The 121896-nt window shown below is 43.6% G+C and overlaps 2 protein-coding genes across 2 annotated transcripts; both read right to left on the bottom strand.

Moving 5' to 3' along the window:
• Positions 1-420: 420 nt before the first annotated feature.
• LOC120304815 (collagen alpha-1(XX) chain-like) lies at positions 421-67332 on the bottom strand. Its single transcript, XM_039335788.1, has 14 exons — positions 67327-67332; positions 65429-65506; positions 64891-64977; positions 52421-52474; positions 36278-36331; positions 33581-33634; positions 30613-30666; positions 28034-28105; positions 20520-20555; positions 14993-15059; positions 7681-7869; positions 4469-4546; positions 2689-2844; positions 421-1312 (listed from the first exon to the last, which is right to left on the bottom strand). The coding sequence occupies exons 1-14, from the start codon at positions 67330-67332 to the stop codon at positions 1293-1295; spliced, it is 1005 nt and encodes a 334-aa protein (XP_039191722.1). The 3' UTR covers positions 421-1292.
• Positions 67333-79677: 12345 nt separating this feature from the next.
• LOC120304817 (collagen alpha-1(XX) chain-like) lies at positions 79678-97487 on the bottom strand. The gene is made up of 4 exons (XM_039335789.1): positions 97299-97487; positions 86244-86386; positions 82030-82139; positions 79678-79879 (listed from the first exon to the last, which is right to left on the bottom strand). The coding sequence occupies exons 1-4, from the start codon at positions 97427-97429 to the stop codon at positions 79679-79681; spliced, it is 585 nt and encodes a 194-aa protein (XP_039191723.1). The 5' UTR covers positions 97430-97487; the 3' UTR covers position 79678.
• Between the last annotated feature and the right edge of the window lie 24409 nt (positions 97488-121896).

The following is a 121896-nucleotide window of genomic DNA, read 5'->3' as shown; positions in this document are numbered from 1 at the left end:
TCTTTTATTGTTACAAAATGTCGGCACAGGCATAACGGAGGGATGCTAAGATCTAAATTCTCTTCCTCTGAGCAGTTAAATTATCAGCATGTCCTCTCTCTAAATTATCCGTCATATCTCACATTATCCAATTAGTGTGAAGGTCAAATGTTTCCTTCTTCTTTCTTTCCTTACCCCCAATCCCCCTTCTGCTCTGTATTAACCCTATAAATACCAGACAGTTCTGCATATTGTCAAAAGCAAGAATATACAGTATTTGCAGCGTTGACACATTCATTTAGTGAATGTTTCAATGGCATTGAAAAAAGTGACTTATGACCGTTTTTCATATTTAAGACCATTGCAGCCATCCCCAGGGTCCTGTGATCAAAATTCAGACTCTTGGCAACTGACTCATATTTATGATGGTTGCACTGTCCTGGAGTCATGTGATCCCCTTTTGTGACCTTCTGACAAGCAAAGTCAATGGGGAAGCCATTGGTCTCTGTTTATATCTTAATGTCGTGCCCTGTCAGTGTTGGTGGACAGGTGTTCTTGGTGGTTCCTTGACTAGGCTGTTCTTTAATCTTTGATTGTTTGTCTGAAATTTAATCTTAGTGTTAATCTCGGTTTATCTGGGTGTTGATTGCTGGCAGAGAAGGTCTTTTGCTCTTTTGTTTGCTAAAGGGGAAAAAACCAGAACCTCACCAGCAATAATACCCAGATAAGCACAGATTAACACCAAGATCAATACTAGACCAACAATTGAGCAGTAAATGATCACCAACCTAATCAAGGAACCAGCAAGAACACTTCCATCAGCACTGACAGAGCAAGCCAATTGTATATAACAAGAGAGCAGACCCCACTCCCTTTTAGCACTGATGATGTTACCTAGTTGGGTAATGAAATGTCTGCACAAAAAAAACCACGTTCAGCACCAAGGATCCCACAGAACCGATATCCAAAATATGGTTTTAACTATCCAGTAAAATGTATCAGTGGAGGGATTCAAATATGGGAACCACCGGTTCTCTGTGTGGATGCCGCTTCCGGAAATCCATTCTGAGCCTGAGCAACAAAAAAATTAGCTACCAGTTCTGCCGAAGTGGTGCGAAGCGGCTGAATCCCACCATTGGAATGTATGATCAATGAATTAACTAATTGCCAATAAATCACAAGGCATAATGATGCGTATCCTAGTGGACAAAATAGAGCAATTTACAAAAAGAAAAAAAGCAATTGTGGGTCCTTGTAATTAAAAAAAGTATTGGAAAAAAAAACAGAATTGATCCACAGCATCGTCCCTCTGATCAGGGGAGCAGCCTTGCATCTGGGAACAAAATGAAGTGATAGTTAAATCAGAGGAAAAAAAAATGGGAAAAAGAGAAGAGATAAATCACCCCTTCCCCCAAGTTCTGCATGTAATGGAGTTTTAGCTTCCATAAAAACACTTCCAGAAGGGAATTGTGGTGTCAACATGTATGCTCATAGAAGTGATCCTTATGTGCTTGCTTCTGATTACTCTGATTACTCCATTGGGAGTGACAGAAAAGAATCAGAGTGCAAATCTGCTTTTGAAACAAGTTCAGAGTTTAGTTTTGCAATCCCAAAAATGGTGAGAGAACTACTCCGGAGAATCTGAGGCAGGCATAGGTGAGTCCTTGACTTACAACAGTTCATTTAGTCACCATTCATAGTTACAACAGCACTGAAAAAAATGTAACATGGCCATTTTTCACACTTCCACTGCAGCATCCCGAGGGTCATGTGATCAAGATTCAGATGCTTGGCAACTGGCACATATTTACAACGGTTCCAGTGTCCCGGGGTCATGTGAACGTCTTTTAAAACTCTTTGACAAGCAAAGTCAGTGTGAGAGGCAGAGTCACTTAATGACCAAGTTACTAACTTCACAATTGCAGTGACTCACTTAACAACAGTGGCAGGAAAGGTCATAAAATGGGACAAAACTCACTTTAACAAGTATCTCGCTTAGCACCAAAACTGTCAGGCTCAATTGCGGTCGTAAGTCAAGGACTACCTATATTATAATATTCTTTACCTCCAATTTATTCCCTTTTTAACACTCTGCTTTTAAGCTCTTGAGTGTCTAAGCAGCATTGGTGCAGTGGAGAAGCTACAACTTGGCCTGCTCTAGCTTGTGCAGAACAATTGCTAGGGTTAAATTGACTTGATTGCCTCTAGTTCTGTGAAACACCAATTTCTGCACTAGAGAAGTTTTGTCTGTCACAGCCTTGGTTAATCTTTAACCCTTTTCTTACATAGCTGATATGCTGGAGTTCTACTGATGTAATGGTATGTGTGAATGATCTTGGGATATTGGGGGGTGGGGGGGAGAGAAGAGCAGACAGAGCTGGGAGTGGCGGAGTTAAGTACATCATTAGTTTAGAATTCCTAAGTTGCCGCAAGTGCTCAAAGTCCAATCCCCTCTTGAATTCTGCTGACCCTTCTCTGGGGCTAATTTAGTCTTGAACTTTAATTGATCGGCTGCACCCTTATGAAGATCCTGATTCTTTGTGCCTGACACCTAGGGCTTTAGAGACATCCCTGGCCCAGATTGGCTGACATTGAAAGCCCAGAAGTTCTAGAAAAAAAAGAGAGCAGGAACAAAGAAAGGGTTGACCCACCATTCATGGTCTTCTGGAACCCGTCCCTTACTTTGACTCACATACACTCAAGATTTACCTCTTGTATTATCTCTGTGGCATCCTGTGGGAAGACATCTACCTGCAGGGCCAGGATCTCCAGGCTGACCACGAGCCCCAGGGAATCCAGAAGGACCAATATTACCTGGAGGTCCTTTGGAGCCTTGTGGGCCAATCACCATTTCTCCTGGAGGACCTAGGTGAGAGGAAAAGAAAAATAGAATTAATATTCTATCAGTCGAGGCTAATGATAAGCCTTGGCTTAAACCCTACAGAAATGGGAGAAATTGCTGTAAAGAAATGGCTGTGTCCTAATCTTATAAGACTCAGTTAAGGTGGCAACATCTAGTAGAGCTGGCCTTGTCCATTCTCCAAAATACAATGAGCAGATTGGACATCCTTAGTACTTGGATGTCACATCGCCAAGAAATCTGAGAGGGAACTAGGAAACTAAGCAGACAATACAAACGATGTATCTATGCAGCCTTCTTGGTAAGATACCTGTGGACTTCAATTCCCAGGATTCCCCAGCCAGCATAGGAATTTTGGGAGTTGAAGTCAGCAAGTTTTCAAGTTGTCAAGGTTAAATACCCCTGGTCTAGACATTAAGCATTAAACCACCCCTTCCCTGATGTGGAATGGGACAACTTGCCATGACCAGCTCACCATGGCCAACTCCCTGTGGCCAGCTCACCATGGACAACTCGCCACTGGACAATTCAACAATTTTATTAAATTATTTCAAATAATTTGAAAATTACTTTAATTTCTATCATTCACATTTCATTTTGTCCCTACTTTTGCATCTTTTCTTTAATGACTCTATTCCACAATTTCTTCAACGGTAGGTAAGTTTTGTACCCCTGCGAGTTAGCCACAGCAAGTTGGCTATGGTGAGCTGGCCATGGCAAGTTGGCTGCAGTAGGTTGGCTATGGCGAGTTGTCCTAGACCAGGGGTAGGCAACCTTAGCTCTTTTATGACTCGTGGACTTCAACTCCCAGAATTCCTGAGCCAGCCTGGCTCAGCATGGAAACCTCTCCCTTTCCCCTCAGCGTGGCTGGCTCAGGAATTCTGGGAGTTGAAGTCCATGAGTCATAAAAGAGCCAAGGTGGCCTACCCCTGGCCTAGACTCTCCCTGATGACCTCTAGCTTCAACATACACACATTCAGGGAAGAGGAACCCATCATCCCTCAAGACCAGTGGTTCTCAATCTGTGGGTCGGGACCCCATTTGGGGTTGAACGACCATTTCATGGGGGTCGCCAAACTACGCAGTCCGCCATTTCCCCCCCCCCCCTTTTCCTTAGCTGTGCTACTCCCTTTTATTCTATTGGCTTTTGAAAGCCAATAGAATAGACTCTCTTGAATAGAGTCTAATTCTATTGGCTTTCAAAAGCCAATAGGAATTGTCCAGGCTGTCTCTGCCCAGCTGAGCCCGCCAAAAGTCCCATTCTGCAAACGGTGCTGCACCAGTTGAGTAGTCCTCGACTTACGACCGGTTGAGTAGTCCTCGACTTACGACCGGTTGGGGTCGCGGCATTAAAAAGGTTGAGAACCACTGCTCAAGATAATGGGTTCTGCAGTTGCACTGAACCGAGGTTTAGGACAGTTTGCATAATTTTCAATGGGACCCTCTGTACTAGGAACATTGTTTTGTGTCCTGCAATCTGGAATAACAAAGAACGGTTCAACTTTGATGTGATATGATGTCTGCATGGCAGAGAGATGCAACGTCGTTCTTCAAAAATATATGTTTTTGAGAGTAGAGATCCTTACTCCTGATTTTTTTTTCTCTTCACGCCAGTGATGAATAACATACCTGCTTGACCTCTTGGTCCTTCAGAAGCTTCCATCCTTTGTCCAAAAGAGCCCTTTTCTCCCTTGGGACCAGAAACACCTGATAGAGAAGAACCATTTAGAACATTTAATAAAAGGGTTGGAAGAGATCCTGGAGATCCTCTAGTCCGGCAACCTTGGCTCTTTTATGACTCGTGGACTTCAACTCCCAGAATTCCTGAGCCAGCATGGCAACCTCTCCCTTTTCCCTCAGCATGGCTGGCTCAGGAATTCTGGGAGTTGGAGTCCACATATCTTAAAGTTGTTGAGGTGGAGAAACAATGGACTAGGCCAGGGGTAGGCAACCTTGGCTCTTTTATGACACGTGGACTTCAACTCCCAGAATTCCTGAGCCAGCATGGCTCAGCAGGGAAACCTCTCCCTTTTCCCTCAGCATGGCTGGCTCAGGAATTCTGGGAGTTGAAGTCCACGAGTCATAAAAGAGCCAAGGTTGCCTACGCCTGTCCTATGGCCTTGAACAGTTCTCCTACTTAACCAGAAGATGGTGGCTTGGAGGCTTCCGATTCATTTATGCTCTTCATCTGAAGCTAGCCAAGTGTGTGAAATTCTTAATTTAACTGGACTCATTCTGCTCCATTCAGCTCACCATAAAGTCTTTCTGGCTTTACCGCAAATTTACTTTTGAGCAGAATAATGTTGACTTCTACTTGTAAATGAAATTAAAAGGGAGACATCATACAAAATCTAAGAGCAACTATGCAGGTCAAAGTTCCATCTTGTTTTTTTTACATGTGTTGTGCTCCTCACTTTTTGGACATTTTTCTGTGGACCTTTTTGGATAGATCCAAAGGAACCCCAAACAGCCAATGAAAAACTTTCGCTTAATTCACTCTGAAGGCTCAGGAGAACATCTGTATCAGGGATTTCCAACTTTAACTTTAAGACTTGTGGACTTCAACTCCCAGAATTCCCAAGCCAGCATGGCCTGGTTGGCGGGGGAATTCTGGGAACTGAAGTCCACAAGTCTTAAAGTTGCCTAGATTGGAAATCTGGATCTATATCAGTGTTTCCCAAACTTGACAATTTTAAGGCATGAGGACTTCAACTCCCAGAATTCCACAGCCAGCAACGCTGGCTGTGGAATTCTGGGAGTTGAAGTCCACATGCCTTAAAATTGTCAAGTTTGGGAAACACTGATCTATATAATCAGCAGCTTCTGAAAGCAAGTAGGGTTGCTTCTAAGATGCAAGGGCAGATCATGAAAAAAGATAAGGCTGCGTGACAGATTTAGGTTGGTGTGTGATCTACTTTCCTAGCCAGCCAATTAAATCAGCAACTTGGACTCTGACCTACAAGCTAAAGTAAAAACATCACCAAGGGAACTTAAATGAATGTTCTTGCTGTTGGAGGCTTTTTCTTGCTGAAACCACCTTCTTGGGATCTAAGAATAACCCAATGGTACCCAAAATAAGAGAGGGGGGGGGGCATGGATTGATCCTCAAATGGAGGCTTAATCTTTGAATTAATGCAAAGAGGCTCCCACGATGACCTCCGATTTGCAATAAAATGGAGAGTTGTGTCTTCTCAAAATGGGTAATTTTTAGCTCTGAGTCAACATGGGACCAGCAGAAATAATTTGGCCACCAAATGAGAAGAGAGGACTCATTGGAAAAGACCATGGTATTGGGAAAGATGGAAGGCAAAAGGAGAAGGGGACAGCAGAGGAGGAGATGATTAGATGGTGTCATCGATGCAATGAGCTTGGATTTGGGAGATTCCAGGAGACAGTGGACGACAGGGGGGCCTGGCGTCTGTGGTCCATGGGGTCGTGAACAGTGAACACGACTTAGCATCTGAACAACAACAAGAAGATGGGAGAGAGAGAGACCAAAATAGGTGGTGCTGCTTAGCCTCCCCCCTTCTGAAGATGCAGGAATGAACTAATTCAAAAATAAAACCAATGGGTATGCACTTGCCTGCTCCCAACAATATCTGCAGACAGGAACTGTTATGTCCTGGGCCGGCAGGCACAGGCTGCAGCGATTGGCCCGGGCAGACCATGTGGATGCCCGGGACAAGAAAGGCTGCTCCCAGCCTTGCGTGCACACGCACGGCGGGAAAAGATCATTTGCAATGATTGGCCAGCAAGGTATTGTGCAGGGGGGCTATAAAAGGGGGCCACACCATTTTAAAATCTGTTCTGTTGGTGTTTGCAATAAAGGAGAACTGTTGGAACTTGTTGCTTCGTCTCAGTGCCTCTTTTCCTGAAACAGAACAGGAATGAAGATGGAAGATGAAAAATCACCTTGTAAAGGCTGTCTCTTCTACCATTAAAGTTTAATGAAAAGGTGACTAGGGGTGACATAGCAGTGTTCCAATATCTGAGGGATTGCCAAAAAGAAGAGGGGGTCAGGCTTTTCTCCAAAGCCCCTGAAGGCAGGACGAGAAGCAATGGATGGAAATTAATCAAAGAGAGAATCAATCTAGAACTAAAGAGAAATTTCCTGACACTTAGAACAATTAATCAGTGGAACAGCTTGCCTCCAGAAGGTGTGGGTGCTCCATCACTGGAGGTTTTTAAGAAGAGACTGGACAGCCATTTGTCTGAAATGGTACAGGGCTTTTGCTTGAGCAGGAGGTTGGACTAGAACAGGGGTAGGCAATCTTGGCTCTTTTATTTTTTTTTTCAAATTTTATTTATAATACAGTTAAAAACAAACAAACATTGGATTTAACGTGACATTCCAGTATATACATTCTTATCAGATTATTCCACTTTTTACAATCAATTCTTCATGTCTACATATACATCTAAGTTTTATATACAATACGTGTTCTAAAATAGCATATATTTCTATCTTAACGTTCATCTTTAATCCCGACTGTCCTCTTCAAATTCCTCCAGCGGTAAAATTTACCCCAGGTTTCATAATAAACTGATCCACATTTGTCCTTTAATATCATTGTGAGCCTGTCCATTTCCGCACATGCTAATGTTTTATGTATTAACTCTTCCTCTCTGGGAATTTCCTTGCTCTTTTTTCATTTTTGCGCTAAAGCAAGACTCTTGGCTCTTTTATGACTAGTGGACTTCAACTCCCAGAATGCCTGAGCCAGCATGGTTGCCTACCCCTGGACTAGAAGATCTTCAAGGTCCCTTTTGCTGTTCTGTTCTGTCCTGTCCTGTTCTGTTCCTCCTCTTATTTCCCCACCACCACAATTCTGTTGTTGTACCTCTTTCTCCTGGATATCCATCTCTCCCTGGAAGTCCAGGCATCCCAATTTCTCCTCTTTCGCCTTTCATTCCAGGGAAACCGGTAAGACCAGCTGGTCCAGGCGCTCCAGCCTTTGGTTCATCCTCCCGGACAGGGACAGGTTTCCGCGATTGTTCGTGAACGGAAGTGTCAAACTTTAACACATGAGCTGAAAGAGAAGAATGGAAAGTAAGGAAATTTTCGTTCTTGTCTCCCCACCCAAACTGTTCTGCGTCCTGCTTTTGCCGAAGTCCTTTAGCAAAATCTTTTTAAAATGAACAATAGGCTTTTTTTCTAGATCTATACCAGTGGTTCTCAACCTTTTTAATGCCGTGACCCCCAACCGGTCGTAAGTCGAGGACTACTCAACCGGTCGTAAGTCGAGGACTACTCAACTGGTGCAGCACCGTTTGCAGAATGGGACTTTTGGCGGGCTCAGCAGGGCAGAGACAGCCTGGACAATTCCTATTGGCTTTTGAAAGCCAATAGAATTAGACTCTATTCAAGAGAGTCTATTCTATTGGCTTTCAAAAGCCAATAGAATAAAAGGGAGTAGCACAGCTAAGGAAAAGGGGAAAAAAATGGCGGACTGCATTGTTTGGCGACCCCCGTGAAATGGTCATTCGACCCCAAATGGGGTCCCGACCCACAGGTTGAGAACCACTGATCTATACAATCATTTTCAAACAGAGCATGATTCTTTTTTTTTTTATTGAAAAGTTTTATACAAATTTTTAATACAATACAATATCCCCCCCTACCTCCCCCCCACCCTAACCCTCCCCCCCTTACTTCCCAGAGCTGATTGCAGGGTTAAAAAAATAAACAAACAAATTCTAGCTAAGCTTATCCAACTATACAAATAATAAAATCCCTAAAATACTTTAACTCAAATACAAAAGAGATATTTCAAAGAAAAACATAAATAACAATATAAATAATTCCCACTTTAAGCTTTAAGTTATTCAAAAACTAAATAATACTTTCTAATCCCATATTTATTCTGTACAAAATTTATCCATTTTCTCCACACCGAGATGTATCTTTCTTGTGAATGATCCTTCAAATAAGTAGAAGTTTTAGCCATTTCTGCTAAATTAGAAACTTTAAGCAACCATTCTTCTATGGTAGGCAAAGAATCTTTCTTCCAATATTGTCCAACCAATAACCTTGCTGCCGTAGTAAGATTCAACATTAAAATAGTTTCTTTAAAATCACAATCTACAATAATACCTAACAAAAATAATTGTGGTGAAAATTTTATCTTTTTATTAAAAATCTTCTGAATGTTCCACCAGATCTTAATCCAAAAGGCTTTTATGTTTTTACACATCCACCAAATATGGTAATAAGTTGCATCCAAGTATCCACATCTCCAACACTTAGGCTGTACAGCTTAAACGGAGCATGATTCTTGTCAATATCAGCTAGTCCTCCACTTACGACCACAATTGAGCCCAAAGTTTCTGTTTCTGTTGCCAAGCGAGATGGTTGCTAAGTGAAATTTGCCCCATTTTACCACCTTGAATACAAATAGTCCTTGACTTACAACCATTTGCTTAGTGACCGTTTGGAGTTGCTGAAAAATGTGACTTGTGACCATTTTTCACACTTATGACCATTGCAGCACCCATGTAGTCATGCCATCAAAATTCGGATGCTTGACAACTGGCATGAATTTATGACGGTCGCCGTGGCCCGGGGTCACGTGAACCCCTTTTGCGACCTTCTGACACGCAAAGTCAACAAGGAAACCAGATGGGCTTAACAACCCTGTTACTAATTGAACAACGGCAATGATTCACTTAACAATTGTGGCAAGAAAGGATGTAAAATGGGGTAAAACTCACTTAATAACTGTCTTGCTTAGCAGTGGAAATTTTGGGCTCTTAAATGTGTGGTCATAAATTGAGGACTCTCTGTAGTCAGAACTAGGGAAATTCAGATTCTAAATCAAGGGAGATGCATCTGTTGGGGAGATGGCAATAGAAGAAGCTGCAGGAAGGAAAAAAGTAAGGATCATCTTTTATTTAAAGAAAAAAATAACCAATTAAATAGAAGGCTGTCTAACTAATGCACACTTGGCAGTTCTACAGACTCTGAAAATCTGGAAAGGAACAAGGATCATCTATGATGAGTGAATAACAATTTTAATGGGTAATTCCAACATTTGACTGTATGAAATCACGCTGAGGGCATGGACAGGGCAGATATAAAATATAGAAACAAGTAAACGGATATGTGACTTCTTGGTTGGTCTACTGCAATTTGCCCTACATGGGGCTGCCTTTGAAGATCACCTCTAACCTTAAATTGATCTGTCAAATTGTCACCAGTGGATAGATCTTTCTTTCTTTCTTTCTTTTTCTTTCTTTCTTCCTTCCTTTCCTTCCTCCCTCATTTCTTCTTCCCATGTCTTCCTTCTTTCTTCCTTCCTTCCTTTCCTCCCTCATTTCTTCTTCCCATGTCTGTCTTTCTTTCTTTTTCTTTCTTCCTTCCTCCCTCATTTCTTCTTCCCACGTCTTTTCTTTCTTTCTTTCTTTTTCTTCCTTCCCTCCCTCATTTCTTCTTCCCATGTCTGTTTGTCTGTCTGTCTTTCTTCCTTCCTTCCTTTCATCCCTCCTTCATTTCTTCTTCCCACGTCTCCTTTCTTCCTTTCTCTTTCTTTCTTTCTTTCTTTCTTTCTTTCTTTCTTTCTTTCTTTCTTTCTTTCTTTCTTTCTCTCTCTCTCTCTCTCTCTCTCTCCCCCTCCCTCCCTCCCTTCCTTCTGCATAGAAAGTAGCAGTATCTAAATGATATCGAGACAGTCTGAAAACATACTTGTATTGTTTGAGGTTTTCCAGTCTATTTACTAGACAGTGAATCTATATATATGATTACATAAGGATTTTTCATCAGAGGAGGGAATAATTACAGCTTGTAATTCATCCAGTTGCCATCACTAGGGTGGGGTGAGGGGGGTGGAGGACTCTCGTGTGGTCTAATTCTCAGGCCTTGGGGAGAGAGAGCCATTTCCATCTGAGGATTATCTTGAAAAGCACAATCAATTTCAGTTCCTCCTCAACATAAACATAATGCTGGAAACATCCCAAGTTGGTTGGTCTTGAAGGTGCCATTAGAATCAGTACAGGTAGTCCTTGATTTACAATCTTTGTTTAGTGACCGTTCAAACTTACAATGGCACTGAAAAAAAGTGGCTTATGACCATTTTTCACACTTAACGACCACTGCAGCATCCCCAGGGTCACATGATAAAAATTCAGACACCTAACAACTGGCTCAAATTTATCACCGTTGCAGAGTCCTGGGATCATGTGATCCCCTTTTGCAACTTTCTAGCAAGCCAAGTCAATGGGAAAGCTTTACTCTTGACAACTGCAGTGATTCATTTAACAACTATGGCAAGAAAGGTTGTAAAACGGGGCAAAACTTTCTTAGCTGCTGTCTCGCTTAGCAACAGGAATTTTGGGCTCAACTGTGATCATAAATCGAGGACTACCCGTATTTATTTTATTGCACAGACTACAGAGCTCTGCTTCCTAACTCCCACAGTTAGCACCTTTTTTTTTTTTTTTCAAAACTTGGCAGGGGTATTTTTCTACTGTTGCCATCAACCCCTTGTCGTGGAAAAACCCAGTGAAAAAGACAAGAGACAGCAGCACCAAACAATAATTCTTACTTTAAGATTCATAGGTTTATTTTGCTAATAATTTGGAACATAGCAAGCATAATAACACCACATCACTTACATTAATAACCCATTGCAATGAGGACCATATGGCATAGCACAGTGGTGGCGAGCCTATGGCACGTGTGCCAGAGGCGGCATTTAGAGCCTTCTCTGTGGGCAAACACGCCATGCCCCAGAGATGGCAACTGTCCTTCTTCAACCAGCCGCCTGCTAACTCGCTGAGGTCCCACGTGGCCGGATGCATCCCGGCAGGGCTAGTTTCCCTCCCCCTCTCCATCCCATCCTTCCTGGCCTCGCATGTCCTCCTTTTCCTGGGCACGACCCACTGCATCGCCTTCTCAGTTGTTGGCCAGCCATCCAGCTCAGAGGCAGCTTTTTTGAACTGCTGGTGGCGGGCTGCGGAGTCCCGGAGTGTGGCCGGCAGGCTGTGGCTGCTGACGGACACCATTGGCCCCCATGCACTCGCTGGCCTCTGTGTGCGGGGGCCGATGGTGTCAGGTGCCCTGGCCCTTGCCTTGCCCCATGGCAATGGCACCCCTACCCTGCCTCACCTCACCCTGCAGGATGAGCCTCCTTCCTCACCTGCCGGAGACCCCCTGGATCTCCCCCAAACCTGCCCACCCCCCAACAGGCATCACTCCCCATGAGCAACATTGGGGTGACCACTCACACCTTGGCGACACCCACCCAATTTGCCATGACCACCACAGCCATGACCACCCGATGGGCCATGCCCACCCGGCAGTAAATAAGTGGGTTTTGGGTTGCAGTTTGGGCACTCGGTCTCTAAAAGGTTCACCATCACTGGCATAGCAGATTCCATAGGACAGCTATGGGCCAATGGCAAATCAGTCAGGTCCAGTCCCAGTCTTTATACCCTTTCTCATTTTAAGACTGTAGCCAAATGGTCTGCTGACTTTTGCTGACTTTCTACTGAACATAACTTTCCACATATACCCGGGTACATTGGAACCCGCATCCATCAGCTCCTTTCAGTTCCCTATTTCTTACTCTTCCAGTCCTGATGTTCTAAATATACACAGAACTACCTACTTTGCAATTTCACATCGCACAAAGCACAGCAGATTACAAATAATACGTCCGTATTGTGAAACAATATAGAGATTGAGTTAAAGCTTTGTTTTAAATCACTCCTGTAGGGCCCTAACCTCAGGTTAGCTCCAGCCTCATCTTGTTATATGAGGAAGGGGCTATGTTTTCATCTCCCACACCCTCTTCCCTAACTGAGCCATAAGTTCTTTGTGGGGAACTTTGAGTCCGAATCTGTTTCAAAGTCAAGTTCTTTTTCACTATACGGCACTGTGCAATCTCAACTGACTTGTGGAATGAAATCCGGTCTTTGCTGTGTTCTTTTCAATTAGCGGTGATGGGCACGCCATTGGAAGAAGACCAGAGTGGGCCTGAGAAGGACTATTTATATGGTTGCTAAGCATCAACACCAATCGAATGGCACATAACAAAAGCAATTTTGTTCTTGAGGGATCATCAGTCAGGCAAATTTGCATTCAGAACCAGGCTGCAACAGTTCTTAACCTCCATTGAGCATGGAGAAACACAGAAGAGAGACTTCTTTTGATTGCGTGTAATTCTCTTGTTCACAGGTTGAAATGTAATGATGTTTTCTGCAGCCTGTAGTTAATTCCCTCCCCTTTTTTCTCAGCAATAAAACAAGCAGGGAAATTCTGGAAGCAAATTAGGCATCAGTGCCATAGATAGCCAGGGCTGATTACTTTCAGACAGTGTTCTCTTGACACACTGAACTAATCACTCGGATGCGCTACACCACAGCTAATTGATGCAGCCCGTAAACTCCATGTTAGTTTTTCTCTCAAACTGATCTGGATTTGTTTGACGCTAAACTATTTTCCCGCCAATCGTCTAACTCCTGTGTGTTGTGAAATTATCCTTCTCAGATAAAATCTTGTAAAAAAAGAGATGTCTCTAGAACAGTGTTTCTCACTTAGCCACCTTAAGATGTGTGGACATCAACTCCATTCTGGGAGCTGATGTGATGATACTGGTCTAGGAATAAGGAAGGAAGGAAGGAAGGAAGGAAGGAAGGAAGGAAGGAAGGAAGGAAGGAAGGAAGGAAGGAAGGAAGGAAGGAAGGAAGGAAGGAAGGAAAAGGGGAGGAGGAGAAGGAGAAGGAGAAGGAGGAGAAGGGGAAGGGGAAGGAGAAGGAGAAGAAGAAGAAGAAAGGAAAAGGAGAAAGAGCAGAAGGAGATGTACTTGGAAAAACTCAAAGATCAGGTCAGGGGCTGGCGAGAATCTATCATGTGATCACTAAGAACAGTGCATAATTTAAACTGATGGTGCATAATTTAAAAAATCAATTTTCCCCCAGTTGCTCAAGATGCTATACTTAGCATCCCATCTTCTTATCTCTCCACATAGCAATATGTGGTTGGTTATTGCAAAGAAACATAGAGAGCTTCGGTGGTTTAAGATGGAATCTGCATCTCCCCAGTTGAGTTAAAGACCTTACTTGCTAAATCACATCAATGTTCAAAAGTAATTAGTTTCCTTGGGTACACATAGATGCATATATCAGCTACTTCCATTTTTTTTCCTCACAGCAACCCACCCGTGTGATGGATTAGGTCAGGGGTAGGCAACCTTGGCTCTTTTATGACTCGTGGACTTCAACTCCCAGAATTCCTGAGCCAGCATGGCTCAGCTTGGAAATCTCTCCCTTTTCCCTCAGCATGGCTGGCTCAGGAATTCTGGGAGTTGAAGTCCACGAGTCATAAAAGAGCCAAGGTTGCCTGCCCCTGGCTTAGGTGGAAGAAGAGGGACTGATCCAAGGGAGCTTCCATGATTGAGAGGGCACTAGGATCTGGATCTCTCCAGTTCTTGTCTTCACCCCTATACTACCCTGACTTTCATTCGCTCCTTTAAGTTTACTTCGTTTAGTTTACATTTTTGATCAGAAGTCTGAATCTTGCCTCATATTGCTTAAGAGAGTGACAGAAGAAGCCCTACCGAAAAGCAAATGAAATTAGCGGTTCATTTAGTAACTGTTCATTTAGTAACTGTTCAAAGTTACAATGGACTTAGGACCATTTTTCACATGACCGTTGCAGCATCCCCAGGGTCACTGGGATCAAAATTCAGATGCTTGGCAACTGTCTCATAGATATGACCGTTTCTGTGTCCCAGGGGTCACGTGATTCCCTTTTGCAACCTTCTGACAAGCAAAGTCAATGGGGAAGCTGGATTCATTCAACAACCGTGTTACTAGCTTAACTGCAGTGATTCACTTAACAACGGTGGCAAGAACGGTCATAAAATGGGGCAAAACTCACTTAACAAATTGTTTCACTTAGCAGTAGAAATTTGGGGCTCAGTTGTGGTTGTGATTTGAGGACTACTTGTAATTGATCTAGAGATGGATAATAATGATAAGCCGAGATGTAAATTGATCAGCTGGCATGGTGCAGGAGCTCTGCAAGGCTTCTGAACTCATTATCCAGCCCAGCTACAGTACACACCCCTTGCCGTTCATCTCACACCTCCTCTGCAGCAGATCCTACACACAACGCAGCTGCAGAGGTAAGATTTTACACTGGGATATACTTACACTGGATCAGACGCTCACAAGCTTGGTTTACCAGATGATAAATAGTAGACAAGGACTGCGCTTCACCCTAGGTGGAAAGAGAAGAGAGTCACTTTGGGCAACTGGTTGAGGCACCAAGCTAGTGTGGGAAATCAGCCCCCCCCCCCCCCCGAGAAGGAAATGTTAAAAGGGCAGAAAAATATATTTCCTCAAAGGATCTTAGAGGCAGAAAAGCATGCCCTGTTTTTTTCTTAATAGCCCCAAGTCTCCCTCCCCCAAACAGAAACCAGCTCTGTAGAAATGCAGATGTAAACCATTCAGAAAAGTTGAAGCTAGAAGATTAAGAAGACAAAGACACCTAAGAACTACATACCCCACCCAACCTCTAAGACAGGACATAATAGGATTATGCAACCGTCATAAATAAGAGACAGATGCCAAAGGGCACACCCAGACTCAGGTCAGAATACATGACACAGGAAATACAAAGCCTCAAACAGGAAACAACTCCAAACAAAAGCCCCAGAGGATATAAAAACCCACTCCCTGTATGTGCTCTCTCTTTCTTTTCTTCCAGAGCCATCTTCCTGTCTGGCTCTCCTCTCCAATAAACTGCAACCTTCTTTCTAAATCAGTCACCATGTTGTTTATTCCCGGCTTGGACTGAACAATGATGAAGACTTTTCCTTCAACACTAGAAAGCAAGAGATGTTGAGTTCTAGTCTTGCCTTAGGTATGAAAGTTGTCTGGGTGACTTTGGGCCAATCACCAGAGATTGGGGGTTCTAGTCCCACCTTAGACATGAAAGCCAGATGGGTAACTTTGGACCAATCACCAGGAGATGGTGGCTAAGACAGGACTGAAACTCACTGTCTCCTGGTGATTGGCCCAGAGTTACCCATCTGGCTTTCATGCCTACAGCGGAACTAAAATTCATAGTCTCCTGACTATGAGTGGCTCAGTTCATCCAGATAGCTTTTATGCCTAAGATGGCACTAGAACTCACCCTCTCCTGGTGATTGGGCTGAAGTCACCAAGCTACTTTCATGCCTAAGGTGGGACTAGAATTCACCCTCTCCTGGTGATTGACTTAAATCACCCAACTAGCTTTCATGCCTAATGCAGGCTAGAACTCACAGTCTTCTGGTGATTGTCCTAAAGTCACCAGTGGCTTTCATTTTAAAGTCAGACAGGAACTCACCATCTCCTGATGATTGGCCCAAGTAAGGTGACCAACTTTTTTACAATGAAAAGGAGGACACAAATAAATTGAAGAAAAAAAATATCGTACATAAAAGAAACGTTTTATTAGTTGCAACAATAATACAGAATACACTATAATATGATAAATGCAGAGTGGTCCCTGCGGCTCCCAAAGCACCAGCCGTGCTGGTTCCGGCCCCGGGGGGCAGCCCGCCATCAACACACCTCACCTGCAGCCGCCCTGCCAGCACCACCGCCCACCCTGCACAGTCCTGTGTAGAGCGGGCCCCGCGGCTCCCACAGCACGGGGCGGGGGCAGCCGGCCACCGCCGCCCCTCACACTCCCGCCCGCAGCAGCCCCGCTGCCCGTGCCTCTTGTGCCCACAGCCATTATTGCCCTAGCAGAGCTGAAGATCAAGAGAAACTTACCGTGGCGTCACCGCTCCAGTCTCCCCCAGGTATCTTTGGTACTAACTAGGAGATGGTGTAGTTGGGTAGCAGGGAGGGGTGCAAAGTTCCTGCCAATTCGCCTTCGCTGCAGACAACTTGCATGTGCAAAGTTTGCTGGTCACACTCAGGAGCAATTTGGCATGCTCAGCAGCAATTCCTATTGGCTTTCGAAAGCCAATAGGGGAAGTAGCACAGCTCATGCAAAAGTTGAAAAAAAAACATCAAAAAAAGGTGCTGGAACGCCGTTCTGAGCGTTCTGTGAGGGAAAAAAAAGCCCTGCAGATTAGTCTTCAAATATCAAAAAGGAGGACATGTAGGAGGACACTTTTCGAGGGAGGACAGAACTCACAAAAGGAGGACTGTCCTCCCTAAAGGAGGACGGTTGGTCACCTTACAAAAGCCACCCAGTTGGCTTTCATACCTAACACAGCCTAAAGCTCACAGATTTCTGGTTTCTAGGCCAGCACCTTAACCACTACACCAATGTTGATATATTTGTGATATTTACTTCTTATTTTCTCGCCCCAGTTGTATTTAATTTTGTGTAAAAACAGTATATCAATCCAAGAGGTATCATCCAAAATTAGATAGTTCAATACAAGCTCATCTTGAAGTGGAATCTCTTATTTTATTGCACACGCCAGTTCGGTTATATGTGTTCCTTACAGAAGATAAAAGAATAATCAAATCACTGAAAACAATTTGAATAAGCTGGGCCATAAGCCATAAAAGCTCACCATAAAATATTATGATTATCCATTTTCATGCCAATATGAGTTTTTATGGATTATAGCAACATTTATGATTTTTCAACAGCTTGATTATTCCCTTGAGAATGCAAATACACAAAAGGAAAGGTTGTAGTGCATTAAGAGATGCATTTTGAAGGACAGTCTATTTATTCAGTCCCCAGAGAACGGCCGCTGGAAGGTGACTTCGCAAAATATTCAGGAATTAATCCCTATCTGATGGCAAGGTTCTTTTCTAGTCATTTTAAACACCAGACCTCTTTGATTAAATGTCTCTTCAGGATCATGTGGCAGCAATTGCATTTAGATTGCCTGTTATTCTGAGAAACAAATAACAAACATAATATTCCCAGAGCAATTTGGGGAAAAGTCAAGAGAAGGAAAAGATGAGGTTTAAAATTAATATCTGCTGGATATCAGGGTTTACAAAGAAGTCTCAAAGACAAAGAAATAGGAAATTCAGGTAGTCCTCAACTTACAGCCATTCGTTTAGTGCCATTCGAAGTTGCAACAGCACTGAAAAAAGTGACTTATGACCGGTTTTCACACTTACGACTGTTACAGCTGATCAAAATTCAGAAGCTTGGCAACTGGCATGTATGTATGACAGTTTGCATGTCATGTGATCATCATTTGTAACCTTCTCAGCTGGCTTCCGACGAGCAATGTCAAGGGGGAAGCCAGATTCGCTTACTGACTGCATGGTTTATTTAACAACTGAGTGATTTGCTTAACAACTGTGGCAAGAGGTCATAAAATGAGGCAAAACTTACTTGGCAACTACCTTGCTTAATAAGAGAAATTTGGGGTTCAGTTGTGGTCATAAGTCAAGAACTACCTGTCTTTAGTCCATTTCTGTTTCTCACTATAGGAAGGTCTACAAGATGGAGGTTGTGCCAGTGGAATCAAAGCCCCACCCCTTTTGTACATGCAAATACAAAATAGGTGGGGCTTGCATTACAATGCCACGCCCACCATCTTCTCTGTTTTGACCCCTCCCTTATAGATGCTAGTGCTACCATGGATGATTTATTCTGGTTTTATAAGTGTTGGGAATTGCCCAGAATTGCTAGATATGGCTATGTGCCAAAATCTAATAAATTAACAATTGCACATCTTCATCCAATTAAAATAAATGATGAGGATCATTTTAAGAAGATTATTGAGAACTATCTCAACAGTTTCCTTTTCAGGTATCATACTTTTGTAACAACATCTTTGATTGTACAGACCATCAAATAACTTTGACAAGAATGTCAAACAAATTAATAGGGCATCTGCAGGGACCACGGTTAGGAATCAGAGCAGTGAGCCCAATTATGTGATCAAAGATTTGCCCTTTTTGACACCTCCTATGGACACCCCTGCTAATGGGTATTTCTCCTCTTTTTCACAGTATTATTTTGATAAAATTTACTATCTTCTTCTACATTTTTAAAATTTTATTCCTTTTATTATTTTATAAGTAACTTAAGACAGCAAACATACCTAATACTCCTTCTTCCTTCCATTTGCCCCACAACAACTCTGCAAGGTAGGTTGAGCTGAGAGAAAGTTACTGGCCCAAACTCATCCAGCCAGCTTTCAGGCCTATGACAAGACTAGAACTCCGTCTCCTGGTGATGGGCCCAAAGTCACCCGGCCGACTTTTCAGCCTATGGTGGGACTAGAACTCCCAGTCTCCAGATGATTGGTCCAAAGATACTCAGATGACTTTCCTGCCTAAGGCGGGACTAAAACTTTCAGTCTCCTGGTGATGGGTCCAAAGTACTGGTAGCTAAATTTAACTGAATTTGGAGAACTGGCTGGCTTCTGAAAGTCCAGTCTAGGCCTTGGAGGCCTCCCAGGCCTAGAACGGACCATCGGAAGTGCATGGATACCACTTCCGGAAGTCCATTGTAGGCATCGGAGGCCTCCCAGGCCTAGAACAGCCCACCGGAAGTGCATGGATACCACTTCCAGAAGTCCGTTCTAGGCATCGGAGGCCCAGCCTGCATCACATAATAGAACCGGTTGTTCAAATATTTGAATTCCACCACTGCCAAAGACACAGCTGACTTTCCTGCCTAAGGTGGGACTAAAACTACGGTAGATCTCACCATCTCTTGGTTTCTAGACCAACATCTTAACCACCACAGCAAATGAAAGAAATGTGCATATATTGAGACAGATAATTATTAAAGTGACCAACCGTCCTCCTTTAGGGAGGACAGTCCTCCTTTTATGAGTTCTGTCCTTCCACGAAAAGTGTCCTCCTACGTGTCCTCCTTTTCGATATTTGAAGACTAATCGGCAGGGCTTTTTTTCCCCTCATAGAACGCTCAGAACGACGTTCCGGCACCTTTTTTTGATGGTTTTTTTTTTCCAACTTTTGCATGAGCTGTGCTACTCCCCCTATTGGCTTTTGAAAGCCAATAGGAATTGCTGCTGAGCGTGCCAAATTGCTGCTGAGCGCGGCCGGCAAACTTTGCACATGCAAGTTGTCTGCAGCGAAGGCGAATTGGCAGGAACTTTGCACCCCTCTCTGCTACCCAACTACACCATCTCCTAGTTAGTCCCGAAGATACCAGGAGGAGACTGGAATGGCATTGCCACGGTAAGTTTCTCTTGATCTTTGGCCCTGCTAGGGCAATGGCTGCGGGCACAAGAGGCAGGGGCAGCGGGGCTGCTGCGGGCAGGAGTGTGAGGGGCGGCGATGGCCAGCTGCCCCCCCCCGTGCTGTAGGAGCGACAGGGCCTGCTCTACACGGGGCTGCACAGGGTGGACAGTGGTGCTGGTGGGGCAGCTGCAGGCGGGGTGTGTCGAGGGCGGGCTGCCCCACCCTGGGCCGGAGCCAGCACAGCCGGTGCTTTGGGAGCCGCGGGGCCCACTCTGCATTTATCATATTATAGTGTATTCTGTATTATTGTTGCAATGAATAAAATGTTTCTTTTATGTACAATATTTTTTTTCTTCAATTTATTTGTGTCCTCCTTTTCATTGTAAAAAAGTTGGTCACCTTACAATTATATATTTTGATTCCACTCTTCTTGTGTTTAAAAAATGGATATAAATCAATTGCACAGACCCCCACTTAAAATTTAATTAAAAATATTAAGGTCCTTAAGTGATTATCAAAGAACATCAAAGAAGCAACAGAGACTCACTTTCTCCCCTCTTTCTCCTTTTGGTCCAGGAAGCCCCTGGAGGAAAAACAAAAACATTATTATCTTCAAGCTATAAATTTAAAAAAAAACAAAACCCAATTATACGTATCTACATCTTGATAAAAGATCTCCTGTAGCTTTTTCAGGTTTGTTTCTTCTCTAGAGGAAAAATGTTTTCCTATAGATAACAGGCCACACTCCCAGGTATAAAAATGCTGGGTCAAAAATGTAATTCATTTCCTTATATAGTACTGTGCGTGCTCGGAGCTGCTTCGGAGAGAAAAATCATGAAAAAACATGAATTGCTAAAGGCATCTTCAGGGAGAACCCCCTGGGAATGCCACACTGAATTCTGCATGGGAGTAAAAGTAGGGTATCAATAATTGGCTGGATCTAGCCCCTCCTCTCCCCATCCACTTTGTTTCTGAAAGCCCTCTGCAATTCTGCATTTGTGCATACAATCTTCAAGCAACATTGAGTCAAACAAAACTTTATGATACCTGTTATGTCCCGAGCCTTGCAAACGGCTCGGGCGTTTGCAGGCAGTCCCGGGCAGGTGCAAAGCTGCCCGGGACCAGACAGGCTGTCGCCAGCGCCGTGCGCATGCGCGGGTGCTGGCGCGGGAAAAGTAACACATTTACCCGGGAGTTGTCTATATAAGAGGCTGCGAGCGTTGGGCGCAGCAGAAGCCATCTACTTGTAAGCTGAACGCAGAATAAAGAAAACTGAGAACTCCAACTGCTTCTCGTGTCTGCTTTCCGCCAAGGACTCAACACTGGCGATGAAGGTGGGATTGCCTTACACCGCCTGGAAAGGAAGAAGTGTAAGCTTACCCAAGTGAGTCCTGAGCGGCGGAACGGCGTCGACTCGGCAGCTACCCGCCAATCCAGTGCGCATTCGGGGGTAGGCTGGCTGATAGACCCGTCTCCTGAAGATGGCAAAAATTGGAAGGCTTTCGGAATTCGACGTCTCACATCCAGAGCGGTGGGAGTCATACGTAGCCAGGGTGGAGAACTACTTCAAGGCAAACCAAGTGAGGGAAGAGAGCTTGAAGGCTGCCACCCTGCTTTGTGTTTGCGGTCAAGACGCCTTCGAAATTGCAGAAAACCTTGCAGCACCTGTTCCAGTAGAGTCTGTCAGCTATGCAGATCTGAAGAAGCTACTGAAGGAGCACTTCCACCCCAAGATGTCCATCATCGCATGGCGCCACACCTTCGAGCAGAGGGATCAACGGTCTGGTGAGTCGGCCAAAGAATACATCGCCGCATTACGGAAGGCCGCCAAGCACTGCGAGTTCAAGGACCTCGAAGAACGACTGAGGGACCGATTCGTGTGCGGGTTAAGGCATCGAGATCTACAACAGAGACTTTTCGCTAAAGAAGAATTGTCTTTCCAAGATGCCTTAAGGGAAGTCACCGCAGAAGAAGCAGCAGGCGGCACTGTCAAGAACATGCGACCGATCAGAAACAGTCCAGGGGTTGCATCCGTGCACCAGGAAGACGTCCAAAGAAACTCCGAGGAGGATCCGGACGAGGAAGTCGACCGCCTCCACCCCATGAAGGAAGAAAATCAGAAGGGAAGCTCTTCAGCTCCGCTCAAGTGCATCGGCTGTGGAGGTCGCCACAGGAGAACCGACTGCAAGTTCCGCTCCGCTACCTGCCGGGCATGTGGCAAACAAGGACACATTGCAGCTGTGTGTCTGGGCCGATGAAAGGTACAACCTCAGGAAGAACTGCACCTGAAAGGTACCAGATTCCCCAGCCAGAATAGGGTAGGGTTTTGCGCTTCGCGAAGAAGCATCCTTAGGACAGGCACACACAAGCCCATTAAGAAAAAGCTGTCACTCAAGGTGAAGCTACAAGGGGTTCCATTATCTATGGAACTAGACACAGGGTCTGCCCTTATAATCATCTCCTTGCATACATTTAGGAAGATTTGTTCCGGTAGTGGGACTCAGGCCAAGTTAAGGCCTTCTGACATTGTGTTAACAGATTTTCAAAATTCAAGAGTGTGTGTTAAGGGGGAGGCCACCCTTAACGTGCAATACAAGAGTTTTGAAGGTCCACTAGACTTATTAGTAGTAGGGGGTGAACGAACGAGTCTCATAGGACTCGATTGGTTTGAGGCCCTGGGGATACACGTCACAGGACTCAACAGCTTACAAACACTCGACCTACAGGAAGTCTGCAAAGAATTTGCAGATGTTTTCAGCCCCCAGCTGGGCACATTCAAAGGACCCCCTGTGTCCTTAAAGCTAGACCCCACTGTCACTCCCATTAGAATTAAAGCAAGAAGGGTCCCTTTTGCTTTAAAGAGTAAAATTGACACTGAGTTAGACAAACTGATCCAACAGGGAATCCTAGAACCTGTTGATTCCAGTCCTTGGGAGACCCCCATTGTCACGCCTCTAAAGGCAAATGGGGACATTCGCATTTGTGCTGATTACAAATGCACACTCAATAAGGCATTGCAGCAACATGCCTATCCTGTTCCTGTGGTCAGTCACATCCTGGCCTCTCTCAAGGGGGGGCGTGTTTTTGCAAAGCTTGACCTAGCTCAAGCATATCAACAGCTGCCTGTTGATGATGATGCTGCTATAGCTCAGACTATTGTGACCCACAGAGGGGCCTTTAAAGTAAAAAGGCTACAGTTTGGAGTGAATGTCGCTCCTGGGATTTTCCAAAGCGTAATGGAAAACACACTACGAGGGATACCAGGGGTTTGCCCCTACTTTGATGATGTCTTGATTGCAGGAGACTCCACACACATTCTAGCTGAACGGCTAAGGGCTGTTCTGTTAAGATTCAGGAAATCAGGCCTCAAGCTCAAAAAAGACAAATGCAAGATTGGGGTGCCTTCTACTGAATTTCTGGGGTTCAAAATTGATGCTGCTGGGATTCACCCTGCTGAATCCAAATTAACTGCTATTTTAAAAGCACCTAGGCCAAAGTCCAAGGCCGAACTTCAGGCCTTCCTAGGTCTCCTGAATTTCTACACTTCTTTTCTTCCACATAAAGCTAGTGTAGCTGAGCCTCTTCACAGGCTACTAGACAAGCAAGCAGTGTGGCAGTGGTCACAGACGCATGAGGCTTGCTTTAACGAAGTCAAGGCCTTGCTCACTTCTAACAGTGTACTTGCACATTTCAACGAGTCCTTCCTGTGTGCATCGCTTGTGATGCGTCCCCTTACGGGGTTGGAGCTGTCCTGAGCCACCTCAGGTCTGATGGAACTCAGGTTCCTGTTGCATATTATTCAAGAACATTGTCTTCTGCCGAGCGCAACTACGCTCAGATAGACAGGGAGGCTCTGGCTGTTGTTGCTGGAATTAAAAAATTCCATGATTTTCTATATGGCAGGCATTTCACGGTCTTCACTGACCATAAGCCTCTGCTGGGACTGTTTACCACACGTAAGCAGACTCCCCAAATCATTTCCCCTAGAATGCTTAGGTGGTCTATTTTTTTGTCTGCATATGATTTTTCTTTACTCCACAAGCCTGGGAAAGAAATGGGCCATGCTGATGGCCTCAGTAGATTGCCTCTGTCAGTAGTAGAAGCTGACCCTGCGCCAGCTGTCAACATTCTATCAATCCAAGCCTTGCCCGAGCTCCCTCTTAGTGCCAGGGATGTTGCCGCTGAAACAGGTACAGATCACACACTTTCACGTGTCCGTTCCTGGGTTTTGTCTGGTTGGCCTGAGCACTGCCCTAGTCCTGAGTTTCAGAGTTTCTGGTCCAAAAGGAACGAGCTGTCCCTTTCTCAGGGTTGTCTGCTTTGGGGAAACAGAGTTGTCATTCCCACCTCAATGAGGACTAGGGTCTTGGAATCCCTCCACGAGGGTCATCCTGGCATTGTTCGTATGAAGGCTCTTGCACGCAGCCACTTGTGGTGGCCTGGTTTAGATAAAAATATTGAGGCTAAGGTGCATGCATGCCACCTGTGCCAACGATCTCGCCCAGAGATGCCCCAAGCTCCCGTGCACAGATGGGAGGAAACACAGTCCCCATGGTCTAGGGTGCACATTGACTACGCTGGGCCCTTTCAGGGCCAGTTCTTCTTGGTCCTTGTTGACAGCCATTCAAAATGGCTTGAGGTTGTGCCTGTCTCATCCACCACCACTGCAAAGACTATTCAGGTACTGAGGGGGATTTTTGCTGCACACGGGCTCCAGATGTCATTGTGTCCGACAACGGCCCTCAATTCACTTCCTCCGAATTCCAAGCTTTCTTACAGGCAAACATGATTCGTCATGCCACGTCTGCACCTTTCCACCCGTCCACCAACGGTATGGCTGAACGTATGGTGCGCATCACAAAGGACGCCTTGAAAAGACTCACCTACGGGGACTGGCATCACAGGTTGGCTGACTTTCTCCTTTCTTATCGCACCACACCGTCCACTTCTACAGGGAGAAGTCCAGCTGAACTTCGTTGGGGGCGTCAACTTACTACTAAACTTGACCGGTTGCATCCGGACAGATTGCCTTCATCTACCTCACACCATGGGGCACCTAGACAACTACTTGAGGGTGCCCTGGTCTGGACTCGTAATTACGGGCCTGGTCATACATGGGTCCCCGCTTCTGTTTCCAGGGTCACAGGTCCTCTATCCTACGAGGTAGCCTTGGAAACGGTCGTGTCCTGCGCAGGCACATCGACCAACTCCGCCCTAGGCGGCATTTTCCAGCTGAGACTCCTGGGTCTTTTCCAGGGGGGGAGGGGGACCCTTTGGAGCAAAGGGAAGGGCACGAGCTGCTGCCCATCTCCACTGATGGAGCCACAAACGGCCCATCCCAGGGTTCCGCGAGAGCTCCGAACAAGAATTCTATGAGCCTACCCAACTACCAGGCATCCACGCCTACTCCAGCCAGGGAGTCACCCCGGGGGCATACTCACTTTCCACACACATCACACAGCACTCCAGTCATGGAGGATACCCGGGAGCATCCCAACAAACCATTCCCTGCAAGAGAGCTGGCACACAGTCCCCAAAGTTGGCCTGACCTTACCCCAAATCCTACAGGGGGTCAAACATACAGGGAGGTGGTCGAGGAACCAAGTCCCGACTACAACACCTCTAGCCCAAATCAGGGAGTAACTGAGTTTTGGGAAGGTACAGAAACCCACACAAGCCCGGACACAGAACGGGGTTCAGGGAATGGACAGCCTCCTGACAGGTCTTGGACGGACCTAGGAGGTTCAACAGAGACGCCCAGCAGTGGCTATCACTTCAAGGGGCCCGAGGGTCTACAGCTAGGCATGTCAACCAGGTCACAAAGTGACAGAAGCCCTGGCCTGACGAGCCCGGTGGGCGAGCAAGCAGGCCAGGCATCGGGGCACAGTCCTTGGAAGGCACCAAGGCAAAATAAGGAGAACAGGCTCACATCTCCCTCCAGTCAGGGAACTCCTGCTAGTAACCCAGAGTTGAGAAGGTCACAGAGAGCAAAGAAATCTCCTAAGTACCTAGAGGATTATATAACATTGCTGGCAAGGCAAAAGCCAGCAAACAGTGGGAGCACTGGGGAGCGTAACGCTTTATAGCATAAATGATTATATGTTGGTAGTAGTTTTAGCCCGGGGGAAAGGGGTGTTATGTCCCGAGCCTTGCAAACGGCTCAGGCGTTTGCAGGCAGTCCCGGGCAGGTGCAAAGCTGCCCGGGACCAGACAGGCTGTCACCAGCGCCGTGCGCATGCGCGGGTGCTGGCGCGGGAAAAGTAACACATTTACCCGGGAGTTGTCTATATAAGAGGCTGCGAGCGTTGGGCGCAGCAGAAGCCATCTACTTGTAAGCTGAATGCAGAATAAAGGAAACTGAGAACTCCAACTGCTTCTCGTGTCTGCTTTTCGCCAAGGACTCAACAATACCAATAAAGGAGAATATTTGTAGCTGAGGGTTGAAATGAGAGGTCCTTGGTGCTCTCTGAGCTTGCTTGTTTTCTTGCAGACGTTTCATAAAAATAACCCGGTTTTGAACGTTAATAAAACATTGGAGAACACTGTTGATTTTAGAAAGAGCCGGCATTGTCATACTCCACTTTGTATCAAGGCTGCAGCTGTGGAAGTGGTCAGTAATATTAAGTCCCTGGGGGTGCAGATAACTAACAACCTGACTTGGTCTCTTCATGTATTATTTTTAATGAAGCATGCAAACCAACATTTGCATTTCTTGCGTCGGATGAGAGCACCTCTTTCTCCTTCTGTTCTGGCCACTTTTTACAGAGACACGATTGAGAGTGTTTTAACAAACTGCATCACTGTTTGGTTTGGTGGCAGCAGAGCCTCAGATGGAGTGTCCATACAGAGACTGGTAAGGATAGCTGAGTAGATTATAGGAAGCTGCTTATAAGTGCTATGTGCTTAGAGCTCGGAGCAGTATTCCAATATCTCAGGGGCTACCACAGAGAAGAGGGGCTCAACCTATTCTCCAAAGCATCTGGAGGCAGGACAAGAAACAATGGATAGAAACTGATCAAAGAGAAAAGCAACCTAGAACTAAGGAGAAATTTCCTGACAGTTAGAACAATCATTCAGCGGAACTGCTTGCCTCCAGAAGTTGTGAATACTCCAACAATGGAGGTTTTTAGTCCCACCCAGTCTGCGTTACCACCGCAGCCATGCCCACCCAATGGGCCACACCCACCCAATGGACCATGCCCACCCAGCACCCGACGATACATAAGTGGGTTTGGGGTTGCAGTTTGGGCACTCAAGTCTCTAAAAGGTTCGCCATCACTATCCTAGCCCATCTACCAAGATCTTTCCCACATGGCATTACAGGTGGCAGGGAAGACTGGGAGCTGTAGTCCCATCATAACATCACAAACAGGGTACCAGCTTGTGGCCACTTGAAATAACAGCAGGAGCAGTAGAGCTAATTTAATATTAGATGCTTTCTGGGTATGACATCTGATTCCTTTGTAGGATCAAAGCAGTTGTCCCTCTTGTCTCACTCAGCATTAGATTTCATGATTAGAGAGACTTTAACCTAGTTAATCTCAGCAGGTAACATCACCTGGTTGACCTTACATGTGTAGTATGATCAGGGCTGTAAGAACCTGTTTAATGAAAAGAAGGACTAGGAGTGACATGATAGCAGTGTTCCAATATCTCAGGGGCTGCCACAAAGAAGAGGGAGTCAAGCTATTCTCCAAAGCGCCTGAAGGCAGGACAAGAAGCAACGGGTGGAAACTAAGCAAGGAGAGAAGCAACCTAGAACTAAGGAGAAACTTCGTGATCGTTAGAACAATTAACCAGTGGAACAACCTGCCTCCAGAAGCAGTGAATGCTCCAACACTGGAGGTTTTTAAGAAGAGAGTGGACAGCCATTTGTCTGAAGTGGTATAGGGGTTCCCGCTTGAGCAAGCGGCTGGACTAGAAGACCTCCAAAGTCCCTTCCAAGTTTGTAACTCTATTATTCTATTACATGGTTCTGTTATAACTATCGATTGACTAGGAAATGAAATGTTGGATATCCTTAACTGCAGTGAGTGATAGTGAGGTGGCGTGGAGCCTTACCGTGGGTCCGACTTCTCCTGGGGGCCCTCTGTCTCCAGGGCTACCCCGGGCCCCTGCTAAGCCTTGGAATCCCTGCAGGAAGAAAGGAGAGGCGTAAATGACTAGAAATGCAACAGGATGGAAGTGATCAACTCCTTGAGGTTTAAAAGAATCCAGCGGAATTAGCTTGCAAAAAAGCAGGATGGGGAAAAATTACAGACACAGATTTATTTCCTTGAGCTGCATAGCTAGGGAAGAATATTTAAAAGAGTATATCGTACGTGACTTCATGTTTCCCTCATTTCCTGTTAATATCAGAGCTTAGGGGATAGAACAATAGACTGTAAAAACAGTGTTTCTTCAAATGATGCTGTGGGAAATCTACCATATTCCCTTTCTAATAGCTTCATTGTGTAGGGATGCTTAAGCTAGTTTTCTCTTCCATATGATCACTTTAAAAAAAAAGGTGTCTTAGTGTCAGTTTTGACGCCTAGTGGCTGCCTGGAAAGTCCCTGCCATTTTCATGGCAAGGTTTTTTGGAAGTGGCTTCCTATCGCCTCCTTCCTAGAACTAACAGAGTGACTGGTGCAAGATCACCCAGCTGCTTCCTTTCTAAGACAGGACAGCATCTCCTAGTGCAGTGGTGGCGAATCTTTTAGAGACCGAGTGCCCAAACTGCAACCCAAAACCCACTTATGTATCGCCAGGTGCCAGGTGGGCAAGGCTGTAGTGGTCATAGCAGGCTGGGTGGGTGTGGCCAAGGTAGGCATGGTCACCCTGATGTTGCTCATGGGGAGGAATGCCTGTGGGGGCCGGGCAACGTTGGGGGAGATCCAGGTGGATCTGTCAGGTGGGGCAGGAGGCTCGTCCTGTGGGGTGAGACGAGGCAAGGCGAGGGTGACATTGTTGCAGGGCAAGGTGAGGCAGGGGCCAGGCTGGCTGCTGCCTGACACCATCAGCCCCCCCCCCCCACAGAGGCCAGCCAGCCAACAGTGTCCATCAGCAGCCACAGCCTGCCAGTCCCTCGACCGGCACATTCTGGGGCTCTGCAGCCCGCCACCAGCAGTTCAGAGAAGCACCTCTGAGCTGGATAGCCGGCCAACAGCTGAGGAGGCAATGCAGTGGGTCGTGCCCAGGAAAAGAAGAGCATGCGAGGCCAGGAGGGATGGGACGAGGGGGAGGGAAACCAGCCATGCTGGGATGCATCCAGGCATGTGGGACCTCGGTGAGTTAGTGGGTAGCTGGTTGAAGAGGGACGGTTGCCATTTCAGGGGAATGGCGTGTGCCATAGGTTCGCCACCACTGTCCTAGTGATTGGCCCAAAGTCATTCAACCAGCTTTCATGCTAAGGCAGGACTCAAACTCAGAGTCTCCTGGTATTTGGCCCAAAGCCACCCGACCAGCTTTCACGCCTAAGGCAGGACTAGAACTTACACTGGTACCTTGGTACTCAATTGCTTTAAATCCCACTGAAAACTCAAAGCATTTTGATGCAAAAATTTTGTCCCGGTACTCGTCATTTGTTTGGTACTTAATGCACAAGCTAAAATTTGGAAGTGTTGGTTACCTTGTGACTCACTACATTATTCCTTATTGGAAAAATGTGTTTGGTACTCCACATTTTTGGTACTCATCGTGCTTCTTGAAACCAGTTAAAAATGAGTACCGAGGTACCACTGTGTAATCTCCTGATCTTTGGTCCAATAACACCTAGCCAGCTTTCATGCCTAGTATGGAATTAGAACTCACAGTTTCCCACTTTCTGGCTGGATGCCTTCACCTTATGCCAAAATGGCTCTCGTGCATGATAACTTATCATAGTAGTGATTCCTTTTCCTTTCTCTCCTTTGCTTTCTCTTCTACTCGTCTTTTTTATATATCTCTTTCCCTCTGTCTGAAGGGCAAAACAGGAAGATATCTGATTGCCTGTTTCACTGATGTAAGGAGGAAGAAAAACGCCTCAATAATCGAAGAGATGTTCCAGAAACTTTTAGATACCAACCCAGGCTTTTGAAAGATGCCTCAGAGCAGTGGTTCTCAACCTTTTTAATGCCGCGACCCCCAACCGGTCGTAAGTCGAGGACTACTCAACCGGTCGTAAGTCAAGGACTACTCAAATGGTGCAGCACCGTTTGCAGAATGGGACTTTTGGCAGGCTCAGCAGGGCAGAGACAGCCTGGACAATTCCTATTGGCTTTTGAAAGCCAATAGAATTAGACTCTATTCAAGAGGGTCTATTCTATTGGCTTTCAAAAGCCAATAGAATAAAAGGGAGTAGCACAGCTAAGGAAAAGGGGAAAAAGAAAATGGCGGACTCCGTTGTTTGGCGACCCCCGTGAAATGGTCGTTCGACCCCAAATGGGGTCCCGACCCACAGGTTGAGAACCACTGCCTCAGAGTTTGGAGCCAGTTGGTTATGTCCCCTCCTTGCCAAGAAGCCGCCAGAAGCGAATAACCCAGTTGCTAAATGGCAATGAAAGCACACAGAATTTAACGCTTGTTCTTCCTAACCCAAGGGGACGCTGCTGGTAGCAGCTTTTTGGAATGGGGTTGTTCGTTCTGGAATGGACACTGATTTCCACTTGACTGAAATTGCTCACCCGTGGTCCTGGCGGCCCTGGTGGTCCAGCTGCTCCTTCGAGTCCTCGAACTCCCTGCGAAAAACATATTTATTAACAGAAAAGAATATTTGTAGCCCAGGGCTGAATTGTGAGCTCCTTTGGCCTCCCTGGGCTTGGTTCTTTCTTTGCAGATGTTTCATTACCAAACTAGGTAACATGATCAGTGCTAGAAGGGATGGGGTTTGCTCTTTGTCAGTGGCTTGCCGTGTCAGTGTTGGTGGGAGCGTTCTTGGTGTCTCTTTGCTTAGGCTGTTTATTGTTTGATTGTTTGTCTGAGTTGGTAGTTCCTTGACTGGGGTATGGTTTACTGCTTGATTGCTGGTCTAGTATTAAACAAGTAAGTTCTTGTTGTTGTTAGTTGCAAAGTCGTGTCTGACCCATCGCGGCCCCATGGACAACGTTCCTCCAGGCCTTCCTGTCCTCTACCATCTTCTGGAGTCCATTGAAGCTCACGCCTACTGCTTCAGTGACTCCATCCAGCCACCTCATTCTCTGTCATCCCCTTCTTCTATTGCCTTCCATCTTTGCCAGCATTAGGCTCTTCTCCAGTGAGTCCTTCCTTCTCATTAGGTGGCCAAAGTACTTGAGTTTAAATTTCAGGATCTGGCCTTCTAAAGAGCAGTCAGGGTTGGTCTCCTCTAGGACTGACCGGTTTGATTGCCTTGCAGTCCAGGGGACTCGCAGGAGTCTTCTCCAGCACCATAGTTCAAAGGCCTCAATTCTTTAAACAAGTAAGTACTGGAGCACATATTTATTTATTTATTTATGAGACTTATATACCGCTTTAAGTGCAAGCACTCTCTAAGCGGTGTACACCAGTAAGCAATGTATGTGTATGTATATATATATATATATATATATATATATATATATATATATATATATATATATATATATATATATTTACATTGCCCCCAACAGTCTGGGTCCTCATTTTACCTACCCCGGAAGGATGGAAGGCTGAGTCAACCTTGAGCCAGTGAGATTTGAACCACTGACCTGCTGAACACAGTCAGCTAAAGTGGCCTGCAGTACTGCACTCTAACTGCTGTGCCACCTCGGCTCATAACATAACACCAGACCTGTCACTAGAAGGCAAAATCACGAAACTGCCTCTCACGTACTTTGGCCGTGTCATGAGAGGGAATTCACTGGAGAAAGCAATTATGTTTGGAAGAGTTAGTGGTAAAAGGAAACCAGGCCGTCAAAGAACATGGTGGCCAGACACTATCAAAGCTGATACCAGTCAGAGCACAGAACAACTCAGAGAATTAGTGCAAGATCAGAAGATGTGGAGAGACCTGGCCCATAGAATCGCCAAGACTTGGACACAATCGAATGGATAACATTATCAAGTCTTATCAGGTAGACCAGACATGAAACACAATCATATAAGCTAGTTTTACTTTATTTTAATGTTACATTAATAGAATCTTGCAAATCTGAAAGTACTGTTTTCTTGCTGTCTGACTTACAGCCTGAGAAACTAGGGTGGGTCCCTTCTGAACTTCTTTCTCCTCCCATTGTGCAGCTGAGGGCTATGCCATCTAACCATACTCTAGGCCAGACATGTCAAACTCGCGACGTCATGCAACGTATTGGGATGGTTTTGCCATTGCCGGCAATTGGGTGGGCGCGGCTTCTGCGTGATACGTCCAGCCCGCGAGCCGGCAGTTTGACACCCCTGCTTTAGGCAGTATCTCCTAGCCCTGTGGTGGCGAACCTATGGCACGCGTGCCACAGGTGGCACGCAGAGCCCTCTCTGTGGGCACGCGCGCCGTCGCCCCAGTCCTCGGCCTTCAGCTGGGTTTTATAAAACCTTTTCACTATAGGCCTCCACCGACGTGTGCAAAAAAACCAGAAGGGTTCAATCAATCAATCAATTTCAACTTCTCACAGGGAAAAAAAAATCTTGTAAAGTTGGAATTGATTGATTGAACTTTTTAGTCCCACCCAGTCTGCGTTACCACCGCAGCCACGCCCACCCAATGGGCCATGCCCACCCAATTGGCCACATCCAGCCAATGGGCCACACCCAGCACCAGATGATACATAAGTGGGTTTTGGGTTGCAGTTTGGGCACTCAGTCTCTAAAAGGTTCGCCGTCACTATCCTAGCCCATCTACCAAGTTCTTTCCCACATGGCATTATAGGTGGCAGGGAATACTGGGAGCTGTAGTCCCATCATAACATCACAAACAGGGTACCAGCTTGTGGCAACTTGAAATAACAGCAGGAGCAGTAGAGCTAATTTAATATTAGATGCTTTCTGGGTATGACATCTGAGTCCTTTGTAGGATCAAAGCAGTTGTCCCTCTTGTCTCACTCAGCATTAGATTTCATGATTAGAGAGACTTTAACCTAGTTAATCTCAGCAGGTAACATCACCTGGTTGACCTTACATGTGTAGTATGATCAGGGCTGTAAGAACCTGTTTAATGAAGAGAAGGACTAGGAGTGACATGATAGCTGTGTTCCAATATCTAAGGGGCTGCCACAAAGAAGAGGGAGTCAAGCTCTTCTCCAAAGCACCTAAAGGCAGGACAAGGATGGAAACTAATCAAGGAGAGAAGCAACCTAGAACTAAGGAGAAACTTCCTGACAGTTAGAACAATTAACCAGTGGAACAACCTGCCTCCAGAAGCAGTGAATGCTCCAACACTGGAAATTTTCAAGAAGAGACTGGACAACCATTTGTCTGAAATGGTATAGGGTTTCCTGCCTGATCGGGGGATGGACTAGAAGACCTCCAAGGTCCCTTCCAACTCTGTTATTCTGCTATTCTGTTGACATGGATGGGAGATCACCAGATTGTAGACCAGGGAGCTGAAAAACTATTCCAGAAAAAGGTATCAACAAATCATGTTTAGAATGATGTCACCAAAATGACATGGACATAACCTGAAGGTATGGAGGTTGAGCACCTTTTGAAGGAAATAAATGTTACCTTTGATCCTTGAGGGCCATCTTTACCTGCTGCTCCCTGGGGACCCATCATACCCTATAGACAAGCAGAGGTCTGATTTAGAAGGTACATTCCAAGCCAAAGCAGTGATTGACTTGACTACAGTCTTGACTACAGATAGTCCTCAACTTATGACCACACTTGAACCCAAACTTTCCATTGCTAAGAAAGGCAGTTGTTAAGTGAATCACTACAGTTGTTAAGTTAGTCACACAGCTAAGTGAATCTGGCTTCCCCATTGACTTTGCTTGTCAGAAGGTTATTGCAATGGCAGACACTGCAACCGTCATAATACGTGCCAGTTGCCAAGGGTTCGAATTTTGATAATGTGTCTATGGGTATGCTGCAATGGTCCTAAGTGTGAAAACCGGTCACAACTCACTTTTTTCAGTGCTGTTGTAACGCTGCCACTAAAAAAAATGGTTATAAGTCTAGGACTATCTGCATTTGACCCACATCTTATAAGTAAGCTTTTATTTATCAAAGTAAATAACTGATATTTGCTTTAATAAATTTTTATTTTCCTCTCTTCCCCAATTCAGGAGGAACAAACCCAGCACACCACACCACACACACAAACAGAGACATGGACACACAAAGGCACATAATATATTTTAGAGATTCTAGCTAGCTTATACCCAAGAAAGATGATTAGGGGACTGGAGGCTAAAACATATAAGGAATGGTTGCTGGAATTGGGTATGTCTAGTTTAATGAAGAGAAGGATGAGGGGGGACATAATAGCAGCCTTCCAATATTTCAGGGGCTGCCCCAAAGAAGAGGGAGTCAAGCTATTCTCCAAAGCACCAGAGGGCAGGACAAGAAGCAACAGATGGAAGCTAATCAAGGAGAGAAGCAACCTAGAACTAAGGAGAAACAATTAACCAGTGACTTGTCTCCAGAAGCGGTGAATGCTCCAACACTGGAAGTTTTTAAGAAGAGACTGGACAGCCATTTGTCTGAAATGGTATAGGGTTCAGGGGGTTGGACTAGATGACCTCCAAGGTCCCTTCCAGCTTTATTATTGTTATTGTTATTATCTATGCATCTAAACAAGTCTGGTTGCAGAATAGAAGGGAGACTTCTTGAAAATATCAGGTTGAATAAGAATAGTTTTTTTTTAACCTGCAGCCTAGTCTCTTTGAATCTGTGGGTGGCTATGAGATAGAATCACAGAATTAAATGCTGGAAGGGACACTTAGGTCACGAAGCCCAGCACCTATTCAGAGTAGATGTCCTAATTAAAGCATCACAGGCAGATGGCTTGAATATTAGCTTCTACTCTAAAGCATCCAGTGAAGGTCAGCCTATGCTATCCCCTCTCTGAGTCATTGGTTCCACTGCCAAATTGTGGACTTCAACTCCCAGAATTCCTGAGCCAGCATGGCTAAGCATAGAAACCTCTCCCTTTCCCCTCAGCATGGGTGGCTCAGGAATTCTGGAAATTGAAGTCCATGAGTTGAAGTCATAAAAGAGCCAAGGTTGCCTACCCCTGATTTAGATGCACAGGGGTAGGCAACCTTGGCTCTTTTATGACTCGTGGACTTCAACTCCCAGAATTCCTGAGCCAATCTGGCTCAGCTCGGAAACCTCTCTCTTTTCCCTCATCATGGCTGGCTCAGGAATTCTGGGAGTTGAAGTCAACGAGTCATAAAAGAGCCAAGGTTGCCTACCCCTGCACTAGATAGAATAGGGCTCTTCAAACTTGGCCCTTTTATGAGCCAGCATGGGGGAATTATGGCCCCCTCATGACTCGTGGACTTCAACTCCCAGAATTCCTGAGCCAGCATGGCTCAGCTTGGAAACTCTTCCTTTCCCCTCAGCATGGCTGGCTCAGGAATTCTGGGAGTTGAAGTCCATGAATTGAAGTCATGAAAGAGCCAAGGTTGCCTACCCCTGATCTAGGTCCACAGGGGTAGGCAACCTTGGCTCTTTTATGACTCGTGGACTTCAACTCCCAGAATTCCTGAGCCAGCACGGCTCAGCTTGGAAACCTCTCCTTGTCCCCTCAGCATGGCTGGCTCAGGAATTCTAGGAGTTGAAGTCCACTAGTCATAAAAGAGCCAAGGTTGCCTAGCCCTGCCTTGGGGTGAGATGGCCTCAGCCATCTGGCTTATCTCTCACTGCGGAAGGTAACATCAAGGGAGAGACAGTTCAAAGAGTAGTTTGTAGAAATAGAGGAAAGTATACATTGTAGCAAAGCAGAGAAACATACCATAGAGTCTTCCCCCCCCCTTCAGGAGAATGGCAGAACCAGCAGGAAGAAACAGTAAGAATTGAAATAGATTTCCCCCCCCCAAAGGAATGGGTTCTGACATCCCCCACCGTTCAGTTAGAACTGAAGAAGTTTGAACATCTTCAAAAAAAAAACAAAAAAACAAAGTCCAGTTGCCTTTTGAAAAAGCAGTTTTGGGACAACCATAACCTGGATGACTGAGAATCTCCAGAGACAATCAGACATTTCAGAACTGTTCGAAAGCAACTGAAGATGCGGATTTTGCAATGGGCAAAATTTGACTAGCTTCCTTGAAACCTGATGTTTTTTTGGACCTCCATTAAATGGGAATTTGGGGATCTGGCTGCAAGTTATGGATGCTTAAGTACCAAATGGTTGGAGAGCACCAAGTTAGGAAAAGTATATTAACTGAGACTCTAGAAGAAGAGGTGAGGCAGAATTACCTGTATTCCTGGACTTCCGCTGTCCCCTTTATCACCTTTAAGACCAGGTGGTCCCTTGAAAAAAAAAAAAACAGTAAATGTATGAGACATACGGTGTCTTACCAGTGCTTTTTCATTCGCCTAATCGTCCCATTTACCGTATATGCCGCCGTATTAGGCGACCCGGCATATAAGACGACCCCCGTCTTTATAGCCGGGCCGCATTCCTAGAACGTCGTCTTATACGCCGGAAACTACCAGTATTTCCGGCGTATAAGACAACTTGGCGTATAAGACGACTCCCGTCTTTGGCGCCGATTTCAGCGCTCGCGGAAGTCGTCTTATACGCCGGCATTTACGGTAATTTCCCCCCCCCCCCAGGAATATCAGATAATGTACATAGCAATCTCCCCTTTGGTTTTTGTCACCAACATCACCAGGAGAAGCTGGATGGGCCAAAGTCATCCGGTAGCTGAATGGGGATTTCAACCACGGTTTCCAAGTTCAACAAGAGAGCCAGTATTGTTCTATTTGAATCAGAGACATCGAAGCGAGGCAGGAGTAACAAAACACAACTTCTTTATTGAGATCACAAACAGAACAGAACAGCAAACAAAATGGGGCTGGCTCTTTAATACTCCCTTTGCAGGGACAGCATCAGCCTATCAATGCAAGGCTAGTCTCCCATCTTGCACATGCTCACAAGGCTGGAGTCAGCTCGTCTGGTCCTAGGCAACTACATGGTCTGCCCGGGCCTTCTGCAGCCTCCTGAGCCTGCTGAGTCATTCAGCAGGCCCAGGACATAACAAGTATGGTCTAGTCCAGGGGTAGGCCACCATGGCTCTTTTATGAGGCGTGGACTTCAACTCCCAGAATTCCTGAGCCAGCCATGCTGAGAGGAAAGGGAGAGGTTTCCAAGCTGAGCCATTCTCAGGAATTCTGGGAGTTGAAGTCCACGAGTCATAAAAGAGCCAAGGTTGCCTACCCCTGGTCTAGTGGTTAGAAACTTGGAAACCATGAGTTCTAATTCTGCCTTAGGCATGAAAGCCAACTTAGTGACTTTGACTCAATCACCAGGAAGCAAAGAGTTCTAGTCCTGCCTTAGGCATGAAAGTCAACTGGATGACTTTGGCCCAGTCCCTCTCTCTCAATTTAACCCCCATCACAGGGTTGTCATTATTGGGAAAATAGGAGGAGGAAAGTTTGTTGGACATGTTCTCTGCCTTGAGTTATTTGTAAAAATAATAAAAGCATAATATAAATAAATAAAATTTAATAAAAAAATAAACACCTTAAGCTGTAGCAATTTGTAGCAGAATTTCTGTGGCAGCCATGGCAAAAGAGGTCATAAAATAGGGCAAAAATCACTTAACAACTGCTTTGCTTAACAATGGAAATTTTGAGCTCAACGGTGGTTGTAAGTCGAGAACTACCTGTATTCTTTTTTCTTTACTACCAAACATTTTTAATCTTTCTCACTGACGGGAAAGTTGCAGCATCTTTTCAGTTTCATACTGTTGAGTCTCTATCCAGCTCCCAGCAGGAAAAGAGATTTTGACCCAGGCTTGGATTCAATGAGCAGACCTGCTTTTGCCCCCAAATAATTCCACTGAAAAGCAAGGACATCAGCCTGGGAACCAAATGTAGGCTAGTCTGCTCTATGGTGTTCCCTGTAGCTACCTCCAGTTGTGAAAGTTATGTTTTAAAAAGCAAGACAGGAAGAAAATCGACTTGTTTGAGCCATGGTGCTGGAGAAGGCTGCTGCGAATACCTTGGACTACAAAGCTGTCGACGCTGCTAACATCTGATGTTTTTGCTTTGACAACAGATGGGGATGCAACCATTTTCTTCTTATGTTTTACTCTTAGAGTCAGATGATGCTGGAGGGAGGAATGTGCATGAGAGTTTAGCTAGACCTAATAATACTGAACCTAGTGTGTGAACCAAGGTTATTGAAATAAGAGATGATAAGAATTGGCCGGCTGGAGAACTGGAGGGGAAGCCTGCATTTCAAACTAATTGGAGAAGGTGATTTATGACTGTTAATTGGAGAAGGGAATTGTACTGTGATACTATGTGTTCTGGGGAGGGGAACCCAGTTTTTGGCTTCAACTATGTTAGTGCCGATACTATGCTTCTCAAATAAAGATTCTTTAAGGTAAACAACGCCTCAAAGTTCTTTGAAGAGTTCCATCTGTCAGAACCATGACAAAAGGTGGCTAACAAGCAAATACTGGAGTGCATAACACTAGATATGTCACTAGAAGGCAAACTCAGGAAACTGTGTCTCACTTACTTTGGCCATATCATGTGGGGGAATTTGCTGTAGAAAGGAATTATGTTGGGAAGAGTTAGCAGTAAAAGGAAACCAGACTGTCAAAGGACACTGTGGCTGGACATCATCAAAGCTGACACCTGCCAGAGCAGGGGTCTTCAAACTTGGCTCTTTTATGACTTGTGGTCTTCAACTCCCAGAATTCCTCAGCCAGCATGCCTGGCTGAAGAATTCTGGGAGTTGAAGTCCACAAGTCATAAAAGGGCCAAGTTTGAAAACCCCTGAGCCAGAGCATTGAACAATTCAAATTAGCGCAAGATAGGAAAATACAGAGAGCCCTGGCCCACAGAATATCCAAGAGTCGGTTACGGTAGAATGGATAACATATCATCATATCTTATTCTTCATTATCATCATCATAATCATCATCATCACACTTAAACCAAGTTAGGAAAAGCCCAGTTACTGCACACGCACAACATGCTATAGTTTAGCTTTAGCCACCTTTATTTTTCTGGCGGTTTAATTATTTCTATATATATTTTGCATTTCTTAATTACCCCATCTTTCTTAGAGAGGGGGTCTGGGCAGTATACAGTAGAGTCAATAAAATCAACATTCAGACCAGAATGAATTTAAGACTAACAAAGTTTTAAACTTTTAAAATGACATACAGCGTCCAGCACAAAACCGCCCAATCTGGAGAGCCTGCTGTTCAATGTACTGAAACCCAGAAAATTCAGCAATCGCGTTAAGTATGTTTTGGAAATACAAGCAGAAAATAGGACCTAAAGTCAGCTCCACAGAAATTTAAAATCTGAATGCGGTGTACTTTGGCTGAAGCCAATCTATTTCCACACTAGAAATTTATAGCATCTTTGGAGTTCTCCAAATAGTGTTGTGCCAAAATAATAGTAATGCAGCCAGGCTTTATATTACTTCAGCAATGGCTGGGTGAAGCTAGGAAGGTGCTATAAGTCACCAGTGCAGAGCTGAACTGCTAAACGTGATTCCAGGATAAGGAATAATCTCATTTAATTCTTACTAAGATATTTAATTTAATAGCTGGAATAGTAAAGTACATAATGGGCCAGAACACACAGTTACAGTTGATTGATTGGAGAATGTGGGTTTCTGCATGAATAGAATAGAATAGAGATGGAAGGGACCTTCTGCTCAAGCAGCAGAACCTATGCCATCTCAGACAGGTGACTGTCTAGCCTCTTCTTAAAAATCTCCAGTGATGGAGCATCCATGATTTCTGGAGGCAAGCTGGTCCACTGGTTAATTGTCCTGAATGTCAGGATGTTTCTCCTTAATGCCAGGTTGCTTCTCTCTTTGATCAGTTTCCAACCATTGTTTTTTGTCCCTCTGACGCTTTGCTGAATAACGTGACCCCCTCTTCTTGTTGGCAGCCCCTCAAATACTGGAACACTGCTATCATGTCTCCCCTATTTCTTCTTTTCTTTAGACTAACCAAACCCAAGTCCCGCAGCCGTTCTTCGTATGTTTTAGTCTCCAGACCTTGGATCATCTTAGTTGCTCTTCTCTGAGTTTTTTTCCAAACTCTCAACATCTTTTTTGTGATATGGTGACCAAAATTGGCTGCAGTATTCCAGATGTGGTCTTACTAGGGCTTTGTAAAGCGGTACTAGTACTTCGCATGATCTTGATTCTATGCCTGTTTATACAACCCAGGAGTGTATTAGCTTTTTTGGCTGCTGCCACACACTGCTGGTTCATAATCAAGTGATTGTCCACTAGGACTCCAAGGTCCTTCTCACAATTACTTTTTTTAAGCCAAGTCTTGCCCAATCTGTATTTGTACCTTTGGTTTTTCCTGCTGAAGTGTAAGACTTTGCTTTTCTCCAGATTGAAACTCATTTTGTTGGATAGGGCCCATTGTCCGAGGTTGTCAAGATCTTTTTGGATCCTGAGTTTGTCTTCTCGGGAGTTGGGTACTCCTGACAGTTTGGTGTCATCTGTAAATTTGATGAGTTTCCCTTCAATTCCCTCATCTAAGTCATTTATGAAGATATTGAAGAGTACTGGGCCTAAGATGGAACCTTGTGGTACCCCACTGCTTACTTCTCCCCAGGTGGATGTAATGCCATTGAGGACTACTCGTTGAGTACGGTTTGTCACCCAGCTACAGATCCATCTGGTGATGATATTGTCTATTCTACCTTTTTCTAGTTTACCAATTAGTAGGTTGTGGTCTACTTTATCAAATGCCTTACTAAAATCCAAGTAGACTACGTCCATTGCATTTTGCTGGTCTACTAGTTTAGTCACTTTATCAAAGAATGAGATAAGATTGGTTTGGTATAATTTGTTTTTAACAAACCCATGCTGGCCACTAGTTATGACTTTGCTTGCTTCTAGTTGTTCGCAGATCTGTTTTTTTATTACCTTTTCTAGGATCTTCCCAGGTATTGATGTTAAACTGATTGGTCTGTAGTTTCTTTGGTCCATTTTTTTCCCTTTCTTGAAGATGGGGACCACATCAGCCCTTTTCCAATCCTCAGGTACTTCTCCAGTGCTCCAGGATTTATGAAAGATGTGGTGCAATGGTTCTGAGATAACATCTGCTAACTCCTTTAGAACTCTGGGATGTAATCTGTCAGGTCCCGATGATTTATATTCATCAAGGTCGGATAGGAGTTCTCTTACCATCTTCTTGCTAATTTTAATTTTTGTTTCTAGTATATCTTTTGTAGTGTTTTTTGGGTTTTTTTTTTGGTATGTTGGGCTACAGTTTCTTTTTGTGTGAAGACTGACACAAAGTATGAGTTAAGCAGCTCTGTTTTCTCCCTGTTGCCTGTTATTTCCTTGCCATCTTCTCTCTTTAGTGGGCCTACAGTTTCCTTGACTTTTTTTCTTTTTTTGTTAATATGTTGGAAGAAACTTTGTTTATTGTCCTTGATTTCTGTTGCGAATCTTTGTTCGTTCTGAGTCTTTGCTTTCCTGACTTCTTCTTTGCATGTTCTGGTTGTCTGCTGATAATCGGCCTTGGCTATGTGTCCCTCTTTCCATTTTTTGTATTTGTCCTTTTTGTCTTTCAGTTTGTTAGAGAGATCTTTGTGTAGCCATGCTGGTTTCTTTTTGGATTTCTTGTTTTTCTTTCTCAATGGTATTGTGCTGGTCTGGGCTTTTGTGATCACATTTTTCAGGATTTCCCACATTTCTTGGGTTGTTTTCCCCTTTAGGATTTTCATCCATGGGATCTTTCTTAGGTTCTCTCTGAGTTTGTTAAAGTCGACACTTTTGAAGTTTAAGACATTGATTGGATTGTTTTCTGTTGCTCACGTTTGCATTATGTTAAATTCCAGTATGATGTGGTCACTTTCACCCAAGGTTCTGGCAATTTCAATTCCCTCTATGACTTCTTCTCTATTAGTAAGGATTAAGTCCAGTATAGCTTTACATCTAGTTCTCTCCTCTACCTTTTGGGTGACAAAATTGTCGGCTAAGTTGGTTAGGAATCTGTTTGATCTCCCGCTCACTGCAGAAGCAATCTATGTTATGATTGGTTGTTGGGTGTAAAGGGGGAGTGTCCCTTTTTTCCCGCCTTTTTCTTCTGTGTGCCCTGTACGCTGTTCTGTGATTTTCCTGACGATTTACCTCATGATGTAATGATGGGCCTTACTATCTTATTGGCTGTAAATATAGATGTTAAATATATGTATTTATATACAACTGCAAGTTCGTGTCAACATCTCTGACTCCATTCGGACACCGGCTGTGCAATTCCCTGACATTCCTTGAGCCAGAAAGTTCAGTGGTTGATCTATAAAGTAAGCCAGCAAAATTCAGAACCCAACAGATTGCAAGAGAACAAAGAAGGAAGCTTAGCAGAGCATGTCCTCTTATATGAATTATGATTTTATTTATTATTTATATCCCACCTTTATTATTTTTTTATAAACAACTGAAGGCAATAAAAATATCCAACCCTTCTTCCTCCTCCTATTTTCCCAAAACAACAACCCTGTGAAGTGGGTTAGGCTGAGAGAACTGGATTGGCCCAAAGTCACCCAGTTGACTTTCGTGTTGAAGGTAGAATTTAGAACTCACAGTCTCCTAATGATGGGCCAAACTCACCCAGCTGGTTTTTCATGCTTAAAATAGAACTAGAACTCACATTCTCCTGGTGATTGGTCCAAAGACACCCAGCCCGCTTTCAAGCCTAAGATAGGACTAGAACTCATAGTCTCCTGGTTTCTAGCCTGGTGACTCAACCACTAGACCAGGGGTGGGGAACCTTGGCTCTTTTATGACTCGTGGACTTCAACTCCCAGAATTCCTCAGCCAGCACGGCTCAGCTTGGAAACCTCTCCCTTTCCCCTCAGCGTGGCTGGCTCAGGAATTCTGGGAGTTGAAGTGATCACAAATTCTTGAAGTCCACAAGTCATAAAAGAGCCAAGGTTGCCTACTCCTGTACTAGACCAAAACTGGCTTTAGAGGAGGCTGTTTCTCCATTACCAGACTTACTGAGATTAAAAATATCCTATTTTTTTAAAAAAGCTCCTGTTGGAACTACAGTGTTTTAACCCAACCTCAAAGGTAAAGAAAATAACTTACAATGGGGCCTTGCACTGTTAATCCTTCGGAACCAGGGGTCCCTTGCTGTCCTCCTGGCCCTTTTGGTCCAGCTTGGCCAGGAGGACCAGGCTCCCCCTAAGAGAAAACAAAGGAACACAGTAAAACATGATCTTCCAGGCATACCAACCTCTAATGCAGTCTTGATTTGCTCACACCAAATTCAGAGAAGCAAAAGACAGAGGTGAAGAAGGATGGAAGTCATTTTTCCACTCAGACCTTACAAATCCTATGCATGAATCATTTGGGGTCTTCTATTCTGTTTTTTGATGCTCTCTGAGCTTGGCTTTTTTCTTGCAAATGCTTCTTGACCAAATTATGTAACATCATCAGTGCTAATATCATCACTAGCACCATGGACCTCTAATAATTCATGCACAGGGTTCTTTCAATGGGGAGTCACATCTTCTCCTTCTCCTTGAGGCAGCAATGAAAAGGGGAGAAGGGGTGTTAGAACATGCACCCTTCTTCTTGATAAAGGAATAGTTTTGCAAAAATCCTGAGATCAGAAGCCAGTCAAAGGAGATAGTTTAAATATCTTCAGCAACTAGATTAACTTTCCCAACAGGGTGACCATTAGATTATAGATGTTTGCAGAGGGGATCAACAAGATCAGGATGGCTTTTGATCTCCCTTGGAGTTACTACTGATGTTTTGTGATTGCTTTGTAGCAATTGCTCTCCCAACACATCTGAAAGAGGCCACTGGTCATGACTGGTCATCAGAATGTACAAAAGGTGTTGAGACTCTAGAAATATAGAGAAGAGCAACAAAGATGAATAGGGGACTGGAGGCTAAAACATATAAAGAATGGTTGCAAGAATTGGCTATGTCTAGTTTAACAAAAAGAAGGACTAGGGGTGACATGATAGCAGTGTTCCAATATTTGAGGGGTTGCCACAAAGAAAAAGGAGTCAACCTATCCTCCAGAGCACCTTAAGGCAGGACAAGAAGCAATGGATGGAAACTAATCAAGGAGAGAAGCAACCTAGAACTGAGGAGAAATTTCCTGACAATGAGAACAATTAACCAGTGGAACCGCTTCCCTCCAGAAGCTGTCTGTCTTCCATCACTGGAGGTCTTTGAAAAGAGATTAGACAACCATTTGTCTGAAATGGTATAGGGTCTCCTACTTGAGCAGGGGGTTGGACTAGAAGACCCCCAAAGTCGCTTCCAATTCTGTTATGCTGTCATTCTGAACCATGATTTATGGAAGACAGATCTTGTTGAAATTGTGAAAGACTTTTTAATTTTTTTTTAAATATATAGAAGAGTTTTCTTTAAACTTCCAAACCTTTCAAAGTCCATTCTCTCTATCCCTTTCCCAACATCTGAAAGTGGATTCCAGAAATATCTATTTCATTTCCAATCCTTACAAAAAAATTGTACGTTAGTATAATCATGCCTATGTGGTTATGGAAAAATGGGAAGAATAGGACTTGACTGAGACAATCTAATGAAATCACAGCTGTGCTTTGAAATAAGGATTTGAAGTAAGGTTTAGTTTCTTGACAGATATATATTTTTAGTGATGGAGGACCAAGTTGATATTACAGTATAACCTCCATTTAATAGACCGCAATTTAATGGACTTGGTCAGAGACAACTAGTATATTTTTCATTTGAATCTCACTCCCGTTTAATGGACTAGTGTCCATTAAGTTGAACATTTCTGCATTACACTGATGCTTTATTGTGAATAACTCAATTGCATTACATACACACATGCAAATGGTCAGAAATTGATGGAAACGATGCAAATTGATGCAAATGAGATAAAGTTTAATAAGTGTGGGGATTTAATTGACACCTCCTCTCACAATTAAACTGAGGGTTTTTGATGTGCCACAATCAGTTTAGCATTGGGCAAATTAAATCTCTGCTAAATGACAATAACACTTTGCACAAATTCTGGTTGCTTTCTTTTTCCTTTTTCTATGAAATGATGATTGAATTGTGGGACCAGAAACCCAAATCTATATTTTGTCATTGCTTCCTCTGCTTCCTTCAGTCACTCTTTGGTACGTGCTGAAGTCATGGTGATGGAGTTCTGACTTTTTTAAAGCTTTCAACATTGCATATCAAGGTTGTTTGCTATTTCCAGCCACTGATTTATTACACAACTCTGGATCATTCTGAAGGTTTTCACACTGATTTGGGAGGCAGAAGATGGAAATACCCATCTTCTAGCAAAGCAAAAGTTAGTAATAAAGTCACAGAAAGGCCTTGGGCTGGATACTTGTCTTACTTTAAGACACTTCTTATATTTTGGGAACATAGAGCATAGAATAATAGGGTTTGAAGGGACCTTAGTGGTCTTCTAGTCTAACCCATCCCTCAAGCAGGAGACTGTACCATTCTGGACAAATGGCTGTGCAATCTCTACTTGAAAACCTCCACTGATGGAGCATCCACAACTTCTAAAGGTAAGCCATTCCACTGATTAATTGTTCTCACTGATAGGAAGTTTCTCCTTAGTTCTAGGTTGGACCTCTATTTAATGATTTGTTACTTTTCTTGTTTCCTGTCTTGTGTCCTGGCCCCATCAGATCCCAGTTCAGAGGAGAAGGAGTTGGAACTGGGGCCATCTGACAAGGATGACACATCTTCCTTGGCATGCCTGAAGAGTCCAAAGGATGAGGACGATGCTGAGGTGGTCAACTGGAAAGGGAGCTGCCTGCCCTCACAAACACAGGAGAGGATCAGCTACTGACAGGCAGTGGTGATGAGAGGCAGCAGATCCCCTCTGATGAGGAACAGCTGCCTGCCCCACTCAAACCAAGGGCATGGAGAGTGGAGTGGAGGGAAGCTCAAAGGAGGCCTGTGAGGTTGTTGGTGAGGAGGCAGCTCCACTCTCTCTCTCTCTCTCTCTCATAAGGAACACCTGGCTTGAGTTGATTTAAGCAAAAGCCAGGGGACAATTGGGAACAATTATTTTGCCTCAGCACATGTCTCCCCAGCCTTGGAAAATCTGCCCTGTGGATTCTGAATCTTGCTTGTGGACTTTGGACTTTGCCTTGTGGATTTGCACCTTGTTTATGACTGACAGACTTCCTCCTTGCCTTGTCAATCTGCTCTGGTGACTATTGGCCTTAGTTTGTGGGCTTGGGTTGCACTGACTGTGGGTGAGAGCTCCTCAAATGTTGAAAGGCTGCTATCATATCACCTCAGTCCTTCAATTTGTTACATTAGACCTACCCGGTTCCTGCAACCGTTCACTGTATATTTTAGCCAGTGGTCCACTAATCATTGTTGCTCTTCTCTGAACTTTTTCTACAGTCTCAGCATATATTTTTGTTGTATCATGCTGACCAAAATTGGATGTAGTATTCCAAGTGCGATCTTACCAAAGCACAGTGCTTCTTTTGTTAAAAAAAAAAAGGTGCCAGAACTCACACGTCATACAACCCGCCTTGCCTACCCTACAAGGTTCCATCCAAAAAAGGTGCCGGAAATCCGTTCTCGGTGTTCTATGACAAAAAAAGCCCTGCCAAAGCAGTATAAAGTGGTACTAACCCTTCATGTGATCTTGAAACTAGTCCTCTGTGGATGCAATCTAAGATTGCATTGGGGATTTTTTTGCAGCTGCAGCACACTGCTGACTCATATTTAAGCAGTAATCCACTAGGACTCCTAGATTCCTCTCACAATTACTACTGTTGAGACAGGTACCATCTATTCCAGTGGTTCTCAACCTGTGGGTCGGGACCCCATTTGGGGTCGAACGACCATTTCACGGGGGTCGCCAAACAACGCAGTCCGCCATTTTCCCCCTTTTCCTTAGCTGTGCTACTCCCTTTTATTCTATTGGCTTTTGAAAGCCAATAGAATAGACTCTCTTGAATAGAGTCTAATTCTATTGGCTTTCAAAAGCCAATAGGAATTGTCCAGGCTGTCTCTGCCCTGCTGAGCCCGCCAAAAGTCCCATTCTGCAAACGGTGCTGCACCAGTTGAGTAGTCCTCGACTTACGACCGGTTGAGTAGTCCTCGACTTACGACCGGTTGGGGGTCGCGGCATTAAAAAGGTTGAGAACCACTGATCTATTCTATACCTGTGCATTTGGTGTTTCTTGCCTAAGTGTGTTTATCAGCACTGAATTACATTTTGTTGGGTGGAAGGGGTGCTTGGGGTTCTACTCTCTAAGAGTGCAATGAGGCATCAACCAAAGTCCTTTTGAGTAGAACAGGAAGTGTCCAACCTTGGGACCTTTAAGACTTGTGGACTTCAACTCCCAGAATTCCACAGCCAATATGGGGAATTCTAACAATCTTTGCCCATTGTGCAACTGAGAGCTCCCCTCCCTGTTATCTGATTGTTCTCTAGGCCAGTGTTTCTCAACCTTGACAATTTTAAGGCATGTGGACTTCAACTCCCAGAATTCCACAGCCAGCATTGCTGGCTGTGGAATTCTGGGAGTTGAAGTCCACATGCCTTAAAATTGTCAAGGTTGAGAAACACTGCCTAGGCAGCTTCTCTTCCCTCCATCTCCCAAGGTCATTCTGACACAGCCTTACAAAAGGCAACCACTTGCTGACTCACACAGCAATAATAAAGAGAACGAAAACAGTGTTCCAGTATAATAGATTAATTGGGAATTGTTCCCTTAAGTACATCCCAGTCTCTTTCTACTGTCTTGTCAAATGGAGTAGAAAAAATTCCACTGCAGAAACTTTCTGAAGAGCTGCATATATTGCCTTGTTTAATGGATCTTTTAGGGGAAATCTGTTTTTTTTTTTTTCCTTTACTTATTTTGCTAAAAGGAGACAATGAAAATAAGGAACCGGGCCGTAGCATGTTTGGAGGCATCTGAACGACGAATTCAGGTCCAAGAAGCCTAAATAATAACTTCAGGATTTTAATCCCTCTTTGAGCTGCTCCCAGGCAAGACTTAAGAGGTTGAAAAAAAGGGGTAGGCAGAATTTCAGAGCAACCTTCTGTTAGAAGTAAGTCTTCATCCTGGTTCATCCAAGCCGGGAATAAATAAGCAAACATGGCGACTGCTTTGGGAAGAAGGTTACAGTTTATTGCAGAAAGATCGTTCTTCAGGAAAGTGCAGAGGAGAGAAGGGCTGAGCACATGGTGTAGTAGGCTTTTATACCCCCTCTAGCCTTTTGTTTGGAATAGTTTCCTGTTCCTGTGGCATGAACCTTGAGACTGTTTCTGAGTGTTTGTCTAGGCCTTGATATCTGTAGTTTAATTCTATTATCATATCCTGCTTCCCAGGTGATGGGGCTAATGACTCTTAGAGTTTGGGTGGGGTATGCAGATCTTCTCTTTTGTCTTCTTGATTGCTCTGGCTCCAACTTTCTGATGGTTTTACATCTGCATTTGTATGGGGCTAAAGTCTTGCTTGGGGCAGAGAGATAGATTTGGGGCCAGGTTTGGTTTTAAAAAGTCCTTTTGAGGAAAAATATATTTTTCTGCCTTTTTAATATTTCCTTCTCTGGGCTAACTTCCCTCACTTCCTAAGCTGAGGAATAGATTTTTTAGGAAACCCAGTGATTTTTATATCTCCATCAGCTTCAATTCATGAGTTTTGGATGATAAGGAAGAAAATAAGGGCTCCATCTAAATTTAGGAAAATCAATTGTTCCTTCCCAAAGAATATTATTGCAGCCGACTGGGGAAAGTTATTGTATATTTGAATTATTTCCACTGTACGCAGAAAAGAACTATGTGCTGGGAAGAATGGACTGGATCTTACTCTGAGACATGCTAGTATTGTGTAAGCAAGGAATTTACTTCCTAGATTAATGTCCATTTTTCCATCAGGAGCTTACATAAGGATCACAGGCTGGGCTGGGAGGCAACGGCTGGGGCAAATATGGATGGGGATTCTCAGTTATCCAGGTCATGGTTGTCCCAAAGGTGCTTTTTCAAAAGGCAACTGGACTTTTCTTTGTTTTGTTTTTGTCCTTGAAGACATTTTGCTTCTCATCCAAAGAGCTTCTTCAGTTCTCGACGGTCAAAACTGACAGTACTTCAGTCAGAACTGAAGAAGCTTCTTGGATGAGAAGCAAAATGTCTATAAGAAAAAAACAAAGCCCAATTGCCCCAAAGATGCTTTTTGGCAAGGCAACTGGACTTTCTTGTTTTTCTTTCAAGACATTTTGTTTCTCATCCAAGAAGCTTCCTCAGCTCTGACTAGAGGGTGGGGAATGGAAGGATTTATACTCCTTGCAGACAGCTGGTCACTTGCATTCTTTTAGAGCAGGGTTTTTCAATCTTTTCACCCATTGTACCACTTTTAGGATATGGCAACATCCAAGTACCTCCAGTCGCCTAGCAAGGTGTCAAAAACTTGATGACCCCCCCCCCCAAAAGGAAAAAAGTGATAAAGTACAGGTAGTCCTCGACTTACAACAGTTCACTTAGTGACTGTTCGAAGTTACAACGGCACTGAAAAAAGTGCCCCCCAAGCCACAGCCAAGCAAGACACCTGCCTGCCCACCCAGCGGTGCTCTTCCTCCTGTCCAAGGTTTTCATTGTTGTGAGCATTTCTGTTGAGGATTGGCAGTGGGGGTGGGGTGGGAGTGTTTGGTTTTTATTCCCCTCGTCTGCTAGATGGTTGCAGCAGGTTTTGCTTACTTCACATGACCCTGGGATACTGTGACCGTCATAAATATGAATCAGTTGCCAAGCATCTGAATGTAAATCACAAGACTCTGGAGATGCTGCAACATTCCAGCTGATCAGCGCTTCTTCTGGGCTCACCAGAAGCGCCAGGATCAGCACTGAGCTCCAGCTGGAGCCTGGCGCTGATCCTGGCACTCCACTGAGCCCTGACAGCCCCAAAGAAGCGCTGTTCCTGGTGCTTCCACTGAGTCCTGACAGCCCTGCAGCTCCAGCCATCTTTTGCTGAGGCTTGTGCGGTGCTGCCACCGGTTCACTCATTCCCCTCCCCTGCTACCACTTTTCTAGGATGGTCGCGTACCACCTGCCAGGTGCCAATGTACCCCAGGTGGTACCCGTACCACTGGTTGAAAAACCCTGTTTTAGAGAGTCACTGAGGCCATCTGGTTTGAAAGAGGGGTCAAAGACGGCATCTATCTCAAAACTGAACAACCTCTCTCAACAGAGGGGGAGGGATACGACATCATCTGTCTCCAGGCCACAATACAATCCTTTCAACAGTTCCAAGAAGGCCCCACACCCATTTGAACTACTCAGGTGACCCTGACAACACAGATAAGCCTCCATGTGGCCTCAACAAACTCTCTAAAAGAATGCAAATGACCAGCTGTCTGCAAGGAGTATAAATCCTTCCATTCCCCACCCTCCAGTCAGAGTGGAAGAAGCTTCTTAGATGGGAAGCGAAACGTCTTCAAAGAAAAACAAGAAAGTCCAGTTGCCTCTTGAAAAAAGCACCTTTGGGACAACTATGACCTGGATGATTGAGAATCTCCATAGACAAGGTCCAGTTGCCTTTTGAAAAAGCACCTTTGGGACCGGTGCAAAGTTTTTCAGTGAGCTTTCGTGATTGTGTGTGGATTTCACTGGGTGGCTCCAATATGTTTTGTTAGTCATGGATTGCTATCCCATTTAATGAGCCCTCTTCCATCATAGAACCTAAAAGTTTAATCAGTTGAGGCTACAAAGCAAACAAATAGGACCATAGCATGTTTTTTCTGGTACAGGTTATAAGGATTTCTCCTGATTGAAAACATATCATCTAAAAGCCAAAAATATCCAGATGTGGGAGAAGGAGGGCAGAACCTAGGGGTGAGGTGGAAAGAGGGATAACAGAGTTGGAAGGAACCTTAGAAGTCTTCTAGTCCAACACCTTGTTCAAGCAAGAGACCCTATATCATTTTGGACAGATGACTGTCCAATTTCTTCTTAAAATCTTCCATTGTTGGAGCACCCACAACTTCCGGAGGTAAGCCATTCCGCCGATCAATTGTTCTCACTGTCAGGAAATTTCTCCTTAATTCTAGTTGGATTTCGAGGTACTTTGGAGAAGAGGTCGACCCCCTCTTCTTTGTGACAGCTTCCCAAATATTGGAAGACTGCTATCATGTCACCCTAGTCCAGGGGTAGACAACCTTGGCTCTTTTATGACTCGTGGACTTCAACTCCCAGCATTCCTGAGCCAGCATGGCTCAGCTTGGAAACCTCTCCCTTTCCCCTCAGCATGGCTGGCTCAGGGATTCTGGGAGTTGAAGTCCATGAGTCATAAAAGAGCAAAGGTTGCCTACTCCTGCCCTAATCCTTCTCATCGTTAGACTAGACATACCTAGTTCTTGTGTTCATTGTATGGCACCTTTGTTGCTCTCCTCTGCACTCTTTCTAGAGTCTCAACATCTTTGTTGTATTGTAGGATGCTGTACTCTAAGCGTGGTCTTACCAAAGGAGTATAAAGCAGTACTAACAGCCTAGAATCCCTACATAGCCACAAGTGAACTAAATCCCACCCTCCTTGAGTACCATTGACCCTTATCTAACTCTAAGCAGATACTAATCATTAATTGAGAAGGTTCTTGAGCCTGGACTATAGCAATAAATCAGTTTAACTGAACTTTGATCTGATCCTTTGACCTGACACCAGACACTAGTAGAGGAATTAATAGAAATGGATGTTGGTTGACTCAAAGGTACTTTTTCAAAAGGCAACTGGGACTGGTTTTTTGAAGAAGAAGAAGAAGAAGAAGAAGAAGAAGAAGAAGAAGAAGAAGAAGAAGAAGAAGAAAAGAAGAAGAAGAAGAAGAAGAAGAAGAAGAAGAAGAAGAAGAAGAAGAAGAAGAAGAAAAGAAGAAGAAGAAGAAGAAGAAGAAGAAGACGAAGAAGAAGAAGAAGAAGAAGAAGAAGGAAGAAGAAGAAGAATAAGAAGAAGAAGAAGAAGAAGAAGAAGAAGAAGAAGAAGAAGAAGAAGAAGAAGAAGAAGAAGAAGAAGAAGAAGAAGAAGAAGAAGAAGAAGAAGACACCACTTCTCATCCAAGAAGCTTCATCAATTCTGGCAGGATGATGGAGGCAATGGAAGGATTAGTTTTGACCTTCATATCTTTGTATTCCATGTATCTTTGTATCCTTCATATCTTCCTATCCTTCCATTGCTTCTACCATCCTGTCAGACCTAATGAAGCTTCTTGAATGAGAAGTGAAACTTCTTCTTCTTCCTCAGGGAAAATACAGTCCAGTTGCCTTTGGAAAAAAACACTTTTGAGACAACTATGACCTGGGTGACTGAGTACCTCCACGGACAATTGGATGTTGGTTGGTTTCAAATTGCCCCACATAGTCTCCCCCTTGGTCAATTATTGGTCAGTTCTGATGTCACACAACTTACCTTGGGGCCAGGCTCCCCCTGTTCTCCCTGGAGGCCCCTCCTCCCAGGATTGCCCTGCAGAAGGAAGACAAATTCACAGAGTGAATTCCTAATTTAAAGAGAAGGACTGGGTTAAGATACATCTATTTATGGACAATTGCTTCTCAAAGGCGCCCCATATTCTCTTCCACTTTCTATTTCTCCAACTCATGAAAAGAGTGACAGCGATCCTCAACCATCTTGAGAACAGAGTAGAAAAACAGAAGCTTCTCCTGCAAGAAGACCTTGGAGAAATCAGAAGTTAAGATTTGGATAACAGCACGTAGTCTGTCTCTTGGGTAGTCTAGAACAGTGGTTCTTAACCTGGGCGATATTACCCCCCAGGGGCAATTTCATTTTTCAGGGGGGGTGATGGAACAAAAAGAGGTGACGCGGGGGCGAAGGAATGAAAAGGGGGCGATATGGGGGCGATGGAGTGAGAAGTTTTGGGGACACTTTTGAGACTTTTTTGTACAGTGAATGGCTGTATATCTGTCGTACAAAAACATCAGATCGCTCGCTATTAGTGGATTGAATTGTGTTTTCAAATGTTCCTCCAGCTAGCTTCAGTACAGAACGCCGTACATATGTGAAGACGCATCGCTTATCTTCATGCGCGTTGCGCAGCAGCCTCTACCCATACAGTGGCATGCCATTGGCCAGAATATGGGAGATATGGGGAAAAGACTGGAAATAAATTATTTGCATCGATATGTCCTGATGACAATTTTAAAGAAAACAAAACAAGTGTTTGCATAAATTGAAGAATTATTTCCTATGTTGCGATTGAGAGGTTATGTTGGGGGAGGGGGGCGATGACAACTTCCTCATTGGCTCAAGGGGGCGATTCGTTCAAAAAGGTTAAGAACCACTGGACTAGAACACTGGGAGAAATGGAAGGAAAGAGAAGAGAATGGCAGCCAACAGCAAAACAGATGGAGTTGATTAAAATAGCAATGGGTGTTGATAAAGGAGAATACTTGTAGCTCAGAGTTGAAATGAGAGGTCCTTGGTGTTCTCTGAGGAATAAGACCATTCCCGCTAACACTGACAGGGCAAGTCATTAGAATATAAACTGAGAACAAATCCCCCTCCAAACCAGCACTGATGATGATACCTACTTTGAGTAATGAAACATCTGCATAAGTACAACCAAGCTCAGAGAGCATCAAGGATCACTCAGCAATGAGTGTATTGGAAAATGTGAAGGACTAGCTGGGGGACAGATATGTTCCAGAGAAGGTTTATGTCAGCTAAGAGCTGACACTGACTTCATGGCACTTTGTCAATTCATCAAGTGTCCTGTTTTGTTTTGTTTCAACGTCTTGGTGGCACAGTGGTGAAACTCTGCCCACAGCCTGCAGTTCAATCCTGATGGGCTCAAATTTGACTCCGTCTTCTATTCTTCTGAGGTCAGTAAAATGAAGACCCAGATGGTTGGGGGCAATATGCAAAGAACGCTTCTACATTGTAAACAAGCCACAGGGTGCTCTAAAGTGCTATGGGGTGGTATATAAGGCTAAATGCTATTGCTGTTGCTATTGTTTTGTTTATATTTTATTTTATTTTTATGCCACCTGTCTAGCAACTCTGGGCAGCTTACAGAATAGTAGAAAGTAAAAAAGATAATACAAAACATGCAAAATTAGGAAAAAATAAATGAAAAACTGAAAACCAGGAGGACAGGTCACATGGGGTGGGGATCTTTTCCCTACCCTATCAGCCACCCCCAGCCTAGATGGCCTCTATTGAGGATCCAGGCCAAATGGCAAAGCCAAATTTTTAGACTCCCTCTGGAAAGCCAGGGGTGTGCGAGCTAACCTCACCTCTAGTGGGAGGATATTCCAGAGGGTGGGCTCCATAGCAGAAAAGAGTCTTCTCTGGGACCCCGACAACTGAAATTCCAAAGTAAGCCTCTTGCTGGAACAAGTGGGATGAGCCAATCCCATTGAGATGAGATGGTTCCTCAGATACCCTGGAACAGTGGTTCTCAACCTGTGGGTCGGGACCCCCTTTGGGGTTGAACAACCATTTCACGGGGGTCGCCAAACAACGCAGTCCGCCATTTTTTTCCCCTTTTCCTTAGCTGTGCTACTCCCTTTTATTCTATTGGTTTTTGAAAGCCAATAGAATAGACTCTCTTGAATAGAGTCTAATTCTATTGGCTTTCAAAAGCCAATAGGAATTGTCCAGGCTGTCTCTGTCCTGCTGAACCTGCCAAAAGTCCCATTCTGCAAACGGTGCTGCACCAGTTGAGTAGTCGACTTACGACAGGTTGGGGGGCGCGGCATTAAAAAGGTTGAGAACCACTGCCCTGGAACCATGCCATAGAGGGCTTTATAGATAATAAGTATCCTCTTGAATTGAACCCAGAAGCAAATCGACAACCAGTGCAGCTTACACAACACTGTAACATGTGACAGCCAAGGGGGCTCCAGAACCATCCACGCCATTGCATTCTGCACTAGTTGTAGCTTCCAAAAATTCTTTGAATTGGCCCCACATAGAGCATATTCCAATAATTCAACCGAAAAATGACCAGGGCAGGAGTGATTGCATGCAGGGCCTCACAATCCAGGAAAGAGTGCAACTGGCACACAACACAAAGGCTCTCCTAGCCACCAGTGCCATCTGTTCTTTGAGCAGGAGTCGTGAATCTAGGACAGGGGTAGGCAACCTTGGCTCTTTTATGACTCGTGGATTTCAACTCCCAGAATTCCCGAGCCAGCCATGCTGAGGGGAAAGGGAGAGGTTTCCATGCTGAGCCATGCTGGCTCAGGAATTCTGGGAGTTGAAGTCCACGAGTCATAAAAGAGCCAAGGTTGCCTACCTTGGTCTAGGAGAACCCCCAGATTGCACAAGGGATGTGCCTGGGGTAATGCAACCCCATTGAGAACTAAATCCTGATTATCTAAAGGGATAGAAAAATAGCATAAAGACCCTCCTGTTCTTGTCCAGTGCTGTTCCCTGGGTGAACCTGACCTGCTATTCTCCAAAGCCCCTGAAGCAGTGGTGGGATTCAGATATGTGAACAACCGGTTCTCTATGTGGATGCCACTTCCGGAAATCCATTCTGGCCCTGGGCAACAAAAAATTAGCTACCAGTTCTGCCGAAGCAGTGTGAACCAGATGAATCCTACCACTGCCTTGAAGGCAGGACAAGAAGCAACAGTTGGAATATTAACAAAGAGAGATCCAACCTAGAACTAAGTAGAAATTTCCTGACAGTAAGAACAATTTACCCATGGAACACTTTGCCTTCAGAAGTTGTGAGTCCTCCATCTTTGGAGGTTTTCAAAAAAGAAATTGGACAGCCATTTGCTATAGGGTCTCCTGCTTGAGCAGGGGGCTAGACTAGAAGACCTCCAAACTCCCTTCTGTTATTCTGTTAAAGGTTCTATCTTGGGCTCAGTGCTCTTCAACATCTTCAGAAACAACCTAGATGAGAGGATTGAAGGGGCATGCATCAAATGTGCAGATGACATCCAGCTGGAGAGGAATTGTTCACACTTTGGAAGGTAGACTCCTAATTCAGAAATATCTTCACAGAGCATTAGCAAAGCAAGGGGTTGGACTAGAAGACCTCTAAGGTCCCTTCCAACTCTGTTATTCCGTTATTGATCTGCTGTTGTCGGCATAGGACGGGGTGTCAAACTGCTGGCCCGCAGGCCGGATACGTCATGCTGAAACCACGCCCACCCTACTGCCAGCTGTTGGAATAAAAGTCTTCATCGTGGTTCATCCAAGCTGGGAATAAACATGGCAACTGCTTTGGGAAGAAGGTTGCCGTTTATTGAAGAGGAGAGCCAGACAGAAAGATGGTTCTGGCAGGAAGAAGGAGAGAAAAAGGGCTGAGCACATGTAGGGAGTGGGGTTTTATACCCTCTGGAGCCTTTTGTTTGGAGGTTATTTCCTGTTCCTGTGGCATGAACTTTGACCTGAGTCTGAATGTGCTTTTCTGGTATTCTGATGGTGATGGGTTAATCCTATTATGTCCCAAAGGTAATATCCTGCTTCCCTGGTGCTGGGGCTAATGACTCTTAAAGAGTTTGGGTGAGGTATGCAGATTTTAGGTCTTTGTCTCCTAACTCTCTGGATTTACATCTGGATCTCTATAGAGCTGGTTTCTGCTTGGGGAAGGGAGACCTGGGGCTATTAAGAAAAACTGGGCATGCTTTCCTGCTTCTTTTAATATTTCTTTCTCTGGGGGGCTGACTTCCCACACAGCAATGGAAAAAAAGTCCCGATACGTCGCAACACGTCACGTGATGTTGCGAGTTTGACACCCCTGGCATAGGAGAACAGCTGAAAACTTTATCTTGGCGACCACCCAATCTCCATTTCCCAACAATGGGAAATAGCACTCTTAACTCTGTGCTGCCTTTATTTTGTCATGCCAGACGCAGGGAACTTTGTTAAATGTGAACACAGACCTACAAAGGAGAGTGGCTTATTACAGTAATAGGTGGACGTGTGTCTCTCCCATTCTCATTTCACAAAGTGCTCCTGACTTCATCAGCCCTCATCTGTATTCCAGTCACTTGCAACCGAAATGGCTAGAATAAAAGAGAGCAGTCCTGGGCTTTCTATGTACCGGGGGTGGTGGGGGTGGTGGAGAAGAGACAGAAATCCTTCCAACTTCATTTACTGCAGAAGCCGCCCTGCCAGCACACAGCCTTTGAGGGTGTTCAGGAGACATTTGCAACCTGGCCCCCTTGCTTTTATTTTTTATTTTTTTTTAAAAAAAAAAATCCTTTGAATCATTGACTCAGCTTAGCCAGAGCTGAACAGAGGCTGCTTTGCATTCCCAGCACGGATGCACAACTAGAAAGTCAGTTGACAACACGCAAGCTTTGTTTACAAAGAGTTGACTCAGGGATAGGGGTCTCCTGTTCTCATTTCAGTTGTGTTCTCTCTCTCTCTCTCTCTCTCTCTCTCTCTCTCTCTCTCTCTCTCTCTCTCTCTCTCTCTCTCTCTCTCTCTCCTGGTGTCATTGTTTGAAGAAGATCCATTACCCTTTGAGAGATAAAGAAATGGCATTTGAAAAAAAAAAGGCTGATTTTCAAAACTCTGGTCTTGCTGAACACGAGGCAGGGAAATCGTTATCATTATCTCTAACATCCACTACCATACAATAGAATCATAAGGATGGAAGGGACCTTGGAGGTCATCTAGGCTAACCCCCTGCCCAAGGCAGGAGTCCTTATACCATCCTAGAAAAATGATGCTCCAATCTTTTCTTGATAACCTTCAGCAATGGAGCACCCATAACTCCAGGAGGCAAGCGATTCCATAGATTACTCCTTCTCACTGTCAGAAAATTCCTCCTTATTTCCAGGCTGGATCTTCCTCTGATGAACTTCCACCCATCATTTCTTGTCCTGCCCTCAGCTGCTTTGGAGAATAAATTGAAGTCCTCTTCCCTGTGAGAGCCCTTGAAGTACTGGAAGATGCTGTCCTATCACCCCTAGTCCTTCTCTTGGTTAGACTTGACATATCTAGTTCCCTCAGTCGTCAAATGTTTAGCTTCCAGATCCCTAATCATCTTAGTTGCTCCTCTCTGCACTTTTTCTAGAGCCTCAGCATATTTTTTGTACCATGGTGACCAAAATTAGACATACTATAGTATTCCAAATGTGACCTCAAATGTGGATCTTGAACTAGAGTTCCTACATGAAACCTCGCAAAAGAATTGAGGCCTTTGAACTATGGTGCTGGAGAAGACTCCTGCGAGTCCCCTGGAATGCAAGGCGATCAAACCGGTCGGTCCTAGAGGAGATCAACCCTGACTGCTCTTTAGAAGGCCAGATCCTGAAGTTGAAACTCAAGGATATTGGCCACCTAATGAGAAGGAAGGACTCAATGGAGAACAGCCCGATGCTGGGAAAGATTGAGGGCAATAGAAGAAGGGGATGACAAAGAAGGAGGTGGCTGGATGGAGTCACTGAAGCAGTAGGCGTGAGCTTCAATGGACTCCAGAAGATGGTAGAGGACAGGAAGGCCTGGAGGAACGTTGTCCATGGGGTCGCAATGGGTCAGACACAACTTCGCAACTAACAACAACAACAACATGAAACCTATTCTGCTTCCTTTGAACTATTTCGAATATACCACTGGGGAATCAATCCTGATGTTTCAATATTTGTTAAATTTGATACCCTGTTTCCCTGAAAATAAGACCGGGTCTTATATGAATTCTTGCTCCAAAAGACGCATTAGGGCCTATTTTCCGGTTAGGGCTTATTTTGGGGAAAATACGGTACTAACTCAAGGATCCCTTCATCTTTTCACATCTAAGACATCTTGCAAATCTGAATCAAAATGCCTGTGGCTTTCATGGAAATCCACTTGAATAACCGTCCAATTCTCATCAAAATTTGATTTGAGGTTTTAGGGGTCAACGGCACAGCATACAGAGGACAATCCTGTCTTTAAATATATCCTGTATTGGAAGGACTATCCAAATGTAATGCTTAAAGACCAAGAGACATGTTAAAATTATCCAGTGAAGGTAGTCCTTGATCTGAGCTCAAAATTTCTGTTGCTAAGCGAGTGAATTTTGCCCCATTTTACAACCTTTCTTGTCATAGTTGTTAAGTGAATCACTGTAATGGTTAAGTTAGCAACACAGTTGTTAAGAGAAAGACTACAGAGAAGAGCAACAAAGATGATCAGGGGACTGGAGGCTAAAACACATAAGGAACGGTTGCTGGAATTGGGTATGTCTATTTAATGAAGAGAAGGACGAGGGGGTACATGATAGCAGTCTTCCAGTATCTCAGGGGCTGCCCCAAAGAAGAGGGAGTCAAGCTATTTTCCAAAGCACCTGAAGGCAGGACAAGAAGCAACGGATGGAAACTAATCAAGGAGAGAAGCAATGTAGAACTAAGGAGAAACTTCCTGACAGTTAGAACAATTAACCCGTGGAACGACCTGCCTCCAGAAGCTGTGAATGCTCCAACACTGGAAGTTTTTAAGAAAAGACTGGACAGCCATTTGTCCAAAATGGTATAGGGTTTCCTGCCTGAGCAGGGGGTTGGATTCGATGACCTCCAAGGTCCCTTCCAACTTTATTATTATTATTATTATTGATCATCGCACAGTCAGCCAGATGTTCAGACTGGATTTGGCATTTTGTCTACCTATCGAGTCCTTACCCAGGACCTGGGATAGGCAGATGTGGATGTTTGATGGTATTACAGATATCGTCGCAGGATGGAAGCAGTTCCTAGTAAGGCCGCCTTTTGCAATTGACTAATAGCGAATTTGTCAATGCCAATGGTGTTCAGTGGTGCTCCAGTTGTTTTGGGATTGCACCCAAGGAGCCTATTACTATTGGTACTACCCTTGCTTGCTTTTGCCACAGTCTTTCTATTTCTATTTGTAGGTCTTGTATTTTGTTATCTTCTCCAGTTCTTTCTCTTCTATTCTGCTATCTCCAGGCACTGCCACGTCCACTATCCAGACTTTTTTGTCTTTCTTATCGACAATTGTTAAGTCTGGGGTGTTATGTTGCAGGTGCTTGTCTGTTTGAATTCTGAAGTCCCAGAGCAGTTTAATTTTATCATTTTCTATGACTTTCTCTATTTTATGATCCCACCAGTTTTTGCTTACAGGCAAATGATCCTCTTCTTGTTGGACTTGATCTGTAGTAACAGGTCATTATTTCTTTGTTTTCAATCACTGTGTATCTGCGACGGGTAAACATCTTTTCTTCCAGTAGTTCTGCAGCTGCTGGCCCTGGTTGCTCAGCCAACAGTCCTGAGTCCTGTAACCCATTTTTCACCAGATATCCGGGAACTCCAATATCTAGCGCGAACCTTGTTAACCCGGGCGACGTCCAAGCCGGTATGGCATTCTGCAATTTACATCTCACCATATTTTTTATGGGAGAGACACTCTTTGTCTGACTCCTCTGATGAGACCTGTCCAGTATGGTTGAACCTCTGGCATAGCTCTCATCTTCCTCAGAGTACACAAACCCCACAACCACGTCAAGGTAGTGCCTCACTGGGGGTTTATTATTATTATTATTATTATTATTATTATTATTATTATTATTATGTGAATCTGGCTTACTCATTGACTTTGCTTGTCAGAAGGTCGCAAAAGCTGATCACATGATCCTGGGACGTGGCAACCGTCATACATATGAGTCAGTTGCTAAGCATCTGAATTTTGATTATGTGGCCATGGGGATGCTGCAACGGTCGTATGAAAAAGAATTCACTTTTTTCAGTGTAGTTGAAATTTTGAACCAAATGAACTGTTGTAAGTTGAGTACTGCCTGTAACCTCAGAAGACTAAGGCCACTTCAAGACAGCTTGCTTTTCTGTTACTTAAAACTTCTGGCCTTGTAGCTTTAGATGAAGCAGATTTAAATAATCATTTTGACTATTTAATTTCATTAGAAAATGACATTTATCAGGACATTTATTTATTTCCATTTTTAGGGTAATACATCTTTACTTGTGTAGTTCTAGACAGCTTACAAGACCGCAAATTGCATCAATCAGTCTATTAAGTAAGCCACAACTAAATTCCCACCATATGCTAAGCCACAGAAGGTAGCTTCCAATTATAACGCAAAATCAAAACAACAAATGTTGTTTAATAGAAGGCCTGATGATATCGTAGTTGGCTTAAGAGAAGAAAAAAAAATATCTGAACAAGGGAAGCTGTTGATAACTCATTTCAATAATGTTCCTTTTTCCACCCGGCCTCCAGATGGTTTCACCATTTCATCGATAACTTAAATCAGATTTTTAAGCAAGAAAGATAAAAACTAACTGAAACTGATAATTAAGACCAGAGAAAGAGAAACAGTGCAGAGAGGAAAGAAAGAAAAAAAGGATGATAAAAACATGACTTCCAAATTTCTCTTAGGAATTTACTCTTAACAGAACTTTCATTGGGGGGTCTTTGGCGCTCTCTGTGCTTGGTGGTTTTTTTTTTTTGCAGACGTTTCATTACCTAACTAGGTAACATCATCATTGTTACAAGGAAGTGGGAAACTGTGACATCCTAGACCAAGTCATAAAATGGGGAAAAACTGACTTAACAAATATCTCATTTAGCAACAGAGATCTGGGGTTCAGTTGTGGTTGTAAGTCAAGGACTGCCTGTAGTCTATTGTTTGTTTCTGAGCAAGCTACTGCATGTATAATATACACAGAGGAAAACCCTACTCCCTTCCAGCACTGAAGATGGAGTGGATGGAGTGGGTGTGGCCTACTGGGTGGGCGTGGCCAGTTCTACATCATTCGCGTCAAGGGTGCCTGTGGGGGCCTGGGTAGGAGTGGGGCAGATCTGAGGGTCTCTGGCAGAAGGGGATGGGACCGGGGCAAGTGCCAAGATGGCCACCCACCACAAAATTGTACATTGGCTCAGGGCCGGCCTGGGCCAAGGCCAAGGCAGCGGGGGCCGTTCCCTTACTGTTTCCAGGATGGCTTCGCGGGCTACATGAAACCACTTTGCGGGCCACATCCGGTCCCCGGGCGTTCTGTTTAACATGTCTGGTCTACATGAAAACAACCACGCTCAGAGAGCAGCAAGAACTCCACAATTCAACCCTCAACTGTGGAGATTCTCTTCTATTTCTGAAAGGGTTCCCTTCCACATTGAACTACAAATATTTGCTTTTCTTGAGTTTATATGCTTGCTTGGAGATCACCCACAACGCATCAGACTTTTTCCCTTTCTGTCCAATAGATAAATAGAACATTGTTTCCTAAATGAGTGTTTAGGATTTCTGTACTGCCACTCAAAAAGAGATTCCTTGTTCTTCCCCTTTAATCCTGGATGAAATACAACCCCGTTCACCCAGACACACACACACACAAACACACTTCCTGCATAGGGATCTATTTTCCAAGGCAGAAGGCTCTTTATGATTGAGAACTGACTCTGTGTAGGCCAGGGGTAGGCAACCTTGGCTCTTTTATGACTCGCGGACTTCAACTCCCAGAATTCCTGCGCCAGCCATGCTGAGGGGAAAGGGAGAGGTTTCCATGCTGAGCCATGCTGGCTCAAGAATTCTGGGAGCTGAAGTCCACGAGTCATAAAAGAGCCAAGGTTGCCTACCCCTGGTATAGGCAGGCCTGCCATCTTTGTGCTGCATGGAGACCACAGAAGTTGGAGGGAAGGCAGATATTTCTTCTACTGACATCCATTCTATTGGCTGTGCAGTTGCCACATGCAACCCACCTCAGGCCAGCTGCTTGGAATTGGCCATTCGGCGCTTGCCAAAATCTCACAACTGCTGCAGGAACCTGCCAGGGTGTCGTACAACGATAAGCATTCAATGCCAAACTTGGTGGATCAATTAGATTTAATGCTGCAGCTGTCCACAGTTGTCCCCTTTCCTACAGCCCAATGTTTCTCAACCTGGAAACTTTAAGATGTGTGGACTTCAACTCCCAGAATTCACAAGCTGGCCATGCTGGCTAGGAAATTATGAGAGTTGAAGTCCACACATTTATAAATTGCCAAAACTGAAAAACACTGCTCTAGCATGATAAATGTATTGTATTCTTTTTAAACTTTAGAAATTATCTTCTTCATGTGCTATTTTTGCATGTGAATTAGCCTAGTACAGTGGTTCTCAACCTGTGGGTCGATCCCCATGAATGACCATTTCATGGGGATCGCCAAACAACGTAGTCCGCCATTTTTTCCCCCTTCTATTCTATTCTATTCTATTCTATTCTATTCTATTCTATTCTATTCTATTCTCTTCTATTCTACTCCCTTTTATTCTATTGGCTTTTGAAAGCCAATAGAATAGACTCTCTTGAATAGAGTCTAATTCTATTGGCTTTCAAAAGCCAATAGAATTGTCCAGGCTGTCTCTGCCCTGCTGAGCCCGCCAAAAGTCCCATTCTGCAAACGGTGCTGCACCAGTTGAGTAGTCCTTGACTTACAACCGGTTGAGTAGTCCTCGACTTACGACCGGTTGGGGGTCGTGGCATTAAAAAGGTTGAGAACCACTGGCCTAGTAACTATGAATCAGTGTCTCCTTTTTCAGGATACAGTAGTCCTCGATTTACAACCATTCATTTAGTGACCGTTTGAAATTACAATGGCACTGAAGTGATTTATGACCATTTTTCACACTTATGGCCATTTCAGCATCCCCATGCCCACCTAGTCAAAATCAGACGCTTGGCAACTGATTCATATTTTTTAATGTTTGCAATGTCCCGGGGTCATGCGATCATCTTTTGCAACTTTCTGATAATCAAAGTCAACGGGCAAGCCAGATTCACTTAACAATCAGATTAGTGGTGGCGAACCTATGGCACGCGTGCCAGAGGTGGCATTCAGAGCCCTCTCTATGGGCATGCATGCCATGCCCCGGAGATGGCAACCATCCCTCTTCAACCAGCCACCCACTAACTTGCTGAGGTCCCACATGGCTGGATGCATCCCAGCACCCATGTGCTCGCTGGCCTCTGTGTGTGGGGGCCAATGGTGTCAGGCAGCAGCCGCCCCGGCCCCTGCCTCGCCTTGCCCTGCGACAATGGCACCCCCACCCTGCCTCACCTTGCCTCGCCTCACCCCGCAGGACGAGCCTCCTGCCCACTGCCCCATCTGCCAGAGACCCTTTGGATCTCCCCCAACCTTGCCCGGCCCCCACAGGCATCCCTCCCCACGAGCAACATCGAGGTGATCACGCCCACCTTGGCCACACCCACCCAATCTGCCATGACCACCACAGACACGACCACCCAGTGGGCCACGCCCACCTGGCACCCAGCGATAAATAAGTGGGTTTTGGGTTGCAGTTTGGCCATTAGGTCTCTAAAAGGTTTGCCATCACTGCAGTGATTTACTTAACTACTACGGCAAGAAAGGTCATAAAGTGGGACAAAATTCACTTAACAAACGTCCCACTTTATAAGAGAAATTTTGGGCTCAGTTGTGATTGCAAGTCAAGGACGACTGGTATCACATTCTTTTAAACTTCAGAAATTATCTCCTTTATGTGCATTTTTGCATATGAATTAGCCCAGCAACTGCATATCTGTGTCGTCGTCATCATCATCATCATCATCATCATCATCGTTGGAAGGGACCTTGGAGGTCATCTAGTCCAACCCCCTGCTCAGGCAGGAAACCCTATACTATTTCAGACAAATGGCTGTCCAGTCTCTTCTTAAAAACTTCCAATGTTGGGGCATTCACCGCTCTTGGAGGCAGGTTGTTCCACTGGTTAATTGTTCTAACTGTCAACCAGTGGAACAACCTGCCTCCAGGAGGCATGTTGTTCAGGATATTGGGGTGGCTGTTCCTCTCTTTGATGATATGGCAACTCAGAGAGGTGATGTGACCTGTATTTACTTTTTGTTCAATAGTGTAATTCTTTTTGCATGAATGAGGCCGATGTTTTCTTATAAGGAATCAGCCACCTATTTTCCTTCCTGCAAAGTATTGTTGAACGCTGCATTTACCGGAGGGCCTGGGGGCCCAGGAAGTCCTGGGATGCCAGATGTGCAGGTGCAGGAAGGAAGCAGGCTGGGACACGCTTCTTCATCCCTCTGAAATAATAAAAAAAAAGAGTAACGTGACTCCTATTGCACAAAGAGAAACGCTGCACTGTGGAACACAACAGTTCGGCCCTCTTCTGTGCTTCTCTTTACCTCTGTCTACCTTCAGCTGTTAAGGGAGCAGTCCATACTGGTGCCTTGAAGAGATGCTGTGGAACCTCAGCTCTCAAAAAGGTCATTTGAAAATCTAGTCGTAATTGCACTTTTTCAGAACTTCATCTAGTGCAGGGGTAGGCAACCTTGGCTCTTTTATGACTCGTGGACTTCAACTCCCAGAATTCCTGAGCCAGCCACGCTGAGGGGAAAGGGAGAGGTTTCCAAGCTGAGCCATGGCTGGCTCAGGAATTCTGGGAGTTGAAGTACACGAGTCAAAAGAGAGCCAAGGTTGCCTACCACTCGTCTAATGAACCAAACTAATTTACTTCTTTCTCTCCATTCTTACCGAAGCTGGTATCTCACAACATAGGTCCTCTTCCGGCCAAGACGTGCTGCACACAATTTGCAGGGACTGCAACTGAAGCTAGAAACGAGAGAGAAAAAAGAAGATTTGTTTCGTGACCGTTTGAAGCTACGACAGCCCTGAAAAAGTGATTTGTGACCGCTTTTCACAATTACAACTCTTGCAGCAGCCACAGGGTTACATGATCAAAATTTGGATGTTTGGCAACGGATGTATATGTATGACAGTTGCAATGACCCAGGTCATGTGATCCCCTTTTGAACTTTCTGACGAGCAAAGCAATGGGAAATCCAGATTCACTTCACCAACCGTGTTACTAACTTAACAACGGCGGTGATTGGCTTAACAAGTGTGGCAAGAAATGTCGTCCAAATGGGGCAAAACTCACTTAACAACTGTCTTATTTAACCACAGAACGTTTGGCTCAATTGTGGTTGTACGTTGAGGTCTCTCTGCATATGCTCCTGTTTCCTCTATGGTCTGCCTTAACAGGCCAACATTTTCTCCCTAGAATTGCAGATATCTGAGTAGGGCTTATTCTAAGCTTCTCTCTCTCTGCTTCTCTCTCTCTCTCTCTCTCTCTCTCTCTCTCTCTCTCTCTCTCACACACACACACACACACACACACACACACACACTAGAAAAGAGTTGTGAAGTTATTCTCAATATAATTCCCAAAGATCATTCAATGAATCAGGAAGAAAAATATTAGACATTAAAATGAGAATGGATTAAATTATTAGAAATCGCTTCTGGGACAAAACAGAAAAAAAATGGACTTTATATTCAAAACAGAAAAAAAAATGAAACTTTGATTTAGATTTTTGGGATTAGATTAATTTGTTGTTATGGAAATGGCTAAATATGTAAATTCCTAAATACGTAAAGTAAGAAGTTGAAGTTCTAACTTTATTTAGTGTTCTATTGCCCTGCCCTGAAAAAAGTTGGAAATTGTTGTTTTTCTGTTTCCTTTGATCTCACACCTGTTTTCCCTTTCTTTTTTTTCCTCGGATCCCCCTATTATCTTTGTTTCTATTTGTATTTGGTACTCCATCATTGGAGGTTTTCAAGAAAAGATTGGACAACTGTTTGAAAGACTCCTACCTTGGGCAGGGGGCTGGAATAGAAGACCTCCAGGGTTGTATAAACAGAGGCATAGAATCAAGATCACGCAAAGTATTAGTACCACTTTATAAAACCCTAGTACAGCGGTTCTCAACCTGTAGGTCGCAACCCCATTTGGGGTCAAATGACCATTTCACGGGGGTCGCCAAACAACACAGTCCGCCATTTTTTCCCCTTTTCCTTAGCTGTGCTACTCCCTTTTATTCTATTGGCTTTTGAAAGCCAATAGAATAGACTCTCTTGAATAGAGTCTAATTCTATTGGCTTTCAAAAGCCAATAGGAATTGTCCAGGCTGTTTCCGCCCTGCTGAGCCCGCCAAAAGTCCCATTCTGCAAACGGTGCTGCAAGTTGTCTGCAGCGAAGGTGAGCTGTCTGGAAGCTTCCACCCCTCCCTGCTGAGCAACTACTAAAAATGTAAGTAAAAGAGGGCCAGGGGTGGGAGGTGGGAGGCTGGCGGGCACAGGGAGGGTTGCTGGCGCACGTGGGGCCCGGCGGGTGCCTTACCTCCCTTCGACTGGGCCAGCTGGTGGCCCAGCCAGTGGTCGCCCTGCGCCGTTGCTGCCCCTTGCCAGCTAAGCCTCGGCCGGCGCAGGGGACGGCACCAGGCATGCACGGAGCTCCCAGGCAGGGAAAGTCCTCAACTTATGACCAGTTGGGTAGTCCTCGACTTACGACCAGTTGGGTAGTCCTCGACTTACGACCGGTTGGGGGGTCGCAGTATTAAAAAGGTTGAGAATCACTGTCCTAGTAAGACCTTCATGGCTGGTCAACCCATGCTGATCTGCCACATACAGTAGTTCTTGACTCACAACCCTTCATTTAATGACTGTTTGAAGTTACACTGCACTGAAAAAAGTGACTTAGAACCATTTTTCAGACTTATGATTGTTGCAGCAACCCTATAGTCATGTCATCAAAATTTGGAAGCTTGAAAATTGGTTCACATTTATGATGGTTGCAGTGAGTGATGGGATGAACAACAGTTCATTTAGTGACCATTTGAAATTACAATGGCACTGAAGTGACTTACGACCATTTTTCACACTTACGGCCATTGCAGCATTCCCATGGCCACATAGTCAAAATTCAAATGCTTGGCAACCGACTCATATTTATGACGGTGTCAGTGTCCCGGGGTCATGTGATCCCCTTTTGCAACCTTCTGACAAACAAAATCAATGGGGAAGCCAGATTCACCTCACAACTGGGTTACTAACTTAACAATTGCAGCGATTCACTTAATAACTGTGGCAAGAAAGGTCGTAAAATGGAGCAAAACTCACTTAACAACTGTCTTGCTTAGCAATGGAATTTGAGGCCGAATTGTAGTCATATGTTAAGGACTACCTGCATGTAAATATGGGGGATGCATACTTACATTTCAGATTATAGCTTGAGTCACGTTATATTTAAGGCTTGTATTTGCTTGGTCAAACAACCCAGGAATACAGAAATACAGAAAAGAAATTAATTGCCATGGCAGGAATATTCCAAGTATTACTATTTCAGTTCCCTGAAACAGCATTTGAACTTTGTAACTATGGTTAGAGAAGCACAGACTCTTAAAGGTGAGATTCTGTGCAGACCTCTGAGAACAGCATTGCAACTCTAAACTTTTGATGTGCATCAATAAGCTGCTTCATGTATTATATATACCTCCCATAACAAAAGTCTTTGTGGTGTGGGAGGAATGTTTGACAAGTCTTCTTCTTTTGTAAGGCAGCAAGTCAACCAACAACATCAATAAAAAAAAAATCAGATTTCAAAATCCAGTTTTGTTTGCTCCCCTACATGGCTATCATTCTCGGATCTTAATAGCTGGCAAATTTGTGGAGAAAAATAAAGGCAATTTGGTGACAATGCAGTGACAGGGCCAAGTGGTTAAGACACGAAGCTAGAAACAGGAGATGGTGAGTTCTAGTCCTGCCATAAGCATGAAAGCCGGCTGGGTGACTTTAGGCCAGTGGTTCTCAACCTTTTTAATGCCGCGACCGCCAACCGGTCGTAAGTCGAGGACTACTCAACCGATCGTAAGTCGAGGACTACTCAACTGGTGCAGCATCGTTTGCAGAATGGGACTTTTGGCAGGCTCAGCAGGGCAGAGACAGCCTGGACAATTCCTATTGGCTTTCAAAAGCCAATAGAATAAAAGGGAGTAGCACAGCTAAGGAAAAGGGGGAAAAAAATGGCAGACTGCGTTGGTTGGCGACCCCCGTGAAATGGTCGTTCGACCCCAAATGGGGTCCCGACCCACAGGTTGAGAACCACTGCTCTAGGCCAATCACCAGGAGACACAAAGTTCTAGTCCTCCTTTAGGCATGAAAGCCAGTTGGGTGACTTTGGGCCAATCACCAGGAGATGGTGAATTCTAATCCTGTCTTATAAATAGAAGTTGGCTGTGTTACTTTGGGCCAGTCCCTCTCTCTCAGCCCAATCCACTACACAGGGTTGTTGTTCTGGGGAAAATAGAAGGAGGAAGGGATGTGCTAAGAATGCATTCCCCCCAATCCTTTTTACTTTGCTCCCCAAATCACAAGAATAAAACTCAGAAAAGAAATACAGAAGCAATGTTTCTCTCATGAAATCCCTGGCTATTGCGAAAAGCAGAAACATGGAATCAGGCCTGTTGATTCACAAAGAGAGCTGAATGGAGGTAATAGACCAAGAGTCTTCAAACGTGGCCCTTTTATGACTTGTGGACTTCAATTCCCAGAATTCCTCAGCCAGGCATGCTGGCTGAGGAATTCTGGGAGTTGAAGTCCACAAGTCGTAAAATGACCAAGTTTGAAGACCCCTTTAATAGACAAACTAAAGATAAGGGGGTAAAATTAATTACATTTGTTTGACAGGATTAGGACCAAGGAAATAAGTATTTTAGTCCCATTACTAACCTTTATGAAACAAGCTAAACAAATCTAATAACAAATGTTCACACAGCAAGCCTCCAATTTACGAAATGCTGTAAAACTGTATAAAAATCCTTGTACTCCTCAAATCAGTTGTTCAGCTGCTCCAGAGCCACATGCTGTTGTGGTTCTGTTCTTCAATAAATGGCAACCTTCTTTCAAAAGCAGGCTCCATTTTGTTTATCCCCGGCTTGGACTAGACCCTGATGAAGATTTTCTTTCAACAGGAATATTAGGTATGTTTGCATCCATTAGTTATTTATATAAAAAAATAAAGTTAGAATTACAATCTGATAAATAAATTAATTCTTAGAAAGGGACTGTGGGCTGATGTGTTCACACATCCAGATAAATAAATTAAGTTCATACTAAATGTCTATTCATTGCAACATGGTATCTTAACATCTTTTCTATAACTCTTTCGTGTTTCGCCAAGAAAAGATTTAGCTAGCATGCTGCAAAGCACAGGCCCAGCTTCAAACAGTGTGTATCTCCAATCATGTCCCGAGGCTCAGAGCTTTTTTTAAAATTAATACAGTAGATATCTGCAGCTGAGAACTCTGTTTGTAAATCTGTCACTAGATATTGCAAATCTTGGCACTTTGATTGGGCAAATTTGACAGATTGAATCAACCTGTCAGATTGAATAGACAAATGGATTTGATGCATCAGATTGGATTAAATAACATGAGCAGATCCAAAGAAGACTGTTCTACCCAAATCCAACTGGACTTCACATTGATTCAATTTGTTTAGTCAAGTCGATGCTTCCCAACTGAAATGTTTTAGATATTCAATTCAATTATGCCTCATTTTCTAAATGAATTGAATCAAATCTGATTTAAACAAGCCTAGGAGCCTTTACCCAAAAAAAAAAAAAAAAGCTCTGTTACTGAGATGGCCAAATGGTTTTCTTTGATTAGAGAAAGCTATAGTTTTGATAACTAGATGGGATAGATTATAGAAGGAAGAGGGACATGATGTAACTTTAGAGAAAGATGCACATTTATAGGTGTATTTATGAATTTATGTAAAGAAGATTGGAACCTATTTCTTTGTGTCTTTTTTTTTTTTGTACTTTCAGCTTTCTCTTTTCTATATATATAAAAAAAAACCTTTCAGTGGATCTGCTGGAGTAATATTGAGCATCATCAGAGTCAAATGAGGTCCATGCAAGCTAGCAAAGCATCATGTTTTTTTTCCAAACATGTTTTGTGACTGACCACATCTACTATGACAGCCTCCTCCTCCTCCTCCTTCTCCTCCTCTTTCTTCTTCTTCTTCTTCTTCTTCTTCTTCTTCTTCTTCTTCTTCTTCTTCTTCTTCTTCTTCTTCTTCTTCTTCTTCTTCTTCTTCCTCTTCTCCTCCTCCTCCTCCTCCTCCTCCTTCTTCTTCTTCTTCCTCCTCCTCCTCCTGCTCCTCCTCCTCCTCCTTCTCCTCTTCCTCCTCCTTCTTCTCCTCCTCCTCCTTCTTTTTCTTCTTTTTCTTCTTGTTCTTCTTGTTCTTGTTCTTCTCCTTCTCCTTCTTTTTCTTCCTCTTTCTCCTCCTCATCCTGCTCCTCCTCCTCCTCCTCAACTTTTTCTTCTTCTCTTCTCCATATCCTATTCCTCCTCTTGTTTTGACTTGGGTCACTTTGGTTTCCAACCATGACAAGCCTCATCTTCCTAATGTCTTGGAGAACAATTCTGTCCCTTTTTATCCCTTCAGTTGTCTGAAGCTTGGGAAAGATTGTGTGATTGAACACGCACTTGAGAAGCAGAAGGGGAGAGTTTTGGCAACCCAGAGCTTTCCCAGAAAAAGGCTACATTAAGAGGCGGCACAGTCCTGAGCTGGACAGGGAAGAGGGGGAAGAGGCTCAGAATACCACACCTTTGAAAGTATATCTCTAGTGGCTTAGAAGATTATAGCTTTAGTTTGGCAAGATTCTGTCGATTAAGCTAATGAAGGATTGAACTCTATTGGATCTCGTTGTCTGTTCTTTGGGCTTGGGCCTGAGAGACGTTTGTCTATCTGTCACATTTATTTTTCATTTTTAATCCACGTTTTAAGAAGCGTTTGCCTTTTTTTTCCTTTTGTGTAGAATCTCCTCTCCAAGATCACCGCAGATGGGGACTGCAGCCAAGAAATTAAAAGACGCTTGCTCCTGGGGAGGAACGCTATGGCAAATCTAGACAGCATACTAAAAAGCAGAGACATCACCCTGCCAACAAAAGTACAGTACCTATAGTCAAGGCCATGGTTTTCCCAGTTGCAATGTATGGTTGTGAAAGTTGGACCATAAGAAAGGCTGAGCGTCAAAAAATTGAGGCCTTTGAACTATGGTGCTGGAGAAGACTCCTGTGAGTCCCCTGGACTACAAGGCGATCAAACCAGTCAGTCCTAGAAGAGATCAACCCCGACTGCTCTTTAGAAGGCCAGATCCTGAAGTTGAAACTCAAATACTTTGGCCACCTAATGAGAAGGAAGGACTCACTGGAGAAGGGCCTGATGCTGGGAAAGATGGAGGGCAATAGAAGAAGGGGACGACAGAGAATGAGGTGGCTGGATAGAGTCACTGAAGCAGTAGGTGTGAACTTAAATGGACTCCAGAAGATGGTAGAGGACAGGAAGGCCTGGAGGAACTTGGGGGTCGCAATGGGTCGGACACGACTTCGCAACTAACAACAACAACAGAAGATGGACCATTATTCTTTTAGGTATCTTCTCCCTGAAGATGATATTATCAGCATCATCATTTACTATGTATGCATGAGACAGCTTGGTTTCATCCTGATGAATTGCTCTGTGCCACAGGAGCCGGTGAATGCTTTGTCAACACACAGCAGAGACATGATTTCTCTCAACAAGATGTTGCACATCATCCTGCCTGCCTTGACAGCCCCTCACAATTATAGATGTGCAAATCTCGCTGTTCTGAAAATGGAATAATCTTGCGCTCCTGACACATTCTTTGACTTCCTGAGAAAATGGTTAGTTTTCCAAAGGTTCTTCCGTTATTACTGGGAAGATGGGCTGGATCTAAGCCAGTGGCTACAATGTTCAAACAATCCCCATGGAATAAGGCAAGGAAACCTACATACATACTCTTTTTGTAGCTATTTTTGGCACCAAATGATCATATCACCAAATGATCAGATTGCCAATGCTGCTAACATTGGATGTTCTTGCTTTGACAACATATGGAGATGCAGCCATTTTCCTTAACTTGTGTATTACACTTAGAGTTAGAATTAGATGATACTGGGGCGGGGGAGGAATGTGTATGGGAATTAGTTAGATATAACAAGATTGTAGTAGTGTGTAATTCAAGGTTGTTTGAAATAAGAGATGATAAGAAGTGGAGCATTGGAGATCTGGAGGGAAAGTCTGCATTTCAAACAAATTGGAGAATGCAATTTATGGCAGTAAATTAGTGGAGGGAATTGTGCTTTGATATTATGTGTTCAGGGGAGGGGAATCCAGATTTTGGCTTGGACTATGTACGTGCCAATGTGTTGCTACTCGTATAAAGATTCTTTAAGGTAAACAATGCCTCAAAGTTCTTTGAAGAGTTTCATCTGTCGGAACCATGACACAGATATTAAAAAAAGATATTCAGATTCTATGCAAAGAAGAGCCACTGGATGATTAGGGAACTGGAGGCTAAAACATATGAAGAAAAGTTGCAGGAACTGGATATGTCTGCTCTAATGAAGAGCAGGGATGACATGATAGCAGTGTTTTATTTATTTATTTATTTATTTATTTATTTATGAGACTTATATACCGCTTTAAGTGCAAGCACTCTCTAAGCAGTGTACACCAGTAAGCAATGTATATATATATTTACATTGCCCCCAACAATCTGGGTCCTCATTTTACCTACCACGGAAGGATGGAAGGCTGAGTCAACCCTGAGCTGGTGAGATTTGAACCGCTGACCTGCTGAACTCAGTCAGCTAAAGTGGCCTGCAGTACCGCACTCTAACTGCTGCACCACCTCGGCTCATTAGTGTTCCAATATTTGAGGGGCTGCCACAAGGAAGAGGGGGGCAATCTATTCTCCAAAGCACCAGAAAGCAAGACAGGAACCAATAGATGGAAACTCAACTAGGAGAGAAGTAACCTAAAACTAAGGAGAAATTTCCTAACAATGAGAACAATTAACCAGTGGAACAGCTTGCCTTCAGAAGCTGTGGGTGCCCCATCACTAGAGATTTCTAAGAAGAGACTGGATAGCCACTTGTCTGAAATAGTATAGGGTTTCCTGCTTGAGCAGGGGGTTAGACTAGAAGACCACCAAGGTCCCTTCCAACTCTGTTATTCTATTATTCTGAACTCTTAAAGAAACAAGCAAGAGTTTCACTATCTCATCTCCGAATCAAGCCAATCAGAAAGGAAAGGAGTTGGCAGAAATGATGTTTCATTTTTTAATGTCTGGATTAGGGGGAGTACTGAGAGCTTCACAGCTCAAAATGACATTTGCAAAAGATACATCTAGTTCGCTAAAGAAAAATAAGGGCCAATAATGAGACATTCTGTCTATCCAAGAACTGCGGATGTTGAAAACAGCAGAGTGCAGGAAAAGCAGTGGGAGGTCTGGGCTGTTCATCGGACTTTTTTTCCCCCCAATTTTCATAATGCATTAATTATGGGATCTGCACTGCAGAAAGAGTGGGGGGAAGGATGTTCCCAAATGCAGAGAATAGCAACAAAGATGATAGGGGGTCTGGAAGCTAAATCATACAATGAAGGATGGAGAGAGCTATGAATGTCCAGCCAAAGGAAGAAAATGACTAGGGGGTGACAGAACAGAATAACAGAACTGGAAGAAAACCTTGGAGATTTTCTAATCTAAACCTGTGCTCAAGCAGGAGACTCTATATTATTTCATACAAGAGGCTATCCAGTCTCTTCTTAGAAACCTTTAGTGGTGGAGTACCCACAATTTCTGAAGGCAGATTGTTCCACTGGTTAGTTGTTCTGTCAGGAAATTTCTCCTTAGTTCTAGGTTGCTTCTCTCCTTGATTACTTTCCATCCATTGCTTCTTGTCCTGCCTTAAGGTGCTCTGGAGAATAGCTTGACTCCCTCTTCTTTGTGGCAGCCTCTTAGATATTGGAACACTGCTATCATGTCACCCCTAGTCTATGTTAGCAATGTTCCAATATTTGAGGGTTTGCTACAAGGAAGAGGGGTCAAGGTATTATCCAAAGCACCTGAAGGCAGGACAAGAAACAATGGATGGAAACTAATCAAGGAGAGAACCATCCTAGAACTTTGCTGACAGTGGGAACAATTAATCAGTGGAACAATTTGCCTCCAGAAGTAGTAGTAGTAATAATAATAATAATAATAATAATAATAATAATAATAATAATAATAAGAAGAAGAAGAAGAAGAAGAAGAAGAAGAAGAAGAAGAAGAAGAAGAAGAAGAAGAAGAAGAAGAAGAAGAAGAAGTAGTAGTAGTAGTAGTAAAGTTGGAAGGGACCTTGGAGGTCATCGAGTCCAACCCCCTGCTCAGGCAGGAAACCCTACACCAGTGGTTCTCAACTTTTCTAATGCCGCGACCCCATAATACAGTTCCCCATGTTGTGGTGACCCCCAACCACTTATACATCACCGGGTGCCAGGGGCGTGGCCAAAGAAAAGGGGGAAAAAATGGCAGACAGCCTTGTTTGGCGACCCCTGTGAAATGGTCATTCGACCCCAAATGGGGTGCCGACCCACAGGTTGAGAACCATTGCCCTACACCATTTCGAACAAATGGCTATCCAGTCTCTTCTTAAAAACTTCCAGTGTTGGAGCATTCACCGCTTCTGGAGGCAGGCTGTTCCACTGATTAATTGTTCTCACTGTCAGGAAGTTTCTCCTTAGTTCTAGGTTGCTTCTCTCCTTGATTAGTTTCCACCGTTGCTTCTTGTCCTGCCTTCAGGTGCTTTGGAAAATAGCTTAATTCCCTCTTCTTTATGGCAGCCCCTGAGATATTGGAAGACTGCTATCCTGTCCCCCCTCGTCCTTCTCTTCGTTAAACTAGACATACCCAATTCTAGCAACTGTTCCTTATATGTTTTAGCCTCCAGTCCCCTAATCATCTTTGTTGCTCTTCTCTGTACTCTTTCTAGAGTAGTGCTCCTACACTGGAGGTTTTCAGGAAGAGACTGGACAACCATTTGTCTGAAATGGCATAGGATTTTCTGCTTGAGCAGGGGGTTGGACTAGAAGACCTCCAAGGTCCCTTCCAACTCTGTTATTCTGTTAATCCTAGCTTAGACAAGAAGCCAGTGGAAAGACTTCGGGCTTGTCCCTCCCTCTCATCCCAGAAGACAATGCCAAATCACTTTTGAAAATGCTGCCCAAAAAATTTCCCAGACTTCTCTATATTGTCACCTGGAGCTAAACAGTTTAACACTTTTGGATTTGCACATTCTTCTGAATTACCTAGTTAATATATGGAAATTGTCAGCTGGACAATAGAAATGGATTCTCCATGCTTTTATCACTGCCAAGAGATTAGTTCTTCCATATTTGAAAGGCTATTTTAAGACCATTACCATTAACCCATTTTCTGCAAACCAATGTGCCCTAAAATTATTAGTTAATAAAATGAACTGGATTTGCACAGTGCATTCAGTCCCAAAAAACCCCCTAACCTTGGTTAAAACCCAATCAGAGAAAGATAGAGGGTCTTTTGAGTGAAGTAACTAGATTGTAACTATTGTAACTATTGTCGAACTACCACACCAGCAATAGACAATGCACCTCACACAGCATCTGTCGGGACTCTCTGTATAAATGGAGCATAGCATCCTTCCCATGGTGTGATTGTGAGGTCCCACATTAAACTGTAGATCACATCGTGAATGGCTATAAGGTGAGAGCATATACCGGTCCAGTATTCTGCAATTCAATGGTTAGATAGTCTAGACATTGATATTTGAACATAGATCTTGTTAACCTTTATATTTTATTGTGTTTACTAACTGAGGTGAAATGTTAACATATATTGCTAGTCCATGTATGATATGCCATACACTAAATAAATAAAGTCGAATAATACGTAAGAATTCAACTAGTACCTTCTTCCAGAACATTTTTCAACTTTGCAATCTCCTCCACAGCCTTGGAATTTCTTGATGGTCCCCAAAGACCAAAGAGATATGATATCTGCTGAGTCTATTTGGAGATCAGCTAAAGTTGGCTAGGTCTCGACAGACTGCGTTTAGGATATTGCACAAATGCAGTCACTTGGTGGTTTAACAGAACACGTTTTGTGAAGGTGCCATAAGAGATCATTTTTTTATTGAATACACAAGCCGACACTGAAGAAGTAAAATCAACTCTAATTTTCCCGCGTGAAAATCTGGTTAGTTAACAATAGCTTTTAATAAACCCCGCCCATCCTGTGTTTATGTTGCCCAATCACATTCTTTCTGTTTGTTATGAGGACAGTCCACTTCTCCGCTAGACACCTGCTTTGGATGACTGTGGGTCTCACGGTCCATGGACAGCTTCTTGAAACTCCTGTTTCTTTCCCATACTCTCCCTCTCCCCTATTTCTATGGCAAGTTAAGCAGCAACAGAGGTTAGCAAGCATCTTAGCAATTCAACCTAATTAGCAATTAAACTCATAGGATGGAAGGGACCATGAAGGTCTTCTAACCCAACCTCTGCCCAAGACAGGAGTCCTTATACCATCCCAGACAAATGGTTGTCAATCTTTTCTTGAAAACTTCCAGCAATGGAGCACCCACAACTCTAGGAGGCACGTTATTCCATTAATCAATGATTCCCACTATCCATACATTTCTCCTTATTTCCAGGTTGAAACTTCCTCTGATGAGCTTCCATCCATTGCTTCTTGTCCTGCTCTTGGGTGTTATGGGGTTGGGGGTTTAAATAGATTTCCTTTTCCCTGTGGCAGCCCTTCAAGTTTTGGAAGACCGCTATCATGTCTCCCCCAAGCCTTCTCTTTGTTAGGCTAAACATGACTAGTTCCTTCAGCTGTTCTTCATAAGATTTAGCTTCCAGATTCCTTATTACCTCTGTTGCACTTCTCTGCACTCTTTCTAGGGTCTCAGCATCTTTTCTGTATTGTAGTGACCAAGATTAGATGCAGTATTTCAAGTGTGGCCTTACACGTGCAGTATAAAGTGGTATTATCACTTCTCATGATCTTGATGCAATCCCTCTGCTGATGCAACCTAGGGCTGCGTTGGCTTTTTCAGTAGCTGCAGTACACTGCTGACTCACACTTAAGCAGCGGTCCACCAGGACACCTGAATCCCTCTCACAGACACCATTGTTGAGCCAGGTACTGCTTATCCTGTACCTGTGCTTCTGTCTTTTCCTGCCTAAGTGCCCAACCTTAAAGTAAAAGTTTCCCCTGTCCAGTCATATCTGACTCTAGGGGGCAATGCTTATCTTAAATTTTAGCAGAGGGAGCCAACGTTGTCCGAAGGCAACATAGCCTCACACTGCAATGAACAAAGGCACACATTCAACTTTGCAGCTACTAAGATTGTTGGACGAGCAGGCTCAAAAACAGCCAGGGAAGTGATTGAAGCCTGGGAAATAGGCCCGTCAACAGGAGTGCTGATGTACCACCAGCCTATCAAGTACTTAGAAAGTGAAGGCTGGGCAGCACAAGCAAATGACAGCTAATGACTTAAAAGCCAGCTATCAACACTCCCCAATCAACATCTAAAGAGCCACTTACAACAGGCACTATAAATACCACACACAGAACAGCACACCCTCTGCTAGAGAGAGAAGTTCCCTGAAGATGGGCTCCAGCACAAGTCCAAAAGCTCGGAAGACTGAACCTCTCATCCTGGTGACCGACCCAGATTGGACACTTCCGTGGTCATGTAGCCAGCATGGCTATACACCAAAGTGCATGGGACGCTGTTACTTTCCCACCAAAGTGGTACCTATTTATCTACTCACATTTGCATGCTTTCAAATTGCTAGGTGGGCAGGAGCTGGGGCAAGTAACAGGAGCTCACCCATAATGCAGTGCTTGGGTCTCGAACCCAGGCTGTCGAGAAGCTTAGCATCTTTAACCGCTGAGCCATTGCATCCCCTTGCAGGACTTTACGTTTAGATAATAGATATGATTTGTTTTGCTTGGACCAGCTTCTCTCTCTTTTACAGTGTCTTCTACATCTTCACTATGTTTCCTTAAGGTTGCTGTCAAGACCTCATAGATCCCTATCGGTTCACCGCCATTCTGGTGGGGTGGGGGGCCTTGGAGCTTTTCTCTGATGCATCCGTTTTGCTTTGTTTCTCTTTTACTTTGATGTATCTTCCTGTGAATTGGGGAGGAGGGATGAGCCCTGGGGCCATCTGGTTTGCCTCATCTCTGGAGAACTCTGCCTGTACCAAGGTTGCGGCCCCTGAGAACAACTTGTTATCACCTTCTTGGCTCGGAGTTCCCACAACACCTTCACACCTTTGGATTGGCTCTCCACGGACTGAGCGGTTGGGAGGGGTTTGAACAGTGGGGTTTAGCCTAATGCGGTGATGGCGAACCTTTTAGAGACCGAGTGCCAAAACTGCAACCCAAAACCCACTTATTTATCGCCGGGTGCCAGGTGGGTGTGGCCCACTGGGTGGGAGTGGCTGTGGTGGTCATGGAGATTGGGTGGGTGTGGCCAAGGTGGGTGTGATCACCTCGATGTTGCTCGTGGGGAGGGACGCCTGGGGGTCCAGGCAGGGTTGGGGGAAATCCAAGGGGTCTCTGGCAGATGGGGCCTAGGGTAGGAAGCTCATCCTGCTGGGTGAGGTGAGGCAAGGTGAGGCAGGGCGGGGGTGCCATTGTCACAGGTAAGGCAGGGGCCAGGTGCAAGGTGCAAAGTGAGGCAGGGGCCAGGGTGGCTGCTGCCTGACACCATTGGCCCCTGCACACAGAGCCAGCAAGAGCACAGGTGCTGGGATGCATCCAGCCATGTGGGACCTCGGCGAGTTAGTGGACAGCTGGTTGAAGAGGGGTGGTTGCTATCTCTGGGGCATGGCGCACAGAGAGGGCTCTGAGTGCCGCCTCTGGCACGCGTGCCAAAGGTTCGCCACCACTGGCCTAATGTTTTCACGTGGGAATTTTAGAGCCTGCAATCATTTTTGCTCAATAAAAGATCCTTTTGAAAGAATGCTTGTTTCAAGAATTTGACTTTTGTGAGGGAATAGCTGAGGTGGGACCTTATAGCGCCTTACCTTTCGGGATCAGGGAAAGGCTGTGGACAAGCTGGAGATCAAGAAGCTTACCATCGCTGATCCACTCCGTGGTCCTCGTGTCCTTGTCAGCTTCCCCAGAGTGATAAAGCCTGCTGTCGAAAGGGTCTCTGATTTCCCAAGAATCTTTTCTCCTATTTTCTTGCAGTCAACATAGAGGCGGACCCAGCCATGGCTCACCGATACATGGACCTGCCCAGCAGACAGAAACAGTTATATTGAGTCTTGTTCTTGATTGCAGAATGTGCAACACAATGCAACACAACCTGGAAACCTCTGAACCTCCCTGAATTATGCCCCCTGCATTCTGGAAAGAATTGCAGCCACAAGAGAGTTGTAGCATCCTGATTACAGGTAAAAAGTTTCTGACAAGTTATAGCACCTCATAGAATAGAATAGAATAGAATAGAATAGAATAGAATAGAATAGAATGGAATGGAATGGATTGGAATGGAATGGAATAGAATAGAATAGAATAGAATAGAATAGAATAGAATAGAATAGAATAGAATAGAATAGAATAGAATAGAATGGAAAATGGAATGGAAAATGGAATGGAATGGAATGGAATAGAATATAGAATGGAATGGAGTGGAGTGGAGTGGAGTAGAGTAGAGTAGAGTAGAGTAGAGTAGAGTAGAGTAGAGTAGAGTAGAGTAGAATACAATAGAATACAATAGAATACAATAGAATAGAACAGAGCCAATCGTGACAATCTCTGGGTGGCGAACAATAAGCCACTAAAAATAAATAAAAGAAAAACAAAAGAAAAAACAAAAACAAAACAAAAAACAAAACAAAACAAAAACAAAGAAAAAACAAAAAACTGGAAAAAAACAAAAACAACAAAAAGAAAGAAAAACAAAAAAACCCGAAAGAACAAAAAAGAAAAAAACAAAAAATACAAAACAAAATAACAAAAAATAGTAAAATAGAACAAAATAAAAATAAAATAAAACAAAATTAAAATAAAACAAAACAAATGAAATTAAAACAACACAATAAGTAAACTTTCTATGCTACTTTCTAGAACCATATTGTTGATTCAACTTAGCACGGTCACAAGGGCTGTGGGTCCTGCAGCTCTGGACTGGAGCTATCACTGACAAAGTGTCTTTTCTGGTTCCTGTCCCATGTACCTCTCAAAGTGGGTACTGTCACCAGGCCCCCTCCTCTTGATGTACTGACAGGATTTGGTTCTGGCAATTGGAACCACTGGACCAGTTTCAGATACACGAAACCAAACCAACATCCTATCTTTGGTTATGTTACTTGCACAATGGAGGCTTCCCAAAAAAAGACTATGCCAAGCCAAGAATCTAAAGTTCTGTAAACGAAGAGGAAACATGCAGGTTGAGTTGCATGAGGCATGCTTAAACACATGGCAAAAATTGCACTTAAGTGATGCACTTAAGAGTCTTTAGTAGAAGAGCTGTAAAAAAAAAAAACACCTTCCATTCCGGGGCTATAAAAATAAATCTGAGACTTTTCAAAAGTTTTGGTACTTGGAGCCAAGATCATTAAAGTTGAAAGACCAGAATCACTTGGTTGAGTTGGGGTGGGGGGGGGAGAGGGGCTATAGAACTTGAATAAATAAATAAAATAAATGCAGGTAGTCCTCAACTTACAACCATTCATTTAGTGACTGTTCAAAGTGACCACAGCACTAAAAAAAGTGACTTATGGCCATTTTTCACAAACCCTTGCAGCATCCCCACAGTCATGTGATCAAAATTTACACACTTGGCAACTGACTCGTATTTATGACCATTGCAGCATCCCAGAGTCCTGTGGCCAACAAAGTCAACGAGGAAGCCAAATTCACTTAACGGTGAATTTTTCCAATGATTCCCTTCACAACTGTGGTACAAAAGGTTGTAAAATGAGGCAAAATTCATTTAACAACCTTCTCACTTTGCAACAGAAATTTCGGGCTCCATTGCCGTCATAAGTTGAGGAAGACCTGTAAAGAGCAAACTAAGTTTGAGGTGTCCCACTAATGGCATCAGTTTAACTTTCAAATCTCTTCTAATGTTTCCAGTCGTAAGATTCTTTCGCTTTGCTCATTTCCTTTATCCTTCCACACACATTCTTGGATACTTGCATGCATAAATTTATGTAGATTAGCGCATCGAGAACAGGAAGGAATTTAGTCCTTCGTTAGGATGTTGGCATGCATCCCCAAATTTCAACATAGGCACACATCAACATGCAAGCACATGTCCTAAGCAGATTTTTAAAATTGTTATTTTGAAAAATCAAAGTGAGGAGGAGGCAGTAGAATTTTTTTTTGGGGGGGGGGAATTCTGTGCTTGTGAATATCTCTTTTTTTGGAGAAGGACCTTATGAAAGCTTCCGTAGAAGATCTTCTTCACTTCCTGATGATCAAAAGTGACCTCTTCTATATCGGCTTCATGGTCCCGATGGAAATACACCAAGGATTTCTTAAGAGCTACAGAGGGGAAAAAAGAAGATAAATAAATTGAAAAGTTTTACAAAATTCTCTATAGCAGTGGTTCTCAACCTTTTTAATGCCGCGACCCCGAACAGGTCGTAAGTCAAGGACTACTCAACCGGTCGTAAGTCGAGGACTACTCAACTGGTGCAGCACCGTTTGCAGAATGGGACTTTTGGCGGGCTCAGCAGGGCAGAGACAGCCTGGACAATTCCTATTGGCTTTTGAAAGCCAATAGAATAAAAGGGAGTAGCACAGCTAAGGAAAAGGGGAAAAAAATGGTGGACTGCGTTGTTTGGCGACCCCCGTGAAATGGTCGTTCGACCCCAAATGGGGTCCTGACCCACAGGTTGAGAACCACTGCTCTATAGCATCTTTCCTCGACCTAATACAGGTAGTCCTCGACTTACGACTGTAATTGAGTCCAACATTTCTGTTGCTGGGTGAGACAGCTGTTAAGTGAATTTTGCCTCATTTTATGACCCTTCTTGCCACAGTTGTTAAGTGGATCATCGCAGTTCTTAAGTTAGTAAAATGGCTTCCCCATTGATTTTGACCTTTTAAGAAGGTTGCAAAAGGTGATGACATGACCCCGGGACACTGCAACTGTGATAAATACACACAAGTTGGCAAGTGTCTGAATTTTAATCCTGTGACCATGGGGCTGCTGCAATAGTCTTCAGTGTGAAAAATAGTCATAAATCACTTTTTCCAGTGCCATTGTACTGAATGGTCACTAAATGAACTGTTGTAAGTCAAGGACCACCTGTATGAGATGGAGAGATTTGAAGTCCAGCAATATCTGCAGATACCAGGTTGACCTAATTATCATTATAAGCACGAACAACAGGATGTAAAGCAAGAACAAAGGAATGCTTTGCAGACGTTTTACAACACAATCATCTTTTGCTATGGCCATATTGGTGGATGACAGGAGCTGAAATCCAATCTACGATTCAGCGTTGATAGAAGAAAGAAAGAAAGAAAGAAAGAAAGAAAGAAAGAAAGAAAGAAAGAAAGAAAGAAAGAAAGAAAGAAAGAAAGAAAGAAAGCCAAACATAACTGTGAGAAACGGAAAATCCCATTGAGCACAACATAGACCATAGTGGTCCATAGGAATCATATTTGCATGTGTGAACATGTTACACGTATTTACTATACATCATCCATTCTGAATCTTCTGGTTTGGCAGCTCCAGATAGGAATATGATTGCCAAATGGAAATGGATTTAGTTGGGATGTAGAAAGAGTGGCAGAACCTGGGGTGGAGTTAAAAGCGGAATCAGCCTAGAATCCCTACATAGCGACAGGCAAACTAAACCCAACCTCCTTTGAATTCCATTGACCCTGATCTAACTCCAAACAGATGCTAACTCTTGGTTGAGAAGATTCCTGTGCACAGGTACGAGTAGCAATAAATCAGTTTAATTGGACCCTCATGAGTGGACCTGGTCTTTTGCATCTGACATATGCCATTGGCATTTAGTTTCATAGAACCCGTGTTGCAATGAGTGGACACATGATAGTCAGCAAAGCATGAAAAAGGAATTTATACAAGCCATCACAGATCAATGTGCCTTTCAATGGGGCTTTGATGTGTCAGATTTCACTGAGGACTTTAGTCCCAAGTGAAGGCAGAAATAAATGCTTCAAGGTCAGGAGAATAGAATAGAATAGAATAGAATAGAATAGAATAGAATAGAATAGAATAGAGCTGGAAGGGACCTTGGAGGTCTTCGAGTCCAGCCCTCTACTCAATCAGAAGAACCTATACCATCTCAGACAGATGACTGTCTAGTTTCTTCTTGAAAATCTCCAGTGAAGGAGTGCCCACGATTTTTGGAGGCAAGCTGTTCCACTGGTTAATTGTCCTCACTGTCAGGAAGTTTCTCATTAATTCCAGGTTGCTTCTCTCTTTGGTCAGTTTATTTTTATTTTATTTTTAAAATTTATAAGCCGCCCCACTCCCGAAGGACTCTGGGCGGCTAACAATAAAAAACACATAAAACATAACAAAACAACAATACAAAAACAATCATCCAGGGGTAAGGTTTTATAAACCCCAGGCCTGCCGGAAAAGCCAGGTCTTAAGTAGCTTACAGAAGACCAACAGGGTGGGAGCAGTCCTAATCTCCGGGGGGAGCTGATTCCAAAGCGTGGGCGCCATCACAGAGAAGGCCCTCCTCCGCAGCCCCGCCAAATGGCACTGCTTGGCCGACGGGGCCTGAAGGAGGCCCAGCCTGTGGGATCTAACCGGACGTAGGGAACTATGAGGTAGTAGGCGGTCTCGCAAATAGCCTGGCCCTGAGCCATATAGGGCTTTAAAGGTAATGACCAACACCTTGAATTGGACCCGGAGACCAATAGGCAACCAGTGCAGCTCACGGAGGATAGGTATAACGTGGGTGTATCGAGGAGCACCCACTATCACTCGCGCGGCTGCATTCTGGACCAACTGTAGTCTCCGAATACTTTTCAAGGGTAGCCCCATGTAGAGCGTGTTGCAGTAGTCCAAACGTGAGGTGACAAACCATTGTTTCTCATCCTTCCCTCTGGTGCTTTGGTGAGCAACCTGGCCCCCTCTACCTTGTGGCATCCCCTCAGATACTGGAACACTGCTATTATATAATATTATATAATGTTTATCATCAGCCGCAGCTTAATGGCAGAGGGCTTTGGATGCAGATGACTCTAACTCCAGCCTTCAGAGAGGCATTGACAGAAAAATCTTCCCCAGGTAAAGTTCTGAAGAACTTCTCAAACTGAGACACTGGAGAACTGCTGATGGAGTATAAAACAACAACAACAAGCTAAGAATAAAACCCAATTAAAATACCACACAAAACCAGGTCTTTCAACCAGCAACGTTAAAAAGAATTAAGGAGAACCAAACCAACTGTCATCATCAAACCAGGCATCATAGTGATAATTTTGGAGAAGACATTCCATAGCTGGGAGGCCTTAAGGCAGTGGTGGCGAACCTATGGCACATGTGCCAGAGGCGGCACTCAGAGCCCTCTCTGTGGGCATACGTGCCATGCCCCAAAGATGGCAACCTGTCAACGCTGCAAATATTGTATATTCTTGCTTTTGACAATATGTAGAATTGTTTGGTAATTATGGGGTTAATATAGAGCAGAAGGGGGGTTGGGGGTAAAGCCCGGGAAAGAAAGAGGAAGAAAACATTTGACCTTCATACTAATTGGATAATGTGAGATATGACGGCTAATTTAGGGAGGGAACATGCTGATAATTTAACTGCTCAAAGGAAGAGAACTTAGATCCTAGCATCCCTCTGTTGTGCCTGTGCCGACATTTTGTAACAATAAAAGACTTTTAGGAAAATAAATGCCTGGAAGTTCTTTGGAATGTTTCATTAGCTGGAACCACAACACAACCGTCCCTCTTCAACCAGCCAACGGGTAACTCACCGAGGTCCCATGTGGCTGGATGCATCCCAGCATGGCTGGTTTCCCTCCCCCCCACATCCCATCCCTCCTGGCCTCGCATGCTCTCCTTTTCCTTGGCACGACCCACTGCATCACCTCCTCAGCTGTCGGCTGGCATCCAGCTCATAGGCAGCTTCTCTGAACTGCTGGTGGCGCGCTGCGGAGCCCCAGAGTGCGCCAGTCAAGGGGCCAGCAGGCTGTGGCTGCTGACGGACACTGTCAGCCCCCATGCGCTCGCTGGCCTCTGTGTGCGGGGGCCAATAGTGTCAGGCAGCAGCCGTCCTGGCCCCTGCCTTGCCTTGCATCAATAGCACCCCCGCCCTGCCTTGCCTTGCCTCACCCCTCACCCCACCACCCATCTGCCAGAGACCCCCTGGATCTCCCACAACCCTGTCCAGCCCCACAGGCGTCCCTCCCCACGGGCAGCATCAAGGTGATCACGCCTACTTTGGCCACACCCACCCAGTCTGCCATGACCACCACAACCACGCCCACCCCATGGGCCACGCCCACCTGGCACCTGGCGATACATAAGTGGGTTTTGGGTTGCAGTTTGGGCACTCGGTCTCTAAAAGGTTCGCCATCACTGCCTTAAGGGCTTCCCACGTAGGAGCTACAGAATACTCTCCCCGGAGGTTACATCTCTACTTACGATCAAGAATGATGCTGAGAAGTGGCTGGAAGTCCTCATCTGTGATCTGCCAGATAGAAAAGGCCTCCCGGGGACTTTCTGGCAGGAGGCGGAGTAGGAAAGCAATGGTATATTCAGTTGGAAGTCCAAACGGTAACACCTCACTGTGGAAGCAACATAGAGATCCTTCTGTGAAATATCTCATGGTGAAGATCATAAGGTCATCACGGGATTATATAAAGCCAGGGCTTTTCAACCCGTGGTACGGGTACCACCTGTGGTACATTGGCACCTGGCAGGTGGTAGGCGACTATCCTAGAAAAGGGGTAGTGCGGGAGGGGAATGAGCTGAACCGGTGGCAGCACCACACAAGCCTGAGCGAGAGATGGCTGGAGCTGCAGGGCTGTCAGGGCTCAGCGGAAGCGACAGGATCAGCGACAGGCTCCAGCTGGAAAGCAGCACTGATCCTGGCGCTTCTGTGAGCCCAGAAGAAGCACCAATTAGCTGGAAAGCAGCACTGATCCTGGTGCTTCCGCTGAGCCCAGAAGAAGCGCCGATCAGCTGGAAAGCAGCACTGATCCTGGCGCTTCCGCTGAGCCCAGAAGAAGTGCCGATCAGCTGGAATGTTGCAGCATCTCCAGGGTCTTGTGATTTACATTCAGATGCTTGGCCACTGATTCATATTTATGACGGTCACAGTGTCCCAGGGTCATGTGAAGTGACCAAAACCTGCTGCAACTACCCAGAAGACAGGGGGAACACCCCCCACCCCACCCCCACTGCCAATCCTCAACAGAAATGCTCACAACAATGAAAACCTTGGACAGGAGGAAGAGCGCCACTGGGTGAGCAGGCAGGTGTCTTGCTCGGTGGTGGCTTGGGGGGCACTTTTTTCAGTGCCATTGTAACTTTGAACAGTCACTAAGCGAACTGTTGTAAGTCGAGGACTACCTGTACTTTATCACTTTTTTCCTTTTTTGTTTTGGTCATCAAGTTTTTGACACCTTGCTAGGCGACTGGTGGTACTCGGATATTGCCATATGCTAAAAGTGGCATAATGGGTGAAAAGGTTGAAAAGCCTTGATATAAAGTATAGCACCCTGCTTTATTTCAATGTTATGTATGGAACCATGGAGGTGGAAATGATGGCAGGTGTTACTTAGTCCAACCCCTTGCTCGGTGCAGGAGAACATCTCTGACAGAGGATCATCCAGCTTCACCTGAAGTCCTCCAAGGAAGAACTGACCACTGTCTCCTACTGTATGGCTTCTATAGGCTATTGTTAGCACTGTGACAGAAGATTGTAAGTTGCTTGTCCCAAAGGTGCTTTTTGAAAAGGCAAATGCACTGTCTTTGTTTTTTAACTTGAAGACAAAAAACTGACAGTCAGAGCTGAAGAAGCTTCTTGGATGAGAAGTGAAATGCCTTCAAGGAAAAAAAAATAAAGAAAGCTCTTTGCATAAGCTCTCATTGCACATATAAGGCAGTGATGGTGAACCTTTTAGAGACCGAGTGCCCAAACTGCAACACAAAACCCACTTATGCATCGTTGGGTGCCGGGTGGGTGTGGCCCATTGGGTGGGTGTGGCCCATTGGGTGGGCGTGGCTGCAGTGGTAACAGCAGACTGGATGGGACTAAAAAGTTCTATCAATCAATTCCAACTTTGCAAGATTTTTTTTTTCCCATGAGAAGTTGAAATTGACTGATTGATGGAAACTTTTTTTTTTTTTGGTACACGGCGCCGGAGGCCTAAAGAGAAAAGGTTTTATAAAACCCAGCTGAAGGCCTAGGACTGGGGCGACGGCACGCGTGCCCACAGAGAGGGGTCTGAGTGCCGCCTCGGGCACCCGTGCCATAGGTTCGCCACCACCGATATAAGATATGTACACACAGTATATGTACACATCTTGTATATACATACAAGAAATGTACCTTCATACACACATCTATACATACATATAAGATACGTACATACAGTGTACATACCAAAACATTTGAGGCAAGTTGTGCTTCTCAGGGGCTGCCCCGAAGAAGAGGGAGTCAAGCTATTCCCCAAAGCCCCTGAAGGCAGGACAAGAAGCAACAGATGGAAACTAATAAAGGAGAAAAGCAACCTAGAACTAAGGAGAAACTTCCTGATAGTTAGAACAATTAACCGGTGGAACGACCTGCCTCCAGAAGCAGTGAATGCTCCAACACTGGAAGTTTTTAAGAAGAGACTGGACAGCCATTTGTCTGAAATGGTATTGGGTTTCCTGCCTGAGCAGGGGGTTGGACTAGATGACCTCCAAGGCCCCTTCCAACTTTATTATTATTATTATTAAGATGTGTTCCCATCACCTCTTGGGACATCGGTTCCATTGTCAAACTGAGTTTATGGTTAGGATCTTCCGTTTTTAGCACAGTGACAACAGATAGCTTCTTTCTGATATCTCACTTCTACACATAAACTTTGGGGCCTGAACACTTTAGTTTTCTTGCTGACAAAACTGAGCTAGATATCCAAATACAAGTAGTTCAACTTACAACAGTTCATTTAGTGACCTTTCAAAGTTACAATGACACTGAAAAAAAAGTGGCGGATGATTGTTTTTCACATTTACGACCGTTGCAGCCTCCCCACGGTCCTGTGATCAAAATTCAGACTGACTCCTATTTATGATTGGTTACCGTGTCTTGGTGTCACGTGATCCCCTTTTACAAAGTCAATGGGATTCATTTAACAACCATGTTACTAACTGAACAACTGCAGTGAGTCGCTTAAGAGCTGTGGCAAGCAAGGTCATAAATGGGGCAAATCTCACTTCACAATTCTCTGACTTAGCAAAGCAAAATTTGGGCTCAGTGGTGACCATAAACCAACCTGCAACGTGGCTAAGGACAAGGGAGCTATCTAGAACTTTCTTAATGTAGTTCTTGCTAGTTTTTTACTTAATATAAATGTATTGGTGTCAATAAACTGAAAAGTAGGATATAATCCAAAGTTCACCTCAAATGCTGCTCGACTAAGGAAGAAATGCAATAAATATCTTCTTTGATGTCTTATTTTAATAATTGATCGGAAAGTTGGTTTGCCACAGCAATTTAAATTTTGCTCCTCTACGCTGGCTGGCATGAAAAATAATGCTATTTGAAAGTAGATGACAGCTGGTGCATTTGATAGCTGGTGCAGTCTTGTGGTTAAGAAATAGAGCTACGGAACAGTCCTTTGATTGAATTTCACCCCTTCCGTCCTCATACCAATTTTAATCAAGTCATTCTGATGGATGCAGGTAATGTAAGATTAATCATAATGTTCTATATTACAGAATTATTGTGAGGATCTTCATAGAGAACATGTGAAGGGAGCTGAGGCAAAGGGTTAAAAAAAAATAAGCTCCAAATAGGCTGAGTAAAAAAAAAAAAATCATGAAATGCCAAAACAGCACTTGGATGAAAATGCCAGAGGCAAATTCCAGTCAATTTAGACTTACAGCCATTTGTTTACTGATGGTTCAAAGTTACAGCAGCCCTGAAAAAAGTGACTTATGACCAGTTTTTCACACTTACGACCAGTGCAGCATATCCATGGTCACATCAACAAAATTTCGATGCGTGGCAACTGGTATTTATGCATTTATGACAGCTGCACTCTTGTGATCACTGTTTGTAACCTTCCCAGTTGGCTTCCAACAAGAAAACTCCATGAAGCCAGTGATTCACTTAACAAATGTGGCAACAAATTGTCATAAAATTGGACAAAATTCACTTTGGGCTAAATTGTGATTGTAAGTTGAGGGCTACCTGTACAGATTCAAAATTGGTACCGTAATATAAAATTTTGGCTTATCTTAATAGAAGCAACCTTTCTGTTTGGATATGGCTCACAGCGCACCACCATTAAATGGCTTATGTGGTTTTTAAATGTATTCATCGAGGTGACATCATGAACCTTTATAAATCCTTAGTAAGACCACAACTAGAATTATGCATCCAGTTTTGGTCACCACATTACAAAAAAGATGTTGAGACTTTGGGGGGAAAAGTACAAAGAAGAGCAACTAAGATAATTAAAGGCCTGGAGGCAAAAACATATGAAGAACGGTTGCAGGAATTGGGTATGGCCAGTCTAGAGAAAAAAAAGACTAGGGGTGACATGATAGCAGTATTCCAGTATTTGAGGGGCTGCCACAAAGAAGAGGGGGTCAACTTATTCTCCAAAGCAACAGAAAGCAAGACAAGAAACGATGGGAATTAATCAAGGAGAGAAGCAACCTGGAATTAAGGAGAAACTTCCAAAAGTGAGGACAATTAACCAGTGGAACAGTCTGCCTTCAGATGTTGTGGGTGCTTTATCACTTGAGGTTTTTAAGAAGAGATTGAACAGCCACTTGTCCAAGATGGTACAGGGTCTCCTGCTTGAGCAGGGGGCTGGACTACAAGACCTCCAGGGTCCCTTCCAGCTCTATTCTGATTGATTGACCTCCAAGAATTCCAAACCATTTTGACCTTTGGACTTTAGGAACAGTAAACCCAATGCCATTGAATTGGATTGCACCATAGTCCATTCATAGTGACCAGGCAGTTGCATTGTTGGATTCCAAGATCTAAAGCAGTGGTTCTCAACCTGTGGGTCGGGACCCCATTTGGGGTCGAACGACCATTTCACGGGGGTCGCCAAACAATGCAGTCCGCCATTTTTTCCCCCTTTTCCTTAGCTGTGCTACTCCCTTTTATTCTATTGGCTTTTGAAAGCCAATAGAATAGACTCTCTTGAATAGAGTCTAATTCTATTGGCTTTCAAAAGCCAATAGGAATTGTCCAGGCTGTCTCTGCCCTGCTGAGCCCGCCAAAAGTCCCATTCTGCAAACGGTGCTGCACCAGTTGAGTAGTCCTTGACTTACGACCGGTTGAGTAGTCCTCAACTTACGACCAGTTGGGGGTCACGGCATTAAAAAGGTTGAGAACCACTGATCTAAAGGCTATCTAGGCTAGGCTACTACATCCTTAGTAAATGTGAAGGTAAAGGTTTCCCCTGTCCAGTAGTGTCCAACTCTAGGGGGCAATGCTTATCTCCATTTCTTAGCCAGAAACCTCCAAGGTCCTGTTCAACTCTGTTATTCTGTTATTCCGCTAAAACCTGTATAAATGCTTTGATTGCCTTGTCCTGAAGGAGACCACTCTTCCATCAAAGTTGGCTTCATTTTTGCTTGGAGTATTCCATCTACTCTAACTCAATTGTGTCCATATGTCTAGCACTGAATAAATCAATTTCAGAATCAAGAGTCTTAAAAAAAAACAACACATTTAGACTTGCTGAGCTAAAGCATGACAATCCTTTGTTCTATTAAGGCCACACTTGGAATACTGCATCCAGTTTTGGTCACCACGATGTAAAAAAGATGTTGAGACTCTAGAAAGAGTACAGAGAAGAGTAACAAAGATGACTAGGGGACTGGAGGCTAAAACATATAAGGAACGGTTGCTAGAATTGGGTATGTCTAGTTTAACGAAGAGAAGGACAAGGGGGGACATGATAGCAGTCTTCCAATATCTCAGGGGCTGCCACAAAGAAGAGGGAGTCAAGCTATTCCCCAAAGCCCCTGAAGGCAGGACAAGAAGCAACAGATGGAAACTAATAAAGGAGAGAAGCAACCTAGAACTAAGGAGAAGCTTCCTGGCAGTGAGAACAATTAACCAGTGGAACAACCTGCCTCCAGAAGCGGTGAATGTCCCAACACTGGAAGTTTTTAAGAAGAGACTGGACAGCCATTTGTCTGAAATGGTATAGGGTTACCTGCCTGAGCAGGGGGTTGGACTTGATGACTTCCGAGGTCCCTTCCAACTTTATTATTATTATTATCGATCATCGCACAGTCAGCCAGATGTTCAGACTGGATTTGGCATTTTGTCTACCTATCGAGTCCTTACCCAGGACCTGGGATAGGCAGATGTGGATGTTTGATGGTATTACAGATATCGTCGCAGGATGGAAGCAGTTCCTAATAAGGCTGCCTTTTGCAATTGACTCTTTGTTTTCCATCACTGTGTATCTGCGACGGGTAAACACCTTTTCTTCCAGTAGTTCTGCAGCTGCTGGCCCTGGTTGCTCAGCCAACAGTCCTGAGTCCTGTAACCCATTTTTCACCAGATATCCAGGAACTCCAATATCTAGTGCGGACCTTGTTAACCCGGGCGACGTCCGAGCCGGTATGGCATTCTGAAATTTACGTCTCACCATATTTTTTATGGGAGAGACACTCTTTGTCTGACTCCTCTGATGAGACCTGTCCAGTATGGTTGAACCTCTAGCATAGCTCTCATCTTCCTCAGAGTACACAAGCCCCACAACCACGTCAAGGTAGTGCCTCATTATTATTATTATTATTATTATTATTATTATTATTATTATTATTATTATTATTATTATTAATCCAGCTTTCTCCTGAACCATTGGATTATAATACCCATAATTCCTAACCCATTTTTTTTCTGAAGGATAACAGCTTGAGAAGGCCGGTTAGTTTTTGATTAGTCAAAGAAACCCACATATTTTTGCTTTGGTCCATGTTGATTGCTCCTTTTTAATGACCAGATAATCACAAACTAAAGAAATGATATTCAGGATTTTTTTTTTTTTCCTCTTTGGAACAACATTCAAATGTCCTTAAAATTCAGCTAGGGAGGCTTTCCTATTTGTTTGTTTTAAACTTCCACAAGTTCCGGATGTAAGAAGAAACTAATCTGAGCATTTTAACGAAGGGCACCCCGGGGGAATCTCACAATTCACTATGAAAAGGCTTAGCTTCTTTCAACAAGATTACAATTATCCTTACTTTTCAGCAATTAAACTTAAAAAGGAAGTTACAATTGCTTTGCAATAAGCCAGTCTGTTTCAATTTGCTAAGTTGTTAGCTATAACAGAATCAAATGGCATGTATGCTGAATTATTATGAAGCTCGGATTGCAAAGAGGACTGAGGAACTCACCAACATACTAAGTCATATTCCCAATTACTGGAAATCTACCTACCTGCTATGCAACGTGAAGAGAGCATGTGCATTAGAGAGACTTGTAATTAAGCAGTAGAATGTTTAGAATTGGAATTAGAAAAACATGTGGATTATAAAGATTTATAATTAAAGTGCAGTATGAAGGATGGATGGAGGGAGGGAGGGAGGGATGAAGGGATGGATAGAACTAGGGAGGGATGATAAAGGGTGGATGGATGGATGGATGGATGGATGGATGGATGGATGGAGGGATGAATAGATGGATACAGCTAGGGAGGGAGGGAGGGATGATGAAGGGTGGATGGATGGATGGATGGAGAGAGGGATGAATGGATGGATAGAGCTAGGGAGAGAGGGAGGGACGATGAAGGTTGGATGGATGGAGGGATGAATGGATGGATAGAGCTAGGGAGGGAGGGAGGGATGATGAAGGGTGGATGGATGGATGGATGAAGGGATGAATGGATGGATAGAGCTAGGGAGGGAGGGAGGGATGATGGTGGATGGATGGATGGATGGAAGGATGGATGAAGGGATGAATGGATGGATAGAGCTAGGGAGGGAGGGAGGGATGATGAAGGGTGGATGGATGATGAAGATGGATGGATGGATGATGAAGATGGATAGATGGATTATGAAAATGAATGGAGGGAGGGAAGGATGCATGGCTGCAATTGGGTGATTGAAGCCCCACCCCTCTCTTTACATGAATGTATTTTGTGCATTATATTATTATGCTCCAGAGTAGGTTATGCAATTTGCTTATAACCCTGGGCTGCATTTGTTTGTTTGTTTGTTGCTTTTTCAATGGTATCATTTTTTGTTGTTTTTGTTGGTGTTCTGGCCTGCATCATGGATCACATGAGACATTAATCGTTCCAGATAAGTGGCTGTCCAGTCTCTGTTTGAAAACCTCCAGTGATGGAGCTCCCACAACTTCCCCAGATAAGCTATTCTACTGATTAATTGTTCTCACTGTCAGGAAATTTCTCCTTGGTTCCTGGTCTCCATCCTTTGCTTCTCATCCTGCTCTAAGGAGCCATGGAGAATAGGCTGACTTCCATTTGTCTGTGAGAGCCCCTCAAGTACAAAGACTATCATATCATCCCTGGACCTTGTTTGTTAGACTAGACCTATCTAATTCCCTCAATCATTCATCATATGGTTTAGCCTTTAAACCCTGATAATCTTTGTTGCTCTTCTTTTTTATCCATCCATCCATCCATCTATCCATCCATCCATCCATTCATTCATCCATCTATCTATCCATCATCTATCCATCCATCCATCAATCTATCCATCCATCTATGTATCTATGTGTCTGTCTGTCTGTCTATCTCCATCCATCCATCCATCCATCTATCCATCATTATCCATCCATCCATCCATCTATCCATCCATCCATCCATCTGTATCTATGTATCTGTCTGTCTGTCTGTCTGTCTGTCTGTCTATCTCCATCTATCCATCCATCCATCCATCTATCCATCTATCCTTCCTCTATCCATCCATCCATCCATCCATCCATCTATGTATCTATGTATCTATGAATCTATCTGTCTGTCTGCCTGTCAGTCTGTCTGTCTGTCTACTTGTCTGTCTCCATCCACCCATCCATTGAACTATTGCTGAACTGCAGCTTCTAAAAAGCAAAGTCTTTAAGTGTGTCTTTAAGTGTGTCTTTAGAAAATTATACAATTCCAAAATTTTGGAATTGTACAATGCTGGAATTATCTCTGTTTGAAAGCTTAACCATGACATCTAGAAGGCGTTCCATCAAAACAGCAAAATTAATATTGCGCATTGGGCTTCAATCTTCACCACTTTGAATCATGCCTGCAGTATTGTGACCCACAGACACGCATATAGAAAACGGGTGAGGTTTGCAACGCTGCTTTTGTCCCTTTTGCTGGTGCTGCTAGTCCTTGATGGCACAATGAACAGAGATCATGAATATACATACTAAATGCCCGCAGTTCCTTTAATCTGAACATCTCTAAAAATGCTGATTGGATTTTTAATTTCCTTTTCCATCCTAAGGGAAAGTTGCAAACTGTATGAGAAGTAAGAAAGCATATTGGCAGGCCTCAGAGCTCTAGATTTTTTTTTTTAATCATTTTAGAGAATTTAATAAGCATGTAGGGCAGTGGTGGTGAACCTATGGCACGGGTGCTAGAGGTAGCACTCGGAGCCCTCTCTTTGGGCACATGTGCCGTTGCCCCAGCCTCGCCTCCTCCCGTGACCCCCTCCTCTCCAGCAGCCCCCCTGAAGGAGAGTCGCCCCCGAGCATGGCCCACATGGAGCAGTGCAGCCAAGGACATGGTAGCCAGACAGCGTAGACAAGACTCTGCCCTCACACCCCATCATGCACAGTTGATGCTGCAGGGCGCGGGCAGAGGGTGTGGCCGCCATAGCACTGCTGGGCTGCCTGGGTGATCTGCAGCGGGCCCTGGAGGCGGTGAGTGGTCCTGCAGGCAGGCGAGGTGGGGGATGGGAGGGCGGGGCAGGGGGGAGTGGGGGCGGGGCCAGTTTTTGGGCACTCGGTCTCTAAAAGGTTCACCATCACTGATGTAGGGGAATATTGAAGTATTTGTGAGACAACACCCTTCTACTGTCTTAATACAGTAGAGAAACTGTCAAGCAATGGGACTCATTTGGAGCTATCCAAATGAGTCCCATTGCCCCCTGTTTGGGGGCACCTTGGTGCTCTCGGAGCTGGGTTGTTTTCTTGCAGAGCTTTCATTACCAAATGAAACATTGATTATGTTACCTAGTATGGTAATGAAATGTCTGCAAGAAAACAATCAAGCTCAGCTGTGCTGCAGCTGCCAAAAAGGCCAACACAGTGCTAGGCTGCATTAACAGAGGGATAGAATCAAGATCACGTGAAGTGTTAATACCACTTTACAAGGCCTTGGTAAGGCCACACTTGGAATACTGCATCCAGTTTGGGTCACCACGATGCAAAAAAGATGTTGAGACTCTAGAAAGAGTACAGAGAAGAGCAACAAAGATGATTAGGGGACTGGAGGCTAAAACATATAAGGAACGGTTGCTGGAATTGGGTATGTCTAGTTTAACGAAGAGAAGGACGAGGGGGGGGGCATGATAGCTGTGTTCCAATATCTCAGGGGCTGCCACAAAGAAGAGAGAGTCAAGCTATTTTCCAAAGCGCCTGAAGGCAGGACAAGAAGCAATGAGTGGAAACTAATCAAGGAGAGAAACAAGCTAGAACTAAGGAGAAATTTCCTGACAGTTAGAACAATTTACCAGTGGAACAACCTGCCTCCAGAAGCGGTGAATGCTCCAACACTGGAAGTTTTTAAGAAGAGATTGGACAGCCATTTGTCCGAAATGGTATAGGGTTTCCTGCCTGAGCAGGGGGTTGGACTAGATGACCTCCAAGGTCCCTTCCAACTTTATTATTATTATTATTAGAGAGCACCAAGAACCCCACAGTACAACCCTGAGCTATAAATATTCTCTTCTGAAAGTCTTGTTTCCTGCTGTGTTTTGCTTAGTCTTTTGATGTCCTCAAGTTGGGTTAATATACTGTAGCCTGGTGGGTTAATATAGGATTCTGTGAATTCTGTCAACCGCCCATCTCAATGGATTAATCTGATAAGAACACGTCATAGTGCAAGCACATAACAGAATGCCTATGGAAAGGTAATCCATTTACAGCAGTGGTTCTCAACCAGATGGGTCGGGACCCCATTTGGGGTCGAACAACCATTTCACAGGGGTCGCCAAACAACGCAGTCTGCCATTTTTTCCCCCTTTTCCTTAGCTGTGCTACTCCTTTTTATTCTATTGGCTTTTGAAAGCCAATAGAATAGACTCTCTTGAATAGAATCTAATTCTATTGGCTTTCAAAAGCCAATAGGAATTGTCCAGGCTGTCTCTGCCCTGCTGAGCCCGCCAAAAGTCCCATTCTGCAAACAGTGCTGCACCAGTTGATAGTCCTCGACTTACAACCGGTTGAGTAGTCCTTGACTTATGACCGGTTGGGGGTCGCGGCATTAAAAAGGTTGAGAACCACTGATTTACAGTCAAGCTTCCTTAATTATTTTCTCTTGCTACCTTGTTTTCCGGGTTAGCTGGATATCTCTGTAGAGGGTGTAGGTGTGAGTTCCCAAGAAGATGTAAGGTTCCATAGCAATCCCCTTAATGGAGGCATATTCCTTGTCCATCAGTCCAAATGCCTCCATCATGTCAAAACCTGTGAAAAGTAGAACATATTGATCATGTAAACCAGTGGTTCCTAACCACAGTAACTTTAAGACGTGTGGACTTCAACTCCCAGAATTCTCCAGCCAGCGTGCAATGGAAGGAATAGATTTTCTATGCTTGCTCAACTCCAAGGTGCTATCAGTAGGATAACTAATGATAGCCTCATGAGTAGGGACATTCCTATTTCAAGGAATCATCTCTGAATCCAATGCTCCTTCCTTGATTCCTTGTTTCCTGACATTCTACCTGAAAATTCCAGTGTTTCTCAACCACAATAACAGATACATAGTTGAAAGGGACCTTGGAGATCTTCTAGTCCAACCCCTTGCTCAAGCAGGAAATCCTAAGCCATTTCAGGCAATCATTGTCCAATCTCTTCTTGAAAAACCTCCAGTGTTTGGAGCACCCACAACTTCTGGAAGCAAGCTGTTCCACTGGTTGATTGTTCTCACTGTCAGGAAATTTCTCCTTATTTCTAGGTTGGATCTCCCCTTGATTAGTTTCCATCTGTTGCTTCTTGTCCTGCCTTCAGGTGCTTTGGAGAATAGGTTGACACCATTTTCCTTGTGGCAGCCCCTTAGACTTTGGAACACTGCTATCATGTCATCCCTTCTTTTCATTAAACTAGACATACCCAATTTCTGCAACTGTTCTTCATATGTTTAAGCCTCCAGTCCCCTAATCATCTTTGTTGCTCTTCTCTATATTCTTTCAAGAGTCTCAACATCTGTTTTACATTGTGTTGACCAAAACTGGATGCAGTATTCCAAGTGTGGCTTTACCAAGGTATTGTAAAGTGGTATTAACACTTCATGTGATCTTGTTTCTATCCCTCTGTTAATGCAGCCTAGAACTGCATTGGTTTTTTTGGGAGGTGCAGCACACGGCTGGCTCATATTTAAATGGTTCTCCATGATAATTCTTAGATCCCTCTTGCAGTTACTACTATTGAACCAGGTACCACCTGAACCCTGGCAACTTTAAGATGTCTGGACTTTAACTCCCAGCATGCTTGCTGGGGAATTCTGGGAGTTGAAGTCCAGACATCTTAAGGTTACTAAGGTTGAGAAACACTAGTGTAAATATTGCAAAGGCAATTGGGGGAGGGACTTTAGAAAGTTGTACCCCTGTTTCTAGGAGGAGGCAGGGGATCTATTGCTTCATCTGATAACCCTTTAAAGAGCCATTGACAAAGAGGACCCTTGATCCTACAGGTAGCCCAGTCTGGATTTTTCTGACACTACAGATGAAAAGCCATCTGTCTCATCTGCACTAAAAGTAGCACTTCTCAGGAGAAAAAAAGAACAGGTCTGCACACAGAGATTAGCTCTGTGGCTCTGCAGATCATCCTAGACCTTAGCAAAATGTTCAGGTTTGCCCTCGGGAGACTGTGGATGAGTCAGCCACAAACTTCCTTGCTATTAAAGTGCACCAGATCGCGCACGGCAATGAACAAGGTTGGTTGCCTGCTGCCCCATTTTTACACACCATCTGCCTCTTTCTCTTTTTAAATTGCTAAGCAGGGTTGACTTTGGTGAATACATATTCTTCCAAAAAAGGAGGAGGAGAAGAAGAAGAAAGAAGAGATGAAAAAGAAAGAGGAAAGAAGGAGAGAAAGAAGGAAAGAAAGAAAGAAGGAGGAAAGGAAAGAAAGGAAGAAGGAAGGAAGGAAGGAAGGAAGGAAGGAAAGAAAGAAAGAAAGAAAGAAAGAAAGAAAGAAAGAAAGAAAGAAAGAAAGAAAGAAAGAAAGAAAGAAAGAAACGAGGGAGGGAGAAGAGAGAGAAGCAAGGCTGACAGGTAGGAAGAAAAACAAAGAGAAAAAAGAAAGAAAGAAAGAAAGAAAGAAAGAAAGAAAGAAAGCGGAAAGGAAAGAAAGGAAGAAGGAAGGAAGGAAGGAAGGAAGGAAGGAAAGAAAGAAAGAAAGAAAGAAGGGAGGGAAGGAGGGAGGGAGGGAGAAGAGAGAGAAGCAAGGCTGACAGGTAGGAAGAAAAACAAAGAGAAAAAAGAAAGAAAGAAAGAAAGAAAGAAAGAAAGAAAGAAAGAAAGAAAGAAAGAAAGAAAGAAAGAAAGAAAGAAAGAAAAAGGAATACATATTCTTCCATAAAAGGAGAAGGGGAAGGGAAAAGGGAAGGGAAGGAAGATCTTTGTCCTCTCCTTTGTTTATCTATCTGAATTTATGGAAAAGTTGAGGCTGGGGACGAGCAAGAAAGGAGGAAAAATCGTGAGACAGGCATGTTTCCAAACGTTTCAATCAATATGTTTCATCTGCCAGCTTGATCTCTATAGCTCCGTTTCCGATTATTATCCTGAGGACCGAAGCCAACCGAAGGAGGGATACCCTACTTCGGATTAATTCAAACGCTGGCTGAGTTCAATTTAGTAAATGTTCCCAGCCATGAAATCTCTTCATCTCAATTTCATTTGAACCAAATTATAATAAAAACCATGCAAAAATGAGTGGGGCACTGCAGGTGAACATACTTATAGTAACATGCCTGTTAAGTGAATTTGGCTTCCCCATTGACTTTGCTTCTCCAAAGGCCTGCAAAAGACAATCACGTGACCTTGGGACACAGCAACGGTCATAAGTATGAACCGGTTTTCGAGCGTCTGAATTACGATCGTCTGATCGTGGGAATACTACAAAGGTCGTAACTGGGGGAAAGGGTCAAAAATGACTTTTTTCGGTGTCATTGTAACTTTGAACCGTCCCTAACTGAACTGTTGTAAATTGAGGACTATCTGTAGTTGCAACAGCCAGTTCTGGATGAACTTTCTGGGTTTTATTTTTTTTCTTTCCACTCAAAGAAAAAAAGAAAAAGGCATATTCACTAGAGTAACGTTTCCGTTGGATTTCCAGGTAAGTTGACATACCCAGCGAGAGGTCAGTGCAACGACTGAATCAAGTATTTTTAACCAGATATTTTGGTGCAATCAAAGGGTTTTAAGGAGGGGAAAACAAATTCCTCAAGGAATCTTCAAAGTAGTGCTGGAAGCTCTAATTATCTGTGACATTTTTATATATACAGTATATAAAAAATATAGCTTATAAAGAAGTTTATGAGATAGCAAGTGGATGAAGCTAACCTAGAACGGGAGTTGCAAGTCTGTAATAAGCTTTGTTCTGACTTGGAGGAAGCCACAGTGATAGCAATTAGGCTTATATACCAACCCACACTGCTTTACAGCATAAACAAGCTATATTGGTTTAGAGGAAGTCCTGGATAAAGGACCCCAAAATTTCCACCGCAGGTGTTCAGTCAGTTTTTCCCCATCTTTTTTTGAAACAGCTGTTAAGCAAATTGCTGCAGTTAAGTAAGTTAGAGTAAGGAGCCATGGTAGCGCAGTGGTTAGAATGCAGTATTGCAGGCTAACTCTGCCGACTGCCAGGAGTTCGATCCTGACTGGCTCAAGGTTGACTCAGCCTTCCATCCTTCTGAGGTCGGTAAAATGAGGACCCAGATTGTTGGGGGGCAATAATGCTGACTCTGTAAACCGCTTAGAGAGAGCTGTAAAGCACCGTGAAGTGGTATATAAGTGCTATTGATATGTTGGGTATCATGTGACCTGAAGGACTGTCATTCGGTACTATACTGTCAATCACTTTATTTTATCTATCCTTGTGGTTTCCTTCATAAAACACAGAAGTGGTTTACCATTGTTTCCTTCTGCACAGGATGAAAGGATCCTTTTGTCAATATGACTAAAGGGATCTTCCACTTCCAGCATCTTCATATATTACTGTTGCTCTATACATTTATTTGATTTTTTTTATCCCACCTTTATTACTTTATAAGTAATTCAAGATGGTAAACATACCTAAATACTCGCTTCTTCTCATGTTTTCCCCACAATCACAACATGTTCGGTGGGTGTGGGCTGAGAGAGATGACTGTCCTAAAACAACCCCGCTGGCTTTCATGCCTAAGGCAGAATTATAAATTAATTATAATAATAATAATAATATAATAATAATAATAATAATAATTAATAGTAAGTTGGAAGGGACCTTGGAGTTCCTAGTCCAACCCCCGCGCGTGCAGGAAACCCTACACCACTTCAGACAAATAGCTGTCCAGTCTCGTTCTTAAAAACTTTCAGTGTTGGAGCATTCACCGCTTCTGGAGGCAGGTTGTTCCACTGGTTAATTGTTCTAACTGTCAGGAAGTTTCTCCTTAGTTCTAGGTTGCTTCTCTCCTTGATTAGTTTCCATCTGTTGCTTCTTGTCCTGCCTTCAGGCGCTTTGGAAAATAGCTTTACTCCCTCTTCTTTGTGGCAGCCCCTGAGATATTGGAACACTGCTATCATGTCCCCCTTGGTCCTTCTCTTCATTAAACTAGGCATACCCAATTCTAGCAGCTGTTCCTTATATGCTTAGCCCTTCCGTCCCCTAATCATCTTTGTTGCTCTTCTCTGTACTCTTTCTAGAGTCCTCAATCATCTTTTTTACATCGTGGTGACCAAAACTGGATGCAGTATTCCAAGTGTGGCCTTACCAAGGCTTGAAGAGTGGTATTAATACGTCACGTGATCTTGATTCGATCCCTCTGTTAATGCAGCCTAGCACTGTGTTGGCCTTTTTGGCAGCTGCAGCACACTGCTGGCTCATATTTAGGTGATTGTCTACTAGGATTCCGAGGACCCTCTCACAGTTACTACTATTGAGCATGGTGCCACCTATGCTGTACTTGTGCATTTGGTTTTTCTTGCCTAAATGTAGAACCTTGCTTTTTTCACCATTGAATTTCATTTTGTTAGTTAGTGCCCAGTGTTCAAGTCTGTCCAGATCCTTCTGTATCTGAAGCCTGTCTTCTGGAGTGTTTGCTATTCCTGCCAGCTTGGTGTCATCTGCAAATTTGATGAGTTCCCCATCTATCCCCTCGTCCAAATCGTTGATGAAGATGTTGACGAGCACTGGGCCCAGAACAAAGCCTTGAGGCACCCCACTACACACTTCTCTCCATGTAGATGCAGTTCCATTGAGGACCACTCGCGAGTACGCCGTCAGCCAGCTACGGATCCATCTCGTGGTGTTTCTGTCCTACCCCCACATTTTTCTATTCTTGTCAGTATTAGTGTGATCTACTTTATCAATCCTTACCTGAGTCCAAGTACAAAAAAATATGTCACAGCATTCCTCTGATCCACTAATTTTGTCACTTGGGTCAAAGAATGCAATCAGATTTGTCTGGCATGATCGATTTTTGACAAACCCCTGTTGGCTTTTAGTAATGACTTTGTTTGCCTCTAGGTGTTCGTTGATTCGTTGTTTGATTATCTTTTCCAGGATCTTCCAGGTATTGAGGTCAGGCTGATAGGTCTGTAATGTCCTGGGTCCATTTTTTTTCCTTTTTTGAAGATGGGAACTACATCAGCTCTTTTCCAGTCCTCTGGTAGTTCCCCTGTGTTCCAGGATCTTTGAAAAATATAGTTCAGTGGCTCCGATATCACATCTGCCAGTTCCTTGAGAACTCTGGGGTGTAATCCATCTGGTCCTGGCGATTTGAACTCATCTAGGCTGGACAGGTGCTCACTAACCATTTTCTTGCCTATCTTAACTTGTGTTTCTGTTTTGTTTTTTATGGCACTATTTTTGATAGGTTGGTCTGTTTTTTCCCTTTGTGTAAAGACAGATGCAAAAAATGAGTTAAATAGTTCTGCTTTCTCCCTGTTGCTTGTCACCTTCTTGCCACTTCCACCCACTAATGGACCAATCATTTCCTTCACTTTTTTCTTGTTTTTTACATGTTGAAAGAAGCTTTTTTTGTTATTTTTGACTTTGGTCGCAAGCCTTAGTTCATTTTGAGCCTTGGCTTTCTTCACTTCATCTTTGCAGGCTCGGGCTATTTGCTGATATTCTGACTTAGTTATGTTCCCCTCTTTCCACTTTCTATACTTGTCCTTTTTATCTTTCAATTTGTCAGAGAGTTCTTTATGCAGCCATGCTGGTTTCTTTTGAGAGCTGTTATTTTTCCTCTTTGTTGGTATTGTGCTAGACTGTGCTTTTATTATCTCATTTTTCAAAATTTCCCAAGCTTCTTGAGTTGTTTTCCCCTTGAGGATTCTCATCCATGGAATCCTTCCCAAGCCCTCTCTAAGTTTATTGAAAGTAGCTCTCTTGAAGTCCAAGACTCTAGTTTGACTGTGTTCTATTGGTTGTGCTTCTATAATGTTGAATTCTAATATTGCATGATCACTTCCTCCCAGGGTTCCTATGGCTCCAACACCGTCTATCATTTCATCTCTGTTAGTGAGAATTAGATCCACAATGGCTAATCCCCTAGTTCCATTCTCTACTTTTTGGGAGACAAAGTTGTCTGCTAGGTTTGCCAGGAACCTGTTTGATCTTCCACTTGGTGCGGAGTTTGTCTCCCAGTTGATGTCAGGGTAGTTAAAGTCCCCCATTACTATTGTGATGTGCTTCCTACATACCTTAGTTAGCTGACTAGCAAAAAGTTCATCTATTTCCTCTGTTTGGTTGGGTGGTCTGTAGTATACACCTATGGCAATGTCATTCCCCCCCCCTTTTATATTGACCCAAATGCATTCAAGACAGTTTTTATCATTGTTGTACTCTATTTCTGTGAAGATGTAGTTATTTCTTATATAGAGAGCAACTCCACCTCCTCTTTTATTTTGGTCTGTTTCTTTTAAATAATTTAAATCCCTCTAGCTGTGTGTTCCATGTGTGAGTTTCATCCCACCATGTTTCCGTAATGGCAACAATATCGTATCTGCCCTCATTAACCTGAATTTCTAGTTCACCCTGTTTGCTGTTCATACTTTGTGCATTGGTGTATAAACATTTGAGTCCTTTGTGGGTGGCCCTGTGTTTCCTTTCTACATAACCTGTGTGGTGCCTGAGTTCCCCTATTGTCTTACCACCTATTTGGTTAGTGCACTTTATATGGCACTCGCTATTAGAGGCTTCATTTTGATTGGTAGCAAGGTTGGTATTCTTGTCCACACACACATCTGTGCTACATGGCACTGATAGCCCTATAGTTTTTAAATTGCCGGGGACAGGGTTGTTCCGTATCAATTAACTCCCTGTCCCCGCTGTTTAGTTTAAATTTCCCTCCAGAAAATCTGTGAATTTATAGCCGAGTAACTCAGTCCATTTTTTTGATGGATGCAAACCATCTCTTTTGTACATCTTTTGATTGGACCAGCTACTGACATCGTGACTAATATATCCACAGCCTTCCCCTTTACACCATTCCTTTAGCCACATATTGAATTGTGCTATGCGCTGGCCTTTTCCGTTTTGCTCCTTATACACTGGTAAAACCTCTGAGAAAGTAAGCCTACAGCCTATTCTGCTAAGTTCCTTCCCCAAGCTCTGGAAATCATTCTGCACAGAGAGTACATCTTTTTGGGACAGATCATTAGTGCCAAGATGTACAATAGCCTCCACATCCAAGTCCTTGCTGCCATTCTTGATTATTTTAGAAATACGCTTCTTGTCCCTACTGGCAGTAGCACCTGGAAGACACCTGACCTCTTTCAAAGCCTCTGTGTCCTTTCCTAAATTTGCATCCCTTATAATTGAATCACCTACCAGAAGGTAGCTTCTCTTTTGGGGAGCCTTTCTATTCTTGCATGACTGATGTGCAATACCTGATTCACACTTCTCCCTGTCAAAATCTAGTTCTTCATCTCGGACCACAATCCCCTGCTTATTTGAGTTATCTTCACAAATACCTTTACCAGTCTCCTTAATGTCCCTATTAAGGTCAGCAAGAGCACTGTAGCTGTTGTGCAGGGACACAGCGAAAGCTGTGTGTTTATGGTTCACAGCTCTCACCCTGCCAGATCCCACGGTTGTCCACACTGCCCTTTTCCTGCAGGATCTTTGTGGTAAAGGGGGCTGATAGCAGGGAGGCTTACTAGAGTAGAGGGGCTGAACTGGACACCTAATTTCTGCCCGAAGAGCACGGATTACAGACCCTAGGTAAATGATCTGTCCTTGTAGGCTAGTGATTTGTTTACAGATAGGACAGTTTCCAAGTTTGAAAAGGGTACTGCGAAGGACGGCTGCAAAGCAGGTGTTGCACTGAACTAAGCCGGACATCTTAGATACAGGGGATGTCAGACACACTTGCCCTGAATGTACTGCTACTGTTTGTGATTTTTAGTTATATAGTTATATAACGGCGCGCGGGCCGCTACTTTCCTGGTGGATTCTCCCAAAACTTACAGTTTAAGCAGCAGCTGGTGGAATGTAGCACGTTCCAGCAACCCGATCAGAGTTGGAATGGGGTTTAAATAGAGTATAATACCCTATAAATATAAGAGATCCAATCAGGGCCTTGCTACTTTCCTGGTGGTTTCTCCCAAAACTTACAGTTTAAGCAGCAGCTGGTGGAATGTAGCACGTTCCAGCAACCCGATCAGAGTTGGAATGGGGTTTAAATAGAGTATAATACCCTATATATATAATGGAGATCCAATCAGGGCCTTGCTACTTTCCTGGTGGATTCTCCCAAAACTTACAGTTTAAGCAGCAGCTGGTGGAATGTAGCACGTTCCAGCAACCCGATCAGAGTTGGAATGGGGTTTAAATAGAGTATAATACCCTATAAATATAATGGAGATCCAATCAGGGCCTTGCTACTTTCCTGGTGGATTCTCCCAAAACTTACAGTTTAAGCAGCAGCTGGTGGAATGTAGCACGTTCCAGCAACCCGATCAGAGTTGGAATGGGGTTTAAATAGAGTATAATACCCTATAAATATAATGGAGATCCAATCAGGGCCTTGCTACTTTCCTGGTGGATTCTCCCAAAACTTACAGTTTAAGCAGCAGCTGGTGGAATGTAGCACGTTCCAGCAACCCGATCAGAGTTGGAATGGGGTTTAAATAGAGTATAATACCCTATAAATATAATGGAGATCCAATCAGGGCCTTGCTACTTTCCTGGTGGATTCTCCCAAAACTTACAGTTTAAGCAGCAGCTGGTGGAATGTAGCACGTTCCAGCAACCCGATCAGAGTTGGAATGGGGTTTAAATAGAGTATAATACCCTATAAATATAATGGAGATCCAATCAGGGCCTTGCTACTTTCCTGGTGGATTCTCCCAAAACTTACAGTTTAAGCAGCAGCTGGTGGAATGTAGCACGTTCCAGCAACCCGATCAGAGTTGGAATTGGGTTTAAATAGAGTATAATACCCTATAAATATAATGGAGATCCAATCAGGGCCTTGCTACTTTCCTGGTGGATTCTCCCAAAACTTACAGTTTAAGCAGCAGCTGGTGGAATGTAGCACGTTCCAGCAACCCGATCAGAGTTGGAATGGGGTTTAAATAGAGTATAATACCCTATAAATATAATGGAGATCCAATCAGGGCCTTGCTACTTTCCTGGTGGATTCTCCCAAAACTTACAGTTTAAGCAGCAGCTGGTGGAATGTAGCACGTTCCAGCAACCCGATCAGAGTTGGAATGGGGTTTAAATAGAGTATAATACCCTATAAATATAATGGAGATCCAATCAGGGCCTTGCTACTTTCCTGGTGGATTCTCCCAAAACTTACAGTTTAAGCAGCAGCTGGTGGAATGTAGCACGTTCCAGCAACCCGATCAGAGTTGGAATCTTTGCTTATTGACCAGTTATTGATTGAAGTTATGACAAACCTTCCCGAACTGTTTACAATCCATTTCCAAGATTCTGATAGTTGCACGGGCGCGCGCGCGCGCACACACACACACATACACAGAGTCATATGATCACATTTTGGGTGCTTGGCAATAGTTCCCCATCATGGAAAGTCTATTATTTCTAAAGCCATTTACATTTATGGCCATATGCAGAGCTTTGCAGTCACACAATGCATGTTTTGGCTGGTTTTGCCAATTTCTGGCCCTCAATACCAGTTTCTGACAAAAAACACCAATTGGGAAAAACTGACTCATTTAATGACTGCCATGTTTGCTTAACAACTGCTGCAAAAAGGATTGCAAAATTGGATGCAGTCACATGGTTACCCACTTAACAACTGCTGTGACTTACAACCATAATTCTGGGCTGAATTGCAGTTGTAAGTCAAGGACTACTTGTCAGTAGATGTCATCTTAACTTGTGAGTTGCCCAGAAAAGGATGTTGGTAGAAATACCCTAAATAATAATAATAAGACTTTCCATAGTAGGGAACTGTTGTTTTCATCTCGGTACTGTTTGGAAGCTGTTGCCTTTGTTTTCCTGGCTGTGTCTCATCTTTTCAGAAGCTGAGCTGCTTGATGAACCCGCTGTAAGCATTTGCTTCTTGCCTGTTCTGTGCTGGCAGAGGCAGAGTTGGGGCGGGTGCAAACACAAGTCACGGCAGAGCAGGTCCTTTTCTTTTCTAGCTCTGACTCATCTGGAATCCCGAGGCCCTGGTTCCCTTCCATGCAGTGCTGGAATGTAATTATTACATTTGTAACAATTATTCACTTAATTGACTTCCAATTAAAGAGGAGGGTTTCTGCACATCAAAGAGAGTGCTTTGCCGTGTTGTCCTTTTTTTTCTAATTTGTAACTGCCCTGCGTGCTCTTGCTCTCGCTCTCTCATTAGAGGGCTTTTTGCAAGACTCCAGAAAGATCTTGAAAAGGATTCTGTTTTTAACCCTTTTCAGAAGCCGTTGGTCTTGGAAGTCAGAAAATGTGGCTCCAGTTTCTGGAACAGTGGGGAGTGTTCTCTTCAGGGATTTAGTCTTGTGATAGTATATTCCACATCAATCCGTAGATGCTAAGTGGTAGTTGTGAATGTTTCTCTTTCTCCATGAACACCCTTTTTCCCACCGATACCAAAACATCATTGTTGGACTATATTTTATTTTCTTTGCAGGAGGCATGGGAAAAAGCAGGGGGAACATTAAAGCTTGAATTTAATAGCTTCTCAGGTAGCATACAGATAATAATAATAGCAATAGCAGTTAGACTTATATACCGCTTTACAGCCCTCTCTAAGAGGTTCACAGGCTCAACAAATTGCCCCCAACAATCTGGGTCCTCATTTTACCAATCTTGGAAGGATGGAAAGCTGAGTCAACCTCGAGCCAGTCAGGATCGAATCCCTTGTCTATGGGCAGAGTTTGCCTGCAATACTGCATTCTAACCACTGTGCCACCACGGCTCATGTAATCCTTGACTTACAACCACAATTAACAGCATAACAATAATAGAGTTGGAAGGGACTTGGGAGGTCTTCTAGTCCAAGAGGGAATCCATTCAGACAAATGGTTGTCAAATCTCTTCTTAAAAATCTCCAGTGTTGGAGCATTCACAAGTTCTGGAGGCAACTCATTCCACTGAATAATTGTTCTAACTGGCAGGAAATTTCTACCTAGTTCTAGGTTGGTTCTCTCCTTGATTAATTTCCATCCATTGCTTCTTGTCCTGCCTTCTGGTGCTTTGGCGAATAGGTTCACCCCTCTTCCTTGTGGCAGCCCCTCACAATTGGGACCAAAATGTTTGTTGCTAAACAAGACAGTTGTTAAGTGAGTCATACCCGGTTTTATGACTTTTTTGCCATGGTTGTTAAGCAAATCACTACACTTGTTAAGTGAATCACATGGTCATTAAACACATCCGACTTCCCCATTGACTGCTTGTTGGAAGTCAGCTGGGAAGATTGCAAATGGTGATCACATAATCCCAGGACTCTGCAACTGTTGTACATACATACTGGTTGTCATTTTTTCAGTGCCATTGTAAGCTTGAACAGTCACTAAACGAATGATTGTAAATCAAGGACTACCTGTAGTTCCGTCTTCCTATGAGATGTTCTCCAGATGTGTAAGGACTGCAGCACTCAAATTTCTAAGGCAGCATGGCTGCTAAATTAGGAAAGGTTAGTTTAGCCCAGGGGTCTTCAAAGCCTGGCTGAGGAATTCTGGGAGTTGAAGTCCATAAGTCATAAAAGGGTCAACTTTGAAGACCCCCGGTTTAGCCTGTTTTAATGTATGCATTGGTTAGACTGCAATCCCATTGGTTTCAACTGAGGATAACAGATACTGGGATGCAGGCGCAGGACATTGAAGTGAAAGGAACTTTGACAACCCCTCATGCTTCCATCTCTACCCTGGAAAATGTTCTGATAATAAGAAGTCCTCGACTTAAAACAGTTCATGTAGTGACCGTTCAAAGTTACCACAGCACTGAAAAAAGCGACTTATGACTGTTTTTCACACTTACAACCATAGCAGTGTCCCCACGGTCATATGATCAAAGTTTGGATGTTTGGTAGCTGGTTCATATTTGCGACAGCTGCACTGTCCCAGGATTATGTGATCACCTTTTGCGATGTCAAAGTCAATGGGGAAACCAGGTACATTTTACAGCTGTGTTACTTACTTAACAACTGCAGTGATTCACTTAACATCTGTGGCAAGAAAGGTCGTAAAATGGGGCAAAACCCCCTTAAGAAATGTCTCACTTACCAAAAGAAATTTTGGGCTTAATTGTAGTCGTAAGTTGAGGACTACCTGTACATCAGCTTTAACTGGGCTGCACTGGTTCCCTTTAAAAATCCCTTTTCTCTTCCTCTCACCAGTCAGGATAGGCAGCCAATTGCAGTGGGGTAGATAAGGATTTCCTGATATTAGTCTCTCCCTAATGGAGCAACACCAAATAGGTTCATGCAATTCATTGAACCTGGTTACTGCATTAATCCATTTTTTGAATTTGCATGGTCTGTTGAAGCATAACCTAATCAAATGAGTTAGGCTTGCACAATACTCTAAGCCAAAATAAAGTGCAACAACAAACTTGAACCTTGTTTTCATATTTTGATATAAAACTGCAATAAAAAAGCAAATACGATTACACATAAAACAAACTAGAATACTGAACAATTAGATTTAAAAAACCGACAATAAGAAAAAAAGAACATAAAGTTAAATCAAAAGTAAATAAAAAGTAGTGATATTATATAATCGCCTCCCTTAGGAAATTGCTACCTCTCTGTTTTGAAACACTGAATTGAGCTTTGACTAGAGGGAATTGTATTGTCCAATCTTTACGCTGATACAGAGAACAAATTTCATCAAGTCAGCTTTTGGTATACAAGTATATTGCCAGGAACATGTTAATACTTTTTGCAACAGCCCCAAATTCAAAGTTTGAATTTCAACTTGAAAATATGTTTAATAAAAGTTGTATTAAAAATGGTAGCTAACTTCCCTACTTGTGCTTTGATACAGTGTTCAAAACATTTTGTATTTGCTTCGTCAGAATATGTGCCTTGGTAAGAAACTGAACAGCTGCTGCACCCATTTCACAGTATTACACATTTTGACAGACCAAGATAATAGAAGAGATCTAGCTAAGAGAAAATTCCCATCTTCTACACTTACATGAGTGGAAAAATGTATTGACTTGGTTGTGTATTCTATGTAGGAATGTCAAGGATTCTGTGTGTGAGTTTTTGGATTTGAACATAATAGTCACATAATCTGAAAATTATGGGTAGAGAATCAGGAGATGATCTATATTGGAAACTTTCCCCACTTACCTACTGAATTCTACAAGAAGCTCTAGAAAGTTACTTTAAGTTTTGAAAAGTAGTTCAGAGCTCTACTAGAAAGCATAGCAGCCGCTTCTGAGGTTGAAATGGGTCCAGAAAAAATGGTATTATCCATCCATCCATTCAATTTAAAAAGTTAAGAGTTAGCTCCCGAGCCACCTTGGAAACAAATTATATGTACTATACTTAATTTCCTTTAGTGTGTGTGTGTGTGTGTTGCACCATTTCATTTTCAGTCTACACCTGGCTTGGATAGGATCCATGGTCTCAGTGAAGATAGAACTTTCAGACCAACTCTTTCAGAAGTTTGATATAAGACAAAATCAAGCTACACCATCTATTTCTATGCTTTTCTTGAGTATTGCTTTAGCTACTTCGCCCCTTTTGTTCTGGTGACTGAAGAAGGAAACGAGTATCACTTTTGTCTTCTAATTCATTCCATAAGGCCATATCTGGTTGCCTTCATTTACAGTATATGCCAGACAGGTGTGATAGAGCTTTATCACCAAATTGGCCTATGATATTAGAGGCCATGAAAAGTTTTACAGTTCTTTCATCCAAGCATCTTCTGTGATTCTGCTAATTGGCATGATCAAGTCATTGCTTGGCTTCTTAAGATACCGCTCTCTGACCCAAGAAAGACAGATCCTGGGACCAAGTTGTGAGATCAATAGAAGAATTTCTGAGATCATTGGGGGTTTCTACCTTCTTTTAACAAGATGGTTGACTTCATATAGTATATGCTAAACTAAACTAAAACGGGAATGGATGGGTAGTTGTGAGAAGGCGATTATTGTCCAAGTATGTTGTGTGAACCAGGCCTTCATGTTAAGTCATAATATGTTCTGTTTGCTTAGGTAGAGCATGTTATACAAATGAAGCAATTGCATTTGTTAACACAGTTTGGCAAAAGTCAAACCCAGTCAATATTTAAGTAGATGTCTTGTTCTGTTTTGAAATGGTTTGACCAGTTGTACCATGTTACATCAGAATTCTCTCTTATTCTGACATCTTTTAGCTTTTTGGGAGATGAATTTGATGGTAGACTCAGATAAGGAGCAGGATAAACAATTGGAAAGTATAAATAAAATGCGCTTTTTGTGCATTGGCTGTTCAAATTCTAAGGATAATAAAAATTGGATTTTGTGAGATTAATAATAGTGCAAATGTTTTTGTGAAAGAATGCCCTTTGCCAATTTTGTCTTGCTTTTTTTCCAGTTTCATACCATTTTAACTTTGTTGTATTCAGGAAAAAAGTGTAACACATGCAAGACAATAGACAAGACTCTCCTTAACTTTTGCAAATATTACTCGTCTTGCAAAATCTTGACAGACATTGTCTATTGATTTGCAAATCCTACACAGTTCCTATGCTATTGACTATGTTGCCATGTTGTATCCATTGATTTCTAATACCCTATAAAGTTTGAAGGGAGGAAATGCATGCATTCTTGAGTCTGAGGGGTATTACTTGTCAATTTGATAGTTGTTCCATTGTGTATCTCAAGGGTGTAAGAGTTTTATTGAGGACAAAGAAAAAAAATCAAGCATCCTTCTTTCTACTGTAACAGGCTAAAATTTTCCCCAAAAGACACCTCAAATGTATGAAGAACCCCTCCGTAGAGTTGGTTTCTGGAATCTACTACTCTGAGGATTTGCTATGTCTTAACATAAAGGTTCCACTATATAAAAATCATTCTGGTTAACACCAAAGAGCCATTTTATCTAGCTTTGTGGTTTTATCTGGGCGATTTCAGGAAATTCATAAGGAAGGTTCAGTTGTTTACTATCCTTGTATTTGGCAGATACGATTAATATTGTATCTACAATATATCCCTCTGTCCAGGAGGTATTTCTGTTAGAGCAGTGGTTCTCAACCTTTCTAATGCCGCGACCCCATAATACAGTTCCCTATGTTGTGGTGACCCCCAACCACTTATACATCACTGGGTGCCAGGGGCGTGGCCAAAGAAAAGGGGAAAAATGGTGGACAGCCTTGTTTGGCGACCCCCGTGAAATGGTCGTTCGACCCCAAATGGGGTCCCGACCCACAGGTTGAGAACCACTGTGTTAGAGAACGTTGAGAGAATTTATTAAAAGGTACAATGTTATTTGAGAACATGTGTGGCAAAAGTTGTGAGGATCTATATCACAATTTTTCAAACTTGGCAACTTGAAGATGTGTCGCTTCAACTCCTAGAATTCCCAGGCACTCATTGAACACACATCTTCAAGTTTGAAAAACACTGATCTATGGGGAATCCACAATCTCTGATGTCATCTGGAATTTTTGAAAGACAATTGGAATGCTCTTTTAATTTCTTCCTTTACCAACATGAAGAAGTTCCATCATGAGACTAGCAGCCTCAGTCCACGTCTCGAGTTCTCTGATTTATACAGACTATAAGCCTGGATCATTCCCTTCTCAAGAGATGATGAAGCAGTGAATGGCAGTAGAAATGCTGAAGGTTCACGAATCCCACTATAACCATAAGGACCCCTGAAATAATTTCTGGAAGACAAAATACTTTATTTCAGACATAGACCAGATCAAATCAGAAAGAAAAGTGACACAGCAAATAAACACCACAGTAAAACCCAATAATTATAAAACTGGTTTGGTCAAGGTGTGACATACTTTACATGTAATAAAGCAAAACATAGCCATATGAAGAAAAATGAAATCACATTGACTGGATAATACAATAACTATCATACAATCCCAAAGGTGCTTTTTTTCAAAAGGCAACTGAACTTTCTTTGTTTTCCTTGAAGACATTTCGCTTTTCATCCAAGAAGCTTCTTCAGTTCTGATTGAAAGAGTCAGAAAGAGTGCTAATGAGCAGATGACTGCAAGGAATATAAATCATTCCATTCTCCACCATGCAGTCAGAACCAATGAAGCTTCTTGGATAAGAAGTGAAATGTCTTTAAGGAAAAACAAAGGAAGTCCAGTTGCCTTTTGAAAAAGCATCTTTGGGACAACCATGATACCTGGATGACTGAGACTCTCCATAGACATTTAATTATAGGACAACTGTAACTAAAATGGCTGTCTCCTTAGCTCTAGGTTGCTGCTCTCCTTGATTAGTTTCCATCCGTTGCTTCTTGTCCTGCTTTCAGTGCTTTGGAGAATAGGTTGATGCTGTCTTCTTTGTGGCAACCCCTGAGATATTGGAGCATTGACATCATCACCCCTAGTTATTCTTTTCATTAAACTTGACATATCTAATTCTTGAAATTGTTCTTCATTTGTTTTAGCCTCCAGCCCCCTAATTCATCTTTCTTGCTCTTCTCTGCACTTTTTCTAGAGTCTCAAAATATTTTTTTATATTGTGCTCACTAAAACTGGATGCAGTATTCCAAATGTGATCTTGTCAAGGCATTATAAAGTGGTATTAACATTTCATGTGATCTTGATTCTATCCCTCTGTTATGCAGCCTAGGACTGCTTAAGGCAACTGTGGCAGTCCTGTAATCACTGAATGTTTGCCACTTTCCATCTAGTCTGTTTATTATTTTTTGGAAATTTTAAAGAAGGGGGGCAAAATGAATTTAATAAAAAAGGTACAGTGGTCTTCCAGTCAGCTGTGAAGTATTTGTAGTGTGTCCTTCAGGGAATTGGCAAAAATAGGACAAAGGTATAGCTTTCCTACTGAAAAAGTGGCTATTAGTTTCTCCAGTCCTATTCCAAATAATGACACATCTTTTTTGAATTTTGGATAGTGACAGGTGCTTTGTTGAAATGCTTCTTTGTCAATGCATCAGAGAAGGAATGTTTACTCCAGGGAAAATTGCCATTTCAGACTTTAAATAGGAAAAGAATTGACAGTTCAAAAGAATCCCCAGTGCATTCTTGTGAATAAATGGAAGTATTTGTTCAGGAGAGATGCTCTTCTTGTAATCTGTCTATTGCAGACATAAAAGCAGAAAGCTGATGGCATAACTTCCAGCATTTAGCCATGGTTATCAAACTTGCATTATGATGTCAGAACACAAGGTCTACCCCTTCTGACTTGCATTGTGATATCTCATGCAAGTATGTAAAGAACAGAGTTTATCTTGTAATGTGCAAGTAGTCCTTGACTTGCAACCATTTATATAGTGACTGTTCAAAGTTACAACAGCACTAAAAAAGTGACTTATGTTTTTCACACTTATGACCTTTGCAACATCCCCATGGTCACATAATCAAAATTCAGATACTTGGCAACTGATTCATATATATGACAGTTGCAGTGCCCGAGGTCATTTTGCAATCTTCTGACAAGCAAACTCAATGGGGAAACTAGATTCACTTAACAACCGTGTTACTAACTTAACAACTGAGGTGATTCACTTAACAATTGTGGCAAGAAAGCTAGTTGGGGCAAAACTAATTTAACAACTATCTCGCTTAGCAACAAAATTTTGAGGTTCAATTGTGGTCATAAGTTGAGGACCACCTGTACATATTATTACTTACCCCCATGGATGCCCGTGTTGATGATACACCAGTTCAGATTTTCTGTGTTTCATCCACCGTGGAAAGTGATCTTTGGATTCCCTTCTTTTGTCTGTTTGTGGGTTTGGTCAGTAGCATCAGTTTGAACCGACACAAGGGTGGGCAGCTGTGGCTTCAGCATTGACACACAGCTCCGTCTCTGTTGTCTAAGCTTTGTGATGTGATTTTGAGGATAAGCTCCTTCCAGCTCTATTCTATTCTATTCTATTCTATTCTATTCTATTCTATTCTATTCTATTCTATTCTATTCTATTCTATTCTATCCTATCCTATCCTATCCTATCCTATTCTATCTTTCTGGCCACAATTGTTGATATTGGTGGGATTATTTCTTACCACTTTCTGTAGTACATACACACACACGTGCAAAAACTTTGATAAGTCTTAAGTTTAATACTGTTTAAAAAAAATAAGTAATCCCTCGAGCCCTTTCCCAAAGTCAGGAGAAGGATAATATACATCTACCCCACCTCATGACCCAGTCTTGCTCTCTTTATTTCAGTGTTCCTGCCCACTGCCAGTTTAGATTATGGTATTGATCTCTAGTATATGGTACGATTGAAGAATACCCTGAGCTTTGGAGGACCTTTTGACTTCCTTCAGTTCTTTGTAGGTAGTCCTTGACTTAACAACTGGTCACTTAGCGACTGTTCGAAGCTATAACAGACCCCCAAAAGAGAGCTGATAACCTGAATTCAGAGTTCTGACATCTTCCACCCCCTTCCTCCAATCACACAAACGTGTTTTGGATGTCACAAAACCATAATTTACAATCTTTTTTCTGGAAACTGACATTTACTTCTGGTTTTTGAAAAACAACACCTCATAGCGAACAATGGGTTCACTTAATGACTGTGACATTTGTTTAATAATCAGAGCATTCATGTTATAACCATCATCTTCACTTTGCAACTGTTGCAGGAAAGTCATAAAATCGAGTTTGGTTATGTGATGACCCACTTTACCATTATCATGACTTACAACCAAAATTTCAGGCTCAATTATGGTCATAAATTACCTGTATTTTGTACAGGTAAAGCCTCCCTTGAGTTGAACCTGACCCGTTTACTTCACGATCATGCGTATATTTTGTCTTGGCATCGGCACAGAAGTGGCTTGTTTGGGGCAAAAATGCGAAAGTGGTTCTTCTTGACTTCTTAGTCTAGTTGTGTCACTTGAACATGCCTTCCCTAGCTCATTTTGAATGGGCTCAGCTGTCTTTCAGATCAACTCAAGTCTGGGTAGGTGGCGCTTCTTGTTGCTGTGTGAGTCAGGCTTTGCCCCACAAGGAGGACTGCATTGCTTAATCAGACTCACAAGCAATCCAAGAATGTCTAATACTGTAAGTAATATTTATTGAAGCAAGTTAGAAAGCCATATCCAAAGAACGTCAGCAACTGCTGGACTTCGAGAACAAGCTCTATATATAGAAACAGCACTCAAAATAATCTTGCTTATCTTTCTTCTTCCCGTCCTATGTGACAGAACATTTGGCCCCATTTCTGAGCAGGCTGACATCTTTCCATCTCTCCTTTGCTTTTGCAAGTGTTAGATTTGTCATTGTGGGTTTTATTTTTAGTGATTCTGTGAGAACTGACTTAAATATGTCCAGTGAAAGGTTTAGAACAACATATCTATTGTTTGCTATTACTTGAGACTGTTTTGTAGGGGTGATCAAGCTTTAAAGCAGCACTTTGCTTTGTTGGTATTTTGTTCCGTAAAGCCCTTCAAGAATGCTTCCCAAAGTCTTCTTGCCCCCAAACAAGTGGCTTCATTGCTTTGAGTTTTCTGGAGTCTCTTCTGGTAGATCTCATAATGGGGAGTAGATTCTATGCCTAGAATCCTGCAAAACATGTGGAGGAATCTTTTTCAGATGATGAATCCACCAGTGGTGGGAGATTTGAGATGATGTGAAGCATCTTGGATGAAGAAAATAGTGCCACCTCTGAAAGGTTTGGTAGTAAGAATATGCTCAGCTAGGCTAAAACAGAATTGGCTTGAGTGGCTTGCAGTTTATCATTTTATAGGAAGCCTCTATTCTGTTAATATAGTGTAGAAATTGAACCATCAGGATAGATAGTTTCTTTGAGCATAGCAGGTTTGGTGGGCTAGCAATATGGATTATTAACCTATGTTTAATATTAAATGTGTTGTGTAAACCAAACATTGAGAGTCAGTGCTGTAAGACAACATCATGTTGCTTGGTAGCCAAGGTGGTGTTTAACTTCAAAATTTGTGTTGTGTTTATGTATGTATGTATGTATGTATGTATGTATGTATGTATGTATGTAAAGAAATCTTATAAGATTGTCAACTCCTGTGAGGTTAGAAGCAAGAAGGCCAAAATGTTATGGCTTTGTGACTAGAATAGTCAAATTTCATGTGATCATGCAAGTTCTTTGGAATGAGAGTCACATGTTTTAAATTTTATTTCCTGGGGACCTCACTGTCCTGCGTATTTAGAATCATAGAATCATAAGGCTGGAAGGATTTGCACAATGTTGTTTGACTTCTGAAACACTCTTGACCTAAGTAAGATGTTGGGGACTTTGAACTAGAAACTGTAACCTTGTTTTGTAGCAACCATCTAGGACTAGATCATGGTTTCCCCAAAGGTGCTTTTCAAAAGAGAACTGGACTTTCTTTGTTTTTTTCTTTAAAACTGAAGAAGCTTCTTGGATGGGAAGCAAAATGTTTTCAAGAAAAAAAACAATAAAGTCCAGTTGTTATTTGAAAAGCACCTTTGAGACAGTAGTGAGAATGGGAGAAAAAGTAATTAATTTGCGTTTTTTAAAGCATATATATTTATTGATCTTTAGTGTACAATGGAAGTGTGTGGATGTTGAGTGAAAATGATAAAAACCAGGATCATAGAAATGAATTTTCTTGAGCTAGAATTTATATTGATAACATATGCAAAGTAGACCTTTGGGCTCAGTTGTACTTCTGAATCCTCCAGTAGCTCCATGGCAGGATTCTGAAATGTGCCTATACAACACTGCTTTAAAATAACCAAACTTTATGCATCTTGTGTTTAACCAATGAATCAGTTCTGCTTAGGGATGGTATGAATTATGACACTGTAATTTGCAAGACAACAGCCAGTCAGTCACTTGGATGGAAATGAAGTTATGCTTATTCTCCATCCTTCCTCACCTTTATCCTGCAGTATATTGTCCCTTTAGAAAAAGCTCCAATCCGAATAGAAACTGTGGACATCCCAGGAGAAGAGCCAAAAGAAGAGAAGGAAAGTTGGAAGAAAAAGAGAAAGAGGGAAAGACAAGGGGCAGGGAACTAAACTCAGTGCCAAGTTGAAGGCAGCAGTAATTGGCAAAACAACACCAACAATGGCACTAGCATCAAAATACATTGGAAGATGCTTGCTGCACCGTAGAGAAACCTACTTATTGGCACCGAAGGGCCTTGAGCATTGGCAGTAAGAGTTAATAGTTCTGACCATGCTGCAAAAAGCCCAGAAGCACTGTTAGCTACCTTAAGAAATCCTAGCAGTGGTTTCAGAGAAGCCCAGGGTATTAATAGCCTGGGAGAAAGAGGATCCAACACCAGGATAGAAGCAGGACCAAGTCCTAATAGCTGAGAAAAACAGAGGCTGTTAGACTCTCAGTGCTTTATCCCACTTCAAGCCAAAGCCAAAGGCCCAACTCGAGACCAGATCAGAATATAAAATGTAGCTTACAGAATAAGGCCTAGTATAACATAGCAGGTGCAGTAAGAATCTTAAGATAGCATTACATGAGATAAGGCCCATTTAGGTGTTAAGAACAGATTAGACTAAAACCCCAGACAAGTCAAAATCTTTGTTTTGTAAAACATCCGTAATGAAAAAATTGCAATCCAGTAGCCCCAGATACAGGAATGATCTTGCCTCCTGAGCTCCGAGTTTATCACCACCCCGAAAACAGAATCTATGACACATTTCACACTCTATTTCTCCTTTGATGGGCTAGGCATGGGTATGCATGCTTCCTTGTGACTTTCCTTCATTTCCTTTCATGTAGTGCTTAATGAAAGGACAAGCTTTCCTCCCCATTGCTTTGGGACATCTGCTTCCTCTGATCTGAAACTTTTTTGGTTGCTTTAGGGTAAAACAAGCCAAGTCAGGGGTTGGTTATAGGTCCTCCAGAACTGGAGTGGAAAATGACAACAACAACAACAACAACAGGAAAGTTTTCTCTGTGAGCTCAGACCTTTGCATCCATGCTTTTACTGATTCAGCTCTGGACTAGCAACTTCTGCCTCTGCCAATGTCTTTCTCTCCCTTTGTCAACTTGCTAATCCCCAGTGCTGTAAACACCATAAACTATCAAATATGGATTATCCTACGCTCTCATATATATTGAATCACTGCAGTGGAAGTGAGGTTGGAAATAAACAGATAACCAGATTAATGGATTAAGCTAATTGACTCACAAGGAATCAGCCTAATGAGGAATCATCAGTGCTAGTTTTTTGCAGAGTTGATGTTTTCCCTGAGTGAGAAGTTATTGGAGACCTCCTTTAATCTCAAGAAAAACATAGTATTGTCTAACTGGAAGCTTTAGAGAAAGAATGAGGACCCAGATTGTTGGGGCAATGTAAATATATATATATACATTGCTTACTGGTGTACACCGCTTAGAGAGTGCTTGCACTTAAAGCGGTATATAAGTCTCATAAATAAATAAATAAAATAAATAAATAAAGGAAGGAAATTATTTGTAGGTAAAGAATAATTCCATCAATTGTTTTGGCCCTAATTAAAGTCATGGCAGTGACTAAACCTGATGCGCTTTTGGGACTACAGCTCCAGAAAGTTCTTTAAGAGTCAGATGTAGATTTTGCTTTCCCCCAATGATATCACATCATTTTAGCAATAACAATAGCATTTACACCGCTTCATAGTGCTTTGCAGCCGTCTCTAAGTGGTTTACAGAGTCAGCACATTGCCCTCAACAATCTGGGTACTGACCTTGGAAGGATGGAAGACTGAGTCAACCTTGAGCTGGTGAGAATTGAACTGCTGGCAGTGAGCAGAATTAGCCTGTAATACTACTTTCTAACAACTGGGCCACCACGGCTCTTCTTAGTTTATTTTCCTAAGAAATAAGCAGTAAAACACTGATTAGGGCAGACATGTCAAACAAAGGCCTGCAGGCCGGATCTGACTCGTGAAGTGGTTTCATGTGGCCCGCGAAGCCATCCTGGAAACAGTGAAGGACCGGCCCCCGCCGCATCGGCCCCGCCCCCTGGGTGCGCGATGGGGAGCTGTCATCCTTAGTGAGGAATGAAAAAATGCACCATTGCCTGGAAGTGGCCAGCAAATGGCCCTCGCCTACTTCACCTATCTGACTTGGTGGGCTCCAGGGGAGGGGATACTGCAAGCAGCGTGAGAGTCGACATTACCTGTGCAATGCTGCCCAGCCCCCAGCCTGCCCAATTTTGAAACCGGGCAGGCTGGGGGCTGGGTGGCGTTGCACTTCTGGCCAGTTTCACACTTCCCGGCCAAGCCTCTTGGCACTGTGAGGAGAGCGCCCCGCTGCCTGTCGAAACCAGGCAGGCTGGGGGCTGGGTGGCATTGCGCTTCTCGCCAGCTTTGCGCCTCCTGGCCCAGCCTCTTGGCACTGTGAGAGCGCCCTGCTTCCTGCCGAAACTGGGCAGGCTGGGGGCTGGGTGGCGTTGCGCTGCTCGTGGCATCCCCTCCAGTGGAGCTCACCAAGCCAAATATGTGGGTTGGTACCCAGATTGTTGGGGGCAATGTACTGACTCTGTAAACCACTTAGGGCTGAAAAGCACTATGAAGTGGTATAAAAGTCTAAATGTTATTGTTATTGCTAAAATGATGTGACATCATTGCCTGTTTCTTGCCTGTTTTTCTCCCTTCCTCATCTCAAATATTTTCCCACCATTCTGTTCTTAAGTGAGTGAGTGAGTGAGTGAAAGAGGGAGGGAGGAAGGAAGGAAGAAAGGAAGGAAGGAGATTGGAATGAGAGGGAGGAAGGGTCTGAGGAAAGTCCTGCCTTAGTCCTGCCCTGCTGCCCTTTCGCCATCCCCTTGCCCCCTCCTCTTGGCCTATCCTGGGGATCTCCCATCCTATCGCTAAGGATCCTTTGGTTACAAAGCCAGGTCACCTCGCATGGAGAGGGAGTGGGCCTCCCTCTGACTTTCCCCTCGTACCCACCATGAGCAACCTGGCTAAGGAGAGCAAGCACAGCAGCAGCAGCCTTGAGGAGGAGGTAAGCGCAGCTGGGCGCCCCCTTGGGGAAGTGGAGCTGGGCTTGGTGCCACGGGTGCTCGAGGGCCAGGCTGGGTGTTTGACCTCTGCTGCCCAGGGCTCTGGGCAGCCTGCACCACCATCCAGCCCCCCCCACATGCTGAGAGGAACAGTGAGGCTCCTCCAGTGGACCATGCCCTGGCTCTTGCCCCGGTCCTACCTCCT

This window comes from Crotalus tigris, unplaced genomic scaffold (genome assembly GCF_016545835.1).
Source record: "Crotalus tigris isolate CLP2741 ecotype Arizona unplaced genomic scaffold, ASM1654583v1 scf7180000017659.2616968, whole genome shotgun sequence".
NCBI classification, from domain to species: Eukaryota; Metazoa; Chordata; class Lepidosauria; order Squamata; family Viperidae; genus Crotalus; species Crotalus tigris.
Note: the sequence above shows the minus strand (reverse complement) of the source record. Positions and strands in the feature narration are given on the sequence as shown.

What these genes read in the sequence shown, in the direction of transcription:
- LOC120304815 (XM_039335788.1), bottom strand. An exon ending in CTGGGCCCCCAGGCCCTCCG is followed by an intron (nt 52,475 to 64,890) that starts GTAAATGCAGCG and finishes TTCCTTCTGCAG; the next exon opens with GGCAATCCTGGGAGGAGGGG. An exon ending in AGGGGGAGCCTGGCCCCAAG is followed by an intron (nt 36,332 to 52,420) that starts GTAAGTTGTGTG and finishes TTTTTTTTCAAG; the next exon opens with GGACCACCTGGTCTTAAAGG.
- LOC120304817 (XM_039335789.1), bottom strand. Translation starts at nt 97,429, where the DNA reads ATGATGGAGGCATTTGGACTGATGGACAAGGAATATGCCTCCATTAAG. An exon ending in CAGCTAACCCGGAAAACAAG is followed by an intron (nt 86,387 to 97,298) that starts GTAGCAAGAGAA and finishes TTGCTTCCACAG; the next exon opens with TGAGGTGTTACCGTTTGGAC. An exon ending in TCTACGGAAGCTTTCATAAG is followed by an intron (nt 79,880 to 82,029) that starts GTCCTTCTCCAA and finishes TCTGCTGGGCAG; the next exon opens with GTCCATGTATCGGTGAGCCA.